General features: G+C 43.0%; 1 protein-coding gene across 3 annotated transcripts; it reads right to left on the reverse strand.

Annotated features, from left to right (window-relative positions):
• Positions 1–1,357: 1,357 nt before the first annotated feature.
• Positions 1,358–74,208, reverse strand: RAI2 (retinoic acid induced 2). Of its 3 annotated transcripts, XM_079765813.1 has the most exons (3): positions 73,437–74,003; positions 3,621–3,779; positions 1,358–3,404 (listed from the first exon to the last, which is right to left on the reverse strand). In XM_079765813.1, the coding sequence occupies exons 2-3, from the start codon at positions 3,753–3,755 to the stop codon at positions 2,166–2,168; spliced, it is 1,374 nt and encodes a 457-aa protein (XP_079621939.1). In that variant the 5' UTR covers positions 3,756–3,779; positions 73,437–74,003; the 3' UTR covers positions 1,358–2,165. The 3 variants fall into 3 exon arrangements, with proteins under 3 accessions (XP_079621939.1, XP_079621938.1, XP_079621937.1); XM_079765812.1 differs by lacking the exon at positions 73,437–74,003 and adding an exon at positions 74,023–74,208 and having other exon boundaries at positions 1,365–3,779; XM_079765811.1 differs by having other exon boundaries at positions 1,365–3,779; positions 73,437–73,999.
• Between the last annotated feature and the right edge of the window lie 69,971 nt (positions 74,209–144,179).

A 144,179-nucleotide genomic window follows, 5' to 3' on the forward strand; every position in this document is an offset into this window, starting at 1 on the left:
GGCCTGTTGCAGGTACCTGTCCCAGGGCTGGGGGATAGCTCACAGTGGCTCAACACCCAGGGTTGGCTGTGGAGCCCACATTTATCACCCAACTGGAGCTGACATCTGAAGAGAAAAGGGCATTGCCAGACACAACAGAGAGAAATCTGTGGCTTGAGGTTTTATAAAGTAATTACAGCCTACCAATGCCTCCTTTTCCACCTGTATGTCACTCGGCTTTAAGCACTTGCTTCTAAAGGGAAATTTGTGAATTCTGTTCCTTTGAGGATGGAGGAAAAGCAGCTCTTGCCAGTACTCTGTGAAGTTGGAGTACCCTGCTGGCTGGTATAGAACAATTGCCTGACGCTGTGGGGGCAGCAGAAACAACCACAAACATGGTGAGAACACATCTCGGGTGGATGGAAAATGCTAGTCCCTAGGCACATTTGTGTCGGTGGTATTTGAAACTAGAATACACATGTCATGCTCAGGAAACCCACATTGGGAGTAAAAATGGAAAAAGACTGCACCATGTAGAAGCTGAAAGTATGGAGTCTGGCTGGGGCAAAAGAACTGACTAGTTAGCCTGACAAAAACAGCTATTTCATTATTTACCATCATGTCACACTTGGAAAAAGAAATTTTAACAACACAGGAAAAGAGCAGGAAAAAGAAAAGCCATTTTTGGTGTATGGTACAGGACCAGCTGAAGCTGTAATCCTACACACAGAGGGCCTTGTAATAAAAGAACAGCCTTGCAACTGCTTTTCCTCCTGTTTGTGTTCGCAGTAACAGCTGGATACATACTAATTGCAAGAAGTGAAAGAAAGAACTTTAAGTTTAAAAGCAGACATGCCATGATCAGTCTCTCGCCAGCACGATTCCAGACACAAGTGTGAGGTGGCACCTAGCAAGTCTGTTTGAAATGCACACTCACAGTTCTTCACTTATGTGGTTGGCTTTAGGCTGTCCGAGGAGGGCAGCATGCTGTTCCCTCCTTCCAGGTGCATCGCTTCTGCCTATCAAGAAATGGCATAAACAGGGGTTCTCGGCCATGGCACCAATGACATTTGGGCTGAATCGCTCTCTCTGGTGGGTGCTGTCTTGTGCATTGTGGGATGCTACCCACCAGATACCAGTAGCACCTTCTTCCCCAGCTGTGACAACCCAAAGTATCTTCAGGCATTGCCAGATGTTCCTTGGGGGCCATTACCACCCCCAGATGAGAACCACTTTGCTAAACTAACAAGAAATTACTTTCTCTTCCCTCTCACACCCTACTCCCAAATATCTACCTAGGGTCTGAAACACTGGTGAGACATCTCCACATCCACCAGCAACAAACTTTCCTCTCTTTCTGAGTGTCCTTCAGTAATATGTTTGATTTGCAAGACTTTTGGTCATTCAGAAAAAATGCTTTTATTGCCTTTGAAAATAAGGTCATTTCCAGCTAAAAACCATCTTTTTAGAGAAAGTTCAGACACAGAATTTTACACACCAGGGTCTCTGTGAACTGGAAGTGGCCTTGGGTACTTGAAATTCAACTCCTCCAATCCCACACCCTTTGCCACATTTTTACAAATGAAGAAACTGAGACCTAGAGGGGGAAGTGACTTGCTCAAGGTCATACATATTCCTAATCCTCCTTGTGTGGAGGCATAGGCCAATAGAATTCTTCTTTGCCCAACATGCCTAAAGAGCTTAGGTCTCTAAACACAGAGAACTTACAGTGCTTTACAAGCAACAGTTTGGGCTAAACAATGTCAGTTAAGGAATGCAAAATTTAAAAATGATAGAATGCTGTAACCAATTAGTGCAAACAAACATTTATTGTGAAATATTCAGCCTACCCTTTATTAGGTATTACATCATCAAAGCACTTTGTGGCAATGAAAATAGCTTTTTTACCCTTCTGATTCACCCAATATTCCATTAAAGCTGCAAAAAATGTGCAATCTGCTTGAAAAATAGGTTGCTCTTATTTACTCATTTGTGAAAAGTCAAAAATAAAAAAAGAAAATGATGCTAGCTTACAGGGCCTCTAGAACCAATTCACCTTCCTGTTTCCTAATTACTCCCCAAAATAATTAACAAAGATAATTCGTTTTAAATGCCTTTTTATAAAACCAATGCACCTTTCTCCATATTATAATCATAAAATTTAAAAAAAAAAACAAAAACATTATTTACTTTCTTGGAAAAAAGGTGGCCAGCCGTTGTTTTTTGATCGGGAGCATGTGTATTTCCTGGGAGTTCACTTTCTTGAACTTTAAGCTCCGGCTTTTGACAGGTTTCCTAAGGGGCTCTGTGTTTCCCATGGACTCTTCTCCTTGACTGTTGATGTCGTAGCCCTGAAATACGGAATCTTCTCTTTTGAAGGAGAAGTTTTTGGTGGACACGCCTGAGAGGCCTTTGATCTTGCCACAGAAGATAGTAGGCATGGCATCTTCCACCGAGACAATCACCTTGGCAGCCTGGGAATTGCTCACCATCTCAATGTTATTTTCAGCCTTGACCTCACTGCTGGGCTGGCTGGGCTGGCTGAATGGCTGGGTGGTGTCACTGCTGCCCAGGTGGCTATCCCTCATGGCTGAGGCTTCATGGGGTGTGGCAGGGGCAAAGGGCATCTCCATACCTCTGGGCAGTTTCTCCTGCACCTTGTGACATGGGCTGTCCACTGACCTGCTGCTATTATACAGAGTCTCAGGGGGAGGCTCAGACTTCCGGTGGGCTGCCAGAGACAGGTCTAGGGCTGCATCCTCCTGGCAGATTGGGGGACTGACTGCGCCAGCCTTGAGCCAGGGCACTGACTTCATGGAGAGATCCAGGGCCTCATTCTCACTCCCCATCTTGATGACTGTGTGGCGGTTGAGCTGGAAATACTCCTTGGGCTGGAGGATGTCAAAGGGCTTCAGTTCCTCCTTCTCCAGAGGGGTCTGAGTGCCTTTAAAGGGGTGTAGGCCGAAGGAAGATGGCGGCTTGGATAAATTGGGGCTGAACTTGGACTCAGAACTCTGAGGCACTGGGATGGGGATGGGAATGGGGATGGGTACAGGCAAGGGGACGATCACAGGGTAGGGCACCAAGAGGGTGGCTGGCGGGACCAGGGGGGACAATGGGGAGTTAAAGGGCTGGGGGGGCACAGGGGCATATCCAGGAGGAGGCTGACAGGGTGGGGAGCCAAGAGTGCTCTGTGAGGGAAACAAATTCTGGAGCACAGCTTCAAATGGCAACGTGGGCTCCTGTGGCTGGCTGGGGATTCGCAAGTCCAGGAGCTGGGGCTGGGCCTCGGGGTCCTCTGCTGCCTGGAAGAGGTTGTTGTGGATGGCATTGGAGGAACATGGGGCCTCCTGTGGCAGGACTAGAGGAGAGTTGAGGTGCTGAAAGACATGCTGCTCCAGCACCACGGGCAGCTGCACAGGGCCCTGCGTGGTCATAACATAGGTGGCATTGCCATTAGGGTTGAGCTCCGGTGCAGTGCTTCCCTCCACCTGCATGTGAATGGGCATCACCACCGGGCTCTCCCCGAGGCACAGGGGCTGCAACACGGTGGCCGCCACTTTTAGAGCCATGCCGCTCTGGGACTCAGCTGGGGGATTCAGAATGGATGGGGCAGGCACCGTCACCAGTGCCTTCTTTACCAGGTCTGTGGAGTTGATGTTCCAGGCCTCTGTGGTGATCAGCTGGGCCATACCATTCTCCAGTCTGTTATTGGCCAAGGCAGGAGAGGAGTTGGTCATGTCCATGGAGAGGTTCTGTGACTGCAGATCATCCATCACTCACCTTTGATGCCACTCGACCTGCAACATAGAACACACAATATGAATTTTCCTTCAGGGACAATTTATAATTGCCTTAAGAGCTATCTTCACATCTTTTAAAAGTTTCCATGTCTTCATTAACCAGAGAGCACACCCATCTCTCTATGTACACATACATGTTATAGGCATTTCTTAATATATACGAACACACTCGTGTGATCAGCTGTGCGTGAAGAGCCCCAATTTAACAGAGGATTTTCATATAAACAGAGATGATGTAATGATTAAATTGCCAAGTGGGGTTAAACAGAGTATTTTAACCCTAATACTCAGGTTATATGTTTAGCCTTCAACAGACACAAAGAGTCGTTCCACTTTGCTATATCAGACAGTTAAGATATGCAGAGATATGACTTGGTCAAATTCAAATAGGCAGTAGAGTCTGTCCTTTAAGGAAAAAAACAACAACCCATCACATTAGAATATTCTATGAAAATAGAAGAGGGCCATCCCAAAACTGTAATTGAAATTTAAAAAAAAATTAAAAACCAACATTTTGTAGTAATAATTATTCCAAAAGAGGCTTGATAAGAGGAAGAGCAGTGCACTTAGACAAGGGAGTCATTACAGTTGTCTCACCATCTCCCTCCTACCAATGACATCCCCTTTCTTCCCAATTTTCTACCAGTGAAGATGCAAAACTTGCATGAATGCTCATAGGGTCCAATGTCACCTTTGGCACCATCTGTTTGATCTGTGACTTCTTCTAATGTCTAGCTGTCAAGGGGAGGGGGTATTGATGATTCTAGGGCTGTAGAAATGAAGCACTTGTTGGGAACAAGCATCCTCAGAGGTGAGATACACTCTCTTGATGTCCACTGCACCTCTGGCCATTGGAGAGGCCAAAGAACCCAGCACAGGTGCTTTCTGGAGAAAGCAGGACTGCAGCTGCCAATATGACTCTCCATGGAAACACCTCCATATTTAGCCTGGTTACCATGGAGAAGGCAGGCACCATGTATAACTCCAAGATCTGTGCAGCCCCGGAGTCTGATTGGGATCAATAATAATTCAATAATCCTCAGTCTCACTGTGCATCTCTGATTCTAGACCTCACCTCTCTGAAATGTATAGACTTTAGTCCTGTGATCATCTAGTCCTTCCTTGCTCACCACCAAGTTACCAACACAACCTCAAATACTGGTAAGAGAGGTGGCCCAGCACACCATGGGATTAGAAATAAGCAAACAAGACATCGCTACAGGAAGCAGCTTTAACAAATGAACAACTCTGTGATGTTTCTAGATCGTTCAAATGTGCCAAATGCAGAGAACAAGGAGTTTCTGTGAATCAGGAGGAGGGGAAGGCAAGAGGAAGGATGCTATGCAAAGCATTACTTTGTGGAAAAAGACTGGTGGATGATGCCCTTGGCAGGTGCACTGTGGTGCCTCTGAGGAAGGCTCCAGAGCCTGGCTCTTTAGGGGCAAAGTGCCCTCTGTAAACCACGAGGTGACCCAGCATGCAGGCCAATAGTGCCCTTGGGGCAAAGTAGGGAGGCAGCCTGTCCCCAGGAAGATGCGGGACCTTGCCCCAGTTGCAGGGCCTGTTTTTCCTGAGAGGAATGCTCCCTTATTCAGTCCAGACAGCACCATATTTCCAATACACCATCCATTCGTTCCTGCATACAGGCATGCATTCATTCACTCATCTAATCAATTAATTTGCTAAATGCCTACTGCATACCAACACTTTCTGGGGGCTAGAAATGCTGTCATGGGCCAGACAGACAAGGTTCCTGCCTTCAAGTAGATTACAGTCTAGTGTGGAAAAAATGCCTTTGATCCGACAGAGATTTGCTAGCATGAGAAGGCATCCAAGTTATGCCAGAAGAGGCAGCAACATAAGCAGTACAAAGCTTTGTGAGCTACTCACTAGCAGCCCTGCAAAGGCCCTGAGAACTTAAGACCTCCTTCAGTAGGGTCTGCCTTGTCCCTCTTACTGGCCAGAACTCTCAGGGAGTGGTGAAAAAAGGCTGAAGAGAAGCTGGGGTGGGGCTGGTGAGGACAAGGACAGCAGTCAGAGAAGGCACCCATAACCACCCATCTGAGGTAGCTTCTGATGACCTGCAAGGCAAGTCACTGAGAGAAGTCATGTTCTGTGTTTCCTGTGGGCTTAGGATTATCCAAGCAGTGAGACTGTTTTTGTCATAATGGGCTGTACCTATCCACCCTTCCAAATGTGGTGGCCTCCCTCACTCTCTGCCTCCCTTACCACTCCCCCCACCAAGGGAGAGGCAGCAACTTCTCAATGTCTCCTTACACTGCTCTTGGAACACACATTCAGCTTAGGTGCCAGCTCTCATTTCTTCCTGCAAAATGTCACTCCTCTCCCTGCTTAGCCCTGGTACTAGGCCTGTAATTTCCCTGGAACCTTCCTGCTTAGAGTGTGAGGAGGGGACCTGGCCAGGGCAGGACATCTCCCACAGGCCCCTGCCCCTCCCAGAGATGGCCAGAGCTCAAACTCACTGAGCATTCGCCATGTGCCAGGCCCTCAGTTGAGAATGCTGAGAAATTTCCATGCATTGCCTCACTTAATCCTCAGAACAACCCTATAAGAAGGGTTCAATAATTATGCTCATTTTATTGACAAGAAAACTAATTCCTCAAGAAGGTTAGATAACTAGCTTAAGGATACATTGAGGCTGGGATTAGAATTTAGGGTCAATTCCAGGCTCCTTTTCCCTGTGGAAGCAGTGAGGGCCACAAACACCCCTCCATGCATTTTTTTTCTTGGCAGAGAGGCCCCTATTGTTCCTCATTCAACACCAAGTGCAGGTGCCTGCAGAGGTGTGTGCGAGAGAGTGCTTCAGAATAACATTTCTTCAAAGTAGTGGCCAGGTTCCTTCCAAGAAGTCATTGAACTATTTGCTCATCTCTTTTTTTTTTCTACTAGGGACCTCCTCATATCCCTTTTGTCAGGGAAGGAGCTGAATGATCCCCAGAGTTCCTATCCCTGGGCAGTGAGTGCAGCCCAAAGTGGCTATGGTTGTGTTACTGGATGGTTAGGAGGCCTCTATTTTCTCAGCCTCCTTCCAGTTACCCATCTACTGCACCCTGCCTTCCTGAGAGATATCATGTGGGTGGTAGGGTAAGTCAGTACCCATGAGTTCCAGGGAGGCCATCAGACTCCCTTGCCAAGCCTCAAGTCTCTGTGAACAGGACTGAGGCCAGATGGATTGCAGGACAGGGCACAATGCAGTGGGGGTGAGCAGTGTGCATCTTAGGGACAAAGGGACAAAATCTCACTTCCACTTCCTTCCACATGATAGCTTTGGACCTTTCTGATGATTCAGCCAATGTAAGCCTTGAGAGCACTCCAGCCCTTTCCCTAGAAAGCCACCCCCTGCTGATATTGCCTTTCCTCCAGCAGTGAGTCCCAGCTCTCCACCAGGTACCAGGTACCTCTTTCTCTCTGGTCATCCTGCTCTGTCATTCACCCTGCTAGCAGGCACCTTAACTAGGGGACAGCAGATGCGGGGCCTGAGTGCACCCAGTATGGGCAGAGCATGCCCTGAGAATAACAACCAGTTCAGGGATGCAGGTTCAAAGGGGAAGTCTCTCTCCCCCAAGATGAGCCGTGAAGTAAGATAAGGACTAGAGAGAATGAGGAGGCCTGTCCTCCATGCTGATTAGGATGGGGTATGGGGTGCGCAGAGAAGTCAGTCAAATCAAGGAGTGTTTCAAGAGCCACCAACTAGTGCTCAAGCGGAAGGGGGCAGTGATTTCTTCAGTAGCCACCGGGGACATTTTATTTGGATTTTTAAAACATTGTTGGCCAATGGATTTAAATGAAGTCACCCACCCATCCTCCTGAGCCCATTATTACTAGGGGCATGGGGCAGGTTGGTTAACAAAGCAGCGTGGCAGTGAGAAGTGGGCAATCTGGATCTGCAGGTTTCAGGAGACTTACCCTCTTGGCCCTTGGCTGGGGAGGGAGGGCTGAAGACTGGGGGTTGGGGTGCAGCCCAGTGTAAGCCATATGACTCCTGGATGTAGACTCTGGGGGAAAAGCCTCAGGGCCAAGGGCAGATAGGGAGTTGGGGCGGAACTGTCTGGGGCAGCAGTTGTGCTCACAGACTTGTTATCTGAACCCCTCATCTTACTATTACAAAGAACTAAGTGTGCCAGGGGTGGATTATCCCAGGATCTGCCCCTCAGTCTGGAGCCCTCTTTGGCCTTTGCCATCACCCAGAAAACTCCTGCTCACCTGTTAGACTTTGGGGTCTTATCTTCTGAGACATCCCCCAACTCACTGAGCTCCCACAGAACCCGGCTTATCCTTGTCTAGTTCTGACCTCTTCATACTGGGATTGCCTATTTACTCGTGTCTTCGGGAGGAAGCAACTGTCTCACCATCTCCTCTTTATATCTGTACCTGTGAATAGCAGGTGCTCAGAATGAAGGAGAGCATGAATGAGTATCTAGTACACCCTTCTGAGCTTGGTCTTCTCATGCCCAGGCTCTTGTTACAGGCCCACCATTTGTAGAATCATGGCAGTTTAAGACTGGAAGGGGCATTAAAGCTTACATTTCTATCCTCTTCCTGATTCTTTTTACAGATGAGGAAACTATGACCCAGAAAGGTTAACTAAAACTTCCCTGAGGCCAATGAAAACAGATGTCACCACACTCATTGTGGGAAGAGCAGAAGGCCAGGCCCCACAGGAGTCCTGGAGGGTAACATGGCAGCCACCTACCTTCACCAGCCAGTGGGAGCCTCCAATGAGACAGTGGATGTAAAAGCACTTTGTGGACAGAAAGAAGTCCGGCGGGGGTGTCTATGTATTCATCCTGGGCTCCTGTGTTTCACTGACATACCCAGAAAAAAGAACCAAGCAAAGCCACATGTGTGCTGCTTTCCTTATAAGGAGTTCTAGTCTGAAGAAGGTGACCTGGGGCCTAACTTCAGTCAGTGACCCACTCTGCTTTTGTGCCCCACCACACATTTCCACCAGCCATGCCTACCTCTCAGGCCTGCTGCTTTCAGAGTATTGCACAAAGCACTCATTTCACTCTATGGGCCTCCATATAAATGGACATTTTTATATGAGGATTCATTTATGGCTTAACGTAAAAAGTGAAAACACTTGACCACTCAGAGAAATTAACTATTGTCCAGGTCCTAGAGTCCATCTATTTTCTCATTGTGGGCATTTGACACTTTCTCTCTCTCTCTCTCTCTCTCTCTCTCTCTCTCACACACACACACACACACACACACACACACACACACACAAAACCTAATTTCCTCATTCTTAATGCCTTCAGCCACATCCTAAATCAGGCGTCCTCAAACTACGGCCCGCGGGCCACATGCGGGTGTTTTTGCCGTTTTGTTTTTTTACTTCAAAATAAGATACAGTGTGCATAGGAATTTGTTCATAGTTTTTTTTTAAACTATAGTCGTCCCTCCAACGGTCTAAGGGACAGTGAACTGGCCCCCTGTTTAAAAAGTTTGAGGACCCCTGTCCTAAATGATCCCATGGCCCCCTGAAATGCCTGCACAAACTCAAACTGAAGGAACTTCAGAATGTGACTGTGAACCCCCACTGACCCACGGTAGGGTCCCTGAGATTATCTTAGGCAAAACCTGTTTCTGAGGTGGAAATTGGGACAACAGCACTGGGGCATGTTGAGAGTCTCTCTCAAAGATTGTGTTCCTGAGAGGGGACTGATTTTATTTTGTGAATTGAATGCATTTGCACCACAGAAGCAACTATCAAGATGACCACAAGCCCCCAGTCCACAGCAGAAAGCCCTCCTGCACAAATGTTTTAGGAATGGGTATTTGGTATGGTGGGCAGGGGCTAGTTACCTCATAGCAACTCAAGGCAGAGACAAATGCCCTCTTGGGGGCCCTGTGAGGACCCTAGGACTATCGGAGTGAGGTCTCTGGAAAGGTGAACTCAGCCTCAAGGGAAGCCATCTTACTGATTTGGGCTATCATGGACAGATTCCACCCCCAGAAACCAGCTGACCCAGTGTAGGCTTCAAAGTTTCCTCCTCTGGCCTCTATCACAATACAGGAATTCTGGAAAAGTCTGGGTCCCTAGCCCTGCTCCTGGTGATGCTCCCTTCAACCCCAATGGCCTGTAGATACAGCCTGCTTTCCTCTTCCACTAAAATAAGCCTCGTGTAAGTTTTGCCCAGCAAGATAATTTTTTCCCTCTAAACCATTCATTTCAATGTATATTGAATATTCTGTATATTCTGATAATTCTCTGAAAATAAGTGTGTTCCACCCATAGAATCTTGACAGCTTTGCTTTTTGTGGAGCCTGTAGGCAGTTATCAGTCATTTCAGGTCAAAACTGGGTCGTCTGTATCCTTGTGGCTCAAAGTGGGTTCCTTGGAGCAGCAGCAGAATCTCCTGAGAACTTGGCCCAGCCCAAACCTCCTGAATTAGAATCAGCATATCAGCAAGCACTGGGTGATTTGTGTGCACATTGAAATCTGACAAGTTCTGGCTTAGCACTGGTTCTCAGACTTGGCTGTACATTATAATCACCTGGGAACTTTCAAAAATACTGATACCTGGGTCCCACCACCAAGACTCTGATTTAATTGGTCTGGGGTACAGCTGGGGCATTGGAATTTGTTAGGACATTGGGGGTTTTAAAAATTCCCTGGGTGATTTTACTATGTAGTCAAGTCGGGAACCCTTCATGCAAAGGCCAGAGAACAAAGCAGCTGGTCAGCCAAACTTCTTCTTTGTGACTAACCTTGCTTCTTGCTTCACAGAAAACACAAAAGCCATCAACCCCAAACTCTCTCAAGTTCCCCACAGGCTCACAGTGTCTCCCCATGTCTCCCTACCCTCAAGAGGAAATGAGATGTCTTTCCCTCTTCAAGGCTGACTTCCCTGGAACCCTCTGCTAAGAATCCTACCCCCTTCCAACCACACCCTATTCTGAGTCTATTTTCTGCTTTCTATCTTGTATTTCAGCTATATCCTCAATGACTGACCCAATTTTATATAAAAATCACCAGCCACTTACTAGGAGTTAAATAAGCAAAACCTAAGTTTCATCCTTTAATACAACATGGATATGGCTTCACCATTCAGGACCTGATATGGACTAAATATCTAATAGGTAATTTCAACTGGGTTAAAAATGCTTTAGCTCTCCCAATAAGATGTAATAATTGTCAATTACTTTCACCAGTGATTACATTTTCTGAACTTTAGACATCAGCACAGGGCCTTTATACTTAAGCTGTGAACATAATTACCACATGAATGTCTTCCCAATTTGTTTATAATACAAAGAATATACTAAATAGTCACCCACCTTATTGCCAATTGTCTTTTACACCCAGAGATCTATACAGTTTTCCAAAAGGAATATGACTACCCAGGGTAGCTTTGAAAATGAGCTCCCAAAAATGTTACTTAATTTATTAAAACAGTTGTGGCCATGTGGTTGATGACTGAGTGTCACCTTCATGAAGATGAATAAATAGTGGCTGTGGGGAAGTTCTGTCAGAGAGAACAGAGTGCAAATCTTAGCTTTTATGTAATACTGGTGAAAAATGGAAGAGATGGGCAAGTCAGACAGAGGAAGTGGTGGGTATCATGAACTGGCCAATGACACCAGGGAACACCAAGGCTTTCCCAGAGAGTGAGGTAAGATAATCTGGGGGAAGATGGCGGCGGAGGTGAACAGCTGATCTGTTGCCTCACATGGCAGTTTCAGAAATACAACTAAAAGATGGACTGGTGAGCGCGGCGACTCCTGCTCGCGTCTCCCCAGGCCGGGCGGCTGCTCCTCTCAGTCACCACCTCAGCCGGAGCCATGGGCTCGTGGGCGGCCGCGGCAGCTGCTGTGGCGGCGGCCGCAGACTCGGCGCAGTGGCTCCCGGTGAAGGAAGAGACCATCTTTCTGCAGGACGGGCCCATCCGCGTCACCGACCTCGCCGAGCTGCCCAGTGAGATCCTTGGGGCCCCGGAGACCGCCAACACTGACTTGGAGGATTTTTAGGAGTTCCCATCTTACATTCAAGTCCTTTAGCCATTTTGAGAGAGGAGAACCAAGAAGGCAGCAAAGTTAAACAAAGGAACTTCGCCGCACACAGCAATTTCAAAAATACAACTGGAGGACAGAGCGTCTGCCACCCAGAACCACAGGAGAGCTGGCTGAATGGTGGATTTACAGCTAAGAGGGAAGAGGAAAGAGCGAACTCGGAGGGGATAAGGTGCGGAGGCGCGTGGGACGGGCTGGTGGCGGGGGAAGGGTCGTGCGGCTTTTTTTCCAACCCTAGGGGAGATTAGCTCCCCATCACCCTGAAATCCAGCTTCTGGGAACGTGCAGGAGACCCAGACACCTGCGGGGAGAGGCTGGACTCTCGGCCTTCGTGTCAGAGAGTGGGAGTAACTTCCTTGCAGAGGTGCACCCAGCAATCAGTGTTTGCTGCGCTGGAGTGCGGAACGAGGGGGCTTAGAAACGTGGAAAGCAGAAAAAGCAGACTTGCAGCCATTTCGGTTCGCCACACCATGGCCTGGTGGCGCCCTGAGGCCCCGCCCCGCCCTGAGACCCGCCCCGCCCTGGGTCCCGCCCTGCACGTTTTGCAGGCCCACCTGGGCTCCAAGCAACGGCTTTTGCATGTGGGTGGCCTGCCCTGTGGCAGCTTGACCAGATAAACTGCGGTTCTAGTCGGACTGCTCCAGGGCCGCTCAGACAGGAGGAGGAAACTGCAGTTTTTGCTGTAATTCCTGCTGAGTGGCCTCAGGCAGTAGCTGACCTACACTCCATTGGAGACCCAGAAACGAGGGCATCTAGTGGTTGGTGTGAGATGACACCAGATTTCAACCACTCGCATAAGGGACACATTCAAGAGGCAGACTCAGTGAGCGCCAAAGCCTTGCTGCACCAAGACCCGGCCCATAAACGTGTCTCCTGCACAACAACTCTTCCTTTATAGACACAGAGGGTCCACACAGCCAATTGGCCTGAAAGACAATTCCTCCCAGTGACACCAACAACAATCAAGACTTAACTATACAAAGGAGGACCAAGATGGAGGCATAGGGCGGAAGCCTGATTGTTGCCTACCACAACAATTTTGAGACTACGATGGGAGAGCAGAGCAGACACCATCCAGAACCACTGGAGGGCTGGCTGAGCAGATGCTCTACAACTAGAATAAAAGAGAGGGGTACTCGGGATGATGCTGATGCCGGTGACCCAAAGATCACACTTTAAGAACTACGGCTCAGGCGACACAATGGCGGCCTGGAACATGCTCTGCGCAGTTTCCCCGGCGGTCTCCGGCTGAGGGGACGGCTCCACTCGCTGCCGAGCACGGACAGACGAGCCCCTGGGAGACATGGGGTGGGAGACTCCGCGCTTGCTGAGCTCCGAGTCCTTCAAGAATCTCAACGCCCCGGAAGCAGCCAGGTGCGCACGCTCGGCGACCGGCCACCACTGCAGACCCAAGGGCCGACGCAGCCACCCTGGACCAGCCTGCCGCCGCACACCAGGCACACCGGAGCTTCGCCGAGCCCGCTGCCCAACGAATTCTGCGGCGGCTGCCCTGGTGCTCTGAGAAAATGGCCGAAGGAATTGCTGAGAGGGAATTGACCAACAGGAATTGGGATCAAGAAGACGAAACCCCGCTGGGTCCCGGATCCAGGGGAAGCCGCGCACCCCTGGGACCGGGTGAGGCTGGGAACTGGGTCAGGGTGAGGCTGGGTCCCGGGTCCGGGTGAGGCCACATGCCCCTGGATCTGGGTAAGGCCGCACGCCCCTGGGTCCAGGTGAGGCTGGGTCCCGGGTCCGGGTGGGGCCGCCCCCCTGGGTCCGGGTGAGGCTATGCACCCCTAGGTCCGGGTGAGGCTGGTACCTGGGTCCAGGTGGGGCCATGCGCCCCTGGACCCGGGTGAGGCCACGCGACCCTGGGTCTGGGAGAGGCCACGCGCCCCTGGGTCCGGGTGAGGCCACGTGCCCCTGGGTCCGGGTGAAGCTGTATCCCGGGTCCAGGTGAGGCCATATGCCCCTGGATCCGGGAGAGGCTGGGTCCCGGGTCCGGATGAGGCCTTGCGCACTTGGGTCCGGGTGAGGCCACGCGCCCCAGGGTCTGGGAGAGGCCACGTGCCCCTGGGTCCGGGTGAGGCCACACGCCCCTGGGTCCGGGCGAGGCCGTGTGCCCCTGGATCCGGGTGAGGCTGGGTCCTGGGCCCGGGAGAGGCCATGCGCCCCTGGGTCCGGGTGAGGCCATGCGCCCCTGGGTCCGGGTGAAGCTGAATCCTGGGTCTGGGCGAGGCCGTGTGCCCCTGGATCCGGGTGAGGCTGGGTCCCGGGTCTGGGTGAGGCCGTGGGTCCCTGGATCCGGGTGAGGCCACGTGACCCTGGGTCTGGGAGAGGCCACGCGCCCCTGGGTCTGGGTGAGGCCATGTGCCCCTGGATCCGGGTGAGGCTGGGTCCCGGGTCCGGGTGAGGCCACGCGCCCCTGGGTCTGGGTAAGGCCACGCGCCCCTGGGTTCGGGTGAAGCTGGGTCCCGGGTCCGGGTGAGGCCGTGCGCACCTGGATCCGGGTGAGGCCACGCGACCCTGGGTCTGGGAGAGGCCACGCGCCCCTGGGTCCGGGTGAGGCTGGGTCCCGGGTCCGGGTGAGGCCATGGGCCCCTGGATCCGGGTGAGGCCACGCGCCCCTGGGTCTGGGAGAGGCCACGCGCCCCTGGGTCTGGGTGAGGCCGCGCGCCCCTGGGTCCGAGTGAGGCCATGCGCCCCTGGGTCCGGGTGAAGCTGGATCCCGGGTCCAGGTGAGGCTGTGTGCCCCTGGATCCGGGTGAGGCTGGGTCCCGGGCCCGGGTGAGGCCACACGCCCCTGGGTCTGGGAGAGGCCACGCGCCCCTGGGTCCGGGTGAGGCCACGCGCCCCTGGGTCCGGGTGAAGCTGGATCCCGGGTCTGGGTGAGGCCATGTGCCCCTGGATCCAGGTGAGGCTGGGTCCCGGGTCTGGTTGAAACCGCGCACACCTGGGTCCAGGTGAGGCCACGCACCCCCTGGGTCCTGGTGAAGCCACGTGCCCCTGGGTCCGGGTGAAGCCGTGCCCCTGGGTCTGGCCGAGACCAAACCAGAGGGAATCGGACCTGCATTACCACCATTTGTCCACCATCCAGAGCTGAGGGGTCAGTGCTGACATGTACACATAAGGAACTGGTGGACATTGATATTGGGTCTCAAAAGAACTGTTGGTCCAGAAAGAAACTCACTACAGACTGATTCATTTGCCTGTCAGCATAACTATTATTGCTCGTCTCACATTCAGTTCTTATAAGTATATCTCTAGTGACACATGATCTCGCTCATCTAGGGGAAATGATGAACAACCTAGACTGATGAACAAGAACAGAACCAGAAACAAGGAGGCATCGATCGGACTATTGGGCCTCAGAGGGAGGATAGGGGAGGGTGGGGGGAGGGGGGAGAGATCAACCAAAGGACTTGTATGCATGCATATGAGCCTAACCAATGGTTAAGTTCAACAGGGGGTTGGGGCATCCGTGGGGAGGGGTGTGGGATGGGAATGGGGGGATGAGGACAAATATGTGACACCTTAATCAATAAAGAAATTTAAAAAAAAGATAATCCGGGGGCTTCCATAAACCTTAGTTATGTTCATTTTATGACTTTATTCTTTTTATTTCAATTTTCTATTTTATAGCATATGTAATAAATACAGAAAGACATATAATTTAACAATATGTTGAAGGGATGTGAATTTTTTTTTTCTGATAGGAGTGCAAAAGTGAAAAAGTTGCAACTCAGTCAGAGAGATGATGCTCTCAAGGCCCAGTGAGAGTTCCAGGGTCCCCCTGTCTGAAAAAGTCTTGGGGTCACTGGTCCAGTTTACTCCTCCCATTTTTCAGAACAGGAAGCTAAGGTTCGGAGGTTACATGAAGTTCAGAGATTGTAGAGTTCACAGACTCCCAGACCTTGCTCCTTCAAATGCCTGGTCCCTCACCCCATGGCTTTGGTTTCAAATTTCACTTGAGCCTAAGGCAGTGATGGCGAACCTATGACATGCGTGTCAGCACTGACACGCGTAGCCATTTCTGATGACAAGCGGCTACATGCCGAGGATGAAACATTTGCTGCTCCTGAGGATGAAACATTTGCGACTAGAGTCTTGGAGTTAGTTTTTTCCTCAAAGTGACCCACTACCCGAGTTATGCTCAGTTTTTTGGCAAAGTTTGACACACCAAGCTCAAAAGGTTGCCCATCACTGGCCTAAAAGGTCCCTTCCTCAATCTCTATCTTTACCAGCACTGAACACCAAAGAATGTGAGATGGTCTGATTCAATTGTCAAAATGTCAAACAGACTGTTCGATGCTTCTCTGTCTCTGTATCTATTTCTGTTCATCAGTTTCTGATGTTCATTATATTCCAAAAATGAGTGAGATCATGTGATATTTATCATTCTCTGACTGTCTTATTTCGCTTAGCATAATGCTCTCCAGTTTCATCCAGGCTGTGGCAAATGGTAAGAATATAAGGATAACCAATGGACACAGACACTGGGGGTAGCGGGGAGGGCATGTGCTGGGGGGTAGAGGAGGCCGGAGGGAATGGGGGGAAAAGGAGACATATGTACTATTATTTGTAATACTTTAAACAATAAAAAAAAGTCAAACAGAGTTTTATGGGTGAAGTTCTTGATGAAAAAAAAAAGATGAAATAATCCCTTGAGTCTGTGATACCTAATAGATAAGAGATTGAGATGAAATAGATAATAGAAGAGATGAAATTCAAGACACATACTAGTATACACACAAGCTCTTTTTGACTGTGGGAAAGACATTTTATGTCCCTGGGACTCAGTTTCTTCTTCTGTAACATGGGATACTGCCCTACTATTATGGTGGGGTGGAAAGTTAACTCAGGCTTCCCAAGAGTAGTGTCTACTGAGAAGTCTACTGAGGAGTCAAGCCTGGCCTTCTAGGAATTGCTGTGGTCCATGAAGGATGGGTAAGTGTGGGCATTCTGGGAGAACTAAGAGAAGAAGGAAAGTACACAGGGGGTGGGGGAAAGGGCAAAACTGGGGTGGGTTTGGCTGGGACACTCCCATGACCACTAAGAAGACCCCTCCCTCACCCTTGGAACTTTGAAGGCCAGGCCACAGGGTATGAGGGGAGCAGCCTGTAGGGAGGAACCAGGAATGCTGAAAACTGAGACATTGGAGAACTAAGGCGGGTTCTTCTCAGAGTTCTGTTCTGTCTTTAAACAAGGTCAGTGGAGTGAAGGCTGAAAGAAGAGAAGATAAGAAGACCTCTTCAGCTTCAGTCAGAGCATGGTCTGTCTCTCTTGGGACTAACTTTCCCATTGCAGGGCAGTCTCTGGGTGTTAAAGACATCCTACTATATGCCAAACGTACCTACTATGTGGTCTCTGCTGGGTCTCAGGTTAGGGCTGGGCCTCAGCAAGTAAATAGGTTTGTGCAAATCTGGTTGAAAAGAGAGATAGTAAAGCTGGACAAATCAGAAGAGTACAGGAAAAATTTCACTACTAGAACTAACTGCTCACAGGCCTGGTTTTCTGTTGATAGCTTTGACTGGATTCCATCAGAGCACAAGAGGGATATAGGAGACTGCCCTGCCTCCTTTCTCACCCAGGAGGAGAGTGTGAGCTATCTTTGCATTTCTAAACTCATTTCATATTCCTGATGACCTCTAGCCTGCTCACAAAGAACCTATGGCAACCCTGGGGCCTTGCAGGCCTGGGTGTAGGACTAGAATAGGGAACCAGGTTCACATCCATTCATTTATTTATCCTTTCAAAAATTATCTGAGTAACTACTGTGTGCCAAGCAGGCATTTCCTATTCCTCCACCTTGGTGCTGTTTTCTTCATAGGCTCATTGCTCTCTCTCGGCTCAATTCCCAAATTAGTATTCTGCCAGGGTTATCTGCTCCTAACAGGGCTCCTTCAAGGCCCATTTTTCTTGCAGAGGTAAAGGAACAGTCTCTAAAGAATGTTAGTCCCCAGGCAGCAGCGGAAAAATGCTTTGATGCAGAGACCTCTCTAAGGTAGAGGAGAACTGCTTATTCTCCAGAGAGGGCTGCCTCTGAAACTAAAGGAAAAGAAGTGCCCTTCTTAAGTCCTGGCGAACCTCAGTGGAAGGTGAGAGGCGCACCTCAGAATCACAGGAGAAAATCATGAAGAACTGCTGTGTGGCAGGGCACACTCACTTAGACAGTGGGCTGTGAGAGTCAGTGAGTATCTGTTCCTGGATTCAGCCAGGGCCTCAGAGCCTTTAGCAGAACCCCCAACACCCTCAGGTGCTGCTTCCAGAGCAGCCATCTTGTGCAGAGGCACAGGTCACATTTAAGGTCTCAGGCCAAGGTCTATTGCCTTAAAAAGCTATGGGTTTTGGAGATTTCTCTGGCAAAAAAACAAACAAAAACAAAAAAATTTTCTTACACGTGGAACAAAAAAGCAGGGTGAAACCTGCCTCTGGAAGAAAAAAAATACTCTAATTAAATTGAGATTCAAAGGTTAAATTTTTGTTCTGGGAAAAAGGCTGTTTATAATCCCGTGTCATTAGCAGGACATTTTCCAGAGACTAGTGTGCCAGAAATAGACACTCTAAGGCAGTGGGTCTCAACCTTCCTAATGCTGCGACCCTTTAATACAGTTCCTCATGTTGTGGTGACCTACAACCATAAAATTATTTTCATTGCTACTTCATAACTGTAATTTTGCTACTGTTAATGAATCGTAATGTAAATATCTGTGTTTTCCGATGGTCTTAGGCTCTACAGCAGCGGTTCTTGAGTCACAGGTTGAGAACCGCTAGCAAGATCACCTAAGACCACCGGAAAACACAGATATTTACATTACGATTCATTAACAGTAGCAAAATTACAGTTATGAAGTAGCAACGAAAATAATTTTATGGTTGGGGGTCACCACAACATGAAGACCTGTATTAAAGGGTCGCAGCATTAGAAAGGTTGAGAACCACTGCTCTAAGGGGTCACTAGAAAGAAAGGGTGTAGATTTGTGAAGTACAAAGGACTGTAGTTCAGATTGTCCCTTTCTTCTAGTGCATGTGAGCCCTTCACATCACTGGCACGGAACAGTGCCAGCCTCACCCTGAGCACTGTGTCCCCTGTGAGAGTGGTCAAAATTACAAGCTTTGAACTCAGACAGTCCTAGGTTCAAATTTCAGCCCTGCCTACCTTTTTGAGCTTTGTGACCTTGGGCAAGTTAGTTCTAAGCCTCCGTTTCCCTCTGTGCAAAATAGGGATTAAAAAAGGCCTGGGGTGGTTGTAGGGAATAACCTATGTAAAATACTTGGCACAGTGCCTAGAACATGGAAAGTGCTCAGTAAAATAGGGCTGTCATCATCATCATCATAATCACCACCAGCACCACCATCATCATCATTATCATTGTTGTCATCTTATCACCAGAATCATTGTCATCATTATCAGATCCACTGCTCAAATTTCCTCTGAGCATCTTAAGTAGCATAATGATCCCAATAGGTTTGTAAATTCAGTTCCAAATTTAAACCCTGTTTGTTCAAATATTCATTTTAAAATCAGCTGCTAAGAACTGGGAAGACATTTACTAAAGAATTAATGTTACATCTGATGGTAAGGTTTCTACAAAAACTCACTTAATCCCCAAGTAGCTGAAATATTGAACATTTGCATTGAAAATAGAAAGCCATGGTTTGCAGCATTGGAAATGAAAAGGAAAACAATTAAATATTAAAAAAACCTATTTCTCATTCAAACTGAAAATATGAGGAAGGAATAAGAGGTGGCTAGAACCTTTTGTATCTTGAACATGTTGGGGTGCAGAATGAGCCTCCCCAGAATGTGTCACCTTGGCATGCAGATTATTTCTCGCTGAAAACAATTAAATTCCAACAATTTCAAGAAGATATTTTTGGTTTGTTTGCTTGTTTTTTACCTCTCACTTTACCTGCCTAAAGAAATTTAGGTAGCCCTATCCAGTTTGGCTCAGTGGATAGAGTGGGATCAAAGAGTCCCAGGTTCGATTCTGGTCAAGGGCACATACCTCAGTTGCAAGTTCCTCCCCAGCCTGGGCCTTGGTCGGGGCTTGTGCAGGAGGCAACCAATAGATATGTTTCTCCAACACTGGTATTTCTCTCTGTTTTTCCCTCTCTCTTCCACTCTCTCTATAAATCAATGGAAATATATCCTCTGGTGAGGATTAAAAAAAAGAAGAAGAAAAGGAAAAAGAAATTCAGATAGAAAAACCTGCTTCAGTAAGGGAACCTCAGCCTATTCACCTCAGCACATAGGAACTAAGTGTGGCCAACATGGAGGATCCAAGAAAGTCTTTTTGTTAGATTCCCCTGTTTCCCATTGTTTCTGAATGGCCCGGCAAGATTTTGTTTACCAAATATTTACTCATTCTAATCTGCCTGTAAATATCCTGATTTCCCTTTGAAGTCCCAGACCCCTGCCTCCTTCTCCTTAGTCCAGAATGGTAGATAAGCCAGAACTGCCCAATGTATCCTGGGGTCCCATATTTTTAGGGAACCCACATATGCACATATGTAACTAATTTGGTCATTTTCTCCATAATATAATCTGTCTCATGTTAATTTCATTATTAGACCAGCCAGAAGAGCTTCCAAGGGTGGGAGGAAAAGCATTTTTCTACCCCCACAAGCACTGTAAGTTTCCGAAGTTACTGCTGATTGGCTATGATATACAATTTCACTTAGATCCTATAGTTTTCCTTCTGGTTGTTGACAGGCCTAAGTAGCTCAGAAGTGAGATTAGGATCATTTCGTCACTCACAAGAGGAACAAAAACAAGGGAGGGGTGGAAAAGGAGAGGAAGAAGGTAAGAACAAGAGGGAGACAGAAAACAAAGAGAGTTTCTAAGATAACTGGCCAAGAGTTGAAGGAAAAAGGGGGAGAAGATTAAAAAGTATGTGTAAGTCCAAATGAGGAAGAGACTGCTCAGCTGGAAGTGGTAAAACAGAAACAGGAAAGCTATATAGAAACTACCGAAAGAGCGTTATTCATCTGGCCACAAGAGGACGCTGCTGAGCTACAACAGTTGGTTACTGCGCAATGCTGTGGGGGAGAGGTGGGAATGGAGCTAAGTAGTAGAATGAGAATGTGGGAAAAATATGAACTGATTCACCAGTACTAGCAGGCACATAAGGAAGTTGATCCAAATTCAAGGGAAGCTTCTCCCATGCTTTAAAGCCACCAAGCACATTCACTTGTGACTTGGCTGTGCTGTCAGTCCTAGAAAAAAAAACACACACACACACACAGATTTATCTTCTTTTGGTGCCTAATCTTCATTTTTGTCTATCTCTTACCCCTCCTCGGGCAGTTAGAATTGGGTTTCCCCCATCAAAATTGGATTTTCTAGAAAGAAGCTAATAAACTCATTCTCACTGAGGTCTATGACTGATAGGTTTAAGAATTATGTTTCTTTTATTGGCATAATAAACAATGCAATCAGCTATGGACAAAAAAAATGAAACTCTAATTGAGGGGTTTCAGATACCAATCATGGGGTGAGACCTTCCTAATTGTCTTGAAATCTCTCCATACAGTCAAGAGCCTACAACTATGACCAAGTTTGCTGGCTCCATTAAAAGGCACTTGAGGTTTTAAAAGGGGATGTGACATAGCCTCAACCTGTAAGCACTCATAACTAAGAGAGGAAGTGAATGCAAGTAAGTTCTTCATTCCCTTATAGACTCAATCCACAAACACTGTTTACACACCAGGAATCTCATGAGTATGTGCCTGCAGGGTCCAGAGATTTTAGCAGTATCTGGAATTGTTTTTACGTCAGGGTACTTCATGGCCCTTACTTACTCTGTTACTGAACTGCCTACCTCCTGCAACTCTGGTTTCTGTCTTACCAGACTTCTATGCATAATTTAGGGGCTCTAAAAGGATTATCTCTGCCCCCCACACCCTCTACCCCATGCACAACATGCTACTGCAGTGCTAAAGCCACAATGGAAACTTATCGACCATCACCAATAATGGTAGACATGGTGAGGGGGGTAAAGAAGGAAGCTTGGCTTTTGGTGAATCCAACTGGCTAGTTATCTTATTAGGGTTCTTCCCACAGACTTATTTGACTGAAAGTAGTTTATTTGGGAGAAGATCACAGAAAACACCAGTAGAGGAGTGAAGCAGCGAGACTGGGAAAGGGCTCATCAGTTTCCCCGGGGGATGCTGGGAGACAGTGGAGAACACATGCCTTGGAGTTGGCACGTTTATTCACCAACACCCATCCATTACTGATCAAGGGCTGCTCCTGGAATGTGTGTCCATTTATTGGCACTTCCAGCTAGTCTGGCATGCAGGCCTAGCGTGTTTTTGAGACACACACAAAGGAAGTCCTCAGGGAGAGTCACAGGTATTTGCAGTAAACAGGGATATAGCAGGGGTGGGGAACCTTTTTTCTGCCAAGGGCCATTTGGATATTGATAACATCATTTGCAGGCCATACAAAATTATCAACTTAAAAACTTGGTCAAACATTTAACTCACACCTAATGCCTTGGCAGGGACAGGCCAAATGAATGCATGGGCCTTATACAGCCTGGGGGCCAGACGTTCCCCACCCCTGGGATAGAGTCTGATGGGACATAAGGGCAAAGCACCAACCATATTTGCTTTACACCAGCCATGCCCTAGAAAGTTCCAGTAGTTATTATGTGAAGACACAAATGTCACCAATTCAGGCCACCATAACAAGGTGTTTCCCCAATTGCTGATACTTTCTACAACCCCTGTGAAGAAGAAACTCTGTTATGATAATTTCCAAGCCTGGTAAGACAGGAACCAGAGTTGCAGGAGGTAGCTAGTTCAGTAACAGGGTAAGTAAGGACCATGAAGTACCATGATGTAAGGACAAATCCAGGTACTGCTAAAATTTCTGGACCCTGGAGGTACATACTCATGAAGTTCCTGGTGTGTGAACAGAGGTATCAGCTCACAAGAAGTGTGCCTCGAGATCCCGTGAAGAGCCAGGCACAAAAGGAGGCCAGGGATGGCTCTCTTTCCAAAAGCAAAATGGTCCAGAGATGGACAGCTTGGCGAATGTGCTCCTTTGGGGCCCTCAAGAGAGTTCTTTTGATCATATTTGTGCTGGCTAGAATGTAAGATGTTACTGAGATGAGTCACAGAGGGAGTGTCTCTTCTGGTGATCTTATGTTCCAACTCAGGGACCAAAAAACAATCAATAAACATACAGTACTTCATTTTATCAGCTGCACACTGCCTAAAAATAACAATAATAATAACCTCAGCCCAAGAAGTACGCAGACAATGCAGGAAGAAGAGGGTGGAGAGTGCTATCTTTTAAACAGGGAGCCTGCTTTCTGGAATTCTTTTGTCAAAAACACCCCTCTGGCTGGAGGTGAGCTCTCTCAAAAGCCGAACAATGCATTCTGAAGAATCTTAGGGTTGGTCAGTCTTTTGAAGTCTTATGAATTCATTATATTCATTATTTTAAAGCAAGTATGGTAGATGCAGCCAATATAGCATAAACAGCTAGGGTGGGGCAAGCAAAAGCTGCTGTGTAACAGCTGGCTAGTTGTCAATAAAGATTATAGGTATTATTTCCTATTTTCTTTGGTGGGGGAGAGTTCTCCTGGAATGTATGCTTGTACTCCCATGGTGGATGAGTGGAAAGGGGTTAGTTATTGTCCCTCTACTACTCAAGGCGGATCCCCAAAGCAAGATTCATGGTGATTCTCCTTTTTCCTCACCTGCTCCACCTCTGAGTTCAGTCATTAAACCTTTATTCCTGGAGGTGACATGTGAGCTGAGCCTGGCCACATGGTTAAGATTTCAGCATAGGAGATGATGGAATGGGGGTGGGGCAGAAGCATAGGAGCAAAGGCACAAGAGGAAAAGTGTGGGGACTGGCCAGCAGGCTGGGCAGCTGAAGCACAGGGCTGGGAGGGCTTGAAGGAGAGCCAGGGTGCTGTGAACATAAGAAAGCTGTCTGCCTCATTCAAAGGGTGTTAAAAATTTCCCTTCAACAATTAACCTTGTGCCCCAAAGGATAACCAACTTAACCAACACAATTTTGATGTCTTCAGAGGCCCTGATGGAGGCCATGATGCAGTACTGAGGAAAGTTGAGAGGAGGAGAAAGGACATTAATTGACAGGGCTGTGCTAGCTCCTTCTTCTCTGCCTCCTCTCTTCCACACACTCACAAGATTATATAAATAAATGGTTTATTAAGATTTATTTATCATGTGCCAGGCACCCTGCTGGTATTTTACATTCATTTTCTCATCTCAGTTTCTCAGCAACCCCAGCAGATCAGTACCATCTTGGTGTGAATTGGTTTGTAGGTTGTTTTTATTTTTGTCTTTTTTTTTTTTTTTACCAGAACAGAGCTGTGAGTCCCCAGGGTATGGTTGTTTTGATGGGAGGGAGGGAAAGAGTGTTCTAGAATATGAACAACATTCAGTGCAGGGAAGGCAGGTCTGGGGAGGAGGTAAGGAAAAGATAGGGCAAAGGTTCCTGGCTCCTTATGTGGGGGCAGGGAAGGCAGGAAGGAAGGAAGAAGGGGAAGTGTCTTCTCACCTCTGACCAGAGGCTAGAATTCCGTGATCTTCTGTACTTGGGGCAGGCCGAGCTCTGAACTTCCCCCTTCACCTTTATCACAGCAGCCAGCCATTACTCGCCCTGAAGGACATGGGTACTCTCATTTCTTCTTGGAGCCTGACTTTCCCTTCCTACACCTCTGGACCAGCTTGCATCCCAGTCAGGGCTTCACTCCCAGCCTCCCCAGAAATATACCAGGTATAGGTTGGGGCAAAAGTAGGTTTACAGTTGTTCATATGGAAAATAATACAATAAATAATAAATAATAACACTGTATAAGAATAACCTGTGTTTCACACACTTACAACTGTAAACCTACTTTTGCCACACCTTGTATTTCATCTATGACTCTGGCTAGATGTTCACCATACCTACTTCCTCTTCTGCCTGCACTACATTTCTCAGCCTCCCTTGCAGTTAGGGATGGTCAGGTGCCTGAATTCTAGTCAACAGTATGTGGGTGGAAGTGATGTGCACCACTTTCAATAAACCTTCCTTACATGGTACTCTAATCTCTTTCTCCTTACCTCAGCTTGATGCATAGGAACCTCTTGGAAGCCACCTGTTGGAAATAGTAGAGCCACAAGATGGAAGGGCCTGCATAACTGAATCATGGTCTGAAGGAGAGCCACTGGCCATCAGGAACATTCATCTGGGGCTTTATGTGAATGAAGAATAAACTTCTATTGTGTTTGAACCCTGGTACACTTTCAATTTATTTGCAACAGCAGCTAGCATTACCTAAACTAACACACTGTGCACAGGGAGTGCTGGGGGCACACTGACTTGCAGCCTCAGAGCATCTTGAACCCCACCAGCTGATAGCCAGACTGCAGTAGCAGCCCCAGTGCTCAGAGCCCAGTTCTGTGCTTCCACGTGCTAACTTTTCTGCACTAAAAGCACTGACTCCTTGGCTTTTCTTCCTGACTTGAATGGATTCATTAATATGGGTTCAAGGCCATTCTTTTGCTTGGTTCCTGCATAAATATCCACTGAGTGTACTTCATTGGCATCCATAGAGCTAGTGGGGGTAGAGAGGGCAGGGGGTGTGGAGCTGCCTTCACAGAGCAGAAGGAGGCAGGCCAGCCAGCAGCCTTCTTCCCTTCCCCCAACTCTGCAGGCAGCCCTCATCCATGTGAGTGGGTGGGAGTGGGGGAGGGAGAAGCAGCAGGGCCCTGGCACAACACAGGCAAACAGACCCAGGGACCTGGCATGCCTGGCATCTGGCCAGAGGAAACTGCTTGGACCACAACACCCCTTTCTCTCTTTATACCCTTAGATGTTTTGTTGTTTTGTAGAACAGGGAGGCCTGGGATTTCTGCCCTTTCCCCAGCCACACTGAAGTCTTTCTAGGAAAGGTCCCTGTGGATTTTCCCTTGAGGGAGTCACCATCTATGGCTCAAGGATCTGGGCCAGTTTTCCCTTGGTGCCCTACATAATTGATTTTCTAGGCAAAAGACTTCCCATTAAATAGTAGCTTCCCCTTCCACCAACCATTGAAATTTCACCACTAGCCAACTATTGCCTGTGTTCAACATTATTGCCCTCTTTCTGGGTTCCTTTCCAAAACACCGATCTGTGTAAAGACTTTGGGTGATTGCCACATTGGAAAGAATTGATCAAAACAGTTTCTACATAGTAAGGGTGCCAGCACCTACAGTGGGAACATTTCCTGTCTGTGCCTTAGGTGAAGCTCTAACCCAGTCAGCCAGCAGAGTTCCAGTTATCGCTTCATTTCTATCAATGCTTGAGGCTTGGCTACAGAACACAAGGAATATTATAAATGTTCTTTTGGTGGTGAAATGGGTGGCTTCCTAATTAGTGTGGTGACTGTAAGAAATGGGAAAAATTAGCAATATTCAAGATATATGGATAGCTAAAATATTTTAAAGGCATTCCCCATTTTGTGTGCATAGTGTTGGAGAATCCAGAAGAGCCCACAGCCAGGACTCCAAGGATGATTTTGATACTTGCCACCTAAGTGGTCCCATGCCTGGCAACTACCTGGTTTTGGAAGACTTCTGGTTGCCTACATCAACTAGAAGGTAGCAAAATTCTGCCTTGGAAATGTAGTCATATCTGTGTTAAGTGGAAATTTCATACAATGTGTGGTCACAGCAGCTGAAAGGACAGCTGGCTGGGACTTCCCAGCACAGGCTTATGAACTGGTTTGTGCCTGCTGGCTACTTACATGTCAGATTTTCACTGTGTGTGTGCAGCATAATTTGCCCTGAGACTGGCTGTCAGTATGATTCTGAGCTCCCTGATAGGAGCCCTTCCCTTCTCCACTTTGACTCTTTGGCCTGACTCCTTCTCCTGTCCAGCCTGGGCCCTCTGGGGCTTTGGCTCTGAGATTGCCCTGAAGCAACCCACAGACAGCCCTCAAGGCTGGAAAGACACTGCTTCAGGGACAGGATGATGAACAGAAACCTCCTGTCTGTAAAAATGTAATACTTGGCTTTCCCTCCCATAGGACCTTTTCAGTGTCTGAGCTGGTAGTGGTCAACATGTTGAAAATTCTTTAAAATTTCCTTTAAAATTAAAAAAGCAAGGAATCGTATCACATCCATTAGAATGATTACAATTAAAAAGCCCATAGCACCAAAAGTCAATGAGGATATGGAGCAACTGGAATCCTTGCTGGTACACTACTGGTAAAAAGGTACAGCCACTGTGGGGACCTGTCTGGCAGTTTCCAATGAAGTTAAACAACTGCTACCCTCTAGGTCAGCAGTTCCACTCCTAACTATCTTCCCAAGAGAAATGAAAATATATTCACAAAAACTTGTACACAGATGTTCATAGCAGTCTGGTCATAAGAGTCACAAACTGGAAATAACCCAAATGTCTGTCAACAGGTGAATGGATAACATGCTGTGTGACACCCACCAGTGGACTTCTACTCAGCAATAAAAAGCAGTGAACTCCTGCCACATGCCATGACATAGATGAACCTCGAAAACACTGTGTTGAGCGAAAGAAGCCAGATACCAAAGTGTGCATGCTATAAGATTTCATTGAGGCAAAGTCCAAAAGCAGGCCCAAAAAAATGTATAATGATAGAAATCTGAAAGTGCTTGCTCTGGGGAGGGGTCAGAGGGAAGGATTTTTCAGGGGTAATGGGAATATTTTATAGCCTCTTTCAGGTGTTACTTACACAGGTACACACAATTGTCAAAACTAATCCATCTGACCACTTAAGAATAATTGGATTTTATGTTAATTATTCCTTGACTTAAGAAAAGAGACATTGAAAATATTACCAAACCGAAAAAACGAAACAAAACACCAGAAATGGTTCTGTGTGCCTGCATTGCAAATTGTGACCAATTCTGAGTATAGTGGAGGGAGGGGAGACGGAGCAGAGGCTGCTGGTGGCGAGGGGTGTGGGCACTGTCTGGGCACCTGCCAGGGGCCCTTTACCTCAGGTACAAATAAAGAAGGCAGCACAGTCAGCCCCCAAACAAACAAACTCACAATGAAATAAAAGAACAGAGGCCCCAAGGAAAGCTGGCTCAAGAGTGTGGGATAGCTATCAGGCTTTGAGCCAAAACCACTTTCCAGGAAATGGCAATATTTTTGTGTTTGGGAAAGGGGAGGGAGTATTAAGGCAAGCAAGAGCCAAAATGCGTTGGTCTTTGGACAATTGCTGCCCAACTAAGGGGCCCTGAGGAGGAGGCTTCAAAGTGCTGCTACTGAGACCTCCTCAGTGGGTCTCTGGGTGGGGCACCCAGAAAAGCCCAGGCTGGAGCAGAAGTTAGAAGTTTCTTAAGGGCATAGGTCTCCTATTTTTCAAGGTGAAGAGGAATCTTCTATTTTCCTAGTAAGAGACCTGGCAGTCCTGCCCATTCGCCTTGTTCAGCCTGAAAACAGCCCAGGGCGGCTTTATGAGGTCCTGGCACCAGCATGAGCTTGCAAGTCAGGCCGGCCACAGACCTTGGCTCTGCCCTTTCAGAAAAGAAAGGCAAGGGAGCAGGTCCACATGGCCTACTAATTTTCATTTTATAAAGACCATCTACTATAACCCATTTTTCAGATAAGGAAACAAAGACTCAGAAAAGATGATTTGCCCCAGGCTAGCATCTAGTTAGGGGCAAGATTATGATTACAATTCTCTGTTCAAAGCTGTGCGCACCTTCCAAGACAATGTGCTACTCCTGGGCCCTCAAATGTTTTAATTTCCACAAACGCCTCTAAGTAATGAGGTGACAAATAGTATATTGAAATGGTGTTCCTCCAAGCAGAAGTTCTTTACTGCAAAAAAAGAGATTATTTAAAGAATAATTAGGATTCTGACATTCTTTAATGGCCTCAGGGCTATGTCAAAATCTATGTGAATATTTTCAAGTCATTTTCTTATCACAGGTGATATTTATTCTCAAGAGAAAAACCAAGGCTATGCTATAACATTCTTTGAAATTTAAGTTGGGTGCTATAATCATATAAGCAGAAGCAAGAATTTTTCTTAATAACCTACAAATAATTGAGAAATATACAAGTACTAGATAAATAATTTTAATGCCATTCCTTCAGTTCAATAAATGACAAGAACTCTTACTCCTAGTAAAGTGCATGGAAATATTAAGGTCGGGGTTTAAAGGCTCACCTATCCCCTCCTTTCTTTTGAAACTCTGAGCGGGGTACAAGATAAAACTGGGAGAGAGAGTATGGAAAGACACTGGTGTAAATCTCACCTGCATTCCCTCTTAAGCCTTCAGGGTAGATGGATTTCTCAAATCTTTTTTTCTCTTAGACTGGCTAATCCCTTCCTTTCAGGAGATTTCAACCCTCTACTCTGCACCTGGTCTACGGCCACAGAGCCACTTGCTGTTTGCATCTTGTGTCCGCACACTGAGCTCTTGAACAACTGCAGAAAGGATGCCTAGAGAGGTCACAATTGCTGAATTTTGAGAGCCTCCGACTCTCCCCGGAGAATAAGCAGATGAGAAGTTCTACGGATTTTCAAAGAGATCAAGTCAGACTGTTCCTGAACCATGCCCACACTTTCCTTTGTCTCTCATTTTTATTGAGAGGAGAATTCCAAAAGTGTATAGATGTAGTGCTAATGGCAGAGAGGCCTACATCTTGCTGCAGGTAAGAACCATCTGCTTTTAGTTACTGAAACTGTCTCCACAAGACCAAGACAACTTAGTCCAGTGGATGCAACCAGTGACTCAAACTGTTGGATGAGAAGCTATTGAATGCTCTTGCTAAGCTCTGTCTTAAGCCAATCTTCGCCATTGTGAAAGCGATGGGACACTGATGTACCCACACTCACTGACCATATGTCTAACTTGAGGGAAAAAAATACAATGCAGAAGCAGAACAAATCCAAGATAAATCCTCCTGACTTGTGGAAAAGAGCCCTACTTAAGTGTAATACATACCCAGCTCAGACTGGCTGTGGGAGCAGGAGCAAGTTCCTTAACCTCTCTATGCCTCAGTGTCTTGATCTGTACAATGGGGGTGATATCAGTAAATATGCCATAGGGTTGTTAAGGGGAGTAAGTGAGTTAACATGCAAAACACCTGGCACACAGTTAAGTACTCAATAGGGGTTAGCTATTGTTATTATAATAAAGATAGGGAGCTAAAGACCCCCACTGTGAAACACTAAATAAATAAGGTGAGAATTTCATTGTAAACTATAAATAAGCAATAAGTAAGATGATGAAAAGAAGGTGCTTTTGTTTCTTAGTTTTTAGCCCGTCATGGTGCTGGCCTCCCATGGCCCATGGTGGGCAAGGTATGCAGGGGAACAGTAACTAGCATCAATCTGAAGTGTAAGGTTAAGAGCAAAGCCAGTGGGGACCTGATGGAGGGTTTTCATTAGGCCAGACTCCCTAGGATAAAGGGTGGGGATGGACAATCAGCTCAGGCTGCACCAGAGACTCAGCTGGGGCACTTTGAAAGATCCGGATACCCAGGCCACATCCAGACAAATGAAATCAGAATCCTCCAAGGTCGCCCAGTCATCATGATTTGTTAGTGCTCCTTAGGTGATTCCAGTGTACGACCAGGGGTAAAAACCTCACCTCCAGGTCTGTACTCCCTTCCTCCTACATGAATGAGTGCTTATTCAAGTTGGTCCTCAAGAGGCCCAGACACACAGTTTCAATACTCTTCCCAGAGATGGAGAAACCCATGAATCCTCAACCAGGGCAGGGATTGATTAAGATTTGTGTATGAGTCCACAGTGCCTTCAAAATAGTCTTCATGCTGAATCAATAAGTGAATGAATATACACATCGATGAATGGATGGATGGATGAATGAATGAATGAATGAATGAACGAGTGAGTGAATACAGCACCATAGCAAATGTGTGCTAATATGGAAGTAAAATTGGATAAAAACTTTCTGGAGGACAACTTAAAAGAATTCATACCCACTGACCCAGAAAATGTACTTGAAATCATCCCAAGGCAATGCAGGCCCTGGCTGGATTTCCTCCATAGTGCCTACAGTTCTTATTAAAGAGAGATCTCATGGAGGTGTGGAACAGACTGACATACCTCGATGTTGGATTGGAGAGATGAGAAGAGATAAACCAAATAACTTATATACTTATATGCATAGCCCATGGACATGGGCAATAGGGTAGTGAAGACCTAGTTGGGGGGGGGCTGGAAAGAAGGGGGAGAAGGGGTGAGGGAAATGGGAGATATCTGTAATACTATCAACAATAAAATACATTGTAAAAAATAGAGATATTGTGGGTAACAGGAGGGAAAGAGTGGATACTCCAGGGCAACTGTGCTCTTGTAATCCCATTTCTGTGGGGAGGTGGAAGAAGAGCACCCTCAGATGAGGCCAATATTTTTTTATTTCTTTCATTAAGGTTTGAGATTTGCACATTTCAGATAAGAACTCAGCTTAGATCCAAGAGTTCAGCGGCACAAGCACAGAAGAGACTTCTCTAGATAGGTGAAAGACTATAAGAGGGTCCAGCCAGCCATTAACCTAAGCCATCAAAAAAAAAAAAATACAGTAGCCCTGGCTGGATGGCTCAGTTGGATGGAGCATCATTCTGTAAAAAAAAAAAAAAAAAAAAAAAAAAAAAAAAAAAAAAAAAAAAAAGTTGTGGGTATATTCCCAGTCAGGGCATACCTAGATTATGGGTTCGATCCCTGGTCAAGGCCCATACAAGAGGTAACCAATGGATGTTTCTCTCTCACATCTCTCTCTCTCTCCCCCTTACTCTCTCTAAAAATCAATAAACATAACCTCAGGTGAGGATAAAATTAATTAGTTAGTTAATTAAATCACAGTAAGGCAGGGCCCGATGTCTGGTTTTGAGCAGAGCAACCCTATTAACAGTCTCCCCACCAAGGACAAGTTAAACGCAAAATGTGCCTTCAGGTAGTGAATGAAGTGACTCAGTCCTGCCAGCTGCTGTGAACAAAGGTGTTGGCATTGTGCCAATACACTGAAGATGGCTATTTAACGTGGGGAAGTTAACAACCATTTCTTTCTGAAAATGGGATAAATTTTCCCTTGAGTCCATCTTTAAGGCACTATATATCAGGGTGAATCCATTTGTCAAGGCCCAAGGCCTATAGATCTCTCCCATGCAGGCGATGAGGGGCCTTCTCCACTGCATATGCAACAGCATTAAAATGATGGGGCTTTGAATAAGGAGCTGGAATCAAGAGGAACAATTTTTACAAATATGCCTTTAGAAAAATCAAACTATCCTATCTTAAGCTTTTATTTTTTTAAATTTTATTTTATTGTTTAAGGTATTACAAATAGTAGTACATATGTCTCCTTTATTTCCCCCATTGACCTCCTCCCCCTGCCTCCCCTAAACCCCAGCACTTGCCCTCACCCCGCCCCCCCCCAGTGTAACCCTAATCCTAACCCTAACCCCACCCCCACCCCCAGTGTCTTGCATCTGTTGGTTGTGCTTATATGCATGCATACAAGTCCTTCGGTCGATCTCTTACCCGCCCCCCAACCCTCCCCTACCTTCCTGCTGTAGTTTGACCATCTTAAGCTTTTAAATGTGTTTGCATTTGTATGTACTTCTTAAGAGAAAATAGAATAATCTTTAAATTTAAAAACATTCCTTGGATAAGAACACTTATAAGAAGTGTAGTCCAGAAAAAATATTATTCTTGTGTTACAAAATCAAAGCAGTGGAGAGAAAAAAAATCAAAGGGAACAATCCATCAGGAAAAATGTCAGGGATCCAAAATGCTGTGGGAGACCGCATAAAAAGCATGGTAATATTTAAGCTTGTGATAAACATGCTTTTTTTCTACAGTCACTTTTTACCAAGTGTGAGTTTATATGTGCTTCCTTAAGGATTTATTCTAAGGGATTTCCTATCACTCCTGGGCTTAAAAGTTCAGGCAAGCTTAAGGAGGTGGGTGGACTTTGGAACCGTGAGGGCACACAGAGGACAGCCATCAGAACATAGCGCTGAGGTCGCTGAGGTCATGCCTCAGAGCCTTGCATGATTCACTTAGAAGGGGCATGGGTAGTTCCCCTGTGTCTCAGGCAGCTCTATCCTCAGCCAGCCATTCTGTAATGAGCATGGGTCATGAATTGCACAGAGGCCCAGGGGCTGGGCCAGCACTGTCCCACAACTGGAAAATCACTAAAGAGGTTGATGGTGGGCATGTAGTGATGTCTTAGATATTAAGGGTGATGTTACCACCATCACCATCACAGTGACCATTATAGTAAGCCTCTTACTAAAGAGAAAATAAAACCAATTCCCTGAAAACTGACCAAAGCAGTATTAAGAAATGTTATAGAATTATTGATTCCTTCAAATGCAAATGCCTATTTCTTGGTGAGACTGTATGTTCTAAAACCAAAAGACAGGGAGCTTATCTGCTGTCCCCTTCTCCACTGCAATCGCTGTGGTTTAGATCATGTTGACCTCCATATGGCCAGATCCACGGAGAGAGTCTCTTGGCCCTCATATTACTCATCTCAGCAGCATTCCACACAGTTGACCATTCCTTCATTCCCTTCAAACACAAATCAGATTGTTTTACTCAGCTGCATAAAACTCTCCAATTGTACTTTAAACTAAAAGTAAGTCCAATTTGACCAGCCCTACTTTAACCCCTCATCTCCTATCACTTTCCTCCTCCATCAGAATACTTCTTTTCTTAGAAGCTGCCTTGCTTTTTCCCTCCTCAGGGCTTTTGCACTGGCTGTTTCCTCAGCTTAGAATGTCCTTTCTGAAGCTGGTTCCTTCTCAGCCTTTAAGTTTCAAATTAAAGTAGCCTCCTTAGAGAAGATTATTCACTTGGATAAAGGAAGGGAGGACCTAAGGGAGAGAGAGGGGGGGAAAGGAGAAGGAGAGGGAGAAGGAGACAGAGAGGGTCAGGGAGACGGAGCGAGAAAGAAAGAAGGGAAGACAGTATTCTCAACTAGTATGCCCAATGACTGACATAGCTCAAATTCCTCAGAGAAGTAACCCTAAATTTTGAATAAGGGCTCCATTTATTTCAGCTATAGCTGAGACCATAAAGAGTTGAGCAGCTATCAATGAAATGTTGAGCTGATGCATGATGCAGGGTAAAGTAGCCTTCAACTTCTGATGAATAAGAAGCACTGCATGGGCCCTAAGGCCTGAGGGCATGTCCATTGGGATACTGAGGACTTTTCCTGGGGATTAGACAGGACAGTATGGCCAGGGCAGTGGGCTCTGATTCCACAGCACTGCCTAGGGCTGAGAGTAAGGAGGAGAGCCTGTAATACTTCCCACGCCACCACAGACCCTTGCAGGCCAAACTCTGCAAGGAAGGTAGAGGTGGAGCCTTGTTCAGCATCCCGCAAGCATTTGTTGAATGACTATATTTAACAGAGGTTCTTCATCCAGACAATTGATGTTTTATTCACAAAAACACTTATATAAAGTGCTTATTATGTACTGGTACTCTTCTAAATGTTTACAAATATTCAGTCCTCACAGACAACCATACAAGGGGGATGTTATTATCATCACCACTTTACATATGAGGAAACTGAGGCATGAAAAGGATAGGGTACTTGCTACTTGGTGGTGGCAGAGCTGGGATTTTAACTGGGGCTACAGCACTGTGTACCAAGGACAGGCAGGAGGGAGGGCAGCATGGAAAAAGGGAAAGGAGGAAAGTTGGGAGCCAGGGCAACAGTGGGGGTCTTGCCAGCCTTTTCTGCTGTGTGCCTCCCCCTGCAACAGATCTCCTTTCCTTTTTTGTATCTGCTAGAGGTCTAGGCCAGTGGTTCTCAATCTGGTGCCATTCTCTCACTGCTGCAAAGGGACCTTGGGTCATGTCTAGGAATATATTTTGTTGTCATAATTCGGGGGTAGGGGTCTATAGGCATCCAGTGAGTGGAGGCCATGAATGCTGCTAAACATCCTGCAATGCCCAGTACAATCCCCAAGATAAGGAATTATCTGGCCCCAAATGTCAATAGTGCTAAGAGTGAGTAACCCTGCTGGTCCAGACACCACCCCCTTTCAGAAAATTAATGAAAATGGTAGTACAGTCAGCAAAGGAAGGCCCATCTGGGAACTCCTGAGAAATGTCAGCCTGGATCCTGTTTCACCTCTACAAAATCTGAAGGGCAAAAGCCTTCCTGTTTGTCTGCCTCTCTCTGCTGTCTCCTGGCACCACAGCCATTCCCTCCTACTGAGAAGCTAAGAGCAAGCAGCCCTTGGCCCAGATGGCACACAGCAGAGGCTGCTAATACCCACTTCCTTTGGCAGCTTCTTAAGACTCTTGGCTTGGAATTTGGTATTCCTCGAGCCCTTTTTCTTAATTACATTGTAGAGGTGAAGGAAAACCTATGTGTAATTTGGTATTCCTCGAGCCCTTTTTCTTAATTACATTCTAGAGATAAGGGAAACCTATGTGTATGTAATTCTGAAATGAATTATCCTACCTTTGATTGATCTCAAACATGTCAGATCAGAACAAAATAATGCTGTTCCTCCAAATCGATTATGAAGGTTTCTTTAGAAGCAAGTGAATTTTGATGAGCCAACCTGTGGCTAAACCAGATCTTCAAGCTGGACCTCAGAGCAGAGCCCAAGAAAATTTAAAATGCCCTTTATAGATGATAAGAAGACAACTCAGGATCAGACTTAGGGTATGAGAGAGTGGAGCGAAAGTAGGTGATGTGGTAAATTCTGAAGGTCTGTGCTCTGTGACCTGAGATAAACACTTCACCTCTTCCACTTGTGAAATGGGGTTCACAACATATTCATAAAGATGTTGTCAGGGTCGGTTGTTAGGGTTGGCAGGTAAGGTTGTAAAAGGGCCTCACGCTGTGTGCGGATAAGAGTAGAGCCTTGGCAAATTTTTGTTTGCCCACTCGCTGATGTTCATCCTTTTATTCTCTTATTGCTCTTTATTCTTTTAATCATCCAACACCAGAATCCAAAAAGGATCCAAAATCTATTTATGTCTCTAGCCCACCAACCCAGGAACAGTCAGATGTCCTGAGCACTCAGTAGAATAATAAACAAAAGTAAAACTTGGGAAGTACTGCATGTGACCTGATTTGAAGGCCTTTGAAGGAATCATATAGTTGATGGGATTTCAAAATTGGGTTTCAGTTAATGAATAAAAGTATAATCTAGAGTCCATGGCATTTGCTGAGATGCTATTTCATGGCCATCTGTGTGGCAAAATATTGTTTGGGATGGTATGAATAAGAGACCCAGTCCAGAGAAATGGACCAGGCCAGCAGTTCTCAAACTTCATTAATCATCAAAATGCCCCTAGGAGAGCTCTCGAGAACACAGTCTCTGTCAGGCCTCCAAAAGCCTGACCCAATACATTTGATGGGGTCCAGGACCCTGCAGGTTCCAAACTCCCTGCAAGTGATTCTAAGGTCAGCCAGATTGGATTTAAGAACCGCTTGATGAGGTTTCTAAATTGTGTGGAGCAAATTACCAAGTACCAGGCACTAACCCATGATCCTTAAATCACTTCCAAAATCCTTAATCATGATGTTTCCCAAGCATTGTTTGAAGCTGCCTTTGATTTATATCTAAGAAAAGGTTTTTAGATACAGGATTTGTTTTACTCCCAGCAAGATGCTCTACATCACTACTACCAATTAGGCAAGTTCATTTAAAAGTTTTGAATCCATATTTGTAATAGCCCCCCTCTGCTCATCCAACTTTATGTCTAAACAGTGCAGCAAATGGTTGTACAGTTCCATTTGTGAATTCCACTCTTGTGAATGTATTTCCAAAATTGTTTCAGAATTTCTTTGTCTGGGAAAGCCAGGACTGCTGGTTTTAATAAGAACATGGTTTAAACAGTTATCCAGGTCACTGAGATTTCATGACTTCCCAGAACACAGGCAGCACACAGCACCAAAAGTACCTTCTCTTTTTTATTTTTATTGAATGTATTGGGGTAACATTGGTTAATAAAATTATATAGGTTTCAGGTGTACAATCCTGTAATACATCATCTGTATATTATATTGTGTGTTTACCACCCCAGGTCAAGTCTTCTATCACCATTTATCCCCCCGCCTCTGTACCATCTTCTCCCAGTCTTACCCTCCCTTTCCCTTTGGTAATTAATTTACTATTGTCTGTGTCTATGAGGTGGTGCTTGTTTGTTTGTTTGTTTGTTTGTTTGGCTTAATCCCTTCACATACCTTCTATTTTTAACACAAAGACTGCCCACACACAACTCCACCCTTTCCTCTTACAAAAGGACTCCATCCCCCACTTCCTTCTCCCAAAGTTTTCTTTAGAAAGTGTAACCAGGCTTAAAAGAATGAAAACTGAGGTTAGACCAAGTGAAAAGTAGATCCTGCCCTCAGGTTAAAACTCATCAACATCACAAAGTAATTCACAACAGTGGCTAGCCTCCAGTAGGTGCTCAATGGCTAACTGAATAAATTCAAACTATTTGAAAGAAGTCTGGCATCTCTGCTTATGGAAACCCAAACAAGAATTCTCTGAACAACTGAGACATTCCATAGCGTTCTATTATGTAATCAACAAAGTAAAAAAGAACTTTATTTTTAGCTACTGAACTTCACAGGGAAGATCCCAGTCCTATTTAAACTTTGCATTCATCCCTAACCTTCAAATGACAGATGATTTGCTTTTTTAATTTGTATTTTTAAAGAAAAGACTCAAAGATGGCCTTGAGCACATTTAAAACAATACAAAACAACAAGAGAAATAAAGCAGATGGTAAAAAATCATAAATCAGGATAAGCACGCTGAACAAGCTACAAAGGAAGGCATTGTCAAACAGTAAAAGAGAAAGGCACTTGGTTCCTCATGGCTAAGTCTCCATTATTGCTTCCTTGCAAAAGAAAGCTTAGAGGTCATCTAGGGGAGGGTATCATCATTGCTCCTTAAACTTTCACAATTATGAAAAGAACTGCATGAAATTGGGAACTCCAAAAGTTCAGTACTCAGAGCAGGTGGGTGGTATGTTGCTTCCTGTGTGATAGAAAAAGAATGGTTTGGCCCTAGCCGGTTTGGTTCAGTGGATAGAGCGTCGGCCTGTGGACTGAAGGGTCCCAGGTTCGATTCCGGCCAAGGGCACATACCCGGATTGTGGGCTCGATCTTCAGTGTGGGGCATGCAGGAGGCAGCCAATCAATGATTCTCTCTCATCATTGATGTTTCTATCTCTCCCTCTCTCTTCCTCTCTGAAATCAATAAAAAATATATACATACATAAAAAAAGAAAAGAAAAAGAATGGTTTGGAAGGATCTGTGGGTTTTTTTTTTCAATTACAATTGACATACAATATTATTGTATATTAGTTTCAGGTGTACAACATAGTTGTTACACAATCATATACTTTAAAAAGTGACCCTCCTGAAGGATCTCTTTTTAACTGTTCAGTGGTACAGGTAGGGAAAGAAGAGACAAAACAAATAAAGAAAGAAAACTCTAACCTAATGTGTATGTGCTGTTTTAACACATGATGAAAACAATGAAAACTCTTCTCCAGAAAAAACTTCCATTCCCATCTTTTCTATAGACATCAATAAAAGGACACCTTTTATAGAAACACCATTGACACCCTCTAGGCTGATGAATACAGTAATGGCCACATAACAATATTTTGGGCAATCACGGACTACCTATATGAGGAGGTCCCATCTATAATAATAAAAGAGTAATATGCTAATTAGGCTGGACAGCCAAACACCCTTCCGGACGTCATTCCGGACATCCTTCTGGTTGAAGCTGCAGAGGTGGGGGCCAAGGCAGAGTGGTTAGGGGTGATCAGGCAGGCAGGAGAGCAGTTAGGAGCCAGATTGTGAGAGGGATTGTAAGAGGGATGTCCGACTGCCAGTTTAGGTCCGATCCCGCACTGACAGTCAGACATCCCCTGAGGGGTCCCAGATTGTAAGAGAGTACAAGCCAGGCTGAGGGACCCCCTCCAATGCATGAATTTTGTGCACTGAGCCTCTAGTAAGATTATAATACAGCTGAAAATTTTCTATCTCTTAGTGACGTCATAGTGCAACACATGACACAAATACTTACCACTGTGTTACTATTGATTACAGTATTTAGTAGAGTAACATGTGTACAGGTTTGTAGCCTAGGAGCAATAGGCTGTACCACATAGCCTAGGTGTGTAGTAGGCTATACACCATCTACATTTGTGTAAATACACTCCATGATGTTCACACAATGATGAAATCACCTAATGACACATTTCTCATTATGTATCTCTGTCAATAGCAGTGCATGACTGTACAAGAAAGAGACACTAAAATTCAAGACCCATACTACTCGGCTGTCTTTAACACTGGACTAATATTAGGACCATCCCATGGAGATAAGGACTTTAGTTTGGGGGAATTTGTTTTGTTTTGTTGAATCTATGTGATGGCTGGGTGGAATTTAAACTATTCAGGGGCATACATGCCAATAGCTATCTGTGAAATGAATGAATGAATGAAACTGCATGGGCTAGCCTAGTGGTCAACAGAGCCAAATATCAACAGTACAATGATTGAAATTTCTTTTGAGAGCCGAAAACCGACTTCTGCGCATGGGCCACGAAGTTTTAATCACACTGTACATGCGCGCCTGCACGTGGTATTTTGTGGAAGAGCCACACTCAAGGGGCCAAAGAGCCGCATGTGGCTCGCGAGCCGCAGTTTGTTGACCACTGGCCTGTTAGATCTTACAACAGCTGCCATATATTTCTAATGCATTAAAAGGTTTTTTCTTTTTAACCAACAATAACTGGGCCTCTTAGGCAAGAACACATGTCCATTCATTTTACATAATTTAGGAGTACATGCTGTTCTTTTGTAATACAACAGAGAATCTGGCACTAACTTCTTGCTCCTAGAGCAGTTTACAAACATACTTATTAACCCAAGTATATTAGTTCTGCCCCCCCCCCCCCCCCCGCACCACCACATTTTATCTACATGACCCAAAAAGATGCAGAAGGTTTGCCAAGGCATGCTTATCAATGTTAATTCATGGGCACGGACAACTCCAAGATCTCCTGCTCACCTCACAACTGGATGTTTCATACCACCTAATGGGTGTCCTCTGAGTGGGAGGCAGGACAGGGGGGGGGCGGTCTAAGCAGCACAAAGGATTATATCAATAGACCTAAATTAGTCCACTTCCTTATCATCCCTATGTCCACCCTCTTTGTTTCACAGCCAATTTGTAACACATCAGAGTTTGTTGTAAATTGCTTTTCTAAGCAGCTCTAGAACTTTGTGGATATGCTAAGGATATAAGAATCAGTAGTGGATTGTCTTCACCACCTGCTTCATAGCCTCTGGTATTTTCCCAGTTAAAGCACTCATTGTCTTATCTCTATCAAAGCAAGCATAGCACTGGATTGTAATCACTTCTTTAAACTCCACCTTTCTCTCTAGAGGAAGTAGTCTGGAACAGGAGAGGATCACTTGTGCCTTGTTGAATACCACTCTATCCCCCAAACCTTGCAAGGTACATGATGTGTAAATTCAATAATATTTGTTACCTGGATGAGTGAAAAGATGTTCTTCTTTTAAGGTGGCCAACCACCCTGGATCAGGGGGCTTCAAGGACCTCAAACTTTCTGTGCCCAACTGGCAAAAGTCCCAGGCAAACCAGGATGGTTAAAGGGCTTACACTCTCCCTTCGTTTCCAGCTTACAGACCTACCTACCCTTCCCAGGAGTTCCCAGCCCTGCCAAACCTATCTATACAGCTTCTCGCCTTACCCATCAGCTGAAAGAAGGGGGCAGCCTTCTAAAATGACAACCCTTTGTGCCTCATTTCTGCCTAATGACAACAGTTTCTTTATTTTCCAGATTCAGAAAATGGGAAGGTGTCAGAATGATCAGGAATGATGCCCCAATTTAAGCTACGTTCCTGAGTCTACCCAGAGGCGGGCATGGTGCCAGATACACGGGCACTCTAGGTGAGAAACGGCTCTTCTCCTAGCTGCCTTCAAGCCCACCCTGAGGAATCATGTCCCAATCTGTTTGCTAAGCTATCTTGATATGACTGGCCAAAACCCAGCTCACTTCCCTTTCTTCTATCTCAGGGTTAAAAGAGGCGAGGCAATGAAGCAACCTCTCTGCCCAACACTTCTGTGAGGGATGCAATAAGGGAACATGGAGCTAGCTTGATTTTTAGGGGAAAGATAACCCAAGGCAATACTGGTTTTTAGGATAATAGCACATTTGCTTATGTGATGGTGAATGGATTTTGCCATCAGTTTGGAACAAGTTCACCTGGGGGCATACCATTCTTGCTTATTTCTGGGATGCACTTTTATAGACAACCTAGAAATATAAGTTAAAACTGAATACAAGGGGGAAACTGGAAACAACTTAAATGTCCATCAATAATACATAAACTGTGCTATATTCTCATAATGGAATATTACAGAGCAATAACAGAGAATAAATTACTGAGACATGCAACAAGCTGGATTAATTTCATATTGAATGAAAGAAAACAGACATCAAAGGATTTATACGAAGTTCAAAACAGGTGATGATTTTCAAAAACTGTTGGAAGGCAAGGTAGTGGTTACCTTGATGGCAGGAGAGAGGTGTTATGTTGATTGGAAAGTAAACTCTTTTCAGGGATGGAAGTGATCTATATCTGCATTTGGATGGTGGCTATATGAATCTACACAATGGGAAACATTTATTAAATTGTACATTTGGCCCCCCTCTAGGGAGCACACCTGCATCTTTCCTTTCCCTCTCTTCCCCCCCCACCCCCTGCCAGGTGGGTTACCTTTGCCTTTCCCTCTCCTAAGCTCCAACAGCCCTTCTTTTGCTTCTGGAACTTGTTTTGTGAGCTTACACAGCCTAGCTGGCTCACTTCTATTACCTCTGTAACTTTCTAAATAAGCTTTTTCTTAAGGTAGGCTCACTTTATGTGCTTTATATGTCTATTAAAAAATTAAAACAAGACAACAAACTACAAAAGCTATGGAGGAGATACTCACTGCCACCTGATCCAGCAAGCCCTGTCATGTAACCCCTGGGAAGCTTTCTTACCTCCTCTGTAAGTACATTCTTCTCCTTACCTGCTTTGGCTGTCAAATTAAATTAGATGAAATCAAGTGGGGTGGTTGTTCAATCTCATTTGTTAAATGTATGCTCGACAAAAGCAACACTGTCAATCTCAATGAAATTAGGGTTTGTCAAACTAAGGATCTGATTTTTTCTCTTTTTAAAATAAAAGACAGCTTTCTGCATTTAGGACTCACTCTCAAATATCTTTATAGCAGCTGTATCTCTCAGCCTATTAGTCAAGGGCAGGCACTCAGCCAGCTGTTTGCTGGATTCGATTTCCCTCCACATGATTATTTCAAAGGTCATGTATATGTTAATTTACTACCTGGTTGTTATTCAAGAGGATTTTATTACATCATTTTATGTTGATTTATTCTTTCTCCTCTTCTAGGAAATTCTGGGTTCTAAAGCAACCAATGGTGGGATAGCTTTGGGTGAGTGTAAGACTTCAAAGAAATCACTGTTGTCATTTTTCAAATTTAAAAAAATGAATACACGCTGGCAATATGTTTTGATTGGACAGGATTATGATTGCCAGTCTCTAGAGCTAGAAGAAGTGGTTTAAACAAAAATTGTTCATGTGAAAGACATAAAATAAGGACAGAAACAAGCAAGAGAGTTACCCACAGCATGCCCTATATAAATTATTTGACAGTAGTAATGCCCAGTTGGTGAATTTCACAATGTCTAGGTCTTAATAATTTGATTTAAATTACATTTTCCCTGGGGGCAACCTGAAGGCTTAACTATTTTAAGTCTCCTCAGTTTCTTTTTCTATAGGTTCTGTATGGCGACAGTATCCTAAAGCTGGAATACTATGGGAAGAGCTTGAAACACCAAGAAGAGAAAGAAGGAAGTTGATTGAAGGCCAGGTTAGAGAGGGGAGATGGCTTCACCAACACAGCTTATAGAAGGGGAGGGAGGGTCAATGGAGTGGGATCCTATGCGTAAGATCATCCCATAGGAGGAATTACAGAAAAGGATTGGTGCTGCTGCTTCTGGGAAGAGAGTGAGGATGGGAAAGGGAAATGACAGAGAGCCACAAGCAGAGGAGACCTAGAGATAAGGCACCGATAAAAGCACTTCTTGGCTTTCAAAGGAATAGTTCAGTGCCTCCTTTACTTTTCAGCACCTGTATCTATGAGGCCTCACCCACATGTGCTCCTGTATGAGAAAAGAGTGACTCACAATCAAAATTATCAGTGAGTGATCATCACTGTTCTGCTCAAATATCACATCCAGGTGCTCTTACTAGTACACTGCCATTCAGAAATCTATTAGCTGCGTAGTGGAGTCAGGAACTTCCCTGACCTACTTTTACCAGAGAGTGGAGACTTCTAATTCTGCAATCAGTGAAACAGCAAAATGATTAGAAAATGTGTGTGGTGTTGTGCCAGATCAACTCAGGCAAATAGAGCCCTGGGGCTAGGTTAATAGAATGTAACTTAAACAGCTTGTGTGCTTCTAAATATGCAGGGGTTGGCAAGAACCAGACAATAGGGAGTCCTTCAGAACCCAGAACACGTCTTCCCCCTCCATCAGCCCGACCCTCATAGAGTGAGTTTATCTGCGCACTCAAATCCCCTCCCCACACACCCTTGCTACTTCGACTGTGTCCTACTACAGATGAAGTGTTATCTGTATCTGCAGTGTGACACCCTGATCTCCCTAATGCCTCCAGATTGCCCCAGCTCCACTGAGATAGGTTTATGTGTTTATTCCTCCAGAACTGCAAACTCAAATGCAAATCATCCAATGTTACATAGAATTCTAGCTCTCAGCCCCAAACTCCACCTTCCTCCCCTCCTCTGTTCCCTTTCCTAAGTTGTATGAAAAAATACCCTTCCAAGAAAAGATTAGAAAGAAACTGGACAAACTGCTTTGTGTATTATGATTTTTCACCCCAAAAGGATTTATCTTAGAATTCTTTTAAATATGTTCACACCTACATTACAACTTCATTTTGGAAAATAACAAACAAAAGAAAAAATTCATTCAGGTGTCTTAGGCTTTCAACAAATAAAAACTATTTATTTGATTTTATTTTTTAAGAAAATGACTATTAGGTCAGAGATATAATTTTTGTTTTTTCTTTTTTGCTTTGTATGTTATAATAAGCCATTTTTCTTGGGGGTACAGAATGGCTTGGAAAACCCTTAAATAACAATGCTCACCCCCATTCTACTCCCCTATCCCAGTGGGTATTTTAAATGATTCCATTTATGCACACTTTTATGCAGTGTTACATCCATTGTGCACAGTATTGGGAATGGCGCTGACAGAGAGGGAGCAATGGGACAAAGGCTGTCTGCATTCACTGCAGCTTGAATATTAAATACTGTTTATTACTGTGCCCCTTTGGGTCAGCCACTGATCTCAAACTTCTCCACAGCAAAGCTACCTGGCAGTGGCTTGGCTGAACCCCAATTGGGTGATGCAAATGGTGCCATGGAATTTGCAAAATTCCCAGACAAAATGTGTGTGCCGGAGAGCATTTTCTAAATTTTATTTAAGTTAGAGTTTATATTCAATACTAGAGGCCCGGTACACAAAATTCATGCACGGGGGGTGTGTCCCTCAGCCCAGCCTGCACCCTCTCCAATCTGGGACCCCTCGAGGGATGTCCGATCACCCTGTAACCACTCCCCTGCCAGCCTGATTGATGCCTAACTGCCCCCCTGCCAGCCCGATTGTCCCTAACTGCCCTCCCCTGCAGACCTGGTCACCCCTAACTGCCCTCCCTGCAGGCCCGGTCGCCCCCAACTTCCCTCCTCTGCCAGCCTAGTCACCCCTAACGCCCTCCCCTGCAGGCTTGATCACCCCCAACTGCCCTCCCTTGCATGCCTGGTCCCTCCCCTGCTGGCCATCTTGTGGTGGCCATCTTGTGTCCACATGGGGGCAGGATCTTTGACAACATAGGGGCAGCCATCTTGTGTGTTGGAGTGACATTCAATTTGCATATTACTCTTTTATTAGATAGGATAGAGGCCTGGTGCATGGGTGGGGGCCGGCTGGTTTGCCCTGTAGGGTGTCCAGGATCAGGGTGGGAGTTCCCTTGGGGTGTGGGGTGGCCTGGGCGAAGGGCCTGTGTTGGTTTGCAGGCTGGCCACGCACCCCGGTGACTCAAGCAGAGGCCCTGGTATCTGGTATTTATTTATCTTCTATAATTGAAACTTTGTAGCCTTGAGCAGAGGCCAGGCAGGCCAGGAAGTTTGGCTCCCTCCATCGCTGGGGAAAGCCAAGCCTCCTGCTTACTCCACTGCCACCATTTTTGTTGGGATTTATTTATCTTCTATAATTGAAACTTTGTAGCCTTGAGTGGAGTCCACGGCCGGCCAGGGTGTACAGGAAGCTTGGCTTCCTCCATTGCCAGGGAAACCCAAGCCTCCTGCTCACTCTGTGGCCTCAGCCATCTTGGTTGGGTTAATTTGCATGCTTGCTCTTGATTGGCTGGTGGGTATAGCTTGTGGGTGTAGCAGAGTTATGGTCAATTTGCATGTTACTCTTTTATTAGATAGGATTATTTTGTATTTGTTCAGCTGTACAGCATAGTGGTTAGATAATCATATACTTCACAAAGTGTTCCCTCTGATATTTCAAGTACCCACCTGGCACCATACACTATTATTGACTATATTCCCTATGCTATACTTTCAATACATCCCTATGACTATTTTGTAACTACCAATCTGTACTTCTCAATACCTTCACATTTTTCACCCAGTCCCCCAATGCCCCTCCCTTCTGGAAACCATTAGTCTGTTCTCTGTTATCTATGAGTCTGTTTTTATTTTGTTTGTTCTTTTTTTTTCTCTTTAGATTCCACATATAGGTGAAATCATATGGCATTTGTTTTTGTCTTATTTCACTTAGCATAATACCCTCTAGTTCTATCCATTCTATTACAAATAGTAAGATTTTTCTTTTTTATGGCTGAGTAATATTCCATTGTATTATGTACCACACCTTTTTTAATCTATTGATGGGCACTTAGGTCGCTTCTATATCTTGGTATCATTAACAGTGCTTCAATGAACATAGGGGTGCATATATTCTTTTGAACTAGTGTTTTCAGTTTCCCAGAGATTATTTTTTTCTTAGAAAGGCGCCAAAGAAGGCCTCAAGACAAAGACCCAAGTGCGGATAGTTTTTTAGGAGGAGTTTCAGATTGCTCTGGTGTGGGGGTGGAGGTGGGATGTGAACCTAAAATGGTAGGCAGACATCCTAAAGTGCTTTAACCCTTTGCACTCGCTTGCTTTTTTCTCGATTCCTTTATTCTAATGCTAACTGTGTCGAGTCACACTCGACATCTGAGTGCAAAAGGTTAAAGAACAGTTGGCTTCTGTGGGCAATCAGAGATCACTTCCTCTTGGAGTTTACCTCTGAGCTATCCCAACTTAGGGTGGGATGGAGAAAAACACTGGGGTCTATATCCTAATTGTATTGTAGTATTGCCTGGGGGCTGCCCTGGGGACACTAACTCCAGCACCTCTTGTTTGCCCAACAGTGATCTAAGCATGCTACCATGGCTAGCACAGAAGTCTTGTCAAGAGCTGCAAGGAGTAGCAGTGAGCTCACAGGTAGGTGGGGTGAGTGCCAGGGACATAAGGACTGGCTTCTGTAGAGAGGGGATCAAGGGTCTGGGTGCTGCAGACACCAAAATATCTGAAAACAACCACTGTGCAGGTGCAGGCCTGGTCATTCTTCTTCATTCCCTGAAATCCCTCCTAGTGACTGGGGTCAGGCAATAGGCTGAGCTGCCTCAAAGTAAATTGGGTATCTATCGGAGTTGTTTGAACCCAGCCCTATAGGGGCTTCCAATGAGAAAATCTTAGCATTAGATCCCAAATAATAGCCCACAGACACTGCAGCAGCCAGTGGCCCTTCCCAGTAAGCCCTCAAGGAGTAATTTTTACACTGGGAACCCAGGTTCCATAAATATTGTAATCCTCATAGATGATGTCTATTTCACAGCAGAACTCTGAGTCCCAGAGAGTTTGCTACTCTGCCACATTGATACTCTCTTCTCTCAAAGGCAGAGATGTAGTCAGATTCAAGACAAGCCATATGCAGGTCAATTGCTTCATCTTTCTTGGGAAACCTGATGAAGTAAGTTGGTGGCTTTGTTGTTATTTGATTTTTGTAAGCTCTATCTTTGTCAAATGCTATCACAGGCAACATTAAGACAGATATATTATATGGCCACCAAAATACATGCTCAAGAATGTTCCTAGCAGCTATATTTGCAATAGCCCCAGACTGGAATCCACCCAGATGTCCGATAGCAGGAGAACAGATAAACAAACTCAGATACATCCATACAATAAGATACTACACTGCAATAAAAAAACATGAACTGCTGATACATGCAGCAACATGGATTGATCTTTTTTTTTAATATATGTATATTTTTTATTTCAGAGAGAAAGGGAGAGGGAGAGATAGAAACATCAATGATAAGAGAGAATCATTGATTGACTGCCTCCTGCATACCACACAAGCCTGCAACACAGGCATATGCCCTGACTGGGAATCAAACTGGTGACCTCCTGGTTCCTAGGTCAATGCTCAACCGCTGAGCCACACCTGGTTGGGCAACATGGGTGGATCTTAAAAGCACTGTGTAAGTGAAAGCAGCTATCTCTATGAAATTCTAGAAGGGACAAAATTAATATATGGAGACAGCAGTCAGAATTTTGGTTGTTTTGGGGGGTTGTTGACTGGAAAAGGGCTCAAGGGAGCTTTATGGGGTGCTGGAAATTGATTCTATTTTGATATGAGGGGTGGTTACATGGGTGTGTATACATGTAAAAATCCATCATCACTTAAGAATTGTGAACTCCATGCACTTAACTGTATTGTTATATATAACTCAATAAAAAGGTAAACCAAAATGATATTTTTAAAAGAATAATAAAACAAAATGAGACAGCTCTAGATAACACTGCTTCCCTCTCTCTATCTCTGCGAGGTAATACTATGAAGAGCAGAGACATAAGTGCTTCCCTAGATCTTGGCTTCCTGAGTGAGAAAATTATCTAGAAGGTTCTCTTGAGTGAGGCTGGCATTTTTTTGCCGCAGGAAACAGGGAAGAAAGGAGGAAAAACTCAAAGTGAGCAGCATGGGGCCTTTGTTAGGCCACATGAATGTCTCGTTGGATTTAATTGGTGCCCCCTCAAACATATCCACACAGAGTACACTCACACTCTACCAGTATGACACACCACACATCCCCATACAGTCATACATACACACGGAGCACTGCATCACATTCACATACAAAACCACAACACACTACAAAGATACATACACAAACACAGGAGATGTTCATCACACACACACACACACACACACACACACACACACACACACACGAGGCAGCCCTTCATGCAGATTCAGCTCTTAGTGCTCCAGCACTGTCTGGGTGATCATCTTCCTCCTGCTGCTAACCACAGCCACTGTCATCATCATTATCATCATTGCCATCATTCCAGGAATGTCCCTCAAGTACAGGATGTCTCAGAGAGCACACAGCTGTGCCCACAGACATAGACATCTGCCTGGAGCTACCTGTTCACCCCGAAAGCTGTCCAGGCACATCAGATTTATGTCTGGTTCTGAGTAGTGAATGTCCTGCAACCTTCAGCTCAGTCCCAGCAGGAATCTTGCAGCAATGGCTGTACACCCTACTTCTCACTTTCTTTCTGGCCTACTGCCCACTGCCCCCTCTTCTGAAAGGAAGCCTTGCTTCACTTCTTAGTGAGGGACATCATCTTGCCTTGAGTTCAGATCAGCCCTGGTCTTCCAGACAAAACTGATCTCATTACCATAAGGCTGCAGAGAAACCAGCCAACAGCATGAAGGTGCCACCACATCCTGTTGGGATGCCAGTGCTTCCTCAATGTTAATCTTTGCCATGGATTTGGAGCATAAATGTGTCATTCCAATAACCTAGAAACCCTTTATTCCACTGTTCTTTGTCATCTTAACTTGAAGAACTAAGCCCATTGAGTCCGTTTCAATATATGATGACTATCTGGATCTTCTATCTATACTAATAAAAGGGTAATATGCAAATTGGTCAGGACACCCTCACAGTAATGACCGAACAGCAGGCTGCGTGGGGCGACCAGGCTGGCAGGGAGGTTAGTGAGCAATGACCAAACAACTGAACAGCAGACTGCGTGGAGTGACCAGGCCAGCAGAGGGAGAGGCAGTTGGGGGGCGATAAGGCTGACAGGGGGCAGTTGGGGGCAACCAGACTGGCAGGGGGGCATAGTTGGGGGTGACCAGGCTGTTGGGGGGGCTGTTGGGGGCGATCAGGCCAGCAGGCAGAGACGGTAAGGGGTGATCAGGCTGGCAGGGGGGTCAGTTAGGGGTGATCAGGCAGGCAGGCAGGTGAGCAGTTAGGAGCCAGTGGTCCCAGATTGTGAGTGGAATGTCTGACTGCCAGTTTAGGCCCAATCCCTGGGATCGGGCCTAAACTAGCAGTCGGACATCCCCTGAGGGGTGTAGGCTGGGCTGAAGGGACCCCCCCCCCCGTGCACAAATTTCATGCACCAGGCCTCTAGTAATCTATAAAAATAGGTTTCCACATGTGGGAGACAGTGAAGTATGTCAGTGTCCTCATAATGTCCCTCGTAGGATTCTACCCCAAAAGGAGAGGCAGAAACACAGTTGTCACAGCTCTGTTGTGTAGTAAAGATTGAGAACAGTCTAAACAATAACCAAGGGGGGACTGGTTAATTATTGCAGATCATTACATAGACTATTACTAGTAATTGCAAAGGATGACCCAGTTTGGTATGTCCTGACATGGAAATTATGCCTTAGAAAATTATTTAAGGGGAAAAAAACTGAAAAAGTCATGTGTCAGGAGATAATATAGATTTTATATACACAAAGTGAACTAATTTTTGTTGAATGTGTGTATATATTAAGAGCTTGTACCAGTTTTTTTCTGATAAGATTGCAGATGGTTGTTCCTTTCTTTGTTCTGGATGTCTATAATGTTTTTATTTTTTAATGTGTTACTTTTTCCAGTAAGAAATACAAGATGAGAGACTAAAATATCTTCTTCTAAGGGTGCATCACTGATTCCCCATCTATTCTTTTTAAAGTCATGGGTTACACATACTAAGAGGCAGCTGGACCTTGAAACCAAGCAGACCTGGATGAATAGTGGGTCCAGCATTTTCTAGCTGTGACTTTACTTTATTCAACCTTCTTTTCTTTCATTATCAACAAGCCTCATTGAGAGCCTACTCAATGCCACTCTCTGTGCCAACTCTGGAGGCCATGATGGCGGGCAATACAATCACCCCCTTACCAACTTGGAGTAGTATCTACAGCTGTAAAATGAGGATAACTTTGCAGGCTGACTGAATGGATTATTATTAACATAAACAATTCCTGGCACATAAAAGGGCTTTGAAAATTGTCAGCTACTTTTTTAAACACCAGAGGAGTATGACTTAGTTAAGGTAGGATAGGCTGCCTTAGAAATCATACTTATTTTTTGTTTTGTTTTTTTTAGAAATCACACTTGTAATGGCTCACTAATGGAAGCTTATTTCTTGTTTATGTAACAGTCTAGGGTGGGGGCTCCAGACCAGGCACTTTCTTTTTTTAAAAAATATATTTTTATTTATTTCAGAGAGGAAGGGAGAGGGAGAGAGAGAAATATCAATGATGAGAGAGAATCATCAATTGGCTGCCTTCTGCATGCCCCCTAGTGGGGATCGAGCCCACAACCCAAGCATGTGCCCTTGACCGGAATCAAACCCAGGACCCTTCAGTCCGCAGGCTGATGCTCTATCCACTGAGCCAAACCAGCTAGGGCCAACCCAGACACTTTCATGCAATGATCCTCGTCAGGCACAGGAGGCTCTGTCACCTTACAAGGCTGCCCTGGGGCTTTGCCCCATCCCAGAAAGCCAGTGGATGAGAAAAAAGCATGGAGGAAAACCTGGAAAGCTTTTTTTGATTGGATCAGAACTACACACTGCATTTCCACTCACATTCTATTGGTCAGAATTCAGTCACACGGACTGCAAGGGAGGCTGGTAAATGTAGGCTGGCTGGATTCCTGGGAAGACGAACAAAACAGGTTTGAGGAACTAACAATTGCTGCCATGGTGAAGTAGAGGAAGAAACACACACCCCAGAGACTGTGTTTGTGTCTTTATTTGTGTCCAATTTGCAAAAAGCCAAAGATCTGGGAAGTTCCAAAGCTATTCTTTGCTGAACTTTTAGTTTTCTGAAAGAATTCAACCTCTCTTTTTTTATTATGATTAAGGCTGTCTTGCCACTATCTGAGATACTACCAAAAAACACCAGCTCCCAGCTCTGACTTTCACAAGATTTGAGATGCTGTCAAAAATAAATGCCAACTCATCAGATTCTGTGTGAAAGAGATGCCAACACACATATAACTCACCCTAAAAGTTGCAGACAGAAGCTTCACTGTGCATACACTGTCACTCCTCCTCTTCTAAAGAGCCTTATATGCCAGCCAGTAAATCCGTGAACTTAATCATATGAACTAAGAGGAAATATTCCTTTTTTCCTTAAGCAGGTGCTTTGCAGAACCAGTACTTAATGTGTGTCTTAGAAGCTTACATTATAGAGTCAGAGTGTTAGAAATTAAATTCTATAGTTTGGTTTGCTTTTGTCATCTAGAAGATTGCAGAAAGCCCACAGGTGTGGTTGAGATAAGGCAAGATGTGTCCAACATGATAGTATTCATTCATTCCCTCATTCATTCATTCATTCATTCAATAAATAGATATTGAGTGATTCCTCAATTACAGTGGTTCCCATGTTGAGAACTGCCTAAATGATAATCAAGAGGCAGCTGGACCTTAAAGCCAGGCAGACCTTGATATCCTCATTGAGGATCTCAAGATGGAAGGCCCATTCACTGTCTAGTGAGGGAATCAGCTACTGGACATGCAGTTACAATGCAACAGGACACTTGCTACAGGGGAAGGACGCGCAATGACAGTGGAAGTGCAGATTATTAGAAAGGCCACTGATTATTTCCCATTTCTGATTTAATTGACACAGAAGCATAAAGTAACTCATCAGAAAGTATCCTACACTCATTAGATCAACCAACTGGAAATGCAAAGAGAAAGGCTACACTCTGGATCCCAAGGGTCTTTATTTATGCTGCCATTGGAAAGAGAAGCGGGAATAATACTAGTAGCTAGGGATTTTGGATTTCTCCTGTGTACCAGGCATTGTGCATACTTGTCATTCATCTTGCTAGGCAGGTATCACCACTGCCCATTTTACAGATGGCATTTCTGAGGTCCAGAGAAATTAAGATACTTGCCCCATTATGTAGTAATCTGCAGGCCTGGGAATCTGGTCTGTTTGCCTTCAAAGACTGGGCACATTTCACTGCCAATGCTCACTGCCTCCACACATGGAAGATCAGAGGAAAGCAGATCCAGCAGACAGTGGTGGGACCTGCAGCTTACTCAGATTGCTCAGGAGAAGCAGCACAGGAATGGGGAAAGAGGTTGGCCTCAGGAGTCATTGCTTACTTCCTGGAAGCAATGTGAGTATAGACTCTTACCACTCATTCATCTATTCAACAATATTTATTAAGCAATGGCTAGGTTCCAGGCATTATTCAAGGTGCTGGTGATATGGCAGTGAGCAAGATGGGGGAGGAGGGCAGAATGGGGAGTAAATATGCTCCCAGTTTTTGTCACACATGAGAAGTAACAAAATATATACCTTTTTATTTTTAAAAAAATAAAAACATCTTTTTTAAATAGTTCTTTTATTGATTATTTTTTAGAAAGAGAGGAAGGGAGCGAAGATAGAAACATTGATGATGGAGAAACACATATCAACTACCTCATGCACGCCCCCCCACTGGGTATCAAACCCACAACCATGCCCTGACCTGGGATTAAACCAGCAACCTCTATGGTGCATGGGGTGATGCTCAATCCACTGAGTCATGCCAGCTAGGCCCTTTTCATTCTTGATGTTGATAATTAGAGAAATGTATGTTAGAAATTTAGGGGGGGGGTTCAATTTAAGCACAATACATTCCATTGTGGAATATACTTTCCAAATCTGGAGAAGATAAAGGATCTATGTATAGGAAAAAAAGACTTTTAAGGACATGAACCGAACATTGATAGTGGTGATCTTTGGGTGGCAGGGCTGCAAATAACATTTATTCTCTTATTATTGCCTTTCTATATTTGTAAATTTCTAAAATAAGTATGTATTGCTTTTATAATCAGAGAAACAAGATTTACTAAAATATTAAAGAAACTAAAGCTCCAAAGAACCAGGATCTTCCCCTCCTGACATTTAGGCATTAACTGACAAGTCAGCCAGACAGGGTGATGGCTAGCTCCTCTAGTCATGCCGAGTGATATCTTATTTCAGCACATTGCCTGATTATTTCAGAATTCACTCACAGAGGTAGCCACAGGAGGAAATATACACTCATCACTGAGATATTAGGGACTGAATCCTGAAGCTTAATTTTTCATTAGGGCATTGTGCCATTTTTCAATTAAGACAGGTTCATCTTTTTCTTTTTTTTTTTTTTAAGTGCTGATGTATAAAACCTCATTTCCTTCCTTAGCACACTGGCCCAAGGATTTTATTTTTAATTGATTTCCACGTGATCCTAAGAGTGACAGAGAAACTAGGCTGGTGAACTGTGTTCCTGGTGCTGGAAAGGAAACACAGCAATGTGAGAACAATGCTTTGGAAAATCTGTAAAACCCAGTGGAACACACCTAATGCTTGTATGAAAGGGCAGGCATTACTCACAGCAGCCTTGACAGTAAGAATGGAGACTAAAAAGCCGTCCAGCCCTTCAGCAATGAATGTGCCTGGATGAGTTGGCCAGGTCTCATTTAGAAGCCAAGGAAAAATTGTCTAATAACATTTTGATATAGTGGATGTGTTGTATTATCTTTTTATGAAAAGTATTTTATGTATTTTTGAATAAAAGAAGATTGCCACTTCCCCCTCCCCACCAAATATAAATCTAGAAATAGAAATACCCTCACTCAGATGAACAGAGTCTGTGAGGGGTTTAAGGTTCTTAGCATAAGATTCTGTTTTCTGCTGGAAATATTCTTTCAGAAAAGTAGAAGTGATAGAAGGACCACAGGAAACATCTGTGTGTACAAACAGGCCAGCTCACTAGAAATAAAAATGCATTATGCATCATAAAGTTCTAAATATTTTTATTAACACAATTTGTTTACCAAGATCTGAGAAATAAGGTTCTCTAAGAGTCCCCTGTCAAATGCTTTCTTCAATATTTTATTTTATTCTCAGGTAGCTCTGAAATCTTATGTTAGATTTTAGCAATGAGTTTTCTATTAAAAGTTATTTCTTTTCCTTCTCAGGCTGAGCAAAGCTCTGGGCCAAGGGGGTTAGAGAATTTGTTTCATAAAACTGACAGCTTGGCGAGCATTCAATCACTTGGCACTACACAGTGCAGGAGAACAAATAAGTCCTTTTCTGATGCTGCTCCAGACACATTACGATGTATGTTCCATAGCTTTATTCCCGCATTTGTCCTGTTTGCCTCCTGCAGCAACATGGAAAAGGGGCAGAAAGCACATCAAAAATTACGATAAATCAGAGGAGGAAGTGATATTAATCAATAATGCTCTCATTTGGAAGTTCGGGGGGAAATGAGCACGTTGGATATACTGTTTTAGGTGGTGGTACCCAGCCTTCCTTTCCAGAAGGCCAATACTTTCAGGGGACTCTCTGCCATTGTGTTGCCCTGTCTTCAATGCTTCCAGACATGTGTCTTTGCAAGATCCAACAAATGCTTTAATAGGGCAGATAAGGCCAGCCTGGTGGCTGCTTTTGGCAGGGATGGTGCCTAGGGCAGGCTACTGGCTCACAGTCTGGGCATCATTCTGGGCAGCAAGACCAGCTTTCTCCAAACCCCGCACCAGCAGAAATTTCCTGTTTAACAGGCCTAACTCAGAGCAGCCAGAGAAAGGAAACCATTACAAAATCTCTGCCCTCCTCCCTAAAAAAATTACAAGGACTTTTTTTGGGGGAGGGGGGAGTACTCATACACAAAGCTACCACTCAAAAATTCTTGTGTGAGGCACAACTAATCCATGCTATTGGAAGATAGTGGTTACTGTTGGTGAGGGGTAAGGAAGAGGGTATGAGCAGGGGTGCTGGTGTGGTCTCTGTTTCCATCAGGGCACTGGTGACATGAGTGTGCTGTTTGTGAATTTTTTTTCAAACTGTACACTTAATAATACGTGCACTTTTCTGTATGTATGTTAGGATTTTAGATGAAAATCCGAAAATAAAAATCTGTGATGGATAATTTTTAGGATTTCTCCCATCCATATAGCTGGCTTCAAAAATCAAACATTATCAAGAAAAGAATAAACCATATCTGCCCACTGCTTAAAACTTCTGACCTATTGAAAGTGTATGTGAAATACAAAGCCTTTTTAAAATGATGGTACTATTATTTAAGCTTTTACCCACCATGTCCTTTATGCTTGGGAAAGAATCTATTATAGGCAATTTTGCTATAACTAATATCTATTCCTTATAACATGATGCAGATGGGCACAGAGAACCAACAAAGATCATTTTCACTCTCGGACTCTGGTAGGAGTTGGAGGCTCTTTCCAAAGTCCCAAGTCCCTATTTGGGGTCTTTCTTGCTCTTTCACTATCTGAGCCATATGGCCAGAGGAATTTCATTGTTACTTTTTTCACATCTTCCTCTATTTTTCCCTTTCTTGTTTATTTCCCCGCACAGAACTCCTCCCTATTCCTGCTGCTGCACAAGAATATAGTCTGATGCTGTTTCCTGTCACTGGTGTCACTGGTATTAGATGAGTGTGTCACCTCACCCTCCATTTCTCTTTGCATTTCTGAAGGTTTGTGCCAGGCCAGGCCTTCATAGGAAAAATCTGTTTAGTTTAGTTTACTTGCTATTCCAGGGTTCCTCTGTGCTACCATTTACAACATGCTGCCTGCTTACTTACTGAGGTTTATTCTGAAAGAGAAACAGTTGGGGCAGGGGTGGGGAAGGGAAGCTTTTGAAGACAAAAAGTTGTCATTTGGTCTCAAAGAATTATGAATAATGGAGGATTAGGGTTGCTTTGCAAGTTAAGATCTAAATGGACTACTGCTACAAATGATTCTGCAGTTTGCTGCTCTAACCATGGTTTCAAGGATGTAGAAACACATTGTGTAAAGAAACTGTTTTGCTTACCTAAGACCCAGTTTAAAATATTCCCAGGCCTCGTTAAGGGTTTGCAGGTCCCAGATGCCAGCAGGTGACTCCCTCAGATGAGCAGGAGGAAAGCAGAATGGAGTTCTCAGGCCCTTATTTTAAGTAAAGCAGGTCAGGTCATTCAGACCCAGAGAAGCTATCTGAAAGGGCTTGGGATATGTTCTTTCTTTTTCCATTCCAAAGCTCCCTTTCTACTTTGCAGTAGTATCACTGTACTGAGTTCCCAGGCTGAACTGAGTGAGTCTCCACTGTTTTGGTCCCAACCAGCTTAGCTGTCCATGTTGTGACACCTCCCCTGGCAGGTGGGGTGACATTTCTCATCCCAGTTTTCCTATGACTGCTTGGGTTTTAAAGCTGAAAGTCCCATGTCCCAGGGTCGCACATCCCCAATCCCAGGCAAACCAGGACAGTTGGTTACCCTAGTGGCAGGCCACCAGCTAAACCTCTCTCATCCAGCTGGGCCTAGTTAAGGCCTGAAGCAATGGGATTACTCTATGCACCTGCTGCTTACAAATTTGGACCCATTTAAAGCATAGGAATTTGGAAAATGAAGGTGATCCTGGCTGTTGACTATGTCTGTCAGGATTCTCCCACTCCCCATTTTCTGGCCCATTCATTGTTTTCATCACACTCTCTTCATAAATTGGAGCTCAGATGATTACATGGGCAGTGTCAAGATTTTCTGACCACTCACCTAGTTTGGGTCTGCCCCAACCCTGGCTGCAAAGGGAAATTGGGGCCCAGGTATCCAATCCATCCCCATCCTTAGGGTGTTGTCATAATTTATTCAACCAGCCATTATCAAGTCCTACAGAATCAGTCTCCTCAATACTTCCAGAATTCAATCACTTGCATTCCCCATCCACAGCCACTATGCTGCTTCAGTTCAAGTTCATTGCTCTTGCTGGAATATTGCAACAAAGCCTGTTTTAGTCTTCCTCCCTTCCTACCCCAGCTCATTCTCCACTAGGGGGGAAAACAAACACATAAAGCAGATAATGGCACTGGCTTCAGGATAAAGTCCAAGTTCTTTATCCAGGCTTAATAGCTATTTCTAAACATTACTGTATGTTTAAGTGAGAGCACGTATATTAAATTCTTGGCCAGGTGCTTCAGCTCTATTATGAATTTGGGAAACTTGCAGTACTTCATCCCGTCCACAGAAGTGATAAAAAGGGTAGGGCATTTGGCATTGACAACTACAGAGAGAGATGGCAAGTGACAGATTTGAAGAAAGAGAAGAAGTGTCTCACACGGATGAGGGATGAAAAGCTTCATGTCCAAATATCTGAGATGGAGCTGAACGTGGGTCAGGTTGATTATAGGAAAGGTGGTCTCATTCTCTAATGACTGGTGGTGACAGAGACAAGAGGGACAGGGCTGGGGCTCCACTGGTATACTCAAGATTTGCTGAGCTCTGTTGTGGGTGGCTGACACAGAGATAAGTAGAAAGATGGAAGTACTCAAAACACAAGAATGTGACATTTCATTGCTGATTAATGGGGACAGAACCCAGTAAAAACAGGAATGAGGCCTCAAGTTCATGCCTTTGAAGACTTGCTTTTAGAAACAGATAAACTGGGGAAATTTTGTGTGTTTGTACTTTTTTATTAAACATACTAGAGGCCCGGTGCATGAAATTCATGCACAGGGGTGGGGGTGGGGGCAGGGGGTTTGTCCCTCAGCCCAGCCTGCACCCTCTCCAATCTGGGACCCCTCGAGGGATATCTGACTGCCCAGTGGAATTGGGCCTAAACAGGCAGTCGGACCTCCCTCTCACAATCCAGGACTGCTGGATCCCAAATGCTCGCCTGCCTGCCTTCCTGAATGCCCCTAACCACTTCTGCCTGCCAGCCTGACCACCCCCTAATCAACCCCTAACCACTCCCCTGCCAGCCTGATAGGCCTGGGTCCCCCCACAATTGCCCTTCCCTGCATGCCCGGTCACCCCCAACTTCCCTCCTCTGCTGGCCTGGTCCCTCCCAACTGCCCTCCCCTGCTGGCCATCTTGTGGTGGCCATCTTGTGTCCACATGGGGGCAGGATCTTTGGCCACATGGGGGCAGCAATCTTGAGTGTTGGAGTGACAGTCAATCTGCATATTACTCTTTTATTAGATGGGATAGAGGCCTGGTGCATGGGTGGGGGCCAGCTGGTTTGCCCTGAAGGATGTCCCAGATCAGGGTGGGGGTTCCCTTGGGGCATGGGGCGGCCTGGGTGAGGGGCCTGTGGTGGCTTGCAGGCCAGCCACGCCCCCTGGTGACCCAAGTGGAGGCCCTGGTATCTAGGGTTTATTTATCTTCTACAATTGAAACTTTGTAGCCTGGAGTGGAGCCAAGCCTTCTGCTTGCTCCGTGGCAGCAACCATTTCTGTTGGGGTTTATGTATCTTCTAGAATTGAAACTTTGTAGCCTTAAGCAGAGGCCTAGGCCGTCCAGGGTGTGCAGAAAGCTTGGCTTCCTCCATTGCCGGGGGCAACCTTAGCCTACCGCTCTTTCCAGCTCTGTGGCTGCCGCCATTTCTGTTTGGATTTGTTTACCTTCTATAATTGAAACTTTGTAGCCTTGAGTGGAGGCCTAGGCCAGCAAGGGCAGGCGGAAAGCTTGGCTTCCTCCATTGCCTGGGAAACCCAAGCCTCCCTCCTGCTCTCTGTGGCTGTAGCCATCTTGGTTGGGTTTATTTGCATATTCTCTCCTGATTGGCTGGCGGGCGTGGTTTATGGGTGTAGCGGAGTGATAGTTAATTTGCATATTACTCTTTTATTAGATAGGATTATATTATCAGCATCTAAGTGCTATAGAACACACTGCCAGGGGCCAAGGAGGGCTAGGTTGCTATAGATGGTGATCAAAATGAACCTTAGAAAGTGTTGTCTGGCTCAGGCGAATGAATGCTGGTGTGACACCAACCCACACACACACAAAAAAGACACATAATTCCCACTCTCAAAAAACAAAAGAAAAGTAACAAAGAGGGAGTAACATGTAGAGAGAGGAAACAAAATGGCATGGGTTCTGTGGGAGAAAACACAGGTTTGTGTACACTTAAGAAAAAAATAATTCCACATTAATCTTTTATTTTACAAATATTCATAAAACAACCTAATAGCTGCTTTCATGAGTAACCTCAGTTACTTCTTAACACCTGCATTAAAAAACAAAAAAATAACAACATTTTCATCACTGATGAAAGTTAGATCAAAAGTCAATATAGCCAACATGACAATTCCCTTTCCAAGCCCTGCCCCCCTTCATATTCACATCCCTTTGCCTCCAATCCTGTCCCAGGACATCTGGCCCGTGCTCTCCAAATGGACAAAGACTTTAATTAGGGTGAAGACACATGGGTGGTGGTGGGGGGGACCCGCCTTCCTTATCTGTCTGCCTCTTCGGCTTCACTTTTTTTTTTCTTTCCTAGTTAATTTTCTGCCACCATTTAATTGCAGGGAACAGCAGATCAGACAACAAATGGGCCTCTCTGTCTCGGCTTGTCCTACACGACCAGGGAGGTCAGGCAATTCCTAGAGATCGTGCCTCCTCCTTCACCCTGCTCAGCTCTCCATCCCCTCTCAAGGCACCCCAAATTAAAATGAAGTCATTCCAGAACAATTGCCAAGGGAGTGACCAAACCTAACTGTGGCCCAAATAAAAGTGGAACTGTCCAGGTCCTCAGGACAGTAGTAGAAAGGAAGCTTCTCCTAGCTTATGTGAGCCAGGGATCACTGCTCTCTGTGTACCAGGAGGTAACAGCTGAACCCCAGACCACACTACTTGAAGATGAGGGAATTAGTACTTAAGCCCTGGTAGATTAGCAGTTAACCAAAGGTCCTAGTACCAGCAACACCAGCAGCACCTGGGAATTGTTAAAATGACAATTCTTGGGCCCCACTCTAGACCTGCTCTGGAGGCGGGTTGCAGGAATCTGTATTTTAAAATGCACACTGTAAGCTTGAGAACCACTGGTTTACAGGCGTTTGAGAAATGGAGAAGCTGCTTGGGCTGAGAGGGAGGACGAGAGATGCCAAGCTGATAGGTGTTATAGGAGAGGTGCATATAAAGCAAGGATCAGAGGGACAGAATGACACAGGGAAACAAGCGTGTTCTAGAGCTGTGTTGTTTAATATGGTACCAGTAACATGTGGCAATTTACATTTAAAACTTAAAAACAGAAATATTGCATAATCTCACTTAAATGTGGAATTTTAAAAAAGCCAAACTCATAGTAACAGAGAGTAGAAGGGGGATTACCAGAGACTTGGATATGGGAGAAAGGGAAATTTTTTAAAAAAGAAAGAAAAAAATAAAGTAGAAGGGTGGTTGCCAGGGACTGAGGGGAGGGGGTCATAGTTATTGTTCAATATGGACAGAGAGTCAGTTTACAAGATGAGGAGTTCAGAGCTAGATGGTGATAATGCTTGCACAACAATTTAAATGTACTTAATGCCACTGTACACATAAAATGACTAAGAAAAAATTTTCAATAAAATTAATTAAAATAAAATGTTAAAGTCAGGCCTCAGTCATACTAGTCACATTTCTAATGCTCAACAGAGGCTTATAGCTAGTGGCTACCATATTGGACAGCATAGGACATTTCTATCATTGCAGAAAGTTCTATTGAACTTGGCTGTATAGAATCCCTATTCTACCTCCTATGATCAGTGTGACCTGGTGTAAGTTACTAACCCTCTCTGAGCCCACCTATCTCGTATGATTGTTGGAGCTGGAAATAAAATGATAAATGTAAATTACTGGGTACAACTGTCCAGCCTATAGCAGGAGCTTGATAAACAAGAAGTAATATTACTGCTGTTATGATTTTATGAGCAGCCATTGGAGACATTTCCTAATGAAATAGATAGTTTGCATTGGCTAGGATGGACTCCTTCCACTACATCCCAATTGTACATTTTAGAGCTTATGTAGGTGGCTTTATTTTCTTTTTAAAAAATACATTTTATTGATTTTTTACAGAGAGGAAGAGAGAGGGATAGAGAGTTAGAAACATCGATGAGAGAGAAACATCGATCAGCTGCCTCCTGCACACCTCCTACTCGGGATGTGCCCGCAACCAAGGTACATGCCCTTGACCGGAATCGAACCTGGGACCCTTCAGTCCACAGGCCGACGCTCTATCCACTGAGCCAAACTGGTTAAGGCGGTAGCTTTATTTTCAACAGCTCAAGCCAGCAATGCCATTCCAAAGCAATTCCCATTTGCTAGCAGGCCAGAAAGGTGGCATCCTAATCCAGAAGCAATATGTAAGAGACTCGTAGTAAGGCTATGATTCATGAAACCAGAGCCTCATTTGGGAGGGTAGTATTTCTCTTTTTTTTAACACCACTAATGTCATAATCCCTGGGATAGTCCATTACATTAGAGTCAACACTTCAGTGTTCTTCATCTAGAAAGATGCTAAAGAGACCTTGTAACTTTCTTGCAAACCTCCCCCCATATAAGAAAACAAAATCTAGCCCAGAACAATGGCACAACCCAAAGACATCTTTCCTACTGAAGGCCAGTCATGAAAGGGATAATGAGAAGAGGGCTTTATGTGTGTGGTGTTTTATTCTAACTAATTAGGAAATAGGGAGTCACTGAGTGTTTTTGAGCTAGGGTTACTGCTTTAGCATAATAGCGACAAGAATAGCAGGGGAGAAGGGGAGCAAGGATAGGAGTCAGGTGAGAAGACTGGAGCCAGGCCTAGTGAGCCATGCTGAGGCCTACACTCACAGTGGTGGTGGGCAGAGCTGAAGACAGGAAGAAGGGGGGGGCGGTTGAGCCTATGCACACTGTCAGCAGAGTTGACATCAGAAGCCAGGGATATAGTGTCCAGACTCCCAGCACTGAGGCTGTATGATCAGGCATTATGTCCAAGAGGCCAATTTTCCTCTTCAAAGTCCTTTGTTGAAGCAATTCCATTCTTCACATGGGCTTTGGATAAAGCCAGCTCTCTGTAGGTGATGGGTCAGAAGAGTTGGGTTAGGGACTTGGAACAAGTCCTCTCAGGTCGGTTTTTCAGGCTTAGGAATCATAACAAAGGCTCCTCTTCCTAATCCACTCAGGCCTCCTGGGTGAATCACAGACTTTCTAATGTTCAATATGAGTAACATTTTTTTTAATGGAGGCTACAACAGGAGGTAGACAACTTATGACTGTCAATAAAAGATGTTAAACTACAAATACCATGTACTATCTTAATTATTCACAAAAGAGACTTTAACACTAATAAAATTAGGAAAGACCATTTTAGAATAAAGGGCATTTCTGTAAAATGGAAAAGGTTTAGCTTTAAAAAAAGAAACTAATTACATTTCCACTTTTCTTCCATTTCACTGTGAATGGGTAGAAATTTTGTCCCATGCAGGTAATAGTCTGAAAGCCTGGTATATAGGACCAATGGTTTATGTGACATTCCAAAAATGGTTCACTGTGTGGTTTAGACTGTCAGAATTAGCCCTGATGAACCCAAATCCAACTGCCCAGCTCCTAAGAGCAAAAACAAAGCTGAGATTTCTGGTGTGGGTGTGTCCAACATGAAAAGGCAGAATCAGTTTTTACTAGCCTTCTTAAAATGCAGGTGATAAGCTACAAAGCATCCTAGAACAAATGGTCTCATATCGATATATTCGAATTCAATAATTTCATATTTAGTCTAGCAGGTTAGTGAAATTTTTTATCATAAAAAGAAACTGCAGCCAGAGCTAATTACTCAATCTGAAATGTATCTGGACATTGTTTAGATGTTGGAAAGGAAATGGTAACATTATCGAATTTTAGCAAAGAGGAGGGCATTATTTTTTTTAATGTAAATGTAAAATTAATAGAAAATGTGGCCTCATATAGTTTTCAAGCTTTGACTATATGGTCGAAGAAAGAGCACCTCTATTTTGAGTTTTGCTTGACATTTTTCTCATTTCTAAAATGTGAAAGGAAATTCATTAGCTCAGGCTCAATCCATTCCCATCCATTGATTTAAAGCCAATCAATGGCCATTGTAATCTGAAAAAAAAAATAACACCCGTTTCTATGAACCTTTCCAAGTAAGGGCAAGTTCAGCTAAGCTTAATAAAGAGAAAAACAGCAAGGGCCATCTGGAAAACACTTCCAGAGTCACAAAAGATAGTGGCAGCCTCTGCCCAACCTGCTATAAATAAGTGTCTCAGGGAAAAAAACACCCAATTTTCAAATCTGTTTCTACTTAATACAGCTGCAATAGAGTTTATTTAGCTTTTCCCTATAGCAGGAAGATTGTTTGCCTTTTTATGACAAGGGTCTAAATGTTATTCACAGCCATTTCCATTGCCATTATTTTGAGGAAGAACATACCACGAGGACCTGTCTGTTTGTTTCTGTAGCACACAGCAGTGGCCCTAGTGGCCTCTGCACCACCAAACTGGCCTCCAAAGCCCAGATTTATGATCCCCTTTCCTCTCCCAGTGTTGAAAACATCATCCAAATCCTGGCCTGCAAGGGGCTGGCAACTTAGAATGACCAAGTGTCACATGCAGCAAATCAATTATTTATCTGCCTGGACCCAGCACACCATGGATGTCTGCCAGCTCATTGCCTTTTCCTTCCCCATGACAAGCAAGGGTCAAATTACTCTTGAAGTGAAGCTAGTCCTTGCCAATGATGGCTTGGCAACTCCTACACACTCACCTTCCCATATTTTCTCACTGGCTAAGCTTGCAAAGGAATTCCTCTACACATAACACTCCAAATTCTTTGAGACACTCTGGGGAAAAGCCTCACCTAACTTGGATGGCTTCAAAATGAAGTGGCCCCCACTGATGTCTGTGCTGAGTATCTGCCCATACCCTCAAGTGTCCCTAAACACCCATCCCACTCTGAAGACTGGCAGGGCAGGGTTGACACCAGGACACTGTCCTGCGTAATGAGTGATCCACCTCTGTTCTCCCTCTGTCCCCCCAAGCGCCCATATCATTTCCATACATGGGTAGGACAGGGTTCATCCCCCATGACACCTTCCCTGTGAATTCATGCCCCTCCTTTCTAGACTTTCAAGGGACCATGTGAAAGATGATGGCTGAGGGCTTATCCAATGACAACATTTCATCTGTTGCTGCTGACTGCAGGCATTATCAGGTTTGAGGTGCCTGAGGGAGCCCTGCTGACATTCTCTTTCCAAGGAGAATTGCTGTGGGGAAATAAATGTGTGTAAGAGGGACAAAAATTGGGAGGGGTGGTGGAGACCACCTGAATTTTAATTTCCAGTCATTTTGAAAACTGCTCCATTAGGCCACCGTTGACTTTCTTTCTCAAAATTACTAAAATTAGTACTGGGTAGAGGGCTCCCACATTCTAAAATAAATCGATTCCAGTGTTATGAGTAGAGCTCTCCCAAGTACACTAAGGGGCTAAATTAATTGGTTTAGGTTTAAGATATTACAGGAGAAAAGACAGTGGGGAAGCGGGAGGGGTGAAGGAAGATGCCTGGTGGCTTTGAAAGCATGACTGGAGTCAAGTGCATATGAAAAAGAAATTAGGGAGGAATAAACCTGTTATCTGTATGAAAAACTAGAGAAGCCATTAGATATTACAATATGCCCCTCAATTACCTATGACTTATTCAATGCCTGTCTTAAAAACAAAACAAAACAACAACAACAACAAAAACACCTCTGTGTTCTTACAATCTTACTATAGGCCTGGTGCATGATAATTCATGCACTGGAGTGGGGTTCCCTCAGCCCGGCCTGCCCCCTCTCACAGTCCGGGAGCCCTCAGGGGTGGGAGGCAACCCGGCAATCAGGGGAAGGTGACAACCCATCACAGCTCTGCAGCTGCCACTGCTGGCAGTCCAAGCCTCAGCCGGCCCTGTTTACTTGAACTTTGGGTAGCCCTGGGCGGCTGGGCAGCCACCATCTGAGGCTTGCTTGTGCCTTGGACCAGCCCTGGGCAGCTGGGGCGCTGAGGGGACTGGGGGACTCTGGAGGCAGGCGCACGGAGCGGCCAGGCCCACCTGGGGGCGGGCCCGGTCTTGTCGCGTGCCTGCCGCCCCGACGGAGCTGAGGGGACTGGGCACCACCATCTTGTGGCTGTGGGTGCCACCATCTTTGAGGGTGTGACAGTCAATTAGCATATTCCCTCCTATTGGCGGTGGGTGCCGCCATCTTTGTGACAGTGTGAGGGTCAATTAGCATATTCCCTCTATATTAGATAGGATAGATCCTTCTACCAACCTTAGAATTAAATCAGGCATATGACCCACTTCCAAATGTTAATTAATCATCCCCATGAATTGTATATATAAAAGTCAGAGAGGGAAACTGTCTTTTATTATTTCAAATTGAATTTTCCAAAAAAACACAACTTACTTATTAAATCTTTGTCTAGATTAGTGGTTCTCAACTGGGGATGATTTTGTCCCAGAAGGGACATTTGGTAAGGTCTGGAGACATTTCCGGTTGTCACAACTAGGTGGGGTGGGTAATGCTACTGGCATCCAGTACGTACAGGCCAGAGATGCTGCTAAACATCCTATAATGAATGCACAGGACAGCACCCACCACAATAAAGATCTGCCAACAAAGTGAAGGTAGAAAAAAATGTGCTCTAGCTAAAGTCCAGTATGCTTGGCATTTAATATTCTTATCAGTGGCAGTTATCAAAGGCAGAAGACCCCATTGTCTCTGAAACCTAAGGTTGGCTTACATATATGTCAACTAAAGACATATTTACTCCTTTCAGAATAAAGCAAACAGGGTTTCAGTCTGAATCTAGGAACATTAAAGAAATACTCCGATCATGGTGGGGATAGGTAGGGTACATATTTCATAGGTCTAAATGGATGGAAATTAATACAGCATAAAATGAAATGATTATCTAGTTATGTTCCATACAAAACCAAAATCAATACACTGCATCTTACTTAACCTGCAATTAAAGTTTAAAGGAAAAAACAACTAAAACAAGGAAATGCCATTCTTTCCCATTTCTTGCTAGCTGGGTACACGTTTCTGAGCACAAAGCATTAAAACAAAAACAAGCAGACAAAAACCTTTATTTTTAAAGCAGATTTTTTCCAGAGCATAAAAAGCTTCCTGAACCATTCTATTTTATTTACTGTAGATTCAATCAGTCGGTAGTGAGCAAAACATGCAGCCCATTCTCTTGGTTATGCTTGCCTGGCTTTCCAAATGCCCTCAAAACTAGGATGATGAATCACATACCTTGGCCCCATTGTACCAATTAATAGTAAGCAAAGAATTCCACAGAGCTAAGACAAGACTTTTTGCCTGGTGTGTGTGTGTGTGTGTGTGTGTGTGTGTGTGTGTGTGTGTGTGTGTTTAAGGGGGAAGTGTCTGTTTGGGGGGAAGGGCCTTCAGCCAGCTGTTTTCAGATAGTCTTAAGAGCAGGTGTTGAGATTCTCTGAAATTTATTTAGAATATTCTGTGTGGCTCTGCAGTACCCCGAGCATGGGGATGGGCTTTGGTCAGGGAAAATGTATGTACCTAGAATCAGCCTAGAGCTTCCAGGCTTAACCCATGTAGGAAAGAATGGCTAACAGCTACGCCATTTCAACCTTCCAGGCCACTGTTCCTTTTTCTGAATTATACAGCCAAAGTGGCCATATACACAAAGACAAAAATAACAACAACAAAAACGCCCAAACACACCCAGTCTTGGCTGCCAGCGAGGCCTGATTCTGCTGCTGAAAAAGAACAGTTGCTACAGTGCAGCTGGAGGAGATTTTCCAGGAAACTGGTAATACCCTGGCTGTTAATGAATTATTTTTCGCCAGAATGTCGGATTCTTCCTGTGCTCCAGTAAACAGTCTGCCATGGGAAACAAAACCGGCTCCTTCCGAGGATCTCAAGAAGGTCAGCCAAGGGTCCTCTGTGGGGGCAGCCCCCATAGGAGCCTGAGCCACAGACGCCTGATCTATAAATCACCACATCCCCAAGTTCATTCTTCTAGCTCTTTTTGTCTACTTGGGCCATACCCAGGGCCCAGGGAAGAGCCCAGGAAGACCACAGTGCCACTGCCATCCCCCCCTGAACTGTCTCTTGGTCAGAGTTCCTCATCTTCAGCACCACAATAAGTGAAATTGGGCTTCCTTGCATATATTCTGTCTCTCTCGCAGAAACTGTATTTATTTCCATGCTCTTGTTTTCATCAAGCTGTCAGGAGATGACTATGTGTGTCCCCTTTTCTCCTTTCTCTTTTTTAAGATTGGCCTCAGCCCCAAATAACCCACTCTCAGTGTTAAGGTGTCTACTTGGGACACTATTCTCCAAGCACAAATCCTCGGGAAGGATATTACTAGATCAGGTGTCAAGGAAATTAGTTGCTCAAGCAGGAGACAACTCTCCAATAGACAAGGACACAGGCTGGGGAGAAGGAAAGGGGCCACTTTTTTCCAGCCAGCCCTGCCCCCACCCCCACCTTGCTTCCTCATCTCCATTAAGTTTCAGGAGCCCAATTCCTAACAGAACTTGACTGAGCAAACATGCTCATAGGTAGGCTTGATGGGGACCCTGTCATTTGATGACAGGCTGTTGTGGCTACTGGGTCAACCCCATGTCTCCCATCTGCCATGGAGATGGAGAGGGTTTATGCGCCCCTTAAAACATCTGGAGGTACCATGAGGCTGAAGGCACAGTTTGGTAGTTAGTTTGCTCTGGAGCAGTGCTGTGTAGTAGAAATATACACTGAGTGGCCAGATTATTATGCGTTCAGAGATCATAATAATCTGGCCACTGAGTGTATATGTAATTTTAAAGTTTCTAGCAAGCATATTTAAAAAATTAAAAGAAACAAATGACATTAAATTTAATACTATGGCTTATTTAAACGATATATTCAAAGTATCATTTCACCATATAATCGACATAAGAATCTATAGTAACAAAAGCATAATATGTTAATTAGACCAGATGTCCTTCTGGACCTCCTTCCCTCCAGACAAAGCCGCAGTGTGTGGGGACTGAGGCACAGCGGGGCAGAGGCCCCTGGCTGTGGCAGTGGTGGGCAAGGGCCATAGCAAAGGCGGCAGGCTGGTGGGGGCCACGGCAGAGGTGGCAGGTAGATGAGGGCTGCGGCAGAGGTGGCCGAGGCAAAAGTGGCGGCTGCAGTGGAGGGGGCAAGGCCCTTGCACGAATTTCATGCATCGGGCCTCTAGTTATTAATAAGCTACTCTGCATTGCTTTTTTATACTAAACTAGAGGCCTTGTGCACAGATTTGTGCACCAGTGGGGTCCCTCGGCCTGGCCTGCACCCTCTCACAATCTGGGACCCCTCGGGGGATGTCGGAGAACCAATTTTGGCCCAATCCCTGCAGGTCAGGCCGAGGGACCCCACTGGTGCACGAATGCACCGGGCCTCTAGTATGCATGTAAGATCTTTGGTTAATCTCTTCCTCCCCTCCCTCTGAGATTCATCAGTCTGTTCCATGTTTCCATGCCTGTGCATTGAACATCTGCTCCCTAGTGGTCAGTGCGCATGATAGCTACTGGTCGAATGGTCAAACAGTCACTTAGGCTTATATATATGTAGATTGTAGAAATCCTATGCATATATTTTCCTTATAGCTCATCTTACTTTGGACTAGCCACCTTTCAACTGCTCAATAGCCACATCTGACTAGTGGCTACTGTATGGGACAGTGCAGACATAGAGCATTTCCATCACCACAGAAAGTTTAGATAGTGCTGTGCTGAAAGACCAAACCAGCTGTGGGAAGAAGAGTGACAGGTGAGAGCAGGATGAACTATAGAGTTATTGGAGCTAAGAATTACAGCAGAGCCCTGGTTGGTGTGGCTCCGTTGGTTGGGCATCATGTCCTATGCACCAAAAGTTTGCTGGTTCGATTCCAGGTCAGGGCACATGCCTAGGTTTCAGGCTCGATCCCTGGTAGGGGGCATGCAAGAGGCAGCTGATCGATGTTTTATTCTTGTGTTGATATTTCTCTCCCCCCCTCCCTTTCTCTCTCTAAAACTCAATTTTAAAAAATCTTTAAAAAGAAAACAATTACAACAGAAATAGAAACTGCAAGAATTTTGATGTCTAGGAGGCCCCAGCCCTATCTCTAAGTGAAGATTAAAGTGGGCTTTTAAGAAAGGCCCAGGGCCCACGCTTGCATAGTAAGTATAGTAACTATTCAAGGCATCTGCTGGTTGAGCTGCCTCCATCTTAGCTCTTCTGATCTGTCTAAGGCAGAGGATGGGACAGAAGATCACCAAAGTCAAGTATGTTCTTTCAATAACAATTCTGGTTTTGCAATATAATTTGGTGAAGCAGATACAGAAACATGATCAAATTATGTGTGTCTGTGTCTGAGCATGCATGTGTGTTTGTGTGTGTGTTCATGGCTTGAATGAGAAGGAGGGTAATGTGAGAAATACAGAAGTACTAACATGGAAACCAAAATCACCTCCTATCTGTGGCCTTAGAACAGAAGACAGTTGCCCTGGCCAGCATTGCTCAGTGGTTAGAGCATAAGCCTGCGGACCAACCAAGGAGTTTTGGGTTCGATTCTGGTCAAGGGCACATTCCTGAATTGTGGGTTTGTTCCCAGCACTGGTTGGGGCATTTGCAGGTGCGTGCAGGAGGCAACTAACAGATATCTCTCTCTCACAATGATGTTTCTCTCTCTCTCCCCCTCCCTCCCACTCTTCCACTCTCTCTTAAAAAAAAGGCAATGGAAAAAGTATCCTTGGGAGAGGACTAACAACAACAAAAAATCCTCAGAAGGGAGCAGTAGAATCAAGGGGCTCATAAAAAATTGTGAGCCAGGCCATGTGGCTCAGTGGTTGAACATCAATCTATGAACCAGGAGGTCACATGATTCTTGGGTTGCAGGCTCAATCTCCTGTAGGGGGCATGCAGGAGGCAGCCAATCCATGATTATCTCTCATCATTGATGTTTCTATCTCACCCTCTCCCTTCCTCTCTGAAATCAATAAAAATACATATTTTTTAAAATTGCGAGCCATGAAGGAAACACCTTGAATCTGGAAAGAATGAGATGATGGGTGTCTGGGCAGACAATTAGGTAGGAGTGAGAAGTGATAATCAGAGGCATTCTCCAAAGACAAGAGCTGCCAACTCTACAGTGAAGATGCCACCCTAATTCCTAAATCAAGCTTAGTTCAGAATCCCACACAGGCTTTTGTGCAAGGGAGAGTACAATTAGCCTCTCCACCTCCTCTCTAGAGCCTCATTCTCTGAGGTCTCCCTCAGATTCTGATAAGGGAGGCAGCAGAGTCAAAAGCATCTCATATATGGATTCAAATCCCTGCTCTCCCAATGACTCCAAAATTTATCGGGGGTTAATATTGCCATCTGGTTGGAATGGGGGATAAGGGACTAGCTTTGACAATGCATTTACATAGCAAGACCCCAACTCATTTTTATTTTGAGTTTATTTAATGAGATGGTTAAAAGTCAAAAATACCTGCTCACCCTCTGGTCCCACTATGGGCCTCAGTTTCAGTCTTGGTTTCCTCATCCACAAGGTGGGAATGCATGTCTCATGTGGACTTGTCAGCTTATAACTACTCGGGACATAACACCAGGAACTCAGAGTCCCCAACCAAACGTTCATAGCTCAAGATTTCTCCCTGCTGGGTTTCCCTTGAGAATGACTTACAGCTCCCTCCCCAACACTATTCACTCTACCAGCTCCATCAGTTAGTCACTCAACTCTCACTTATTAAGCAACAGCTGGCTATTGGGTATTCTAGGATGAAAAGGCACAGCCTTTCCACTTTAATTAGTTAGGGTCTATTTGGGGTCCATCTATTTGGCACATATGCCCTAGGTGACTGGGCTGGGTATTTGGTAGGCTCCCCTTGCCCTTAGGTACCATATATTGTGAATGGGTAAGGACTGAGGACTCTGGCCTTTGGGATAAATAGAGTAAATAAGAGATTTGGGGGAGAAGTAGAGGTACATGTTGCCCATTTAAATAACCACTAAAGCCTGGAATCAGACATTTGACAGGAAATTTCTCTGAACCTCAGGGTCCTTATCTGTAAAATAATGCCTCTGTCACATCATGGATTCCCACATGTGAAGTATTTGGCAGACAGTGCAACAACAAATGTCAATTCCTTTCCCAATTTATTTTCCTCCACTACCCTCTTCCCCCAAATCTAAGATTAGAGAAGGAGCCAGAGAACCAGAGACTTGGTATTTTCTGACTGGAGAGTCACAGCACACTGTATGTGAATATCTCCCCATTCAGAATACCTCCATTCTGAGTCCAATGGATTGGGGGAGGCTAGTCTTATCCAGTTTTCAGGTCACAGAACTCCTAGCAGCGCCTGGTCACATACCTCCCATCCTTTTCTTTTTCTTTCTTGCCTTTCAGAGGCCCTGTCTCAGAGGCTGTTTTCTGGCTACAAGACTTTTTATTTTACAGTTATTACCCAACTGCCCACCAATCAAGTTTTCACATTGGCAACTGGCATCACCTGGAAAGCTGTTCTTTCTTTTAATCCTCAGATGGGTAGGTTTTCCTGGGCTGAGCATCAATGCTGGAAGTCCGGGGTTTCTTTGCATTATAAAGTACTCCCGCCCTGGATAGCTGATTGGTGCTGGTACCAAAGCAGCCAGTATCATAAATGCCAGTCTGAATTGGCTCATAGTGCCTGGCACCTTGTGGTTGCCTCTAGTGGGCACCTGTCAGGATGAGACACACGTGCCAATTCGGAGTATATTGTGTGTGTGGGGGATGGGGGGCGTCTGGTAGTGGGTAGGTGGCCTCTTTGGGCTTCAAAGGAGCAGAGGAATTGGAATGCCACCAGGCTTATGTATCTGTGCCTTCCAGCCCACCCCCAGCCTCTGAAGGTGGCACAGCTCCCCCTCCCCATTTTCCCCTTTGAAAATAAAACGCTAAGGACAAAACTGGGTGGGAGCATAATGCTGCTCTAGTGCGTGGCTCCCACCCACTAGCCTCCCCACTATCTTCCTCCAACACTGCCACCCCTCCACCGCAACAAAGGCACATCGCTACACATTTTCAAAGTTATCAGAAGTCTCTTGGTCAATCAACAAACGATTCTGATGGCTCAAAAGGAGGAAGAGAGGCATCCAGAAAATGGTGAGAAAGATTCTCTGGGGAAAAGCACAGCAAACCTTGCCCTATGCACGCAAAGCTAAAAATTGTTTTCTTCCTGCTGGCTGCTTTTCTTTCTGTTCTAAAGAGAAGCTTCCAAGAATCAGCTAAATAGAGGGATCACACCAGAGGATGAGAGAGAATGCTAAACCAACAAAAACAAAGACCCTAATGAAACAGAGCGAGCCATGAAAATCCGCGGTTATCAAAACTTTGTTTGGCCGTATCTATTTATCATCGCTGCACACCCGGGCTCTGCGGAATATCATTCTGTTGATGTCACTTATCCTCAGCAAAATATTTACACATCCTTAAAAACGCCAGATGAGGGGGGCGAGCCTGCGCACCGCAGCAAGCCGCAGCTCACGCCCAGTCGCTGAGTTCTGGGCAAATTGTGGGGTGGGGGCATGAAGGAGGGTGGCTCCTGTGGGCACAGGTAGGAGCTTTGGGCAGTTCCCAGGACGCGGCCACCCGGCGCTGCGCCCTGCCCTGCCTACCTCTCTCCCACCTGACTGCAAGAAGCAGCCACATCCCTGATATGGTGTCGGCGCCACCCCCACCTCCCCCTGCCTTTCTCATTGATTAAGTTCTCAAACCATTGTTAAAGCCCGGTTGCCTTTCCCTGGAAAACTGGGCTGAATTCATTAAGCTTCCCCGTGCCACAAAAGGAATATTCATAAAAGTTTGGCAGGCAGAAAAGGGGGCTGACTGCATGCCACGGGGTGGGTGACAATTCGCTCCTCCAAAGCCACCTTCTTTCTCCACGCCCCATCCCTCTCTCCATCCATCCGTCGTGCCCCAAACCTACTCCAGGGACTTCCGATAGTGAAACACAAAGCAGCAGCTGTTTGGCAACATTTCTACCCCTCGCCGGCAACCGTGGTGGGATGCCATTTCCCCACCCAGGCAGAGCTTATCCGGAACAATAGTCGGGCTTGAAACAGCAAACAAGCAAACACACGGCGAGCAAACGTGACCCTGAAAAAGCCAACGCGGCAAGAAGCAACAACTCCCTCCGCAGCAAACGGTACCACGGAAACGCACGCAAAAAAAAAAAAAAAAAAAATGCAGCATGAACGCTGCCCGATGCCTAACATGGCAGAAAGCCTGAGCCAGTGTGGGCCACCCCGAAGCTGAGCACTGGGGGGACAAGAGGGCTCCCGGGGCGCCTATGCACACTCACCCGGCTCCGGGAGGATGCGGGGCTGGCCAAGCGTCACAAAGGCAAGCCCAGCGCGATCTGGCAAAACCCAACTTTCCGCCTGGCTCGCCAGGGCCGCCAGATACGTCAACAGAATCCATCTTTCGAAGGGCCTGGAAGGCGCTGGTTTTCTGGGCTGGGGCAGAGCGGCAGAGCCAGAGGCAGCCCGGTGCGGTGCCCGGGCGCGGAGTTCACCGTGCGCCACCCTCTGCGCCCGGTGCCAGCGCTGGTGGCAGCCTGAAACCCACTTCGGGGGGCCCCCTCCCCGCTGGCCTGCGCCGCCTCCCTGGCCCCGCTGGCAAGTGCGCGGCGCCTGGAACAGGAGCGGGGCCCAGATACACCGCACGGGTAGCGGCCTCCGCCAGCGTCCCCGCCTCCGCCCCCCGCCCGGCCCTTCCCGCTGGCCCGGGCTTCAGGGTGCCGTCCTGCCCCCGCGAGCAAGCCCCTCCCCAGGCGCGGGGCCCCGCCAGGCGCTCCGGGTCCGGCGCGCCCCCTGCTTCCCAAGGCAGGTCCGCAATGGGAGGGCGAGGGGGGACCCCAGCCCGCACGGGGGCGCCGCGGCCGCTACCTTGCTATTGCAGCCGCCGCCTCCAGGAAGCCGCGGGGTGGTCACGGGTGCGGGAACTCTCCGGTCTGGCCTCGCCGCCCGCCTCCTGAAGGGGGTGCGTAGCGGTGGGAGCCGCCGTCGCTGCTGTCACTGAGCTGCTGTCGCTGCCACCGCTGCCGATTGTGCGTGAATGTGTGTGCGCCTCTGTCCGGGCGAGTGTGTGACTGCGTGCAGCGCCCGGGCTTTACTATATACACCAAGGGGTGGGAGGAGGCGGGGAAGGGGAGGGCTTGGGGGAGGTGGCGGAGGAGGGGGAGCAGGAGGGGGGCGAAAGGGTACCCAAAGAGGCTGTGGCGGAGGAGGGACAGGTGATCTAGCCCATGGGGAGGGCGTGGCTGTAGGTGGCGTGGATTGGTAGTAGGAAGAGGCTCTGGGGCTCGGGTTGGGAGTGGGGGGTGGGACGCCAGGGAAAGACAGTGAAGCATGGACCCTGCCACCTTCCAACAGGCTAGGGACCATTCCAGACCCCAGGATGGAGAGGAGAGAGAACAGAGCCCAGGAGGGAGGAAGTGTCTGGCTGATGAAGGTGGGAGAAGTGGGAAGGGCCCAGCGATCACATTCTAAAATGCCAATTGTGATACATGTCGAAGATCCTTCTCACAAGGTGTGAGATTATTAAAGACAACATTAGTCCACGGACATAATTTCATTTCCACATAATTGCTTGAGAGGCGATTCATTTATTAAGCTAACATTTATTAAGCACCTAGTATTTGCCAGACACCGAGCTAAGAACTGGAGTTACAGAGATGATGAATATATGGTTCCTAATTAGTATATAAATAATAAGTATCATTACTACTATTGATCATTTTAAAACAAAATAGAAAACCAAATACTATAAATGTTTTAACTGTGCAAAGGAAGCAACTACATTGGTTTAATTAATCCATAAAGATTATTTTTCTACTCATCAAAACAGGATGGAGATTTTTGAGAGCGAATGGCAGAGCAGAAATGACTTTAATCAGAGCAGAGAGCTGTCCCAACACTGTGAGTAGTAAACATGACTTAACCTCTTGTAGAAGTGGGATGGCCAAACAGAAACACATAGAGAGCAGCCTGGCAAGTTTATAATTAGTATGGGAATCTGAACTTGTGTTTAAAAGGTTCTATTCTAGCCTTGTGTTATGAGCATAATGTGGTAGAAAGCAGGGCCTCACTATGACTTTTGTGGACACTTTGCCTTTGTGGACCCCTTCCTCCATAAAAAAAGTAAAAATTACATTTTTTTCAATTGCATTATAAAGATAAATATATTAATATTATATATTAAAACATTTTCTTCAACCTAAAAGATCACTTTTTCTTCTGATTTTAAATGAAATTAAAACATTTCCATGGGCCCCTCAAAGCTTAGTACCTACTGACCCTAACAGAGAAATCAGCCCTGTTAATACCATCTCTTAATACTAAATTTTCTCTTATGAAAAAGAAGAGTTAAAATAAGAAGTGTCCAATCAATATAAGGGCAGAAAGACACATAGTGCAAGTTTAAGAACTGATAATAATGAACATCAGCAGAAAGGACCAGTTCCTATTTTTTTCAATCAAGCTCTTGGGTTTTAATTATTTATTTTTAAAAATATGTTTTTATTATTTTTATTTTTAAAATATTTATTGTTTTTTACAGAGAGGAAGGGAGAGGGATAGAGAGTTAGAAACATCGATGAGAGAGAAACATCAATCAGCTACCTTCTGCACACTTTCTACTGGGGATGTGCCCGCAACCAAAGTACATGCCCTTGATCGGAATCGAACCTGGGACCTTTCAGTCCACAGGCCAACGCTCTATCCACTGAGCCAAACCGGTTTCGGCTGTTTTTATTGATTTCAGAGAGGAAGGGAGAGGGAGAGAGATAGAACATCAATGATGAGAGAGAATCATTGGTTGGCTGCCTGCTGCACTCCTGCTACTGGGAATGAGCCCACAATCCAGGCAGTTACCCTAACTGAGAATCCAACAGTGACCTCCTGGTTCATGGGTCCGTGTTTAATCACTGAGCCACACAGGCCTGGCCAAGCTCTTGGGTTTTAAATGAGCTGTGAGTAACTAATGATACCTATGGAGATATTTGTCTGTGAATGTGTTCAACCACTTCAATAACCACAGACTTCCTCTATGGATCTCATAAATGTTCTGATCAGGTATGTGAGGGCTCAGTTACCAGGATGTAGCCGAATACAACTAAAGACACAGCTAGGCAATTATAATAGGGCAAGTTCATGGATGAAAGATCCATAAAGGTTTTGTGTGTGTTGAGGGGCATGTGTGTAAAAGGTAGGGATTGACATCCTGGAAGGCAATTACTAGCTTATTTCTTTTGATGGCCTCATCACAACCCTGGGTTCATGTTTGAACATCACTGGCAATTGTGATTCATATTTGCTGCCCTTTGAAGTACTTATGTTTTTAGGAAATACTATATTGATTCAGATTAATGCATAATAAATAGGTATCATTTCCCCTATTCCCAAAGAAATTTACAGTGGCACCCCTCTGTATTTTCATCATGGCTGCCCTTGCAGAGAGAAGAGAAAAAGAAAAGTCCAGAAAGAGAGGATCTAGATTGGGGTGAAGGAGATGTTTTGGGACAGAATAAAGACGTTAATATGGAAGAATTGTGTTCATACAGTTAAAGGGATGACTAAGAAAATGGAGGTAAGAAAGGATATACCCAACAGAAGAAAACAACAAAATTTCCAGAGTTGCTCAGGGTGATTTTTGAGATATGTAATTTTAATATTTTGTGATTTTTAAATTAGGACTGAAGAAATTTTCTATCTCAGATCTGATTCTTTTATCTCTATCCTGCTTCTCTAATATAGCATCTCCTCATAATCTAGTTTTCAACATACTTGCCATATAGATGGGCCATTCACTCATTTATCCAATAACCATCTTTTAAGCACCTGCTGTATAGTCACTGAGCTAAGGACTGTGATTAGAGAGATGGTTAATGAAGGGTTGCTGACCCCAAGGAACTCACAGGACAGTAAATAAAGTGTTAATAATACAAAGTGACACTACGTGGTACATGAGAAGTTAAAAATGGGCGAGATGAACACCAAAGGAGGGGCCTATCCCTGTACTTGGAAGGGGTAGGGAATGGCATGAAGAAAGCAGAAAAGATTGCACATGGAGGCTGACAAGAGCTGAGCATTGAGAGATGAACAGGAGTTTTTCAAAGTGAGGGAAAGCCATTACAAGTGAAGGGAATGGCAGGTACCAAAGCTTGGATACAAAGGAGGCTGCAAATATTTTGGGAGGCTGCTAGAGTAGTCTGTGAAGAATAATGGTGGGGATTGGGACAGGGGAAGGTAAGAGTTATTTAAGATTCCCTGGTCTGTCCTGTAAAGGAGCTTTTTGTAGTCAGTGGGGAGTCATTGAAGGACTTGAAGCAAGGGTGTGAGTAACCAGGAAAGATTTGGGTTGAGGAATGATCACTCTGATGGTGGGTGTGAAGTGCTGATCGGAAAGAGGTAAGGTTGGCAGCATGGAGATCAGGTGAGAGAGACTGTGGCAATGATCCACTTGGAATCAAGGCAGTGTCAACAGAGATGAAGGGTTGGAACTTGAGTCAAGTGGTACTCAGGACATAGAATCAACAGGAATAATTATGGAGGAAATACGGTGACTTACACCTGGCTTTCTGAATCATATGACAAAGTGGATGGGGGTGTGGTCAGCGAGAGACAAGTCCCTGGGAAGAGAATTAGATTTGTAGCTGGAAATGATGAATGGCATAGGTCCCACCAGAGGCCAATCCTGAAATGAAGATTTGAGTGCAGAAAGTTGATTTTCAAGGTGATTTCCACTGGTAGGGGTGTGGGAAAGGGAAACAGAGGAATGACAGCCAATAGAGGGTATGTAATCAAGGCCAATTACTACCATGGGCAAGTGGAGGTTAATCTTGCAGACAAACTCTTGGACATCATACAAAACACCCACTTCAGAATTGACTCACTCATAGGATGATGATTTTCTGGCAATTTCAACCTGCCACCCAGTATTGGCAGAGAGTCTTTTTTTAAAAAAATTCTTTATTGATTAAGGAGTTACATATGTGTCCTTATTCCCCCATTAACCCCCATCCCCCCCCCCACTCATGCCCTCACCCCCCTGTTGTCTGTTTCCATTGGTTAGGCTTATATGCATGCATATAAGTCCTTTGGTTGATCTCTCCCCCTTACCCCCACCCTCCCCTACCTTCCCTCTGAGGTTTGATGGTCTGATCGATGTTTCTCTGTCTCTGGATCTTTTTTTTTTTTTGACAGCAACATTTTATTTTATTTTTTTAATTTAATAAATCTTTATTGTTCAGATTATTACAATTGTTCCTCTTCCCCCCCCCCATAGCTCCCCTCAACCCGGTTCCCACCCCACCCTCTGCCCTTACCTCCCCCCGCCACTGTCCTCATCCATAGGTGTACAATTTTTGTCCAGTCTCTTCCCGCACCCCCCACACCTCTTTCCCCCCGAGAATTGTCAGTCCACTCCCTTTCTATGCCCCTGATTCTATTATATTCACCAGTTTATTCTGTTCATCAGATTTTTTATTCACTTGATTTTTAGATTCACTTGTTGATAGACATGTATTTGTTGTTCATAATTTTTATCTTTACCTTTTTCTTCTTCCTCCTCCTCTCTGGATCTATTTTTGTTCATCAGTTTATATTGTTCATTATATCCCATAAATGAGTGAGATCATGTGATATTTATCTTTCTCTGACTGGCTTATTTCACTTAGCATAATGCTCTCCATTTCCATCCATGCAGAGAGTCTTTATCAGGTATAGGGAAAGGATACTGGTTGGCAGCTTCGATGTCTGTGGAGCATGTTGAAATGGTAGCATCCAAAGGATGTGGGTAGTGCACCACCAGTGTGTGCTCCAGGGAGTTCTAGTTAGTACATCTTGAGTCAGAAGTATATCTTGGGTAGCCACAGAGAGAAGTCCATTAGGCATTTGCAAGAACAGGCTTGGAGTTCAAAATCTAAGCTGGAGACCTAGATTTGGAAGCCGTTAAGCCCTGGGTGTTAGTTGAACCAGTGGGTATTGATGAGCTCTGCAGAAGACATATGTGACTTAAGTTGATGACTGAGCCCATCACCCTTGGCCATGCCAACATGATCTGATCTGATCTGATCTGCATGAGCATCATTGTGAATTTCTCTAGGAGTTCCTAGAAACCTTGAAGGTGTAATGCCAATTTAGTACTCATGCGTGTGTATGTCTTTGGGGAAAGGGTCCATTGCTTTCACAAAATTCTTAAGGGGTCTGTATTTTACTGAAGTTGAATAATGTATTTAAAATGTAAATTCTTTTAAAAAATTTAATGGTCAGTCATATTTACTAGATGATTTAGTGAATGCAGGTGAGCATTTAAATACATAATCACAATAAAAAATGTGTTAATACTGGAAAAAATGCAAAGGGTAATTAAAACACAGAGGACTGAAATCAAACCTAGGCTCAGGGAAAGAGAATGGAAAACATTCAGAGGAACAGTCCAGCAAGAACGACATTTGAAAATTGTTATATTTAAGGACGGCATTTTTAGCTAAGGAATATTCAGAGCCTGTGGGGTAAGAGAAAGGTTTTAACCATTTTGCTAGAACAGAGACTTCTAATGTTATTGGCATGGAGGGCTTCAGTATTCTTTATTTAGAGATTTCATGTGAACTGTATTATGCCCTGATTTTATATATGAACTGGCCCTGCTCTGCACTGGTTTCTTTTAGTCCAGTTGTAATTCTGTCTAGGCTCACAGGACAGTATTTGATTTCACAGGATTGTGAGAAATTGTCAAAGTGTCAAAGGCTCATTATGAAGGGCTCTGCTTGTGGCTGCCCCATTCTGCATCCCCCATTCCTCTTTCCTAACAGAACCGCAATGTTGTTCAGGTATCCATCCCTTTCCTACAAAGCCATATACCTTAGAATTTAATCTTAGCTTTAGCATAGGGTCTATTTGATCTGCAGCAGATGGAATCCCTCCTGCTATAATTTGGACCAAATAGACCAGAGAAGAGATTTGCTAGGAGTATTATGGGTAAGTTCTTTATAGGAGAGCCACCCGCCCTCTCCCAATGAACAAGAAGATAACGAAACCCCATTTGGAACTGTCAGTAAAAACATGATGCAGGTGTCCATATACTTGATCATATAAACTGGTGCACTACTGAGGGTAAAAGGGGTTGATATTACTAATTATGTAAGGGCCTAAGGCATAAACTGGATATTCAAAGCAAACCGGATGGATGATACCTATGATGGCAGGAGCAGGCCTAGGAGAGACCTGATGCTCTCAAAGCAGCACAACAAAAATAGACAAAGAATCTGGAACTCTGATGATGTTATTGAACTGCTAGAATAAGCAACCATTTCTGAAGCCACCTGAACTTGTACTTCCTGTTACATAAACTATTACACTGCTTTCTAGATTAAGTTTCTTTGAGTCAGGTCTCTATTGCTTGCAATTAAAAGCACCCTAAGACATGGCCCTAACCAGTTTGGCTCAGTGGATAGAGCGTCAGCCTGCGGACTGAAGGGTCCCAGGTTCGATTCCGGTCAAGGGCATGTACCTTGGTTGCGGGCACATCCCCAGTAGGGGGTGTGCAAGAGGCAGCTGTTCAATGTTTCTCTCTCATTGATGTTTCTAACTCTCTATCCCTCTCTCTTCCACTCTGTAAAAAACACAATAAAAATTAAAAAAAAAAATAAATAAAAGCACCCTATGACATACATGAAGTTGCAGGATTGCTTTTTTTTTGGTTTAGTCCCAGATGGGGTGAGGACTTTATGGATTCAAAAGATCTAACAAAAACAAGTGAAAGGAGGAAGTAGGTCAGGAATTGATATTTTAATCTGACTTTAAAGACAAGTGAAGGAAATAATCTAAACTACCATGTGGCTGCACTTAATCTGGAAGGTACTGCACTTGGCAGTTTTCATTTGAGCAGCGACTTAGAGGCACACTCCTGCCTCTGACAAAGGCTGACTCCTGTGCCCAAGGTCAGGAGCATTTATCTCTATTTCCTGCTCTCTCACTGCTCTGTCTGAGTGGCTTTGAACCAGCTGCTCCTCTCTGTGGACTTGGATCCCTCGTACCAGGAGCAGTCGTCTTCCCCCTGATATCATGTCTAGTCTTTCTGACTTGACTTGTAAGTAAGTCTTTGACATACATCCCCCACAGAACCTACCTCAGTTCTCTCTTCAGGGGGCCCTAAATAAGTAATGGTTAAATTCACAATGATCTCCCCTCACATCTGCAGTCTCTTACTCCTAAGGAGCTTCAATATACCTTATCTGGTTCAAGTCTTATAACCCTCAAATGTACCTTTCTTTTCTGTGGGGAGGGAGGATGGGGACAGAGAGGGTTTTGGGGTTGAAGCCATGTGACTGTCAGCGGAGGCTCTCAGGGTTGTCCAATCAACGGAGAGCCCTGCACAAGCCAAGTGAGAAGCCAGGTTGCATGAGACAGAGTAGAATCCATATAGGTCACCAAGAAAGGACCAGAAACAAAAATGATAGCCTGGAAGGGATTTGGAGTCAGGGACATGAAATAATAAGGCAGTGGATTTTGGTTAAGTGGAAAATAGACCCAGATTTGGTTTGGGAGAGCTGAATTATTTTGCCAGGTGGGATAACAATGCCACCTATGGCATGAGTGCGGTTGAAATACAGGCACATCAAGGACCAAGGATAGGCTAGCTCAGAGATGACCCCCCTCAAAGCAGGGCGGGCAGGAGAACTGGACACACACACACACACACACACACACACACACACACACCTTTACACATGTCAAGTCCTGTTCTCTTTCCAGGCATCAGGGTTACTTTTCTTCTTTCTTAAAAATTCATTCACAAAGGAGCCAGACTGATCTCCCAGTAAGAAAGCAAAAATTGGCAAAGTTGCCTTAGAGTAATGCCCTAGAGTGACAATGAGAATATTATCCAAAACAATCATTAAAAATAGCTAATGAGACACTCTATGTAAAGGGGACAACAAGCAGTGGCCCTAAATATCCCCAATCACTGAAACTACAGCCCCTTGTGCCAGGCACTGTGATGAAGGCAAGAGTCCATCTCTACAGTTGTCTCTTAGAAGAGCTGCTGAGGACTTTCTCAGCCATCAAGCCCATCCACTGCTGGAAATGATTAACTCTCCCATAGATACACCCTATCTGATCTAGCTAGCACACAGTGTATAAACAAAGGAGAATGTGGTCGTTAATTTCACAAATGGTCCCTGTCACAAAATGTACTGCATGTTCCCGAAACCTTCAGAGTGTGGGTGATGGGCAAGTTTTGTCCTGATTCATGCATGGCAGGTTTCCCCAATGTTATTGACAAGGTTTCTCTTACTACAATTGTAAGAAGTGGGAGGAGTTGTAAGGTCACTTGTTTTGTAATAGGACATCAATGTATAACACAGATAGGACTTAACTCATGTCATTTTTCTGCAGTTATGAGAATTTCTCAAGTTACAAAATTTTATTTTTTCCATTTAAAATCATTTAAAATTTTCAATTACAGTTTACATTTAATATTATTTTGTATTAGTTTCAGGTATACAGCATAGTGGCTACACAATCATATACTTTACATAATCATATACTGATATTTCCAGTACCCACCTGGCACCATACATAGTTACTACAATATTATTGACTATATTTCCTAGGCTGTACTTTATATCCCCATGATTATTCTGTAACAACTAATTTGTACTTCTTAATCCCTTCACCTTTTAAACCCATCCCCCAACTCCTCTCCCATCTGGCAATCGTCAAAATGTTCTCTGTATCTATGAGTCTGTTTAGAAATTTATGATTGGAAAAATTTTATTGGAGAAAAAGAGAGCATGAGAAAGACCTCTCTTGCTAGGATGGCTAGCAGTTTTTATTGCTGTCCTTTGCATTTGTGGTCTCCCTGTGCCAGGTCAACATCCAAGTGCTCTCATGAGACTGCTCCCTGTCAGCCCCTGCTACTTCAGCTCCTCCCAGGGGAATCCTGATGCTCTTCACCCCCAGGATGATTCCTGCCCAATTTCTGAGCCAGACCACCCATATGTTGGATCTGAGATGAAGCTTGCCTCTCCCATTACAGCTCATCCTGTTCCTGAGGCATCACTCAACCACTGAGCTATAGAGTTTTCCAGTTGTCCTCTTCATGACCTTCTCCCACATTGGCCCAGCCCTAGGAGTAAGGTTTTGGGTCTGTTTCTCTTCATAGCTCTCACATCTTCCTTTGGAAATGTAGTTCCACCACCTAAACCCACTCACCAAAATATCCCCATCAATCTCTGAAGCTCACATTGCAGTCTGCATGGATAGAGTTGGTTTCTCATTCACTGATGGTCTGCCTTGAAGGAACTGCCCCCAAACTTGACAGGAGTGTTGCATAAATGCCAACCACTATCATCCTGGATTATCTCTTTCACCCCTTCTATTAGATGAGTCCTCATTAGAGATTTATAGTGATTGCTTTTCTTTTAAGAACAAATATTTTACTTGCAAATAGAGGTGACCTTTTGAAAATTACAACATTATTGCTTTATAATTTATTCATGGTTAAAATGGAAATACTGTAGAGTGCATATAATTTATTCTTTTAAAAAGGATTTTTCATTATGACTAAATTTCATTAAAATTAAATATAAGTGTAAAAAGCTATTTTATCTTCATGATAAACATTCAGTTATAACCACTCTCAATGATCTGTATGTTCCTTTCAAGTTTTTCTCTTTATAGCATTTACCCAAGTGAAACAGTATTACCTATGATTTTAGTCCTGCTTTTATCTCATAACTAGAGGCCTGATGCATGAAATTCGTGCAAGGGGCTCAGCCCTCGCAGCCCCGGCTGCCTCGGTCCTTGCAGCCCCAGCTTCGTCCAGAATGTCATCCGGATGGTCATTCTGCTGTTCGGTCTAATTAGCATATTAGCTCTTTATTATATAGGGTAACTTCCATTGATAAGCATTTTCCATAGCATTCTAATAATACTACATAATCAGCATAAACATTTTCAATGGTTCAATAAACAATTCCATTAAGTGTATGCATCACCATAAAACTTAGCTTTTCCTCTACTGTTGGAAGTGTGGGGTATTTCCAAATTCTGCTGTTGTAAAGAACTCTACAATTGTGTATATTGATGTTCCCCATTAATAATATCTCAAAATAAATATACAGCTGTAATATTTCTGGGGCAGATGCAAAAACATTTACATGTTGCCAATCTGATTTTAAAAAGGATGTTCCACTTATAACTCCAAATATGAGTTCTGGCAGTACTTGCCTTATGAATACTCACCAGCATAGGCCAAAATATTTCTCATTTTGTAGTAAACTATATTTCACTGATTACTGTGGAGGCAGGCCATTTTTATGTTTATGTTTTTTATTTACATACTTAAAGAAATTATCAGTTTATTACTTTCACTCACTTATTAAATCATAGTGTTTGCATTTTATTTATGTGTCTATTATTTAAAACAAAATAAATGTATGTCACAATAAAAACAAATAAATCCCAGAGGTGGGATTACTGTATCACATGGTAGTTCCATTTTTAATTTTTTTAGAACCTCCATGCTGTTTTTCATAATCTTTGTACCAATTTACATTCTCACCAACAACATACAGGGTTCCCTTCTTTCTATAACCTGCCCAATATTTGTTATCGCTTGTCCTTTTTATAATTGCTGTCTTAAGAGGTGTGAGGTGCTATCTCATTGTGGTTTTGATTTGCATATCTCTGATGATTAGTGGTGTTGTGCACCTTTTCATATACCTATTGGCTACTTGTATGTATTTTTTGGATATCTATCCAGGTCTTTTTACCCATTTTAAAATTTGGTTATTTGTGTGGGGTTTCTTTTTGCTATTGACTTGTATGGGTTTCCTATATATTTTGGATGGTAACCTCTTATCTATACACTAGAGGCCCAGTGCACAAAATTTGTGCATGGGGTGTGTGTATGTCCCTCAGCCCAGGCTGAACCCTCTCTAATCTGGGACCCCTAGAGCAGTGGTTCTCAACCTTTCTAATGCCGCGACCCTTTAATACAGTTCCTCATGTTGTGGTGACCCCCAACCATAAAATTATTTTCGTTGCTATTTCATAACTGTAATTTATGTCCACTGCCCTAGAGGGATGTCCGACTGCCCATTTACCAGGATCAGGCCTAAATGGGCAGTTGGACATCCCTCTCACAATCCAGGCCTGCTGGTTCCCAATTGCTCGCCTGCCTGCCTGCCTGATTGCCCCTAACTGCTTCTGCCTGCCAGCCTGATCACCCCCTAACCACTCCCCTGCCAGCCTGATCAACGCCTAACTGGTACCCTGCCAGCCTGATTGTCCCTATCTGCCATCCCCTGCCAGCCTGGTCTCCCCTAACTGCCCTCCCCTGCAAGCCTGGTCACCCCCAACTGCCCTCCCTTACAGGCCTGGTCCCCCCCAACTTCCCTCCCCTGCAGGCCTTGTCCCTCCCAACTGCCCTCCCCTGCAGGCCTGGTCCCCTCCCAACTGCCCTCCCCTTCAGGCCTTGTCCTTCCCAACTGCCCTCCCCTGAAGGCCTGGTCCCCCCAACTTCCCTCCCCTGCAGGCCTGGTCCCCCCCAACTGCCCTCCCCTGCAGGCCTGGTCACTGCCAACTGCCCTCCCCTTCAGGCCTTGTCCCTCCCAACTGCCCTCCCCTGAAGGCCTGGTCACCCCCAACTGCCCTCCCCTACAGGCCTGGTCCCCCCAACTGCCCTTCCCTGCAGGCCTGGTCCCCCACTGCCCTCCCCTGCAGTCCTGATCGCCCACAACTGCCCTCCCCTGCCGACCATCTTGTGGTGGCCATCTTGTGTCCATATGGGAGTGGCCATCTTTGACCACATGAGGACAGCCATCTTATGTGTTGGAGTGGTGGTCAATTTGCAAATTACTTATTTATTATATAGGATATATAAAAGGCTAAGCGACCGGCTGACTGGCTGATCAGCCAACTGTCCAACCAGCTGGTAGGTATGATGCACACTGACCACCAGGGGGCAGATGCTCAACGTAGGAGCTGCCTAGCGACAGCAACTTTACAGAGTGCCCTCTCGCACTCCAGGACACCTCAGGGGATGTTGGACTGCAAGTTTTGGCCTGATCCCCACAGGTCAGGCTGAGGGACCCCACCTGCCAGAGGGGCCCTGCTTACTCCGCAGATGCCCTGTGAGCCCCGGCGCCACCCCAGGTGTGGCTGGCTAGGGAGGGACTGCGTGAGGTTGTACATCTAAAAAATCATTACCAAGACCAATGTCAAGGAGCTTCTTCCCTATGTTTTCTTGTAAGAATTTTATGGTTTCAGATCTTGCATTTAAGTCTTTAATCTGTTTTGAGTTACTTTGTGTGTATGGTGTGAGATTTTATCCTTTTACATATCCAGTTTTCCCAGTACCATTTTTTTAAGAGACCATCCTTTCCCATTGTGTATTCTTGGTTCCCCGGTCAGAGATTAGTTGTGTGTATATGTGTGGGTTTATTTCTGGGCTCTCTATTAAGTTACATTGGTCTTTGTGTTTTTATGCCAGTACCATACTGTTTTAATTACTGTAGCTTTGAAATACAGTTTGAAATCAGGAAGTATCATGCCTCCAGCTTTGCTCTTCTTGCTTAAGATTGCTTTGGCTATTTGGAGTCTTTTTGCTATTTGGGTTTCATTTATCCCTGGGATGCAAGGGTGGTTCAACATATTGAAATCAATAAATGTAATACACTACATTAACAGAATAAAGGATAAAAACCATATGACCATGTTAATAGATGTAGAAAAAGTTTTTGACAAAATTCAACATCCTTTAATGATAAAATCTCTCAACAAATTAGGTATAGAAAGAATGTACCTCAACCTAATAAATGCCATATATGACAAGTGCACAGCTAATATCATACAAAACAGTGCATGATTAGGAAAAACATGAGAGTGCCCTCACCACTTCTATTCAGCATAGTACAAGTCCTAGCTAGAGCAATTAGGCTAGAAAAAGAAATAAAGTATATCCAAATCTGAAATGAAGAAATTGTCTGTTTGTAGGTAACATGGTACTCTATATAGAAAACCCTGAAGACTCCACCAAAACAACAACAACAAAACACCTACCACAAAACAACTGTTAGAACTAATAAACAAATTTAGTAAAGTTTCAAGATACAAAATCAATATACAAAAATCAGTTGTGTTTCTATCCACTAATAATGAACTAACTTAAGACATAAGAAAACAATCCCAGTTTCAATAGCATAAAAAAAGAATAAAACACTTAGGAATAAATTTAACCAAAGAGGTGAATGATCTGTACTGGTATACTGAAAACTATAAGACAATGATGAAAATAAATTGAAGATACAAATAAGTGGAAAGCTGTATTATGTTCTTGAATTGGCAGAATGAATATTGTTAAAATGTTGATACAACCTAAAGTAATCTACAAATCCAATGAAATCCCTATCACAGTGCCAATGGCATTTTTCATAGAAATAGAAAAAAATTCTCAAATTCATATGGAATTACAAAAGACCAAAAATAGCCAAAGGTATTGTGAGAATGAAGAACAAATCTGAGAGTTTTTAAAATCATGAATGAGTATTGAATTTTGTGAAATGTATTTTCTGAATCAATTAACATTGATTATTTAAATTTTCTTCTTTACTCTGTTGATATATATATATATATTGCACTGATTTATCTTTTAAAAGACTTTATTTTTAGAGCAGTTTTAGGTTCAGTTGAGAGAAAGGTACAGAGATTTCCCATTTACCCTTTGCCCCTACACATGCATAGTCTCCACCATGATCAGCATCACCAAAGTGTCACATTTGCTATAGTTGATGTGTCTAGTACATTAACACATCATAATTACCCAAAGCCTGTGGTTTACCTTAGGTTTCACTCTTGGTGTTGCATAATCTACAAATTTTGACAAATGTATAATGGTATGTATCCATTATACATGTCAGAGTATTCTCACTGCCCTAAAAATCCTCTATGCTTCACCAATCATCCCTCCTCTGACCTCCACCTTTTGGCAACCACTGATCTTTTTACTATCTCCATAGTTTTGCCTTTTCCAGGATATTATATAATTGGAATCATGAAGTGATTGGCTTCTTTCACTTAGTAATATGCACTTAAGTTTGTTCTATATTTTTTTCATGGCCTGAGAGGTCACTTCTTTGTAGTGCTAAATAATATTCCATTGTCTGGATGTACCATTATTTACCCATTCAGTTACTGAAGGGCATCTTGGTTGCTTGTAAGTTTTTGGCAATTATGGATGAAGCTGCTATTAACATCCACGTGCAGGTAAATACAAGGATTATGATTGCTGGATCTTATGGTAAAAGTATGTTTAGTTTTATAAGAAACCACCAAATAATGTTCCAAAGTAACTGCCATTTTGCATGCCCACCAGCAATGAATGAGAGTTCCTGTTGCACCACATCCTCACCAGTGCTTGTCAGTGTTCCAGATTCAAGCCATTCTTCTGTCTTGATGCTTCAAGATTCCTTTTTTTTATAACTTACTTTCTTCTTGAAGAACTTCCTTTAGACAATATTTAAGAGTATGTCTGGTAGCAACAAATTCTCATCATTTTTCTTCACCTACAAATGTCTTGATTCCCCTTTACACCTAAAGGATACTCTGGGTTGGCAGTTCTTTCAGAACTTGCAAAATATTGTTCCACTTGCTTTTGTGCTTTGTGGTTTCAGATGAGAAATCCACTGTCATTAGAATTGATGTTCCCTGATAGTTAATGCATCATTTCTTTCTGGCTGCTTTCAATATTTTATCTTTGCCTTTAGTTTTTAGAGGTTTAACTATGATGTGCTGGTATGAATTTCTTTGAATTTGTCCTGTTTGGGGCTTGCTCAGATTCATGTATCTGTGTGTTTTCTTTTGCTAAATTTGGGGTATTTTACATCATTATTTCTTCTAATATTTTTTCAGCCCTAATTTTTTTCTTCTTCTGGGACACTAATGATATGATTTTTTTTTTCTTATTGTTCTACAGGAGCCCAAGAGTCTGTTCATTTTTTTTCTCATCTATTTTCTGTCTCTTTCAGATTGGATACATTTTATTTACATGTCCACAGTTCATTGATTCTATCTGCTGATTAAGTTACTCAACTATTGAGTTCATCAAGCAGGTTTAAAATTTGGGGTGTTAGCCTGGCCTGTGTGGCTCAATGGTTGAGCATGAACCTATGAGGCAGGAGGTCACAGTTCCATTCCAGGTCAGGGCACATGCCTCGGTTGTGGGTTCAATCCCCAGTAGGGGACGTGTGGGAGGCAGCTGATCAATGATTCTCTCTCATCTTTGATATTTCTTTTTCTCCCTCTCCCTTACTCTCTAAAATCAATAAAAATAATAAAAGTTGGGGTATTATATTTTTCAGTTAGAAGATTTCCATTTCATCCTTTTCATAGCTCATTTTCTTTTCTGAGATTTTTCTATATTTTCATTTATTTCAAGAGAATTTGCTATTGCTTGTTGAAGTTTTTTTGTTATGGTTACTTTAAACTCCTTGTCAGATAACTCCAACATATCTGATTTATCACTGTGTTGGCATCAGTTAATTGTTTTTTTTTTTTCATTGAAGTTGTGATTTTCCTGGCTCTTGATTTTGCAGTTTTATCCTGGATATTTGTACTATTATGCTGTGAGACTCTGGGCCCTACTTAAGTATTTTGTTTTATCATGTAGTCACCTGTTTAGGTTTAGCATGCAGGTCCTAACCTACTTTTTAGAGTATGGTTTGAATGATAACTTAGTTTTCAGAGCCTTTGCAGTATTTTTGGGTGTGCTTGGTTTATCTGGTGCTGTTGGGACTCTCACTGGTCCCTATTGGTGTTGCCTAAGGAAAGGCCAGTTGATGTCTCTGGCCCATAGAGATGAAGATTGTTTCCTAGGCAAGATAGCTTCTTGTGTGTGGTAGAATTTCTCTTGCCAGTGCCAATATGCCAGGTGTCTCCCAGCAAGGGAGTCTTAGGTCTGGCAAGGGAGGAAAGTACTTCCTTTAGCTGATCCATTCACCTTGCCAGTGCTGTCAGGCTCACCTGGTGTTATCAGAGGGCCTACTGCTTGATCTGGTGAGCCTGCCTGGACAGACCTGTGTTGTTAGGTTGGGGGTCTGGGATTGCAAGGCCTGGGTTGCCTTCTTTGTTGGGTGGGGGTATATAAGACATACTGCTGCTGTGTCATTCTTTCTGTCCTGGGATCCCAAACTAGCTTGCCTTCCTCTTCCTACTTTTCAGAGTACTCCCTTGGTGGCCTCTTAAGTTCTTTCCAGAGTTTACAGTTGTACTTCACAGAGGGGAGCATGGAAAATGGGTCTAAACCATCTTGTCCAGACAAAAATTGCTTTAAAATTGTTAATTCTTTATTTTAAAACTAAATAATAATTGAAGAAATGATCATTGCAATTATTATATGATTGATATGAACATAATTTTGGCATAGAAATAAAGGGCATTTTAATAAATTATCTGCTCCAAGTGTCAAATATACTACCTATGCCACCGAGAGTGAACAAAGTGAAAGGAGAGATTAGAAAGATTGTTAAGAAGGGCCTTGAAGCCAAGGGTAGGAAAAGTGTTAAGAAGCTGAGAGAGGTTATTATTACATTTGTTTTATAATGAGATTAGAAACCAGAGGATCTGAAGCATTAGGTTGCTTGCCCAATATTCCTTTGGCATTTGGCTGCAGGACGATTGCAGAATTAAGGATTATGACATTCCAAGACCATGGTAACAGCTCACTGTTTCCCAGGATGCTGCTTTCAAACTCCAAACACAACATTTGCTAGGAGATATACTACAAAAGTCAAGTAGCTTTTGCCTATCTGGAAAATAAAAATTTTCAAAGAAGCAAATGTTTACTAAATTTGACTAGTATTAAATGTCTGCTATTAATTGTCTCTTAATCATCCTGTTTGGAGGGGGCTTAAGTAATGTTCATGAATTCATTTCAAGGTAAAAACCAAGAAAGTGTTTATTCCTAGAGGGAGAGTGTTAAATTATAATTGGCATTTGGATAAGTTTGTAAAACCATTTTTTGTTTTTTTGTTTTATGTCTTTAAGCTGCTGACTTCTAGAATTTATTCATTCATAACAATTTCTTTTTTTACATAATCAACAACATATATCTAAATTGTATTTTTTTATTAAAGCGTTAAAGAAGTTTGTAGTCTAGAAATAGCTTTGAGATAAGAGAATGAGGAAGTTATGGGAGTAAAGGGTTGGCTTTGAACACCGAAACCAGTGAAAGGTGGCACTTGCTTAAATCATTCTTACATACTTGCAAATCAAAAAGCACATATAACAACTAATATTTGATGCTGGAGAAAGAAAGCAAAATGAATCACAGAGATCATTCAAAGGTCCAATTTATGTTAAAAAAGAACAGACTCAAAAGTGCGGGGTAGAATATGAAGAAGCAAAAGCATGCTAAAGCCTACGTTTTATACATTTGAAGAAGCATAGTCAAAAGACATATTTTCTCTTTTGTTTAATCTGTTCTTTCAATTTTTTAATTTTTCTTTTCTTTTATTCTTTTGTGGCATAACAATTTCTTATATGTCACTTTTCTTTGATTTTCATTTGCCTCTGGTCACTCCAATATAAGCTAAAACTTTGTTCCTAATAGTATACACAGGATTTCAGATAAAAGTTGACCACTTTTTCATTAAGTGTGTTTGAGTCTTTTATTAGATCTCTCTATATAATTATATCTATATCACTGGCTTTTTCAGAGTCAATTTTAATTTTTAATTCTATTTTTTTAGAGAGAGTGGAGGGGATAGAGAGAGACACACAGAGAGAAACATCAATGTGAGAGAGACACATCGATTGGTTGCGTCCCACACACACCCCAGTCTCTGGCAACCCAGGTACACGCTCTTGACCAGAATCAAACCCCCAACCCTTCAGTCCACAGGTCTATCCACTGAGCAAAACAGGTTAGGGCCAGAGTCAATTTTTAGAAATCCTGCCTTTCTTTTCCTCATTTCCAATTTATTCACCCTTCTCTACCTGCACACTTCACGTATATAACTTCTTCCTTCCTTCAGACACAGAACTCAAGAACTCATGGACTCATGAATATCAATTCAGAGAAATATTGCCCATCCTACTACACCCCCTCTGCCCCAGTGGTAAGTGATTCTCTGTGAGATAGTGTATTCTTTATTGGTCCCAATCCTCCACTTGGCTTTGACTGTTTAGACATGGACTTAGATTCTGTAGAGCAGTGGTTTTCAAAATACGTTGATCATACCCAGGGGTGAGTGAGATAATACATTGGGGTGTACGGATCAAATGTTAAAAGGAACAGATAGATATGTTCAGTTTTACTACTATTTAATAGATAGATTGCCACCAATGCCTTCCCTTAATCTGTATGAGAAGTTCATACATCCTATATGTTTTTTTTAGATATCCTGGAGGAGTAAATGTTCCATACTGGGAATAGTTGACATCAGAGCCCTCATGTGATCATTCCTTTCAGCACATTGCAAAGTATTACAGTTTACATATTCCTGGGTAGATGACATTATAAGTTGTTATGCAGTTTTAATTAATAACTTTCAAAATTGGCAAATAACTTTAAAAATCTCTACAAAGAAAACATAGATCAAGATTGTACCTTTAACTCAAGCTCACAAAAGTATAGGAAAAAATGGCAAGAGCTTACGATCTTCCCACACTAGTAGTAGCTTAGTAGCAGCCATATTACATAAAATAATGAATTCTAATCAGATTACTTGAAATAGAAATTATAAATGAGAGCATTTAAAATATGTTATTATATACCTTTTTTTAGTCCCCCCAAAACAGACCCACCTTTTGTCCTAGGTAGCTAAAATTGGGCCAACGAGTTTTCTGGGTCCATTTTAGCCATTGGTAGTTAACACATGGTCTGTATCAATCATTTATATCTTCTCCAGATCATTAAGCTTCAAGAAGTGCTAGAAGAGTCAGGATCATGAGACATCTGACCTAGTATTCTGTTCATGCCAGGGGAACCAAAGGACAAGATTTGGAAGTTTAGGCCTTTCTTGCACACTTCAAAGCTAGAAAGGTATTACCAAAACTTATGAACTATGCTCAGCCATCTAACCTCAATCAACAATTGCTGACTGAGTATCTGTGCTAGGGCCTATATTAGATTAGGATGAGAGGGAGGGAAGAAAGGAGGGAGGTAAATCACCCCTGGCTTCCTTAAAAGGTAGCTAACCCTAGACAAAGCTGCACATGGCGTTGCCAAATGAAGCAGACAAACATGGAGAGCTGAAATCAAAGTCATGATGATCAGGTAAGTATCCAGGAAGAGGTGAGATCTGAACAAAAAAGTATTCTTAAACTTGAACGTACATAAGAACTAGATTGTTAAAATGAGATTGCAGTGTCCCCCAGAGATTCAGATTCAGTAGGTCTGTGGTACAACCTGAGCATTTTCATTTCTAACAAGTTCCCAGGTGATGCTGATGCTGTTGGTCCAGGGACCACACTTTTGAGAACCACCTCTCTAAAGGATTTTAGTCGTATAGAAGGGAAAGCATTGTCAAGGGCTAAGATGAGGAATTGTTAAGAGGAATAAGGTTGGGAAAGTGGAAGACATGTTTAGGAGGATTCTGAAGTTAGGGAATTATATAACAGAAGAGTGGGAGAAAAGAATCTAAAAAGCTGTCTTAAATTTTTGGAATTTATCCTGGGATTTTAACTGGGAGTCATTGTATTTAGAACAAATTCAGTTTAACTGGGAGTCATTAAATGTGTTTGAGTAGTGACATGACATAATGAAAACCTTATTTTAGGACTTTAATATGCCTGCAATATATTCTGTGTTGTGGAGCAGGGGAGGAAAGAGATGAACACAAAAAAAGACATGTACAAGCTTATTAATTTAAATTGCTTAAAAGTCTGTTTTATATACTATTTTCCCCCAAATAAAGGTAAGGAAAAAAGTGCTTCTCAGGGAGTAAATTTTGATGAGGAGCTTTGGCCAGCATTCCTCTTGGAAAAGAAGACAGATACAAACAAATGGAATTTGGGATCTGGTCTTCCATTATTCAGGTTTTCCTAAAAGGTGACAGCATGAAAATCCTTAATCCTCAAGTCTTGGAATCTGTGTCAATTTGATGGAAGAATCTACAGATTTTTAATCATTAAGGTGATCCACGGTGATGGTGGCCTTCAATCCAGGAAGAGGAATTTTTTGTTTATAGTCTTGACTAAAAAAAAAAAAATCCAAATTTGCCCCACCCTGGAAGTGCATCACTAAGGGGGAATTTTCAATGTTTAAAGATGGTTTGTAATAAGATCACATTGAAATTTTCTTCCTTTTTTTGCCTCTGTGAAGATAAATGCAATGTGACACTGATTCTACATCAGGCAAGAGAATTGTACTCTGAGGACACACACACACACACACACACACACCACTAGCATCAGCCAGGAACTCTGCTCTAAGATGCTCTGGCACATTTCTGCATGAAGCAAAATCAATATGAGCCAACCTTAAAACCATCTGTTGGGAACTTTCGGAAAGGTAGATGAAAGGAGAGGAGAGACAAGGCTGAAGACTTGGAAAACAGTCCAAGGAAGCTCTTTTGACGACTCAAGTCATTATTTAACATTGATGTAGTCATCTGGGAGGCCCCAAAGTGAGCCAACAGGAGGGTGGGTACAGGTCAAAACAAACCTCTGCCTTCTCAAAATGTCCATGCACCTTTGTTCTCTCCTAGGTTTCACATCACTAGGCAACCCTTTATTTCCTCTGGTTTTTCTCCCATTTCCTGCTTTTCTTCTTCTTTAGCTACCCCCCAGCTCCCTATGGGTTGACTAATAATTTAGTACAAATTCATTTTTTGAAAATGTTTTGCAATAAAATCTTATTACTTTTGTTGTCTGTAGCTAGAGGGGTGGTTCCCTGGTATGAATGCCCCAATTTTAAAGAAGAAAAAATAGGGATAATGGATCAAGTGATTTGCCAGGGATGAAACAAATGAGATTAGTACCCATTACTTTTTATCCCAACAATTGACATAAATACAAGAGCTGTATTGTAGCAATTATCTGGGAAAGCACTGGAAAACATTCTTTGTGAGTCTCATATAATGAATTGGTAACAGAGAAGATGACTATGCCAGTTTTTAATTCAATCGAGGTTTTGAACATATTTCTAAGTCCTTTGCCATGTCCCTAGTTTGCTCATGCATAAAATGGAGCTAATACAATAATTAGTATCTACCTTATACAATACTTGTGAGGATTAAATGATATAACATGTCAAGCACTTAGAACAGTGCATGGCATCTAATAAGCCCTCAATAAATTTATTATTGTTGTTGTTGTTGTTGCAGGAGCAACAACTATTTATTTTAAAGTGACAACCTCAATATTCAAATCTTCCAAAATTTATACCAGACAATGCCTAGACACAAAGGATTAATACTGATTTGCTGGAGAACCTATTAGAACGAGAAACTACGGGGTGGGGATTAAGTTAGTGAGTGGTCCACCACTCTCCCAGAACATTTCAGAAATTAAGCCTTTTATTTTAGATTATTTGTATCTGGGCTGGTGGTGCCTATGAGAAAATGAAGCCCAAATGTTGCAGGTACTATTTCTGCTCCTACCTACCTGCATCTCACTGTAGCAAGAGCTAGTTCCCAGACACAAAAAAGCCAAGAGTGTACTGTGATTGTATTCTGATGTCACACCAAATTTATCTGTGACTGCTAAGGCAGTTGATCTTGCTTGTCACACCTGTGTCAGCTCTCAAATAAAAGCCCCACAGGTCATATCTCTCTCATACTCTCAGCCAAGGAATTTTTTCTCTCAGCTTTTCAGCTCTCTCGCTCTTCCTGTACTTCCCAATCATTTACACGGTGTCCACTGAAACTCCAATGCACCCTTCCATAACAAGTAGCCTGTGCACTGCCACTCCTCCATCATCTAGTGGTAATTGCAATCTAGCTTTCCTGTGAAGCTCTATTTCCTAAAGCTCTTTTAGGCAGGTGGCGTTTATTTTACTGGGTTTCATGGAGATTATCATCATTATTCACCTGTTCTCCCCCCAAACTATTGTTACTCTACCTTTATATAAGATCTTTCTGGGGAACTTCCACTTTCAGGATGATGGAGTACATATACTTTTCTCTATTTCTCCCACTAAGTACAACTAAAAACCCTGGACATTATATATGAAACAAACTTAAGAAGACTGAATGGTGGAGCAAGGAAGGCAGACTGAATTCATTGAATTTTTATTTTTCCTTATATGTTACAGAATTGGAGCTGAAGACATTGACAACCTTGAATACAAACAGGTGTAAACCAAAGAACCCAAACAAAAGCCTGCTCCCTCCAGCCAAAGTACCAGGAAAGGAACAGGCCAGCAAGATAGAACCTTTAGAAAATAACCACTTTTGTCAAGCCAAACACCACAGAAAGAACCATAGTCTACACTTACAGCACTGAATGTCTATAACAAGGCCCTCCTCTCACCAGGGTGATATCACAAGAGGCTGAGTACGGAGCTATGTCTTTCATTCTTGCTGGATGGTAACAAACATACTCCCCTTGCTGTGTTGGTAGGGACCATGTGGAAGCCTGGATCCCCATCCTCACCTAGCAGTAATGAGGCACCTCTCCCTCTCATCTTCCCTTTTAGGATGATGCAGAGGAGGCCTAGTGAAGAGTCATGACTTTCAACATCACCCACTGGTAACAAGACAATCATCCCAGGTGTCAGTGAAGGCTATGTGGAGAGTTTTAACTCCTATACGATGACAATGGAGGCTGAGTGGGAAACATGGACTTCTGTACTCACCTGGCAGAAACAAAGTGATGCTCCTAATTTCCCTGCCAGAGCAGTGTCAGAAGAAACCAGCTAAAGGTTTAAATAAGGACAAGAGTATCATAACATAAGTGCCCAGGTCTCAATAATAAAAAACATGACTGATCATACAAAGAATCAGGAAAATATCTATTTGAATGAAATAAAACAATAGATGCCAACACTGAGACACAAGAGATATTAGAATAATATGACAAAGACTAAAAGCAGCCATATAAAATGCTTCAGTGATCAATTACAAACATGATTGAAACAAATGAAAAGGTAGCAAGTCTCAGCAAAGAGATTGGAAGTCTCAGAAAAGAAAGAGAAGATGTAAAGAATCAAAATGAAAACTGTAGAACTGAAAATACAATAACCCAAATTAAAAAAACAACAACAACAACTTCAATGGATGGACTCAATAGCAGAATGAAGAGGATAGAGGACAGAACCAGGGAACTTGATGAAAGAACAATAAAAATTACCCAATCTGAACAAAGGAGAAAAAATAGACTGAAAAATATGAACAGAACCTGAAGGAACTGTGGGTTTATAACAAAAGATCTAACCTCTAGATCATTGGAGTGCCCAGAAGAATAGAAAGAGGATTCAGCTGTAAAACTGCTCAAATAAATAATGGCTGAAAAATCTCCAGATTTGGTAAAATTCACAAACCAACAGATTCTAGAAACTGAGCAAGCCCCAAATAGGAAAATTCCAAGAAATCCACACCAAATCGTATAATAGTCAAATTTCTGAAAACTAAAGCCAAAGATAAACTGTGAACACACACACACACACACACACACACACACACACACACACACACACACACAGAGAGAGAGAGAGAGAGAGAGAGAGAGAGAGAGAGAGAGAGAGACAGAGAGAGAGAGAGAGAGAGAGAGAGAGAGAAACAATACATTTTCTATAGGTGGAAACAACTCAAATAACAGCAGATTTCTCATTAGAAACCATAGAGGCCACACTAAAGTAGAACACCATTTTTCAAGTGCTGAAAGAAAAAAGAACTATCAAACCAGAATTTTAAATACAGTGAAAATATTCTTTAAAAAATGAAGAAATGGCCCTAACCGGGTTGACTCAGTGGATAGAGCATCTGCCTGTGGACTCAAGGGTCCCAGGTTCAATTCCAGTAAAGGACATGTACCTTGGTTGCAGGCACATACCCAGTAGGGAGTGTGCAGGAGGCAGCTGATTGATGTTTCTCTTTCATCAGTGTTTCTAACTCTCTATCCCTCTCCCTTCCTCTCTGTAAAAAATCAATAAAATATATTTTAAAAAAGAATGAAGAAATGAAGATATTTTCAGATGAAGGAACAATAAGAGAATTTGTCACTAGCAGACATACCTTAAAATAATGGCCAAAGGAAGTTCTTCAAATAGAAATGAAATGAAAAAGAGTCTTTGAATATCAGGAAGGAAGGAAGAACAACAGAAAGAGTAAAATATGAGGAAATACACTTTCCTTCTCTTAAGTCTTCTAAATTATGTTTCATGATTGCAGCAAAAATTTAACACTGATGAACATGCAGAGAAAATCTTTAAGCTAATGAGGGTAAAGGAAGGTAAGGTTTCTGAACTTCAATAGAATTGGTAAAATGTTTAGTAGACTGTGATAATTTGTCTATATATCTCTATCTCTATATCTACTAGTATATCTATATCTATATCTATATCTATATCTATATCTATATCTATACCTATACCTATACCTATACCTATATCTATCTATATCCATAGTAATACCTAGAGTAAATACTATACCTAGAGTAACTAATATAATAGCTACACAGTGACACACTAAAAAAGACTACCGATAACTCAAAATTGAATTCTAAAAAAGTGTTCAAGTAACGCATAGGAAAGCAGGAAAAATAAAACAAAGATGATAAACATAGAGAACAAATAGAAAACAAAATTATAAAATAGTAGACCTAATTCTTAATATACCAGTAATTACATTAAATGTAACTGGTCTAAACACATCAATAAAAAAAAGAAATTTGCACAGTGGATTAAAAATCAAGACATAACTATATGGTGTCTATATGAAACTAATGAAATATAATGAAAAATATATATCATGAAAACAGTCAAAATAGAGCAGAAGTGACTGTATTAATACATTAAAGTAGACTTCAGAGCAAATAAAATTATCAGAAACAGAGAGGGTATTAGATAACAATAAAAGAGTCAACTCCCCAAGCACCATAAAAATTTTAAATGCGTATGCACCTAATGACATAGCTGCAAAATCTGTGAAGTAGTAAAATGACACAACTGAAGGGAGAAATAGAAAAATCCACAATAATAATGAGAGACTATGATACTCTTCTCTCAACAATTGATAGAACATCTAGATAGGAAATCAGGAAGGGTATAGGACTCAACACCACTACCAACCAATAGGATCTAATACATTTTTATACAACATCCTACACAACAACAGAAGAATACATATTTTTCAAGTGTCCATGAATCATATCCCAAGATAGATCATATCTATCCATAAAACAAATCTAAATTAACTTATAAGAATTAAAATGACACAGAATATGTTCTCTAATCATAAAGTATCCAAACTAGAAATCAATAACTATAAGATAACAGTAAAATTTCCAAACATTTGTAAATAAAACACACTTCTAAATAATCTATGTGTTAAAGAGGAAGTCTCAAGGGAAATTAAAAAAATACATTGAACTGAATAAAAATTAAAATATACATATCAAAATATGTGAGACCCAGATAAAACTGAGACATGCTAGAAAAGAAAAAAAATCTCAAATCAATAATATAAACACCTAGCTTAAGAACCTAGGGAAAAAAAGAGCACTAAGCAAGAAGAAATAAGAAAATAATAAGAACAAAAATCAATGAAATTGGCAACAGAAAAATAACAGAGAAAAATCAATGAAACAGAAATCTGCTTTCTTTTTTAAAAAATCAATAAAATTGATAAACCTCTAGAAAGACTGACAAATGAAAAACAGTGAAGACACAAATGACCAATATCAGGAATTAAACAGGAACTATCACAACACCCTCTGCAGACACCAAAAGGATAATAAGGAAATGCTATGAAAACTCTACACATGTTAACTTGACAACTTATATGAAGTCGCCCAAGTCCTCAAAAAGCACAAACTGGTACAACTCACCCAATAAGAAATAAATAATTTGAATAGTCCTGTAACCATTAAAGAAATCCAATCTACAATTTAAAAACTCCCTAAAAAGAAATCTCTAGGCCCAGATGGTTTCATTGGAAAAATCCTACCAAATGTTTAAAAAATAGTCAACACCAATACTATACAATCTCTTCCAAAAAATAGAAGAGGAACATTTCTGAGTTCATTTTATTAAACTATTATTACTCTGGGACCAAATCAGACAAAGACAGTACCAAAAAGTTATATTTTTCATAAATATAGATACAAAAGTCTTTAACAATATCTTAGAAAATAACATTTCCAATATACAAAAAGAATTATACACTGTGACTGAGTAGGGCTTATTCTGTGGATGCAAGGCTTGTTCAAATGCAAAAATTAATCAATGTAATCCACATAATAACAGGCTAAAAATAAAAAAAATCATATGATCATATCAATTGATGCAGAAAAAGCCTTTGGAAAAATTCAATTCCCATTCATAGTTAAAAGAAAAAAATCTCAGAACTAGGAATACCGGAGAACTTCCTCAACTTGATAAAAAGCATCCAGCAAAAAACTATATCTAACATTATATTAATGATGAAAACCTGACTGCTTTTGCCTTAAAACCAGGAAGAAAGTAAGAATGTTTACTATTCCTATTCTTATTCAACATAGTATGGAAGTTCCAGCCAGTGTAATAAGAAAAGTAAATGATATAAAAAGCATAGAGTTTGAAAAGAAAAAAATAAAACTGTCTCTATTTGCAGATGACATGATTGTCTATGTAAAAAATCCTACAGAATACTCTTAGAATGAGTGAGTTCAGCAAGGTGGCAGGATGCAAAATAAGCATGCAAGCCATTCACACTTCTTTTACTAGCAATGAAAATATGAACACTGAAATTAAAAATACAATACCATTCATAATTTCTAAAATGCTTATATGTAAATCCAACAAAACATTTGTGGGGTTTGTATGCTGAAAATGATACAACACTGATGAAATAAATCAAACAAGATACACATAAATGGAGAGACATACCATGCCCATGGATTGAAAAATTCAACATAGATAAAATGTCAGTGTTCACCAATTGATATACAGATTTAATGCAATTCCTATTAAAATTCCAGCAAAAAATTTTTGTCAATATAGTATATATGAAAAAGTAAATGAACTAGAATAGCTAAAACATTCTGGGAAAAGAAGAAGAAAGTGAGAGGAAGAACTCTACCTAAATTAATACTTACTACATAATTACCATAATCAGAACAGTGTGGTTGGCAGAAATGTAGACACATAGATCAATGGAACATAAGAGAATGCAGAAATCGTTCCATAAATATGCCCAAAATTTTTTTTAGAAAGGTGCAAAAACAATTCAAAAGAAGAAGGATAGTCCTTTAAAGAACTGGTGCTGGATCACAAACTTAAATGCAGAATGTAAAACTATAAAATATTATAGAAAAAAAAAACATAGTACAAGATATTTGCTACAGCTAGGCAAGCAATTCTTAGACTTAATACCAAAACCATGACCCATGAAAAGAAAAACAGATAAATCAGACTTTATCAAAATTAAGAACTTTTGCCCTGTGGAAATTCTGTAGGAGGATGCACAGGAAAGCTACAGACTTGGAGAAAATATTTGCAAATGACGTATTTACAAAGGACAACTAACTAGAATCCTATATAATAAAGAGGGAATATGCTAATTGACCATCACTCCATCACAAAGATGGCTGCACCCACAGCTGAGGCCAAGTTCCCATAAGGAGCCTTAACGAGCAATCAGCAGGGACCTGAGGCTACGCCCTCCCCCACCCTGTGGGGCTTGACAGGGGACCTCAGGCCACGCCCCCCACCTGGCAGGGCTTGACGGGACCTCAAGGTGCCCTTCCCTTCCTGGTGTTGGGCTAGGGGACCTCAGGCTGCTCCCCCGGCCCCAGCGCCAAGCTGGGGACCTCAGGCCGTGCCCCCCATCAGGTGGGACTTGACAGGGGACCTCAGGCCGTGCCTCCCACCAGATGGGACTTGACAGGGCACCTCAGACCGCACCCCCTGCCTGGCGGGGCTTGATAGGTGACCTCAGGCCATGCCACCCCAACCCAGCACTGGGCCAGGGGACCTGAGGCTGCGCCCCCCTGCCTGGCTGGGCTTGACAGGGGACCTCAGGCCATGCCCCCCACCCAGTGGAGCTTGACGGGGGATCTCAAGGTGCACCCCGAGTGCTGGGTTGGAGGAACTCAGGCCGTGCCCCCCCATCCTGGCCAGGGGACCTGAGGCTATGCCCCCTGCCCAGCAGGGCTTGACAAGGGTGGGACTGGCCGGGTCTGGATCTAGCCCAATGGGGTGGGGGCTGGCCAGGTCTGGGTCTCATGCGATTTTGAGGTGCATGTGGGTGGGCGGGACTTGACTCTGGGTCCCGTGGTGTGCCCCAGATTCTGAAAGGAGGAAGGTTTTCATATACATTTTACTAATTTTCTTTCATCTCTGATACTTCTATTATAGAGAAAGGGCAAATAGCAATATTAAATTATTTCCTCTAATTAATCCCCTTTTAATGTGCACGAATTTTGTGCACCGGGTCACCAGTATAGTATAAAGAACTCTCAAAACTCAATAGTAAAATATAAACAATCCAATTAGAATATGGGCAAAAGACATGAACAGACATTTTGCTGAAGAGGATATATAGATGGCAAATAAGCACAAGAAAATGTACTCAATATCATGAACCATTGGGAAAATGCAAATTAAAACCCCAATGAGATATTACTACACCTTCAGAACAGCTAATATAAAAAATACTGACAACACCAAATGCTGACAAGGATGTACAGAAACTGGATGAATTAATAAATTATTGGTGGGGATGTAAAATGGCACTGCTGCTTTGGAAAATAATTTGTCAATAATTTTTTAAAGTGAAACATGCAACTATCACATGATTCAACAATTGCGCTACTGGGTATTTGTCCCAGAAAAATGAAAATGTATGTTCACACAAAAACTTGTACATGAATGTCCATAGATGCTTTATTCATAATAGCCCCAAACTGAAAACAACCCAGATGTCCTACACTGTTGAGTGGTTAAACAAGCTATGGTACTATTCAGTAACAAAAAGAAATGGACTATTGAGACACACACACACACACAAAAAAAACAAAAAACAACAACAAAAAAAACTTTGGGTGAATCTTCAGGTATTATGCCGAGGGAAAGAAAAGCCAATCTCCCAAATCACAAGCTGTATGATACGATTTACATAACATTTTTGAAATGACAAAATTTTAGAAATGGAGAACAGAGTAATGGTTGCCAATGGTTAGGGATGGGATGGAAGAAAGGTGAATGTGGTTATAAAAGGGATCCTTGTGGGGATGGAAAAGTTCTATATCTTGACAGTATGTATCAATGTCTATATCCTTGCTGTGATATTGTACTATAGTTTTGCAAGGTGTTACTAATGGGGGGAAACACTGGGACTCTCTATTATTTTTTAACTGTATGGGAATCTACAATTATCTTAAGTAAAAAGTTTATTTAAATAAAAACATTAAAAATCCTCATAATTTGAAGTATTATCTTCTGGCAGTACCACTCATTATCTCTCTTCATCACTGCCATCTACCAGATGGGAGTCAATGGGTGACTTTGACTAGAGAGGAGGTGGTGGGAATGGTGAGAAGGTGGCTGTTTCTGTGTTTATTTTGAACGTAGTACCAAAAAGGATTTGCTTGTGGATCAAACTTGTGAAATAAATTGAGGGATCCAAACATGATACCAAATTTGACCTGAACCATCTGAATGATAGATTCATTATCTAGAGAAATGGAGAAGACTGAAAGAAGAGCATGCTTGGGGGGAAATTGGGAGTTTGGTATTGGATATGTTGAGTTTAAGATTCCTAGTAAGCCTCCAAGTGGAGATGTAGAGTAGGCAATTGGATACATGTGTATTAGGAAGACAGGTTACGTCTGGAGAATCAAAGTGAGGAGATATTAATACCTGGATAGTATTTCATCATGAGTTTAGATAATATTGCCTAGGTGATTTATATAGAAGAGAAGCAGCTGGGTCTGAGCCCTGGAACTCCATCCACAGTTTACAGGCCAGAGAAATGAGGAGAAAGCAGCAAAGACACAGAAGCAATGCCCAGTGAGAGAGAGAAGAGACATGAAAAAGTGGGATTTGGGAAACCAAAGCTTAACTCTCGGATGGTTCCTCCTTGACCCTTTTCATTGATGTGTTGACCTCTGGTTTCATTCTTAGCCTTTTTAACAACCGTGTATATTCAGATTCTCCCCAAACTATTGCCTTCAGCATTGAGCTCTCCCTTGAAGTTCCAACTCATAAAAGCCATTGATTATTGGATATTCTGTTGAGACAGCACATGGGTACCTGTCTAGTTATTCATTAATGCAAGCAAATCACCCATAAACTTGGTAGCTTCAAACAATAACAATAATTTATTATCTCTCACAATTTCTATGGCTCAGGAACTTGAGATTGGCTTGGTTGGGCAGGTTTTGGCCTGGGATCTTTCAGATGGATGCAAATGGCTGGGGTTGAAATCATCTGAAAGCTCATTCATTCACATAGTCTGGCACTTGGGCTGGGTAGATTCAAACCATTGGTGCAGGTATACCTCATCAATCTTTGAGTTATACAATACACAATACAAGTGCAGGGTATGACATTTTTAAACATAAACAAAGTGGTATCCATCACCCTCCAACTCTCAGAGCTGGCACAGTCTACATACATACCAGAACTCAGTGGTTTGGAACCAGAACCAGATGTTGGTTTTCCATATATGAGACAGAATCTTACATAAAGGATAGGATCATCCCTGTGTGTCTATCATTGATAGTCTGTCCTTCTGGAATGCTATTGCACCAGAGCCAAAATGGTTTATCTCAATCCCTAAAAGCACTGCACCCCCCATCTATAATAATAAAAGTTTAATATGCTAATTAGACCAGACATCCTTCTGGATGACCTTCCAAATGAAGCTGGGGCTGCGAGGGAAGCCCGGGTTCTGGGTACCAGAGGAAAGCTGGTACTGGCAGCCAGGGGAAGGAAGGCCTACTCTTGTATGCATTTCGTGCATTGGGCCTCTAGTAAAACATATAATAGGCAAAATTTACCACGTTGACAATCCCAACAAGCCTTTCTGTGAGCTTTGGGGATTTCCATTGCCCAAGCATCTATGTATCAGGGTTATTGGATGTTCCACTTTACCAAGACCAACGTCTCAGTTTTTATACCTGTTGTTCCATTCTAATCTATACTAATAAAAGGGTAATATGCTAATTAGACCAGACATCTTCTGGACATTTTCCAGACGTCTTTTCAGACAAAGCCATGGTGGCAGGGGCTGAGGGAGAGGTGGTTAGGGGTTATCAGGCTGGCAGAGGGGAGCAGTTAGGGGGCAATTGGGTCAGTAGGGGAGAACAGTTAGGGGGTGATCGGGCTGGCAGGCAGAGGTGGTTAGGGATGATCAGGCAGGCAGGCAGAGGTGATTAGGGGATATCAGGCAGGCAGGCAAGCAGTTAGGAGCCAGCGGTCCCAAACAAGCAGTCAGACATCTTCCGAGGGGTCCTGGGTTGGAGAGGGTGCAGGCCAGACTGCGGGACCCCCCACCATGCACAAATTTTGTGCACTGGGCCTCTAGTTTTTAATAAGTGCCTTCTCTATCACTCTCAAAATTGTCCTGGTTACCTGAAAAGTTACATATATAACTTCCTCCTTGTTTCAGAATTGGGCTGGAAGTGCAAATTATTTCTCTAGGAAGCAACAAAATGATGTATCGTCAAAGGGTTCTGAAAGAGAAAAGAACCAGCATTTCCCTGAGTATGGGGGCATAAGAGCCCAATGTGTTCAATGTCAAAATGGAGTAGACATACATTAAATGCAAAGTGATCAACATAGTAATAATAATAATAATAATAATAATCTATACTAATAAAAGAGTAATATGCTAATTAGACTGGGAGATTTTCTGTGTGTCCTTCTAGACAAAGCCATGGTGGTGGGGCCGAGGCAGAGGCAGTTAGGGGCGATGAGGCCAGGAGGGGAGGGCAGTTGGGGACGAGCAGGCTGGTAGGGGGGGCAGTTAGGGGTGAGCAGGCTGGCGAGGGGGCAGTTGGGGTTAGCAGGCTGGCAGGCAGAGTGGTTAGGGGCAATCAGGCAGGCAGGCAGGTGAGCTGTTAGGAGCCAGTGGTCCCAGATTGGAGAGGGTGCAGGACAGAAGGGGGACACCCCCCGCACCGTGCACAAATTTCACACACTGAGCCACTAGTAATAATAATAAGTAAAGTATACAGAAGCTCCCCTAAACCATCTCAGCTTAATTGACTCACTTGATTAACCAATGTTCTCCACTGGACAAGGTACTGACTCCCAGGGCCTGAAACTGTTCAGGGCTAGAGGGCTACTCTCTAAGATGCCAAAGTACTTCTGTTCCCAGTAATTGAATTGTGTATTTAGCAAACAGTGAGCCAAATTTTTCCCAAACCTGTTTATACTTGTTGTCATTAGAATTCTGTAATCTAATTAGATATCCCCTAGATTAATGAAAAAAGACAATAAAGATCCTGAGAGTTATTGGATAGACTTAAATAAGACCAGTTGCTGGGAGGTTAAAAAAATGTTATTGGTTTGGAAGTATTAGATTCAGGTGTAAAATATTAGGTGAACATTAGAAAACTCTACAGTCTATACCAGTGATGGGCAACCTTTTGATCTTGGTGTGTCAAACTTTGCCAAAAAACTGAGCATAACTCGGGTAGTGTGTCACTTTGAGGAAAAAACATTATTTCGCGATATTTATAGTTTAAATAACACAAATGTATAATTGTTATATATAATAAACCTCAGCGGCCGCATGTCATCAGAAATGGCTACGCGTGTCAGTGCTGACACGCGTGTCATAGGTTCGCCATCACTGGTCTATACTCACATTTCCTCTCAAAATATGAGGAAATTGTAAGCTGTGACTGTTGAACATCTTTTGAAAATCATTTGTAGGTTTAGAGAATTTTCCTTCTCAAGTTAAAGGTTAGAATTCATTTTGCCAGCCTCCTTTGCAGCTGGGGAACAGACACATGACCTAAGCTGTGTCAATCAGGATTGAAGGAGGAAGTGGGTGGTCTCATGGGAAGTTGGTTTGAGGGGTGAGTGGTGGGAAACGGATCCATCTTTTTGAGAGGCAGCAATGGCAGAGCTTTTGGTGTTGACTGAGAGAGAAGTCTGCAGTGCAGAAGGTTTGTGAGCGATATCATAGCTTCATTTTATACATGTTAAGTTGAGACGTGTAATAGACCTCCTGATTAAGATGTCCAGTAGGCAGGTGAATATACCAGTATGGGTTTAGAAGACAGGTCAGAACTAGAGATATAAATTTTTAAAAATATATATTTTATTGATTTTTTACAGAGAGGAAGAGAGAGGGATAGAGAGCTAGACACATCGATGAGAGAGAAACATCGACCAGCTGCCCCTTGCACACCCCCTACTGGGGATGTGCCGGCAACCAATGTACGTGCCCTTGACCGGAATCGAACCTGGGACCTTTCAGTCCGCAGGCCGATGCTCTATCCACTGAGCCAAACTGGTTTCGGCGAGAGATATAAATTTGGGAATTATCAGTATACAAGTGGCATTTTAGACCATGGCTTGGATAAACTCTCCTAGGGAGTGAGAGGGAATGAGAAGAGACATGAAGACCAAATCTGGGGGTTCTTTAACCATCGGCCTGCCATAAGCGTCTATAGACCAACTTTAAAATAATTTTTCGTGAGAATTTTCAACTGAAAATATTCAACAACACTCGAATTGTGAGTAATATATTTATTTTTATAATATTCATTGCAAATTTATTTTTAAAATTAAATTCAAAATATCGTGGCATGTGGGGATGGTTTCCGTTTTGGACGTGTGGCAGTTAACTGGTTAAAGCTTAGAGTTCAGGAAAATAAGGAAGTACAGGGAAGGAGAGTGAGGAGGAGCAACCAGTAAGGAAAAAGGCAAACCAAGAGAGGGTGGTGTTTCAGAAACCAAATAAAGAGTTTAAAGAAGAAATGGTGGTTAACTATATAACTATTGCTGATGGGTCAAGTAGGATGAAGGCTAAGAACTGACCATGGAATCTTGCAACAAGGAGGCCATTAATATACTAGGTAAGAGAAGTTACCTAAAATTCAGACCATCATGTGTTCCCATTCTGGGACTGGTGGGAACTGTTGGAACAGCTCAATCAGCTCCCACCTTAGTTGGGTTGGCCTGTTTTTGAAACTCTTCCTTCAAACTGAACAACTGTTGTAAAAGTAGGCTTCAGCAACCTGTTTGTTGGGTAGAATGGAAATCCTTCCTAGTCAGTTGACCCTCTCAGATCTTCTAAATGTTTTACCTTCTGAGGGGCCGTTGAATCATCCCAGGTGTTGGGAAGGACCCAGTCAGCCCACTCTCATAGACTATTTCATACCTTATCTTGTTTCTTCAAACAACAAACACCCTCTCCTTCTTCATCAATTTTTATTCCACTGGAAAGGTAGAAGCAGTCAGAGAGAAGTCTATCAGGTTCCCACCACCACATCCACCAACTTACCTGTGACCCTGCCTTCCCCTCCTTCACTATGGACAAACTGTCTATTCTTTGTCAAGGCCAACCCTTCACTTGTGCATCGGTTCCCATCCCCACTTGCGGGACCAGCTATACAATTTAGGAGGCCCAGTGCAGGATGAAAATATGGGGTCTTTTTATTTAAAAATTATTAAGGATTTCAAGATACCAACAGCAGAACATTAAACCAAGCATAGTGCCTTTCTGAAGCCAGGTCCCTGCATGACTGCACAGGTCACCTGTCCGTGAAACTGGCTGCTGGCCCTGACTCAAAAAAGGATGCCTATGCTTTTGGCCACCCTCTCCCACAGACGGAACTCTAGCAGTGGTGAGCAGGGCTCTCTCCTGATTTGTCATGGGTCTTTTATTTGCTATTTAATGTTGTTATGGGCAAATAAAAAAATTAAAGATTTAAATTATGAGCATAAATTTTAGTGCACACACTTGGACCTGATGGCTGCTGGGCTCCTACTCCTACCAATTGCCATGCTGACTCACTGCACTGAGTAGAGGTGAGCTCTGAAGAAGTGAGCCTGGCTTGCCACGGTGTCTCCCCAATCCATGGCAGATGGTCAACCCTCAAAGACCTTTAAGCCTTTGCACCAGGGCATACTAGGTACCTGGATTGGGGGTGGGTGAGAGCCTTGTCCTCTCTAAGATGCAGCCTTTGTTAAGCTGCCTGGACATAATGTAGTAATGTCAACCTTGGGGCAAGATGGCTACCACCACAGCCTGCCTCCAAAATTCTCATGGTACATGTGCTTATATCCAGGCCCCATCCTGGGAGTGGTGGGTGACAGCAGAAATTGGGCCTCTCCTCCTTCTCTCCCCACAAATGGGACCCAGCCACCATCTGGGGGCTGTGAGCTTGTGAGGCAAGAACTGGGGGAGGCCAGGTAGGGCTTGGGGCACCAGGGGTCTGGGAAGTAGGTATCCAAGAACCTGTCCCAGGGAGGTGGGTGAGAGGCAGTACTATGTGTGATCTGAGGCTCCAAGCTCTGGCACGAGCACCTGTGTTCCACTGGACTTTACTTAATAGGAAAAAATGTTAAGAATTTCAAGATTGCGACAAGCGAACATTAAACTGAGCACAGGGCCTTTCTGAGTGGGCCCTGGGAACCTGTACAGGTCATAGGCCCATGATGCTAGTCCCGCCTACCTTCCTGCTGTAGCACTTATCCCAGCAATTCTCTCATCACTTCCCTCCTCTGTACTGGAGAAAGCTGTACCAGCTTACAAACATACTGAAAAAGCTTCAAAACTTTAAAAGCACACTCTCTTCCCTCAAGTCTACATCTACTACTACTTCCTGCACTAATTTTCTACTCCCTTTACCCCCAAACTCCTATAATGAATTGTCTATACTTGCCACTTCGCTTACTCACCTTTATTAAGTCCACCCCAATTAGGTTTTGTCCATCACTCCATTGAAAATGCCATCACCGTTCCCTCTCTGGATTTTCCCTGACCTTCCCTCTTACTCACAGACAGAGGTGACTCAAGCAGCCTGCTGAGCCCTTCAAGGGCTCTCTAGCATAGCGGTCTTCAGAGGTGTTGTCATCTCTTTCTAGGGTTGAGAACAGAACTTGAAACTATCTCTTCAGTAACTGCCCCCCCCCCAAGAGCTCTCTTCTTGGAGAACAGCTTGGCCACCACAAAGGTTCAAGGGAAGAATCAAGCTGCCTTCCCCTAGAGTGGCTGATTTCTTTGCCTCTCCTTTTTATTTCCTAGCAAAGAGAACGCCTGTACAGATGCTGCATGAAAGCGTTCAAACTTGCTGAATTCAGAACATTCTCAAGTTATCATTGCTGCAAGATGTTTATCTAGAGACAGTAGTTTGGGTTCCACATTTTTCTATTGCTATTTTCTACTTTAAACATACCCCCAAATTTCAAATGAGGGCCAAGAGAGTGTTATTGTTAGTTATGAAACACCTGGCTTTTGGATACTTAGATAGCTATCCTCTAATAATGCCACTGTTTAATATATTTTAAAGCTAGCAGTATGTCTTCTTTAAAAGTGTTCTTTTTGAGATCATATCATCATCCTGTTTTTTAAGAGAGGAGCAGGTTGGCAAATTTGCTACATAGATCAGCAGCTGGTCTCATGTTCATAAACTGTAGGGGGAAAGCCCACTTGATTTGAAGTTCTGAAGCCTCAGCCATATGTAGTGCACCACAGCTCTGTTCACATTAAACTTCCATGTGGAAATATAGAAATAAAACTATCTTACTTATTTTTCTGTATTTGTCTTCCTTTTCAATTTAAAAAGAGTCTCATTTTAAATTCAGTTTAAAAAGGCTGTTCTCCCTCACATATATAAAGAACTCCTAAAGATCAAGAAGAAAAAGACAAAAAGTCAAATTAAAAAATGGAAAAAAATAAACAGAGTCCACAGAAAAGTATGAGCAAATGATTCTTAAATATAAGAAGATATACTCAACTTTATTCATATTAAGTGAAAACTACACTGAGACTACATTTATCATCCATTCACTGGGCAAAAATTTAAAAACTTGACAAAGCATTCTGCAGGTAAGGTTGTGGGGAAGCAGGCACTATCCTACATTGCTAGGAGAGTAAAAAATGATATTGCTACCATGGAGAGAAATTCGGCAATATATATTCACTGTCTTTACTACTGGAAAGAGTCATTAGCATCTTTAAATCTAATAAGATTAGAGAGCCAATTACAGAAACCCCAGAAACAATTCAGAAAACTCATCCTTAAAATTCTATTCCTCTAGAACCACTTTGAGTACCAAAATCCCTCTTAGTCAGGATTGTCCAGAGAAATAGAACTAATAGGATAGATAGATGATACATAGATAGAACAATTATTATAAGAATTGGTTCATGCAGTTATAGAGGCTAAGAAGCTCCACCCTCTTCCTGCTCCAAATTGGAGAACCAGGAGGAAAGCTGGTGGTATAATTCAGTTGGAGTCTGAAGGCCCAAGAACCTGATGGTTTAAGTCTTGGTCTGAGTCCAAAAGCCTGATATCAGGAGCACCAATGTCTGAGGATAGGAGAACATGGATGTCTCTACTCAAGCAGAGAGAGCAAATTGTCCTTCTTCCATCTTTTTGTTCTATTCAGGCTCACAAAGGATTGGACAATGCCCACCTACATTGGTGAGGACAGATCTTACAGATTCAAACACCTACAGACTCACCCAGAAATAAGGTTTGCCAGTAATCAGGGCATCCCTTAGCCCAGTCAAGTTGGCACATAAATTAATCATCACAGCCCTGGCTGGTGTTGCTTGGTAATTAGAGCATTGGCATGTGCACTGAAGGGTCACGGGTTTGATTCCTGGTCAAGGGCATGTACCTGGGTTGTGGATTCACTCCTCACCCCTGGTTGGGGGCATGTGCAGGAGGCAACCAGTTGATGTGTCTCTCTCACATTAATGTTACTCTCTCTATCCCCCCGCCTCCTACTTTGTGCTGCATTTGGAGTAATTTTTTCATATATACTATCTAGTTCACTAATTTTCTCTTCAACTTTGTCTAGACTGCTTTTTATTTTTTGTTTATTATTTTATTTTTTAAGTATATTTTTTTATTGATTTCAGAGAGGAAGGAAGAAGGAGAGAGAGAGATAGAAACATAAATAATGAGAGAGAATCATCGATTGGCTGCCTCCTGCATGCCCCCCCCCCCGCACCCCGGGGATCAAACCCGCAACCCAGGCATGTACCCTTTGCTGGAATCGAACCTAGGGCCCTTCAGTCCCCAGGCTAATTCTCTATCCACTGAGCCAAGCTGTCTAGGGCTAGACTGCTTTTTAACATGTGCACTAATTTCTTTCTATGACTCTATTTTTCAATTTTTAAAAATCCTCTCCTGAGGATATTTATTCCATTGATTTTTAGACAGAATGAAAGGGAGGAAGGAGTGGGGAAGAGAGAGAGGAAGGAAGGAAGCGGGAGGGAGGGAGAGAGAGAGAGAGAGAGAGAGAGAGAGAGAGAGAGAGAGAGGAGCATTAATGCAAGAGAGACACATTGATTTATTGTCTCCTGCTCATGCCCCAGACTGGGGCCAGGGATTGAACCCGCAACCGAGGTATGTGCCCTTGTCCAGGAATCGAACCCCTGACCCTTTGGTCCATGGGCCAATTCTAACCACTGAGAAAACTGGCCAGGGCTATGACTGTATTTTCCATTACTAGAAACTCAGTTTGGTTCTCATTTAAATCTGTCTGGTCTTTTTTCATGTTATTTTGGACTTTTATTTTGGTTTCTCATCTCTCTTTTATGTCTTCAACTATTTATTTATTTATTTATTTAAAATATATTTTATTGATTTTTTACAGAGAGGAAGGGAGAGGGACAGAGAGCTAGAAACATCAATGAGAGAGAAACATCGACCAACTGCCTCATGCACACCCCCTACCGGGGATGTGCCCGCAACCAATGTACATGCCCTTGACCGGAATCGAACCCTGGACCCCTCAGTCCGCAGGCCAACGCTCTATCCACTGAGCCAAACCGGCTTCGGCTTCAACTATTTAAAATAGAGTTATTTTATAGTGTCTTTAAGATGATGCTATTATATCCAATTTATGGTGCTGATTTTCTTGTTTTCTGAGTTTTCTAACTGTCCCTCACAATGGATGCATTATTTTATACATTCATAACCTTTTAATGTGAATTTCTGTTTAGCAGTTCCTCACCACCACCACTTACCCCCTTCCCCCGGAGTTCTGTGAGCTACTAGTTGTGAAAATTGATCCGAAGAGTGCTTTTGCATTTATTTTAGCTGAGAATTCTGGAGGTTTCAAAAGTTCTAGATGCATTTTTATTTTAGCTGTTTGGCTTGGGTTTTCTGTGCCATACAGGTAATGTGAATTTGAATTCTATATTGAACAAAGTAAAGTCCTGGGTTTCCATTTCCTACAGATGACGTTTTTCCACCCAAGTGCCAAGACACCAACTTCTTCATAACTTTCCAGGGCCAGAGTTGCTTCCTTAGCAAGCTTTTCAGTCCCATTTTCAGAACCTGGATGGGACAGCTGTCTGAGATGCCTGCTCCCCTGCACCATCAGAGTCTAGAGTCTCTTTTCCTGTACCACCTAAGTATTATAACCCTGAGTGTTAAATCTTCATGGTTCTGTGCTACCTGTTTAGTTGTACTGCTCTGACTTTAATTCCTTTCTTCCTGTCTGGCATTGGGGATTCCCCTCTTATCATTGTCTGAGCCCATGTATGTATTTAAGTTCTGCAGATAATTTCCCCCCAGCATTTCTGTGTGTTATGAGCTCAGTCTGTCTTATTATTTTTAAATATATTTTATTGATTTTTTACAGAGAGGAAGGGAGAGGGATAGAGAGCTAGAAACATCAATGAGAGAGAAACATCGACCAGCTGCCTCCTGCACACCCCCTACTGGGGATGTGCCTGCAACCAAGGTACATGCCCTTGACCAGAATTGAACCTGGGACCCTTCAGTCCGCAGACCGACGCTCTATCCACTGAGCCAAACCGGTTTCAGCTCAGTCTGTCTTATTGCTGGAAGTGGGCTGTTGTTGATTCTTTTAAGAGTGTTTCTGAAGAACTCTTCAATCTCTCTTTTCTCTGATTTACTTCCAGCATTTTTGTGATGGGGGACTGGCTTGGGGGGGGGGGAGATGAACTATGTGATATTCCTAATATAAATGAATATACTATCATGCAAACAAATCATATAGACACATAATTAATGTAAAATTAGTTCCCAAAAGATGATATATGTGTGTATGCTCTTAATGATATACAATGTAAATGTCAGACAGTAGCTTGAAAATTAGGGTCAGAAAACAGTAATCTTTGCATTCTGCCAAATTTTTCCTTGGGATAAATTGCATTTTTATTGCATTATATTATACTACATCACTGCAATTATATGAGACTTGTTGGAATTTTGAATGCTTCTCTTTATCATTTTAAATATGTATGTATATTATATATGGCAAGTGTTCTATAAGCAAAATTTCTTGTATAAAAGTAAAATTGAAAACACAATAGTTCAAAAATACCCACAAATACATTACAAAAATTAGTTAGACTACAAAAGAAATTACATGGCTTCTAAGAGTAAATATCTAAAGCAAACCAGACCACTATATTGGGCCTTGGACAAAGGACCACTTTTACTAGTATTTAATATATCGATATTCCAAGAGAAAAACAAAAAATTCTCAAAAGCAAAAATGATTTTTGATAGTGTTCAGATTTCTACCAAGCAATTTTAGTAATGTATAGAAATCATGGCTAGAAACTACTCATAGTTTTTTGCAAACAATAATTAAGGTGTAACAGAAGGTTGTATTTTTCATGTTGTATAGTTCTGAAAAATGGTAAAAAGGATCCTTTTGACTTTTCTTAGTTCCACTGAGAATAATGCTGATAAGAAAGGGAGAAAAAAAAGCTAGAATTCTATAACACAAACAAGACACACAAGCCATTTTCTTAACTTCACACTGTTCAGGAAAGTGACAAAATACCAATTTCCACAAGATGGTCTGTCTTACAAATATGGAACACTTCCCATTCAAATAGGTATCTGGGGCATTCTGGGTAAGCCAGCCAAATGGGTAGCAATAGCATGCAAATTAAAATAGCAACCTTCTCAGTCCTGATTGCACTGCAACACTGCAGAAAGGATGCCAGACCTTCCACTGACATAAATCTCACATCTGTAGCCTGCTGTGAGATCTCCAAAATGCACCACTTCCAGTATGTAGGTTTCCTTTGTTGGTGACATGCAGTTGAAAGGAGGAAATAACATACCATTTGGTGTCCTCTGGGCAGGACTATGAACAGACTTATGCTGGGGCCTTGTACTGCTTTTTCAAGATGTTCAAGATCTTCATGTGCTATGTGCTGCAGCATACAAGTGGCATATAAATAAACCTGTGTTGATTTCCAGGAAAAAGCAATTACCATTTTAGGAGAATCATCACATTTGTCTCAATACAAATGATGTGCAAAATGACAAATTTCAGCTTGTCATCTTGATCCCCAGAAGTACAGACATAGGCACATCTTCAAAGGAGACCTTGGCTATTGTAACAGACACTGTCAGGGTTTTGCTGTGTCCCCTTGTCCTTACCACTTTAGTGCCTTCCAGTCTGACTACTAGTTGCCAGAGCCTACATTTCTTTGCCTTTTCTGGTCCCTGCAGTCTGCTCTGCCCTCTCATGTGGCAGGTCAGAGGTATTGGGGAATGAACGCCAGTTGCCCACAATGATAATTGGCTTGATACTACACTCTTCACTGGACACTTTCCCTTCCTTGCTTCACTTTCCTGCTGCCTTACAGTGTTTCCTCAAATCAACTCTTAAATCAGTCACATGTACTTAAGTCCTTGTTTCTGAGTAGCCTCTGGAGGAACCCAGGCTAAGACAATTATCTTCTCCCAGAGGTCCTGGCAATGTAGCATTTTGGCAGGATTCAAGATGTCAGGGTTTCAGTTGAGGAGGACATCCTCCTATGTAATAAAAGAGTAATATGCAAATTGGCAGTCACTCCAACACACAAGATGGCCACCCACAGGTGGTCAAAGATGGCTGCCCCATGTGGACATAAGATGGCCATCACAAGATGGCCGGCAGGGGAGGGGAGTTATGGGTGATCAGGCCAGCAGGGGAGGGCAGTTGGCAGCGACCAGGCCTGCAGGGGAGGGCAGTTGGGAGGACCAGGCCTGCAGGGGAGGGCAGTTGGGGGGCAGGCCTGCAGGGGATGGAAGTTGGGGGGACCAGGCCTGCAGGGAAGGGCAGTTGGGGGGGACCAGGCCTGCAGGGGTGATCAGGCTGGCAGGCAGAAGTGGTTAGGGGCAATCAGGCAGACAGGCAGGCAAGTGGTTGGGAGCCAGCAGTCACAGGGAGTTGTTAGGGGTGATCAGGCTGGCAGGCAGAAGCGGTTAGGGGCAATCAGACAGGCAGACAGGCGAGTGGTTGGGAGCCAGCAGTCCTAGATTGTGTGAGGGATGTCCGACTGCCCGTTTTGGCCGGATCCCACCAGGGTCAGGCCTAAACGGGCAGTTGAACATCCCTCAAGGGGTCCCAGATTGGAGAGGGTGCAGGCTGGGCTGAGGGACACACACCCCCTCCGTGCACAAATTTTGTGCACCGGGCCTCTAGTATATTAGAATACTGTATTAACTGAGCACACATTTTTCAGTTTACAACTTCTCTTAAAAATTATTTTGGCATTCCAAATTCACATCTATATACCCTAACATGTCTTCCTTCTTTACTGCTTGATTTCTATGCCTCTAGTTTGACTCAAGTTTTCTAGTTACTATAATATCCACCTGTTGCCTTCATATGATGGTGAAGCCACTAATAGTCACGATACTAGACAATCAACTATTTCAGAGAACAGCCCTAAGGGAAAACACGGGACTGAGTTTGGAAGCAAAGTTATGAGCGGAGGAAAGTCCAGAGTAGAATTAATATCAATCCACATACTTTGGAATTAAAAAGAAAAACAACTGTTAAAACAATGAGGCTCTTTTGTTTGAAAGTAACAGAGTCACTCTGGTTGCTTTGGGTCTTGTGAAAATAATCATTTTCTTTACCATCAATTTGACAAATATTTATTGAAAAATTAGTATGTCGGAGGCACTATTCTAAGTGTTTTACATGTATTGACATTTAAACTCCACAAAACACTGAGAAGTAGGCTTATTATTACCCTGCTTTATGGATGGGAAAACTGAGTGATTAAATAAAAGCGAGAATAATCTTGATCTTGTGATTACACTTAGAAGAAAAATCAAGAATGGCAGCATGGGTAACTTAATGGGCGCTGCAACGGTGTTGGTCAGGGGGCTCTTCATTGGCAGCTCATGGTGTTGTGGCTGTCTTTCCTGGTCCCTGCCATTTTGATGACTCTTAGACTTTGAAAACTATGTTTGGCTCCATATTTGAAGAGGGGTGGATAGGTGACAGGATTTTTGATCCTCTGTAAAAAATTTTTTCCTCCCTGTAGGGAAAGCAGGCTTGTGTAAATATACATGAGCACAGACTGCACACATTTATAAAGGAGGTGGAAAACATTCCCTTGTCATTACACAGATGTTGCTTCACTGGGTTCCACAAAGATACAGGCACAGCTCCCAATGTGCGGAACCGTAAAGGAGTGTGGGTCACATACTTTCAGCATATTGAAAGAGGAGCTCTAAGCTCCTTTCCACCTCTGAGTAGGCTCACACCTGGAATATTAAATGTAGACCATAGGCCACTTGTCTTCCCATTCTCCCCTTTAAGGTAATTAAGGGAAGGAGTAACTTTTTAAAAAAAATAAATATTTATTGTTCAGATTATTACAGTTGTTCCTCATTTTCCCCCCATAGCTCCCCTCCACCTGATTCCCACCCCTCCCTCTGCCCTTACTCCCCCTCACTGTCCTCATCCATAGGTGTACAATTTTTGTCCAGTCTCTTCCCACCCCCCCACACCCCTTTCCCCCCTGAGAATTGTCAGTCCACTTACTTTCTATGCCCCTGATTCTATTATATTCACCAGTTTATTCTGTTCATCAGATTTTTTTATTCACTTGATTTTTAGATTCATTTGTTGATAGATATGTATTTGTTGTTCATAATTTTTATCTTTACCTTTTTCTTCTTCATCTTCTTAAAGAATACCTTTCAGCATCCTATCTAATAAAATGGTAATATGCAAATTAACCATCACTCTGTGACAAAAATGGCGGTGCCCATGGCCACAAGATGGCGGTGCCCAGTCCTCTTAGCCCCGAGCCCCAGTGGAGTCCCTAAGTCTGCCCAGCAGTGGCAGTCCAGGGTGTCTAGCTGGGAGGCGCCCACCCCACACACAGCAATTCCTGCCCAGTGGCGGCAGTCCGGGGTGTCTGGCTGGTCGCCTCTGAGCCGTGTGTGATCGGGGGTGAAGCGGGCCGCGGGGCTTTTGGCTGGTGTGTCAGGCTGGCAGCGACCTGCCCCTGAGCCGAGCATGATCGGGGCGAAGTGGGCCGCAGGGCCTGGGGCCGGTGTGTCAGGCCGGCAGCGACCAGCCCCCCAAGCCACGCGCGATCCGGGGCGAAGCAGGCCGCAGGGCTTTTGGCCGGTGTGTCAGGCCGGCAGTGACCCGCACCCCCCGCCGAGCCGCGCACCCTCCGGGGCGAAGCGGGCCGCGAGGCTTTTGGCCGGTGTGTCAGGCCAGCAGCGACCCGCCCCAGAGCCGAGCGTGATCTGGGGCGAAGCAGGCCGTGGGGCTTTTGGCCGGTGTGTCAGGCCAGCAGCGACCCGCCCCAGAGCCGCGCGATCCAGGCCGAAGCGGGCTGTGGGGCTTGGGGCTGGGGTGTCAGGCCAGCAGCGCAGTGCACCCCCAATGCGCGATCTTCAGGCCAGGGAAGGCACCCACCGGGCTATCTGCAGCCAGGCTGAGATGGTGTGTCATCTGAGTGGGCTGAGGTGGCAGCCTTGGGCTGGGGTCTCAGCCTGACCAGGGCCAGAACCCCTCCAGCAGTGGCAGCCTGGGGTCTCAACCATTGAGTCACACCAGCCAGGCAGATATGGAGGAATCTTAAATGTTTCTTTTTTTATAATATATATTTTATTGATTTTTTACAGAGAGGAAGGGAAAGGGATAGAGAGCTAGAAACATCTATGAGAAAGAAACATCGATCAACTGCCTCCTACAAACTCCCGACTGGGTATGTGCCCCCAACCAAGGTACATGCCCTTGACCAGAATCGAACCTAGGACCCTTGAATCTGCAGGCCAGTGCTCCATCCACTGAGCCAAACCAGTTAGGACTGTCCAATATGCTAAAGAAAAAACCCTATATAATAAAGAGGGAATATGCAAGGGAGGGCATTTGGGGGTGACTGGGGTGTCAGGGGAGGGCAGTTAGGCATCAATCGGGCTGGCAGGGGAGTAGTTAGGGGGTGATCAGGCTGGCAGGCAGAGCGGTTAGGAGCAATCAGGAAGGCAAGCAGGCGAGTAGTTGGGAACCAGCAGTCCTAGATTGTGAAAGGGATGTCTGACTGCCATGGATCGGGCCTAAACAGGCAGTCAGACATCCCCCAAGGGGTCCCAGATTGGAGAGGGTGCAGGTTGGGCTGAAAGACACCCCTCCCCCCGCCCCGTGCACGAATTTCATGCACCGGGCCTCTAGTTTCATTTAATACTGGTTTGACAGTGATGAACTCCTTTAGCTTTTTCTTATTTGTGAAGCTCTTTATCTGACCTCTAATTCTAAATGATAGCTTTACTGGGTAGAGTAATCTTGGTTGTAGGTTCTTGCTATTCATCACTTTGAATATTTCTTGCCACTCCCATCTGGCCTGCATAGTTTCTGTTGAGAAATCAGCTGATAGTCATATGGGTACTCCCTTGTAGGTAACTAACTGTTTTTCTCTTGCTCCTTTTAATATTCTCTCTTTGTCTTTTGCTCTTGGCATTTTAATTATGATGTGTCTTGGTGTGGTCCTCTTTGGATTCCTTTTGTTTGGGGTTCTCTGCGCTTCCTGGACTTGTAAGTCTATTTCTTTCACCAAGTGGGGGAAGTTTTCTGTCATTATTTCTTCAAATAGGTTATCAGTATCTTGTTCTCTCTCTTCTTCTGGCACCCCCATAATTCAGATGTTGGTACACTTGAAGTTGTCCCAGAGGCTCCTTACACTATCTTCATATTTTTGTATTCTTTTTTTCTTTTCCAGTTGGGTGTTTTTTTGCTTCTTTGTATTTCAAATCTTTGACTTGATTCTTGGGATCCTCTAGTCTGCTGTTGGATCTCTGTATATTATTTTTTATTTCAGTGTATGCTTAATTTCTAGTTGGTCCTTTTTCATATCCTCGAGGGTCTCGCTAAATTTATTGGCCTTTTCTAGAAAATTCTTGAAAAACCTTATAACCGTGGTTTTGAACTCTATATCCAGTTATTTGCTTTCCTCCATTTCTTTCATTTGTGACCTGTTTCTTTGTCTCTGCATTTTGGCTGCTTCCCTGAGTTGATAGAGTGGCTTTGTGTGCTAGGTGTCCTATAGGGCCCAGTGGTTCAGCCTCCCCAGTTACCTGAGGTGGACACTCTTGGTGCACCCCTTTGTGGGCTTTGTGCACAGTCTTGTTGTAGTTAAGCCTTCATTGTTGCTGGTATCACTGGGAGGAATTGACCTCCAGGCCAATTGGCTGTGAGGATCCGCTGTGTCTACGATGGGAGAACTTCTGTGCTGGAGACACCTTTATGAGACAAGACTTGCTTCAGTGGGGCCTTGTTGCTCACTGATTCTGCCCCCTGAGCGTGTCCCTTATGGATCTGAGGAGTTGTAATCTGGATTGTCCCACTCTGACCCCTGGGTACACTGGCTCTTGGATCTCCAAGGAGGTGCTAATTTAGCCTCTGCCTGAGGCCACCCAGCAGGAGCTATGGAGAGATCTGCAGATTCCTCTTCTTTGTTTGGGGTTTGGAGGTGCCCAGATGAGGCCCAGCTGTGAAGCAAAGCAACCTGCTGCAGGGCCTTGGGCCTTCTTTTGGATGTTCTGGGTCTCACTGTCTCAGCTGCAGTTTATTAGGTAAGTTTAGAATTCAAAGGACCCAAATAAATTGGGTAAGCAAATAAATTGTAATGAGTAGGCAAATTCACAAATATGGAATGGGTGAATAATAATGATCAACTGTATATTACTTTTTAAAAGCTTAGGAATATATTCCTCAATAGTCTAGTTTCTATCCATAACCTATTACAGATCTCACTTTTTACTCTGCTTAACTCTCTAACTTTTATTTAGTCATCTATTTATCTATCAAATTATTTATTTAGCTTATACCTGTGCCTTAAAACAACCACATGTGCCTATTGGTACTTTAAATGTGGCTAGTCCAAATCGAGATGGGCTATAAGGATTAACATCAGATTTTGAAGACTTAATAAAAATGTAAATAACTAATAATTTTTATATTAATTAAATATTAAAATGACAATGTTTGATATAATGATTATAATATATTGGTAAAATTAGTTTCACCTATTTTTTTTTTACTTTTATAATGTGGTTACTAGAAGATTTAAAATTATACATGTGACTTGCATTTTATTTCTATTGAACAGTGCCAACCATATTATATCTGGGGAAAATTAATTCTGTCATAATATTTGTAATGTGGAGAAAGACATAAAACTATAGAATCATTTTATCCTTAGAGGGACCATTTAATCCCCTCCTTTTAGGATGCTAAAGCTCAGATGGGTGAAATGTTTTTTCCAATTTCATACAGCTAGTTGCTGGCAGAGCAATAATCAGACGCCAATCTCCTATCTTTCAGCCCAATCTATTTCCTCTTGATCTTCTCTCCCCTTCCCCATATTTGTCTCTACTCCACCAATGAATGAAACCAAACAGCCTACATAATCCTTTAGGAGAAAAACAATGTTAGCTATTCCTGAATCAAAAGAGAACATTTCATAAAATCATACTAGATTTCTATATGTAGGGCTGCCAGATTTAGCAAATAAAAATACAGGATGCCCTGTTAAAAGTTGCCTTTCAGATAAACAAGGAATAATATATATTTAAGTACTAGGGGCCCAGTGCACAAATCTGCAAGGCTGCTATGGGCACAGCGGTGGGTCTTGGCCCATCCTCTGCTCCCCCACCTGGCCCCTCTCACCAGGGCCTGGTCCCCTGTTTGCTGGAAGCCCCGCTCCGCAGCCACTCCCAAGCTCCCACGTGCTGACTGCACTGGGCCCCACTTGCATCTGCTGATGGCACAGAGTGACTGGGGCCAGCACCAGCAGGGGGTGCATGCAGCGGCTGCTGCCCTGATCGCCCCTCAGGAGCAGGGGGAGGGGAAGAAGCCCTCAGGGGTGATTGGGTCTGGCAGCCGCTGCTTGCACCCGCTGATGGCGCCGAGTGATTGGGGCTGGTGCTGGGTGCCAGCAGTGGGTGTGAGCAGTGGCTCTGGTGCTGGCAGTGGTTGCAAGTTCTGGGCAGGACCGGGGCATGCGGGACCAAAGAATTTTCAGTAACCACCAGAGGCTTGCCCCAATGACAGCGACTGGCACCTCGCCTTGGTCTGGCACCCCTGCTCACCTGCTCCACCATCCTGCCGCGGCCGACACCCACCATATTTTGCACACACCCCCTGGTGGTCAGTGCACATCATACAACTGGTTATTCGGTTGTGCAGTTGTTCCGCCATTTGGTCTATTTGCATATTAGGGTTTTATATATATAGATAAACATGTCTCATGAAATATTGGGGTCATATACTAAAAAGTATTTGTTGTTTATCTGAAATGCACATTTAACTGGTGCCCTGAATTTAATCTGGCAACTTCCTCCTGAAAAGCCTTTGAGGAAAGAACCTTTTCACTGATTTCTCCTAGGCACTTAGACACTTAGGCACTTATCTTTCTGTACTCCTCCAAGGAAGAGCCTAACCTAGTGAGTCATTCAGCAGCTCCATAATAAACAAGGAAATCTCCAGACTTGCCTTCCCATCTGCAGGCTGTCTTGGTTGCCAATGCTATCTTTCTTATCAGCCAACTTAACATGGGAATCAAGCCACAGCTCTCAACTGTCCCTCCCATCTTTTATAATCAATGTAATTTGGGCAACATGCCAGCTTTAAAAAAAAATGCACAGAACCAACTCTTGTAACTATGGAGATAAGAGGGAAGGAAAACCCCAGGGAAATAGACAAGATTACCTTTTCTTTACAGAAGCTCTTCTTAATGTAACAGGTGACAATTGGTACATACAGGGACAGGCAAAAATAGGTTTACTGTTGTGAGAACAGAAAATACAGAGTTTATGCTTGCATTATTATTTATTAATTATTATATTATTTACTTGTATTACATCTGTAAATCTACTTTTTCCCACCCCTGTACATCCCAGCCATTTCCTTGTCCTGTATACATATTAAAGAGAGCAAGGCAAAAGTTAATTTGATTTGACATTTCATGATTTTCCTTTTCCTTTATTACTATTATTCCGTGGCTTTATAAGGGACAAGTGATGGAAATGGTCCATCGAAAAGTACAGCCAAAATGAGGTACAGGTAATAAGGGGTTCATTGCCTGTAGAGAATTTACACATAATAATAAAACTGGCAAGAAGCCATCAACAAAACAACAAGAAAGCACACTGCGTGGGAGAAATATTTGCCAATGTTATATCCAATAAGGGTTTAGTCTCCAAAATTTATAGGGAACTCATACAACTTAACAAAAGGAAGATAAACAATCTAATAAAAAAATGGGCTAAGGACCTAAATAGACACTTTTCCAAAGTGGACATATAGAAGGCCAAGAGACATATGAAAACATGCTCAAAATCACTAATCATTTGGGAGATGCAAATCAAAATGACACCATCTCACACCTGTCAGAATGGCTATCATCAACAAATCAACAAACGACAAATGCTGGCGAGGATGCGGAGAAAAAGGAACCCTCGTGCACTGCTGGTGGGAATGCAGACTAGTGCAGCCTCTGTGGAAAACAGTATTGAGTTTCTCAAAAAATTAAAAATGGAACTCCCATTTGACCCAGTAATCCCACTTCTAGGAATATATCCCAATAAATCAGAAATACCAATCAGAAAGAATATATGCACCCCTATGTTCATAGCAGCATAATTTACAATAGCTAAGATTTGGAAACAGCCTAAGTGCCCATCAGCAGATGAGTGGATTAAAAAACTGTGGTACATCTACACAATGGAATACTATGCTTCTTTAAAAAAAGAAAGAACTCTTACCATTTGCAACAGCATGGATAGACCTGGAGAGCATTATGTGAAGCGAAATAAGCCAGTCAAAGAAAGATAAATATCACATGCTCTCACTCATTTGTGGAATATAGTGAACAACATAAACTGATGAATTAAAATAGATCCAGAGACAGAAGCATCGAACAGGCCATGGAGCCTCAGAGGGAAGGCAGGGGAGGCTGTGGTGGAGGAGGGGGTGGGGAGTAAGAGATCAACCAAAGGACTTGTATGCATGCATATAAACATAACCAAAGGACACAGACAGTAGGAGGGCCGGGACATGTGCTAGGGGGTGGGGGCCCAAGCGGCCAGGGAGAGGTCAATGGGAGAAAAAAAAAGGAGACATATGTAATACTTTCAACAATAAAGAATTTAAATTAAAAATAAAATAAAACTGGTTAAAAGTAGTTCTGCTTTTTATTACCTCATGTGCTGATAATTCTATAAATGTGATGTTGATAAAATACTCCTCCCACAGCAACTCCCCCCTCCCCACGACACACACACACACACACACACACACACACACACACACACACACACTTGGGAGTTCCGATATTAAGCAAGGCTATCAACCATTTTTAAAAACTCTACTTGATGGAGCCTTGCATTTTTGCTCTTTTGGTAGAAAGTCTGTAGGAGGTGCAAAGGAAAGAAGAGCTGTGGATAGGGATGCTTAAGCCATCATCAAAATAGCAAGAGTTTTGCCGGCTGGCGTGGCTCAGTGGTTGAACGTTGAACTATGAACAAGGAGGTCATGGTTCGATTCCCAGTCAGGGCATATGCCTGGCTTGCAGCTTGATCCCCAGTGCGGGGCATGCAGGAGGCAGCTGATTGATGATTCTCTCTCATCATTGATGTTTCTATCTCTCTCTCCTCCCTTCCTCTCTGAAATCAATAAAAATATATTTTAAAAATAGCAAGAGTTTCGATGGAGATTTCCCTCTGGTGCACATTTAGGTCCATGTCTTGAAGTTTCCAAAAATGAATAGGCAAGATTACAGTAAAAGGAGCACCAGAATAGGAGTCAGAATACCTGGGTGCAAGATGTAGTTCCATATTTGCATAGGTATGTGACTGAGAACAAAATATGTGGCCTCCCTTAGCCTCAGTTTCCTCCCCTGTTAAGTAGATGCTTTAACTACACCCTGACTTGTCTACTTCACCTGTTTGTCTTGTGCAGCTAAAAGATAAAACATATAAAAGAAATTGCTTTTCAAACTGGAAAAGTGCTTTACTGATGTAAATCACTGTATTTTAACAGAGACCAAAGTAACAGTGGCTTAAACAAGATAGAAGATCGACTTCTCTGTAAAAGTCCAAATTTGTAAGCAGTTGACAGAGCTAGAATGACTTGTTTCCCAAGATCATGTAAGGACCCGGGTTCTTTCTCTCTTATTGCTCCATTATCCCAATGGGTGTCTTCCTTATCTTCAAGACTGAAACTGAACCACCACCATTACAACCTTATTCTTACCCAAAGGAATGGGAAAAGAGTAAGTGGAGGATGAGTAGTTTCCTTTTAGAGAATGACCCAGAAACTACACACACCATTTCTGTTCCTTTCTTAATTGTTAAAACTGAGTTGCATGGTCTCACAGATGCTGAGAAATATAGTCTCCACAGATGCTGAGAAATATTTTCTCCCTCAGCTGGGCAGCCATGTGTCCAGCTAAAACCTAAAGGTTCTATTGCTAAAAGTTGATAATAGATATTGTGTGATAATATGCCGTTCAGTAACAGTTACTGTCATTATTTTTCAAGCTAATATATAAAGGATAGTTTGTTGTTTTATTGCTCTGTGTAATAAGACCAGGTGAAAAGTCCCATATTTCCACTGTGGTTGGTAAGTTTTAGATATATGTCAATATAAATTATTCTGCTATAAATGGGGGATGGATTCCTAGATCAGTGTATTTAAAAGCACTTTAATCTGGGGCCTGTGTGTGGCTGCTCTCCCGGGAGACCTTGTCAAAGTGGATTTGAACACATATTTTTAAAATAGTTTATCATATATTATTTATTTTTTAATTAATTTTTATTGGGGTGACATTAGTCAACATGAACATATAGGTTTCATGTGTGGATTACTAAGTTACAAAATGTGTATATAGTACCATATGCCCACCACCCAAAGTCAAATCTCCTGTCACCTCATATTAGGACCCCTTTCTCCCCCCAACCCCCTTCCTCTGGCAACCACCACACTGCTGTTTGTGTACATAAGTTTCAGTTTTATATTCCACACATGAGTGAAATCGTACAGGTCTTAGCTTTTTCTGTCTGATTTAGTTCACTTCGCATAATGTTCTCAAGGACACATCTTAAATATAGCCCTGTGCCTCTTGGAGATCAAGCCCATATTCTAGGAGAAACATGGAATTTAGAGCACCTGGTTACTGTATTGACCCTATCCAGTGAGCTCATCAGTGAGAAAGTGCTGCATCATCTGCTTAGTAAGTTATCACCCTGGAAGCCTGTGTCACTGCCTCCATAATTAAACACACACCATTAGCTATAACCCACCGCACCCACATCAATTATACCAGTTAGGATAACCCTCCTTTCCTGTCTTCTGCCTCTGTAGACATAATCCTGGTTGTATCACACAGGTGTAATTAGAGCTGCCTTGGCTTTTATAAGATGTCAAATTAGCAAGGCTGCTATGCCATGGTGGAATAGAAGCTTTGTTCTTCCATGCACTGATTAAAAGATAATTTAACCTCTTCCAAAGGTTGTCTAACCAATACCCAGCAGAATCAATGCTGTGTTAATGGAAAATGGCTCTGCAGAGTGACAAATTAGCCCCCTGAGACTAGTATGCAAACCCATCTTCACTGGATGGGCCAGTCTTAAAGAATCAACTTGGTGTTTTCATCACCTTTTGCCCCCCCCTCATTAAAATATTCAGGGGCTCAGGGACCATCTATGGAGTCCAAAATACACTGTTGTAGCCTCCTCAGCAATGCAAGTTGCCCCAGTTTGCTGGTTTTCTCCCATGTGCTAGGCTAGCTGCCAATAGCTCAGCAGTGATAGGGTTGGGGTTGATTAATCAACCTCTTTTCTTAGAAAGAAAAAAATCAGTTTACCATTAAAAGAGAGAGAGGGGGGGGGAGAACCAAGCCAAAGGATGCACGAATGTAGAAGGAGCCTAAGCAGTCACTTAATCTAATGCTTTCACTTTACATAAGAGGAAACGGAGGCCCAGGGAGATGGAATATTTTGGCCAAAGTTGCAGAAAGCTGAATCAGCAGAGATGTACTAGCATCCAATTCTCTGACAATAAGGTCACCATTTTTTACCCTCATCTAGACATCCTACCAAACTGACTACTACCTATATACCAATTGTCACATCATTTGAAGCTCCTCATTCTACCACCTTGGTTATTTTCGAAAGGGAAGAAAGCTTTAGAATATCAACCTGAATTCCCTGAGTACAGTAGCATAAATCTCAATCCAGAAACTCAGGTGAGCAGGAAACATTGCTTTTGTCTTTATCTTCAATAAAGCAATCATCCACTTCCTGCTAATCTGGTGGGAATTTCAACCCCTGACATTCTTGGGTCCTCTCCCCCATTCTTTGATTATGCCAAGGTTCTGGATCTCAGGCACTGCTAAGACATCAGGATGACCCTCACAGCCCCAGACCAAAAGATCCCTTCAGCTCCCTAGACTGCTGGTGTTTGGCTGTGCTAAGGTCTGTGGAAACTCTAGCTGGCTGTGAGCCTAGGCCTCCTTGGTCCAAATTTTCTCCCTCAGCTCTACTGTCTGAAATCAGCCTCCTCTTTTGGTTCTGCCAAGATAAAGAATCTAGGGACCCATGGCACTCCAGGCTCTTAGACATTTCTCCTGTCCCAAGCCAGAGGAATATTTTTCGTCTTAGGAAAATCCTTCTTTCCCTCAAAAGTATTCTCTTTTTCTTGCCACACACTCTAGGACACTATTACAATTCCCTGGGGGGATTGAGGTTTTTGGAAACAAAGCCAGAAAGGGAAATGTTTTGTAGGTAGTTTCTACTCTTTGTCCAACCTCCAGCCTTCACCATGGGGGAAAAAAAAGCAGAGTAGCAAAAGAAAAGGGAAAATGCAGGGAGAGGAAATATAAATTACCTCTCAAAATTATACTACAAAGAGTAACTGAAAGTTCCATGAAAGGAGAAACACCCAAATTGTAGTTCATTTTCTTTGGGAGAAAGAATACTAGGGAAAATTGTCCTAGCTTCATCTTGAAAGGAACATGAAGAACAGGCAGCATTCCCCACAATGAGAGAGGCCACTAAGTGATCCCAAAATGCAGCAATGTCTGCACCAGTTATTTTGCCTTTTTCACTTCTTGATCGCTTCTTAACTCTTTCCTACCTGACTATGGATGTTACTGCTCTCCAAAACAGCTCTGTGGAAGGTCCCCACTGACCTATTTGTCCAGTCCAGTGGCTGTCTCTTTGGATTTATCCTCTTTGACTTCTTCCAAAAAATCTCAGCGGGGGCATGGTTGGTGACACTGAAGCTTACTGGCTCATCCTCTACCTTTTTGACCATGCCCTCTTTTACTCATTTACTGAGTTTTCTCCCTTTCCTTTCCACTAATCAAAAGCATTCTCTAGAGAGCTGATCTTGGCTACCTTCTCTTCTATCTCTATTCCATATTCCACCTTGATTAAGCCAATGTTACAACCTTTATTGTCATTAAATTAACAACTCCAATTTCACTCAATTTCTTGAATTCTAGACCCAACTGCCTTTTGTTCGTTTCCTGCTGGATATGCCATCAGTGCTATCTCAACTTGCCATGTTCAAAAGCAACTCATCATTCTTCCCTAAACCATTATCTCTGTGGTCTCTTTGCTGCATTAATGTATCACCATTCTTCTAAACTATGGATCCTTTTTGATTCCTCCTCTCCATTGTCCTTACATCCGATACTGTTTTAATCTATAGAGATTTTGCCTCTTCCAACGGAATATTCAGGTATTATATGACAAGTAGAGAATAAAGGGGAACTATCCATCTGTATATCATCTTTCTATATAACATTTCCATATAACATTAAAGTAATGGCTATCATTTTGGCCTTTATCCTTTCATAATTTCTTATACACAAATATGTATTTTTACATAAAAGGGATCATCCTGTTTTGGCACTTGTTTTGTCACTTATTATATCATAAACACTTTCCTATGCCATTAAATGTTCTTTTATACAGCAATTATCAAAATTTAAGTTTCTATCAGAATTATCTGAGGGTGCTTGTTAAAAAAATATTTCCCTGGACCCTTCCCCAGAGATGCTCATTCAGTATTCTAGAGAGAGCCTAGAACCTGTATGCTTAACCAGCACCCCAGAAAATTCTATTGCATAAAGTTGTCACATCCCAGTTTGAGAAACACTCAATTGGTACAGCACAACTTTTAAATCATTTTTATTGATTTTAAAGAGAGGAAGGGAGAGAGAGAAAAACATTGATTGGTTGTACCCCCCGTACATGCCCTGACTGGATGGAGATTGAACACATAACCTTGTATGTGCTATGATCTGGCATCGAAACTACCACCTTTTGGTGTATGGGACAAACCTCCAACCAACTGAGCTACACCAGCCAGGGTCAGCACAACTTTTAAGGATTGCCTCATTTTCTTTTGTTTACATTTACCATAATTTATTTATCAACCCCCACTGACATATATGAAGGCTGCCCTCAAATTTTCTAATATTATTATTAGACTTTATTTCTAGGCTCCTTCTTTACCATTTCATCTACACTCACATACATACACACACACACACACACTCTTTTTTAAGGTAAATTCCCAGAATTAGAATTTTTGGGTCCAAAATATATGCAAAATTGTAAGCTATATATATATATATATATATATATATATATATATATATAGTAACATATTATATTACATTATATTATTTACTGTATAATGAATACCTAATATAATATCCAAATAATATTATATAATAATATCTAATGAATAATATATACTAATTAATATATTAATTATGTGAGACATAATATAATAATGATAATATATTAATTTATGAATGTTTAGTGGGGTTTTGAGCCCTTGCATAAGATTTACATTTATCCATGTTAATTTCATCTGATAATATTTCACCCATTGCTTCAAGGGTTATGATAATTTTTTAGCCCTACTGTCCATAAAAGTATTTGTTATTTTTCTAATCTCCTGATATGTGGCTTCTATACTTTAAGTTAAATCATGGATGAGAAATAGTGAGTAGCAGAAGACTGAGATATGCCTTGCTGCTCCATCAGAAACCTATATTACTTAGTTACTCTGATTCATTCTCCAAACATTAGTAACTTAATTTTAATAGTGATTGGCTTATGCTTCTATATCTCATCTTTAAGATTATAGGAACAGAACTTATCACATGTTTCTAACATTCACATCCACTGCTATCTACCACTTGGCTCTGATCCACCAGTCAAAAGAGAAAAATAGGTGCATTGATTTTCTATGGTCACACTAATGCTGTTTAACACATATGCACAATGTTGTAGTGACATGTAACACAAGGCATGCATTTGGTTGGTGTGTCTGAGGATGGACTGGGGGCTCTGTCCATCTCAGCAGGGTAAATTGTTGATGGCTCCTCTGATAGGGAGGGAGAGAGCAGGGAGAGTAAACATAAGGCAGGGTGCAGAGGACTCATAGCAAAGGGAAGAGGCTGGGAGGTGAGAAAGGGAGCAAAACATAGGAAGGATGAAGGTTGTATGGTAGCTTTAATAGTGATAGCAATAATAATAACAATTTCTAACATCAATCAAATTTATTGAGTGTCCAGAACTCTGCTAAATGCTTCACATACATGAACAAGTCTATTCTCCTAACAATCTTGAAAAGTAAGTACTATTACTATCTTCATTTTGTAGATGGATAAACTGAGGCACAGGGAGACTAAGAAACATACCCAACATCATAAAGTTATTAGGTAGCATAACCAGGATTTGAACCAGTCCATCCAATGCTTCCATTTATGTATGCAAACTGCTTACCATAAGTGCATACATTTCAGCTACAACTATTATTTCAGCACATGCACACACATGCACATACCCCATGGCCAGGAAGTGAAGCACTATTGCCTTTGTTACGTGCATGTAAATAAGTTGGCCTTGGGAGTCTCTTCTTGAGCTTATTTGGAAACAGTTTTTGAGGAAATGGACATTTGAGCTATGCTCATATTTAGGGTGAACAACTTGTCCCAGCTTTCTTGGGACTTCACCAGTTTTAGCACTATAAGCACAATGTCCAGGGAAACTCCCCTTTCCTGGGTAAACCGGGACATTTGGTCATACTACCCATAGAGTATGGAGAACTGGCTGTGTTTTGTTATTTCTTTCCACTGAATACACAAGGGGGCATTGTAACCATTCACTCATGCATCCCTCAAACATTTATTGAGCGCCTAATCAGAGGTATGATTGCTGCCCAAGAACCTAGCACCGAGGACAGGGTACAACAACAGGAAATTGAGAAACCTTCAATGACCCCCATCAGAAAGAGTTAAACATATATTTAATGAACAAACACATAGCACTGTGTGCCAAGCACTGTAATGAGCACTTTACAGTTTAACTCACTTAATCCTCATTAACACCCTATGGCAGAGTTATTATTATTATCATTCCCATTGTAAAGAAACAGAGTCAAAGAGGTTAAGTACCTTACCCATCACATACCTGGCAAGTGGCACACAACATGATTTGAATCCAGGCATGCTCACATTTCTAACCAGCTTCCAGGGGTGCTTATGCTGCTGGTTTATGGACCACATTTAGAGTAGTAAGGATTTTGAACTAAATATGGTCCTTAGACCAGAAGTCTCTGCATATCCTGCTAGTTAGAAATACAGACTCCAGGGCCCCACCCCAGACCTACTAAGTCAAAATTTGCATTTTAATGCATATTCATGTTTGAGAAGTGCTGCTCAAATCCTGAGCTCCCCACAGGTGTTGGGAATGGGTTTCAGGTGTGCCAAGGTACGGAGGCCATCAGGGTCCAGCTGTAAGTAACCTCATTGACCCCATGTGTATGCAAATATTACAAGTTTCACTGCTGACTGTCATGGAGAACAGGGCAGGAAGTCCTGCTCTAATGAAGTCTTGCTGCCCCCTTCCCTTGCACCCCCAGCAAGCCTTTGCTCAAACTGTTTCTCCGAGTGGCCTTTGACTGGCCTTATCCAATTTCTGAAAGTCAAGCTCATGTCCTAATTCCTCCCCTACAGGACAATTTCCATTTTCATGTGGCAATTTCAAATTGACAGATTTTTTTTTTCATATAGCAAACATAAGAGCATTTCCTAAGCCCTTAATCTTATTAATCCCCATTTTACAGGTCAGGAAAACTGAGGCAGAGAGCACTGGGTTACATTGTTCAAGGTCACACAGCTAATAAGTGGTAGTGTCAAGATTGAAACCCAACTAATCTGGTTTTAGAATCACTCCACTGAAACACAACGTTAAGCTTCTCACTGCTGTGGAACTTACAGTAGAGAGAATTTGTAAATAATTAGGAGTTTGAACAATGAAAGAAAATGTGTGTTTTCCATGGTTGCCACAAAAATACTACAAGCTGGGTGGCTTAAAACAATAGAAATTTATTTTTTCACACTTCTGGAGGCCCTGCACCCGAACTCACATTGTCCTTATAAAGAAAGGCCTCTTCCTGGCTTCTGGCAGTAGACAGCAAACTGGCTTGTAGATGCATCACCCAAATATCTGCCTCTGTCATCACATGCCCTCTTCTCTGTGTGTCTTGCAGTCATTGCATTGTTATTCACCCTAACCTAGTATGGCTGCATCTTAACTAATTATATCTGCAAAGATCCTGTCTCCAAATAAGGTCACATTCCAAGGTTCCAGGTGGATGTAAATTTAGAGTGGGGGACTCTATTCAACCCAGTACAGAAGAGTATAAGAGATTTTTTCAGGGAATAAGGTGTCTCTTAAAAATGCTAAGCTACTCACAGAGTCAAAATGTTGCTGAGTCAATAGGACCCATGGCTGGCACCTTTCAGATTCAGCTGAGGAGCAGTGCATGGAGTAGCTGTAAGTTTTGGTCAACAGATTGCAAGTTCTTCAGTTTCAAAATGACATCATTTTCCAGTTCCACCCACATGTTCTACATCTGATAGTGCCTGCAGGTTCTCCCCAGACCAAATCAGTCAGACTGATTTTATGTGTATAACAGGTACAATAACACTGCCACTGTTGGAGATTTTGCAGGTGGAAAAAGTGAAATGTTCACCATTTGAGTGGCCATGCATGATCTAAGCCAGCATAGAATGGTGAAGCAGCGTATGGTATGCTGTGGTGGAGAAGCTCTTTCATGGAGAAGCTCTTAAATCCAAGTAGTTCTCTTTTTAGGAGAACTACTTGGATTTAAGAGCTTCTCCATGAAAGGTCCAAGCCCTCTCTACGATACTCTAAGAATGAATATTGTCACCACCACTGCAGGGTCATAGCATGGATATTCTGAGGAAAGTTTCAATACCAGGAGAAGAACCAAAGAAGGCAGTATTCCCATGTTGCCTGGTTCACCTCATCAATGCAGAGATCCTAGAGGGGGAAGTAGGTCCTGCCATTGTTTTGGACACTTGGGATGAAGTGTGGATTTTGAATGAGGCATTATTCAAGCACTTACGTGCTGGAATAAAAGTAGAAGCTGCAAATACTGACCAAACAAATTTAAAAAAATAGGAAATGTGACAAAAAGGTGATAGAGGTGTGAAAAAATGACATTGAGGATTTTACATCCTTAAGTAATGACACTGATAGAGTAGTTGTTTCTGAAGGTGTGGTTGTATAACTGAGTGCCGGAAACTGAACTCTCCAAACAGGAAGTGTTTCTGTTTCTGGGCCCTGAGGAAAGATCAATATTGTAAGTGAGCCCATTATCTATTCATTCTTGTTATCACTGCCACTCCTGTAAAGAAGGACAATGAAGGAATTGATGTCCCTTATTGCCAAAAAATCATTTTGGCTCTAGTGGTTAGAGCCAAAAAATCTATAAGGAAAGGAAGAAAAACCCAAATTTCTTGATTCCTGCAGCTCAGCAGAATTATTGCATTACCCTCACAGTTCTGAGGACATCTCAAGCATGGGCTTTTTGGAGCAGAGAGCAGATACAGAAAATATGGAGGACTGACAGAATATCTTGCAGACGTGGAGCATGTGTGAGAAGAGACAACAAGATGGGAATATTATTCATGGAAGAGCAGGCCTCCCTGTCACTTGTCTCCCCTGCAACAGAAGATTAAAGAAGCCTGCGGCTTCATGCCCTCTGCAAGAAGATTCAGCTGGTTATTAAGGTTTTTATGGCCTAGCTGAATCGGCGAGTTGCAGAGAAATGATGACTAGGGCCAGGTCAGGGAGAAAATTGTCAGTACTGAGCATCTTCAGTCAGTATAACCCAATGTGTCCCTTCATTGATTCATGTAAACATCTGTGTGCCAGGGCAGCTTCCCTTCTAAATTCATGTGGAATTCCAGAGCAATTCTTTAAAACTAGATGATCAATTTGGGGACTCCGTTTGCATGAAAAGCTATTGTAATCACTACATTCCTCATCTATAAAAGAGGTTCTGGGAGGAGCAATTACAAAGACAAACAGGGAAATACATCCACTCACCAAATTATCTGAAGATGAACCTTTTCCTAGTTCATGTTACTCTCAACACTTCTCCTTTCTGTTAGAGAATGTTCTTAGGCATAAAAAAACAATGTGGTTATGAAAAAAAACAACCACTAAAGCTAACAGTAAAAAAAAATAACTAAAATATAACATGTTATGAATCACTTTACCTTGCAGTCAAGCTGCATAGTTCTGAAAAAAACAAAAGCGAAAGTAAGAATCTTTAAAAAAAGTGATTTTTCCATGTATGCCTGGAACAACAGTTATCATTTTTGTTAACATACCCCTAAAAGAATTTTGAGGAACTGTACATACACTCTTTTCCACATTTTAAAAACTCAGGAATAGCCTTAGGCAGTTTGGCTCAGTGGATAGAGCGTCGGCCTGCGGACTCAAGGGTCCCAGGTTCGATTCCGGTCAAGGGCATGTACCTTGGTTGCGGGCACATCCCCAGTAGGGGTGTGCAGGAGGCAGCTGATCGATGTTTCTCTCTCATCAATGTTTCTAACTCTCTATTCCTCTCCCTTCCTCTCTGTAAAAAAATCAATAATATATATATTAAAAAATAAATAAATAAAAACTGAGGAATAATTAATGTAAAATGAAATATACAGATCTTGCCCAACCGGCAGGGCTCAGCGGCTTAGCATAGACCTATGAACCAGGAGGTGGACTGTTCGATTCCCAGTCAGAACACATGCTCAGGTTGCGGCTTGATCCCCAGTGTGGGGTGTGCAGGAGGCAGCTGATCAATGATTCTCTCTCATCATTGAGGTCTCTCTTTCTCTCTCTCTCCCCCCGTCTTCCTTTCTGAAATTAATACAAACATATTTTTAAAATACACAGATCTTACATTTACTTTCCTATGAGTTATAAACAGTTGAGAATCCACAGCCCAAAAGAAGCTATAAAACATTTCCATCACCTCAAAATAGTCCCTCATGCCCCTTTCCAGGTAATCGTCCATTTCCCAACTGTCACCCTAGATTCGTTTTCCTTGGGCATATCTTTTATTTGATATCTAAATTTTAAAAATACACTTAATTACTTAGAAAAAATGAGTAGTAGCTAAAGTTTTCCACAGTTCCTTAATAAGGAATGATTGAAAGTGAATACTGGAACCACCTTGTGTATTCTTTGTAGTTTCTTATATATAGCATTTTACTTAAAGATGTACAGTTCTCAGTTTGGGCCCAGGTATTCAGTCAGTCATTTTTGTGCTCTTTATTAATTATCCCTTAAATAAAATAACCTCATCAACATTTTCAAAGATGACTTTGGTGGTGCTCAGAGTGAGACAACCCTTTGGTGCCCTTTCTAGAATGCTGCCTTCCCCAACAAGAGTTAGGGAGGACAAGTACGGAAGTGTGCTCCCTGCTGTATTTAACCATTCAGTTGGCATTTGTCATCACCTGCCTTGAACCACTGGATAACTGTTTGTGAATGGGATGTCTTATTCCCCAGCTAGACTGAGATATAATGACAAGGGAACAGAAATTGGGGCCAGAAGACCTGGATAGAAGATTCAATTCTGCCACTATCATGTTATTAGGAACTGATCCCTCAAATTTCTGAGCTTCCATAGACTCTGTCAAATCTGACTAACACCCACCTCACTGGGAAATTGTGATGAAAATAATAGGTAAGAAGAGTACAAGTGTTTTCATCACTGGGACTATATTATCTTTTAAAAACAGGAGCTAATTCTTTTTTTATTTCTTTATTGATTAAGGTATCACATATTTGTCCTCATCCCCCCATTCCCATCCCACACCCCTCCCCACACATACCCCCAATCCCCTGTTCAGGAGCTAATTCTTAAGAACTTAATCTCATCGAACATTGCATGTGTTAACTAAGTGATATATCTGTTTATAATGAACAACACTAAGGAATTACAAATGTTATTGTTTAGGAATCAAAAATTTACAAACTAAATTTTCAACACACACATATGAATATAGATTTCTTACCTCTTCTTAATATACATATATAAGGTATAAGAAATAAGCCATATTCTGTTCACAAAGCAGCAATTCACAAATTTCTATCCTTCATTAATTTAAAGATCTGTATGTAAAATTATCACGACTCATTCTTTTCTCATCAGGAAAGTAGTACCACATACTATAACCTCTCTTTGGAGGATCTACAGTAGTTTCTATCCTTAATTACATCTGCAATTCTCATGAGAACCATCCTACATAATAAAAGCCTAATATGCTAAGTGTCCCACTGTTCGTTTGACCATTTGACCAGTTGCTATGATGCGCACTTACCACCAGGGGGCAGATGCTCTGACCAATAGGTTAGCTTGCTGCTGGGGTCTGGCTGATCAGGACTGACAAGACAGGCCAGACACATCCTGGAGCCCTCCTGCAGTCCCTCCCCGGCCCTGATCATGCACCAGTGGGGTCCCTCAGCCTGGCCTGTGCCCTCTCACAATCCGGGACCCCTGTGGGAATCGGGCTGAAACTGACTTTCCAACATCCCCCTGATGGGTCCCAGATTGCAAGAGGGCACAGGCCAGGCCGAGGGACCCCACCAATGCACGAATCCATGCACCAGGCCTCTAGTTTCAAATATTTTGACACATATAAATTATAAAGCTGAGAATAAGAAATGCTGTTTTGATAAGAGTATGTCATAGTTGATTTTATTTTATTTTAAACTGTGGTTATATATTTTTTAAATATGTCTTTATTGATTTCAGAGACGGGGGGAGAAATAGAAACATCAATAGGCTGCCTCCTGCACACACCCCCAACTGGGGATCAAGTCCAACTGGGCATATGCCCTGACACGGAATGGAACTGGTGACCTTTTAGTGCACAGGAGGATGCCCAACCAACTGAGCCACTCCAGCCAGGGCCCATATCTGATTTTATGAATCTGGATAATTCATTAATGCACCTAGCAAACCACTTTTAAGATCCCACTATTAGCCAGGTATTCAGACAGGAATTTGGATACAAAAACAAGATGATGGAGGGAGTGCTGTCCAAGATGTATCTGCCCCACCAATTACAACCACAAACTCTAGACAGGATACAAAAATTATGATGAGAATGACTGATAATTCTAAAAAGTAAATCCTGGCAGGCAGATTGGGAAGGGAAGTCAAAATTTGATAAAGTCAGTATAGTGATGAATTTCCTGTTTGTTTTGTTTTGTTTCTCCTTTTCCCAGTGCTGACCCCCTGGTGGCCTAAGTTGTGGAATTGTACAGTGGCTCTATCTACCTCAAAGCTCCTCCCTTCCATAGATACTTGGTCCTCTCTACTCAGATGAGGGGAAAGAGAGGGAGGGTCATATGTGAGAGGCTTTAATGGGCCAGACCTGGAAGTGGTTCATATCACTTCCATCCACATTTCATTATCAGGTCTCAGTCTCATGGCCACCTCTATAAAGAGATAGAGAAAGTGTAGCCAGATCAGTAGGAGGAGATCCTGAAGCTAGTGATGTCTCAGAAACCAATTCAGTGAGTTTCAAAAAGGATTGAGTCAACAGTCACAGAGGAGCCAATGAAAATGAGGACAACAGGAATGTTACCCAATATCCTGACCATCAAAGGCCATGAGGTAAAACTAGAAAGTGCCTCTTGGAGGATAGAGGATGGCATTTTTTAAATTCTTTATTGTTGAAAGTGTTACATGTGTCCCCTTTTTCCCTCCATTGACCTCTCCCAGACAGCCCCCATTCCCCAGCCCAGGCCTTCACCCTCCTATTGTCTGTGTCCATTGGTTATGCTTATATGCATACATGTAAGTCCTTTGGTTGATCTCTTACTCCTCCCTTCCACCCTCCCCTACCTTCCCTCTGAGGTTTGATGGTCTGTTCAATGCTTCTATGTCTCTGGATCTATTTTTGTTCATCAGTTTATGTTGATCATTATATTTCACAAATGAGTGAGATCATGTGATATTTATTTTTCTCTGACTGGTTTATTTCGCTTAGCATAATGCTCTCCAGTTCTATCCATGATATTGCAAATGGTAAGAGTTCTTTCTTTTTTACGGCAGCATAGTATTCCATTGTATAGATGTACAACATTTTTTTTAATGCATTTATCTGCTGATGGGCACTTAGACTGTTTCCAAATCTTAGCTATGGTAAATTGTGCTGCTATGAACATAGGGGTACATATATTCTTTCTGATTGGTGTTTCTGATTTATTGGGATATATTCCTAGTAGTGGGATTACTAAATCAAAAGGGAGTTCCATTTTTAATTTTTTGAGGAAACTCCACACTGTGTTACACAGTGGCTGCACCAGTCTGCATTTCCACCAGCAGTGCACGAGCATTCCTTTTCTCCACATCCTCGCCAGCACTTGTCATTTGTTGATTTGTTGATGATAGCTATTTTGACAGGTGTGAGATGGTATCTCATTGTCATTTTGATTTGCATCTCTCGGATGATTAGTGACTTTGAGCAATTTTTTCATATGCCTCTTGGCCTTCTGTATGTCTGCTTTGGAAAAGTGTCTATTTAGGTCCTTTGCCCATTTTTTGATTGGACTTTTTATCTTCCTCTTGTTAAGTTTATGATTTCCCTATATTGGAGATTAAACCCTTATCAGATGTAACATTGGCAAATATGTTCTCCCATGCAGTGGGCTCTCTTGTTGTTTTGTTGATGGTTTCTTTTGCTGTGCAAAGCATTTTATTTCGATGCAGTCCCATTTGTTTATTTTCTCCTTAGTTTACATTTTCCTAGGAGCTGTATCGGTAAATATACTGCTATGAGATGTCTGATATTTTGCTGCCTATGGATGTTTCCAAGATTTTTATTGTTTCCCTTCTTTAAGTCTTTTATCCATTTTGAGTTTATTTTTGTGTAAAGTGTAAGTTGGTGATCTAGTTTCATATTTTTGCCTGTATCTGTCTAATTTTCCCAACACTATTTATTGAAGAGACTCTTGACTCCATTTTATGTTCTTGCCTTCTTTGTCAAATATTAATTAAGCATAATGCTTAGGTCAATTTCTGGGTCCTCTGTTCTATTCCATTGGTCTATATGTATGTTCTTGTGCCAGTACCAAGCTGTTTTGAGAACAGTGGCTTTGTAATATAACTTGATATCTGGTATTGTGATCCCTCCAACTTTGTTCTTTCTTGGGATTTCTGTGGCTATTTAGGGTCTTTTTTTATTCCATATAAATTTTTGGAGAGTTTGTTCTAGGTCTAAAATATGCCATTGGTATTTTAATGGGAGTTGCATTGAATCTATAGATTGCTTTGGGTAGTATGGACATTTTAATGATGTTGATTCTACCAATCTATGAACATGGTATATTCTTCCACTTGTTTATATCTTCCTCTATCTCATTTTTCAACATCCTATAGTTTTCTGAGTACAAGTCTTTTACCTCCTTATTTAAGTTTATTCCTAGGTATCTTACTTTTTTTGTTGCAATGGTAGAGGATGGTATTAAGAAGAAGCTGGTAGAAAGTACACCAGATTGTGTGGGAGGAGAATCTGGGGAATTCACTGAATCAGATGGCTCTAAATGTCTCAGCTTCTCAAACTGAGGATCCAGATGATCAGAAAAGCATCTCTCTTGATCCTCAAATCTATGCAAAAGAAATTATCAGGTGGGTCACATTATTTCTATAATAAAACAATCATAGTTATATATGTTGTAGGATGCAAAATCTGTTGGACCTTTAAGTGTAAATATTAAACTGTAAAGGGATTTGTACTTGCAAGAGGACCCCTTCAGACTATGCTCCCAGAGTTCCTTGCAATGAGCATTCCTTCCCCTCTGGTTAGGGGTCTTTGAATGGAGAAAAATGGGAAGCATGACTATTATCTGCACATTTGCCCACTGCTGTATTTCAAAGATGTTTTAGGACAAACTCTCATAATATGGTAACAATGCCTCTTTTTTTGGTGCACTTTTTTTGAAGCACTGTTCTAAAGGCTTGACCTTGGTTACACCTCACAATAACCCCATGAGATGAAGTATTATTATGATCACTCCTGTTTTAAAGATGAAGAAGCTATTGTGCAGAGAGGTTAAATAACTTAGCTAAGGTCACATTGTTCTGGATTTAAACCCAGAGATTCTGGCTTTTGAGCCAGTGTCCCTAACCACAGCACACACTACTCTCTCGTTCAGCTGCATGTTTTCCATATGTGTACTTCTCAGACCATAGGTTCTGATACTGGTTCAGAAAAGGTTAGTCCTGACATGATAATCTGTAAATTTCTAGAAGAGATAGGGTTGGAGAAGCATGATCTGGAAGCTGTGTTTCACCCCTGCCCTATCCAGTCCAACTGTTGACAGGATAGACATGCGACAGAGGTACAGAATCCCTACTCCCCAGGCAGTTTTGCACTGTAACCTTGGAACCATGAAAATTTGTTAATCCATTGGGTGATATTTACCTGAACACAATTACTGTTTTTTTTTGTACTTACACTTTTATTTTTTATTGCTTTTAATGTGTTCCCCAAATGAAAGAATAATTTCAGAGGTGCTTTATACAAATGCTGGTTTTATAAAAACATTTCAATTTAAGCTTTTCATAAGCTAAGGATGAAGAGAAAAACAAATCTGCAATTGCATAATACTTATATTTTTTTCTTTAAATGTATATACATAAATTATTTTTTACTTTATTTCTGAATGTATACAAAGGTGGCTCAAGCAGTAGATGAACCCCTACAGCCCCACCATTCAGCAACAACCATTTACCCATGACCAATCCCTCCCATTTCCTAAGTAGAAACCAGACATCATATCATTTCACCCATAAATATTTCAGGACATATCTCTAAAATATAAGAATTATTTTATAAATAAAACCACAATACTATGATCATAATTTCTTAATATAAGCAAATAGCAGTCCATGTTCCTATTTCTATAAATTGTTTTTAAAATTATGCTTGTTATACAGTTCCATACCCCTTAACTATTATTAACCTGTTTTTTTGTTATTGTTCAGATGACTTTTAAATTTTTTATTATGAACAATATCAAATCCATGAATGTAAAGAAAATAGTATAATATACCCCTGCACCCATCACTCAGCTTCAACAATGATCTATATTTGGACAATCTTGTTTCATCTCCATTCCCCTTTCCATATCCCCTTTTCACTGGCTGTTTATAAAGCAATCCCGGACAACATTTCCTGTCATCGAGTGTGCATTCTTAGCTTGGTTGGGGACAAGAAAATGTAGAGGTGTACATTAGTAGGCATTTTTATATTTATTTCATTTATAAATCCCTGGAAATGATTAGATTATATGTGACATTTTGAATGGATAGGATAAGCTGCCACTTGGCATTTTGCTGTGGTTTTTTTAGCAATGTTTAAAATAAAACCAAATTCTAAACAAATGGCACTAATAGTCTCTGACATGAATACCAAGCAGAATTTTTGTGTCATACACATCCTGTCAGCTGTACCTAAATCTTTAATAGTACACATTTTCCCAAGACTAATTGAATAAAAGCGAAAAAGAAAAATTTTAAGCCTAATTATAATTTAGAAGAAAAAATGTAAAGAGATACCATCAGCTGGTTTAGATTTGAAATAGGGCCTGAATGATGATACTCCCATTGGCAAAGATCCCAGGCTCCACTCACACTCTTTCTAGGTTTAAAAATCCACTCTTTCCTGCTGGGTGGCTCAGTTGGTTGGAGTGTCCTCCCTATACTGAAAGATGGAGGGTTCAATTGCAGGTCAGGGCACATACCTAGGTTGTGGATTTGATCCCTGGGTGGGGCGCATATGGGAGGCAACCGATCTCTTTCTCTCTCTCTCTCTTCTCTCTCTCTCTCTCTCTCTCTCTCTCTCTCTCTCTCTCTCTCTCTCTCTCTCTCTCTCTCTCTCTCTCTCTCTCTCTCTCTCTCCCCTCCCCCTTTTCCCCCTCTCTCTCCCTCTCCTCACCCTGTCCCTCCCTCTCCTCTTCCTCTATCTCTAAAATCAATTTTAAAATCTTAAATCAATAAAAATGTATCCTCTGGTGAGGATTTTTAAAAGTCTCTATTTTCCTAGCAGCTCTTGGGAGACCTTTGAGAATGGTGCATCTCATTGCATGAGAGAGAGAAGTAGTTCATACTTTGTGGTCTCATAAAGTAACAACATAGGTCATGATTTGTTGAGATTTACTACTGCGATGACCTTGTTTTGTCTTGTGGAGACTTACCATGAAATCCACAGTAACACCCTAATAACTGTGAAATCATAGTGTGTCACCATATTGCTCACTCTGTGGTTGCCCACCACAAGCAAATGACAAATGACAGCCACATTGGCTTGTATACCATTAAAAACCCAAGGGGTAATGAAAACTTGTCATTGGTTAGGTCAATTAAATAGCAAGAGAAGAGGTGTCGAGTATTTTCAGTGCCAAAAGAAGAAATTCTGGGCAAACAAGACGTGATTGGTTAAGATTGTAAATTGGTTTAACAGTTTTCCAAAAGGTTTGGCAGTACCTATTAAAGTTAAGCATGCAAATACCCTATGATCCAGCAATTCCGCTTTATGGCACTAGAGGTCAGAATCGTGCTTACCCTGGGGTACTGACTGAGGGGTCATGAGTGAGCCCTCTGGGACTCTGGAAATGTTCTATATCCTGATCTAGTGTAGGATCCATTGGTGTAGACATAGGTAAACATTCATTAAACTGTATATTCCATAGTTGTGCACTCTCCTTTAAGGTATACCTCAAGAAAGAAAAGTAATTCATAAAAATTCCAAATAAAGAGGCTTTTGCAAAGTGCTGGCAATTTAAGAGGACCTCTGTCTCTGGCTTAAGACAAAATACTGGGTTCACCAGGAATTCATTATAGCTCCCTAGTTAACGAACCCCCAACCAAAAGGTCCCTCTTGTCTCTTTCTGGGTCCCACTGAAATAAACACCCACCTCTCCTAGAAGGACACTGCTATATTCACAGGCACTGATATAGACTTTACCTCTGGCACTTTTTTACTATTCAGATGGTTTTTCTTTATTTGTCGGGTTGCTTTTGACTCACCCTTTCTTGGCAAAGCCAAAAT

The sequence above is a fragment of the Cnephaeus nilssonii genome (genome assembly GCF_951640355.1).
Source record: "Cnephaeus nilssonii genome assembly, chromosome: X".
Taxonomy (NCBI): domain Eukaryota; kingdom Metazoa; phylum Chordata; class Mammalia; order Chiroptera; family Vespertilionidae; genus Cnephaeus; species Cnephaeus nilssonii.

Bases quoted from the DNA above. Each gene is read 5' to 3' on its own strand.
- RAI2 (XM_079765812.1), bottom strand. From the start codon at position 3,755: ATGGATGATCTGCAGTCACAGAACCTCTCCATGGACATGACCAACTCC.